Raw genomic sequence first — 144179 nt, 5'->3', positions numbered from 1 at the left:
ACCAGTGACTTGGTTGCAGGAATGGTAGGAATGTCTGCTCAGAATTCCGGGGTTCCATTGTTTTCGATGTGACAGTGCAGGAGGAATGAAAGGAAGAGGTGTGGCATTACTAGTTAGGGAAAATGTCACGGTCGTGCTCAGTTGGGACAAACTGGGGAACTCGTCTACTGAGGCGTTATGTGCAGAGCTGAGGACGAAGAAAGGTATAACAACATGGAACACAACAGCACAGGAACATACCATTCAAGAAAATGTTTCTAGCCTCTAACCGGAAGGCCAAAATAAGGGAAAACCACAATAGAATAGTGGGACCAGCTTTGCAGCCGGGTCTGGCTGTCTGCTCAGGATTTGCCTCTCCAGGCGGAGTCTAAGAAATAGGCACCCAAGTTCATTGGATCTTTCAAGGTTCTTATGAAAGTAAACTCTTCGGCTTACACATTGTAGCTCCCAAGAACGACACCACCTTCCACATTTCCAAACTCATATCTGTAACTACCAGTCCCTTACCCCACCACCATCATTCCCGCTGCCACCTATGTTTGTTGATGGGGAAACCTATCTTCGTAGTAAAAAGAATTCTGATCTCACGGAGTGTTCAGCATGTTCGTCATTTACTCGTGGACTGACTGAGATCTGTTCCCGAGTAACGCCGCTGGGTTCCTGGGAGTGTCAACCTGGATCGGGCGCTCATCACAGACAAATATCACCATCTCTCCAAGTGTCCAGTTCCGTCAGGATTCGGCCGCAAGTGATGGGGTCCCGCTACGATGCGCACCCAACCACGCCAGCCTCCGAGGTTTAAACGGTCCGATTCTCCGGAAAAGGACTAACTGTCGCGGTTCCTTTATATATTCACGCTTGTTCCACTAATTGGTGGCCATGTTCTGCAGCCAGGACTTTAATATTTAAAGAGCAGCTGAACTGAGCTTCGGTGCGCAATCGGCAGCTTAACTTTAGATTCTCGTCCAGAGCCTTGTTTAGAACCCTTTCTTCGTTTCAGTCCCACATCGTCTTTCGATTCTAGTCTCGGATATTCCAGCACTTAGGTACTAACCACCCTCGCCTTGTTCTCTTGTCATAATTCCTACTTGAAATGGACTACAGGATACTTGTCAACCTCCTCAGCTCAAAACACGAGGAAGTCTGCAGATGCTGGAAATGCAAATCAACACTCAGGAAATGTTGGAGGAACTCAGCAGGCCGGGAGGCATCAAAGGAAAAGAGTAAACAGTCGATATTTCGGGCTGAGACCCTGCTTTAGAGTGACCTACTCCACATCTGCAAACATTCAGAATGAGGCTTACACCATTCTGTTAGAACACTGAAGATGTCCTCGGCAATCCTTTCAAAACACCAGAGACTCTGTCGACGATGCCTTGCAAGCAGTGAGTGCACAGAAGCTGACTCTGCCCTCATGGAAGAAACAACATCTATTTCGCTCCCGCACCACAGAGTAAGCTGGACGAAATTCGTGCTGTTGTAAAGGGACGAAATCTGTTGAGGAAGGTCTCGGGTCGAAACATCGACTATTTATTCCCATCCATAGATGCTGCCTGACCTGCTCAGATCCTCCAGATCATTGTGTGAATTGAACCAAATCTGCAGCAGGGTCAAGCAATATTGTGATCATAATCGGCTATCTGTTCCAAAAGAAGCTCCCGAACGCAGACCTCACTGGCGTCTACGTCCATCTTTGCTGGTTTCCCGTCTGGGTACCCGTGCAACCAGATCCAAGTCTGGACTTAAAAGCCCGATTTACTGGCCCTCCAATTTGGTATCAAGTCTCGAGAGGAGGCCCTAAGTTGTTACCAACCCCGTAACTGGGTGTCTTACCAGCAAAGATAGGAGTAGCCATTGAAGTCTGGTGATACTATTTTTAACAGTATTTATTAGTAAAAATACACAAAAATAATATCAATGCAAATATACAGATAATATACGTCATCAATACTAAATCTAAAAGAGCGGGTATAATAATAATCAATAAGACATATTGAGGTCTGAGGGGTGTTCCCCAGACCCTACTTTTATCCCCACTCACGGGGTCTCAGGTGTCAATCAGGTTAGGATGATGCAAGCCTTCAACCAGACCACTCTGGTTGCCCCCTGAGGGGTTTCCATGAATAGAACAGTACTCAATACACAATTCCTTCTTCAAGAGACAATAGCGGTAATCTCTCTCTTTGTCAATAGGAAACATTCCAACCTTTGTGTATCCCTGCGTTGTCTCTCTCTCATTACTGACATGCTGTGTATCTCTCTCATCTCCTGGGTATCAGACCCGAAATAATAGCGATTCTGCGATTTTCAAAAAGGGGGGGGGGGCGGCTTTGCACCCTTCTGCCCATCAGAGTGGCTCCTCATTCGTAACAGTATTCACTCGCTATGGAATGCCAGAGAAACTTGTGTCACACAACAGTCCACAATTCAACAGCCCAGAATTCAAGACCTTCGGTAGGGAATATGAGTTCAAACTCCAGACAAACTGTCCCTGAGTTTAAAACACAAATATACAACTGCAGATGCTGTGGATCAAAGAATACGTACACAACGCTCTAGGAACTCAGCAGGTCAGGTAGCATCCGTGAGAAAATAGTAGCCAACGTTTCGGGCCGTGACCCTTCATCAGGAATGGGGTGAGGGGGGAGAGAGGTCCGAAGCCCAGTAATAGAGATAGGGGAGGGGGTATGGCCTAGAGGCGCCAGGTGGAAAACCAATCAGAGGAAAGATAAAGGGGGGAGGGGTAGGGATAAGCATCAAAGAACTGTAGAGATAAAGAAGCAGAAAAAAGAAAGGGGAGAGTGGCAGAGAGGGAACTGGGATAGGGGAAGGGGTCGGGGGAGGGAATTACCGGAAATTGGAGAATTCAATGTTCATACCACCAGGCTGGAGGCTACCCAGACGGTAGATGAGGTGTTGCTCCTCCAACCTGAGTTTGGCCTCATCATGGCATAGAGGAGGCCTGTATGGACATATCTAGATGGGAATGAGAGGCAGAGTTGAGGTGGGTGGCAACCGGGATTACCTTTCTATTGTGACGGACGGAGCGTAGATGCTCGATGAAGCGGTGTCCCAATCTGCGTCGGGTCTCGCCGATGTAGAGGAGGCCGCACCGGGAGCGCCGGATGCAATAGACGACTCCAGCAGAGTCGCAGGTGAAGTGTTGCCTCACCTGGAAGGACTGTCTGGGGCCCGGAATGGTGGTAAGGGGGGAGGTGTGGGGACAGGTGTAGCATTTGCGCTTTCAGGGAAAAGTGCCAGGTGGGAGCTTTGTGGGGAGGGACGAGTGGACCAGGTAGTCGCGGAGGGAACGATCCCTGCGAAAAGCTGAGAGGGGTAGGGACGGAAAGATGTGCTTGGTGGTGGGGTCCTGTTGAAGGTGGCGGAAGTTGCGGAGGATAATGTGTTGGATCCGGAGGCTGGTGGGGTGGTAGGTGAGGACAAGGGGAACCCTGTCCCTGTTGTGGTGACGGGAGGATGGGTTAAGGGCTGAAGTGCGGGAAGTGGAGGAGAATCGGGTGAGGGCATCTTTGATGACGCCAGAGGGTAAACCACGATCCTGAAAGAAAGAGGACATTTGAGAAGTCCTGGAACGGAAAGCCTCATCCTGGGAGCAGATGCGGCGGAGACGGAGGAACTGGGAATAGGGAATGGCATTTTTGCATTGCACAGGGTGGGAAGATGTATAGTCAAGAAGAGTCATATTTTCTCTCCCTGAGTTTCATGCCCATGCATTAGGTTTCGGAGTGAATCCTGAAGGAGCCCTCAAAGGCTCTGACAGTGACTTAGTTACTGCAAGAGTTGGAGGGTTTCGTGAATACGAAAATATTTATTCATCACCACAAACAGACATTTTCTTAGGGACTCTCTCGGGACAGTCCCCCAAAAAGAAACTTTATCAAGAGTTTAAACACTTGAGGAGAATGGCAACAGTAGGTAATTCAGCACAATTTCACAAGTTACAATGACAGACTATACTTCAATATTCTGTATTTGGCAAATAATTCCATTGAAGCACACATTTACATTGGAGATCATTTAATTGATGACAACAACACGCGCAAAACGCTGGAAGAACTCAGCAGGCCAGGCGATATGAAGGAAGACGAGTACAGTCGACGTTTCGGGCGGAGACACCTCGGCAGCACTGGAAAAAGAGAAAAGTCAGAGTAAGAAGCATTTTGTGTGTGTTGCTTATAATTCCAGCATCTACAGACCTTCTCGTTTGTTTAATTCATAAGGCACCTCGGAAGGTTCAGATACCTTTGTTGGGAGAAATAAAAACTCACAAAATTAATTCACTATATTAATCACAACCAGTCACTCCGGGAATTGAACTTGTCTGATGTAATGTGCTTATAAATTATTTAAAAACCTTTATTTTTATATCTGTTGAAATCTGTCCCTGTGGAGTCGTTAAATGGTATTAAAAACCCCAGACATGTGCTGCCTCAACATTTCATTCCGACCGATCGCCTGTAGCACAGGGGGACATATCACTGGGCAGAGACAATGTCTTCAATATTGGATAGGTACAAGAGTGTGGAGAAAATACTGTACGTGTTCATTGCCATCATTGGAGTTCCTGGTGAGTGAGCCAAACAATTCATGTTTGGTATTTCTGTTACCCGCTGTGAACCTGTTTGTGATAAATTGACGAGCATTGAAATTGATGAGCATGTCACAAATATCGGTCAGAGATATCGATCCCGTTAATTCAACGTTCTGATTTTTCATATGTAATGATAAGGGGAACAAAACCTCTGTCTCTCTTCTAACTGACGGGATTGACTCGAACGTTGTTCTACATTTAATGACACCTTGTGGAGATTTCTACCGGTGCAGTGGACAGGCAGCTCCCCGGGAAGGGGGTGGGTGGTAGAGTTTTATCGGGACCCTCTCTCGAGTTATCCCAGTGCGGTGGACAGGCAGCTCTCCGGGAAGGAGTGATGGGGAAGGTTTTAATAGGACATTGTACAGAGTTGTACCAGTGATGGGGACAGACAGCTCTGCGGGAAGATGAGCCTGGGCGGCATTTATTGGGATCTTCTCCAGAGTTGTCCCAGTGCAGGGGACAGGTAGTTCTGTATGACGGGGTGAATGGCAGGGTTTTAATGGGCCCGTGCTGGGGAGGGAGTTTCTTCAGAAAGTTAATACTGGGACAGTTTAACGACACCTTGTCTGAAGCAGTCCCAGTGCTGGGGATAGGCAGCTCTGCGGAAGGTGTGACTCTGGGTGGTTTACATTGTGAAGTTCGCTGCTTCTGAGCTATTGGCCAGAGCTACACTATAGTCCTGTAGTTCACCTCTCCCTGTAAACTCTGTCACTGTCGGATCCCACTGCCTGCTGGTTGATAATTGCGTCTGATCAACTGAACCAGAATCCACCAATCTGCAGACGCGTTGCATCGAACTGAATTGCCCGGTGGAATTATTCCATTAACGGAGCCACTCAGCCTCAGGTTACTAAGTTGTTCCTGTTTTTTCTCTGTGATCCGTCGTAAAGTGGAGAACTGCTTCGTCGTGAAAAAGGCTCTCGGCCCGAAAGGAGAGTTTGTTCAATTCCACGGATGCTGTCTGACTTGCTGAGTTCCTCCAGTATTTTGTGTGTGTTGCTCCCCTCTGTATCCCTTCTCGGCCCCATCAGATGCTGAGTTTCCGGGGGCCTGGCCAGTCACGTTTAAATCAGTGAAACCGGGCCCATCAGCGAATGGATTCGGGATCAGCACCGATTGTTGTTCAAACAGATCGTTTTTATCACCGGCGATTCCCCACACATAGTCTTATCTTCACACTTTAGAAGGCAGGTCAGAGATAGTGTGACCCGTGTCTGGTGTTAGATTAGCAGCGATTCACAGACTCTATCACACCTGATCTTCAGCTGAAACACGATCCCGTGTTCATGACCAGAGAATGTTCTCAGTAATGACCGGTGTCTGACCTCTCTCGCTCTCTCTCACTGTCTCTGCAGTGAATTTAGTGGCGATTGTGATCCTGTCCCGGGGAAAGTGCGGCCTCTCTACCTGCACCACTCTCTACCTGGTGGTCATGGCAGCGGCGGATCTACTGACTATTGTCATCGAGGTCATTTTGTATCAAATCAAACGGTATTACTTCCGGTGGAGTTTTCTGAGCATCACCCCTGTGTGCAGTGTTATCGAAGTACTGACATACACAGCCACACACTGTTCTGTCTGGTTCACCGTCACTTTCACCTTTGATCGGTTTGTCTCCATTTGCTGTCAGAAGCTGAAAACAAGATATTGCACCGGGAAAACTGCGGCTGTGGTTCTAACAACAACCGGCGTTCTGTCCTTTCTGAGAAACGTTCCCCGGTACTTCACATGGAAACCCTGGGTGATCATCGACAATGTACCGTGGTTCTGTGTGATCAAGGACAATTATTTCACTGTCCCCGGCTGGGTGGGATATGAATGGCTCGATGTAGTTTTAACTCCGTTCCTCCCTTTCGCTGGGATCCTGCTGCTCAACGTTCTGACAGTCAGGCACATTTTAGTGGCCAGTCGGATCCGTAAAGGGCTGAAGGGTCAGAGCAAGGGGGAGAACCGCAGTGACCCGGAGATGGAGAGCAGGAGGAGGTCTGTGGTTTTACTCTTCACCCTCTCGAGCAGCTTCATCCTCCTATGGATGACCCAGGTTATAAATATTATATATTATCAGCTTTCAGGGAAGGGATTTGATTTCAATGATTCTGAATGGATCTTTTACTTCGTGGGGTTTCTGCTGAGGAACTTCAGCTGCTGCACCAACACATTTATCTACGCGGTGACTCAGTCGAAATTCAGGAGGCAGCTGATCAGCGCGGTGAAATATCCGGTCAGCTCGGTGCTTCAATTCGTGAATAAAGCCGCATCCTGAGCACAAGACAGTGGCGGCCGCAGTGTCTCCTGTCCGGTCTCTAGCTCCTCAAATTTACCGCCTGATCTCCCGGTTGTTATTCACGGGCGGATTATCCCATTGACCGGCAGCTCCGGGACATCAGGATGGTGTGTGTTTGGAATGGTTAATGCACCATCCAGGAGACTCAGTAGCTTATTGGCCCTGCAAGAAATCAGTCAAAAAGGTACTCCGGAATGGCACCCACTCATTGGTCTGCTGATATGTCCATCTATTCCCATTCTGGCCCACCAATTTCACAGTCTGACGTTCCCATAAGGCAACAGAAGTCTCGTCTAATGCCGACTAACCAAATCAGTATGAATCACATCAGTCTTCGCCTTCGCATCGAATGACTGGCTAATTTGAAGATATAGGGCGGGCTTTGCAGAAACGTCGATTGTCTCTGCAATTTAAAGGCGCATTTCCACTGAACGCGACTGGAGTGTGATGCAGAGAATTGGGACTAAATCCCTCACTCCTCTTTTTTTAATGAAAGCTATATTACCCCAATAAACCATATAGGTTGTATGTAATGAAACACAATGCTGCAGTGAAGTTTGTCCATCCTGTAACTTAAGAACTTTTTAAAATTAAAGATATCACTCCCCCCAAAGATCGTAATGAAGCCTGCATTTGAGACACTTCTAACTGATATGCTTCACCCTGAAATAATGTGTGTTCAACTGTTTCATAATGACAAAACCTATTCGACCCAGAATGGTTCTTTGCAACACAACATAATGAACAATTGCGCATAGTATAGCCAATTCTGTGGCATATCGATATAATTCTTTCCCTCCTTTTTCTTACTCCTTTCTCCCATAAATTGTGCAGCACAGCCCAATCTGAAAGCATAAATCGCCCAATTTATTAATCAATACCCAAGCATCTCCAAGTTTAATATCCTTTCCGATATTATCTGAATATGACCTCCAGTAAACATCTTTCACAATCGTCACCACTTTTCTCAACTTGGCACGGCCCTTTTATGCTTAAATGATACTTAATAACTTTCCAAAACACCCCATTCCTCTCCCATATATCTCCGCACTCCTTCAATCCACAATTGTACAGCCTCTCTCCTGCTAAAGCCCTTTATAATATGAACCTTGTTAACAACCAGGTTTCCTGAATATATATAACATCGTGAAAATTTGACAAATCAGAAATTAATTTCTTAAATTCTTGATGATGAGACATTGGGCTTATCGCATCACACTTCAATATTTTAATCCCATTATATACCTTCACAAGTGGACTGGAATACAGATACCACACCTATCAGAGCTTCATTTAGGGCTTCTCGCATAACACCAGTTACACAAAGATACCTTGCTGTAACTTTCACAATAATTTAAATTTCCTCATTAGGACGAGATTTTTGAGCAGTACAATTCACCACATCCTTCATAAACATCACAAACTTCATTTTATCCTGCAGTGAAGTGTCCTTAATGAGAGGAGTATGATAAAAACAGATATCCACTGACGTCACAGTTCTCTGACTGGGAACATTCACCTTCACTCTTTGCAAGGTTGACTGACGTTCATATTAACTAATCATTGTGTGAGTTTTCATTTCACCTACAGGCACCTTAGCCAGAGACAGCAGCGGAGAGTGGAGGGTCTGAGCTACAATAGACCGGTTGGAAATCTAAGCCATGCTCAGCCCCTTCTGTTCTGCTCCAGCGCCAAGGTGGATTTCAGCGAATTACTTCTGTGGGTAGTCACTGGTCTCAGCGTCCACAAAGACAGGCGTGGTTCCCTTTCGACGCCTTGGTCAGTCGTTCCCTTTCGACGTCTTGGTCAGTCGTTCCCAGATGTTTGTGGTGGCTGAGGAGTAGTGATATTGCAAGAAACAAAAAAAAAAGAAAAAATGACTACAGCTCCCAGAAGGCACGGCCAACTGCCCTGTTGGACAGTTGCTGCCGATTGAGCGCGGGACCCGACCGAAGTTGTAGTTCAAATCAGAAGCTTCTGTTATGTTTCTGTTATGAATAATATGTGTAATTTTTATATTGTTAGGCAGGAACTAGGGAGAGTAAATTTGGAGCGGATGTTCTCGGGGAAATGCTCGGCAGAAATGTGGCAAGAAGAAGAAAAAAGCTTAGCAATGTGTCGAGAAATTTGGTCCTGTTAGAATTCTAGCAGATTACAGGGATGGCAGGAAAGAGCTGAAGAATGAAAGCGCGAGGGGTAGAAGGGGCCATGAGTAGGCATTGGGGAGCAGGGTTAAGGAAAGCTGGAAGCTGGAAGAAGGCAGCATACATGTGGTTTCGGAAGCAAAGATCAGATGAGTCTAAAGAGGAATATAGGGGAGGAAGAAAGGAACAAGAAGGGGCTGAGGAGAGCAAGAAGGGGGCACGAGAAGGACTTGGCATGTAGGGTAAAGGAAAACCCAAAGCATTCTTCAATTATTTGAAGAACAAAAGGCTGATAGGAGTGAAGATAGGACCGAGAGAGATAAATGTGCCTGGAGGCTGTGGACGTAAGCGAGGTCCTCAATGAATATTTTTCTTCGGTATTCACCAATGAGAGGGAACCTGATGTCAGTGAGGACAATATGAGTAAAGTTGATGTTCTGGAGCATGTTGATATTCAGGGAGAGGAGGTTTTGAAGTTGTTAAAATACATTAGGACGGAGAAGTCCCCGGGGCCTGACGGAACATTCCCCAGGCTGCTCCACGAGGCGAGGGAAGAGATTGCTGAGCCTCTGGCTTGGATTGTTACGTCCTGGTTGTCAACGGGAATGGTACCGGAGGATTGGAGGGAGGCGAAAGTGGTCCCGTTGTTCAACAAAGTTAGTAAGGGTAGCCGGGGTAATTATAGACCTGTGAGCCTTACGTCTGTCGTGGGGAAGGTGTTGGCAAATATTCTTTGGGAATATTCTATGGGTATGAGTCTATGGGTATTTAGAGAATCATGGTCTGATCAGGGACAGTCAGCATGGCTTTGTGAAGGGTAGATCATGTCTAACAGGACTGATAGAATTGTTTGAGGAGGTAGGCTGGCATATAGATGATGGTAGTGTAGTGGATGTGATCTACATGGATTTTAGCAAGGCATTTGACAATGTACCACACGGTAGGCTTATTCAGAATGTCGGAAGGCATGGGATCCAGGGACGATTGGCCAGGTGGATTCAGAATTGGCTTGCCTGCCGAAAGCAGAGGGTCGTGCTTGAGGAACTACATTCGGATTTGAGGGTTGTGACTAGTTGTATCCCACAAGGATCGGTTTTGGAAACTCTAGTTTTCGTGATTTTTATTGACGACCTGGATGTGGGGGTGGAACGGTGGGTGGGAAAGTTTGCTGACGACGCAAAGATTGGTAGTGTTGTGGATAGTGTTTAGGACTGTCGAAGATTGCAGAGAGACATTGATAGGATGCAGAAGTGGGCTGCAAGTGGCAGATGGAGTTTAACCCAGAGAAGTGTGAGATGGTACACTTTGGAAGGACAACCTCCAAGGCAGAGTACAAAGTAAATGGCAGGATACTTGGAAGTGTGGAGGAGCAGAGGGATTTGGGGGTACATGTCCACAGATTCTTGAAAGTTGCCTCACATGTAGATAGGGTAGTTAAGGAAGTTTATGGAGTGTTAGCTTTCAGAAGTCGAAGGATCGAGTTTGAGAGTCGCCGGGTAATAATGCAGCTCAATAACACTCTGGTTAGGCTACACTTGGAGTACTGTGCCAAGGTCTGGGCGCCTCATTATAGGAATGATGTGGTGTGACCCATTTCACTCATTGATGTATTTTGTAAATCATTTTAGATGTTTGAAAAGGGAAAAAGATAATGTGTCCTGAAACACAACAATACGTCAGTACTGCTGTCACTGTCCAGAGATCTATGGAGTGACCAGATATTTTCTTTGTGACACCAATATATCAGTGGTTGATTGTTGGTGATGAAGAAGTATCTCATCCCAACAGGAGACACAAGAAGTATCGTAGGAAAGGGAGATGAGCTCATGGCACGGACCAGCAGCATGAATCATGTTATTGTAGCCATTAGTGAGAATTGGTTGCAGGAATGTTAGGAATGGCTGCTCAAAATTCAGGGGTTCCATTATTTTAGACGTGACAGTGCAGGAGGAATGAAAGGAAGAGGTGTGGCATTACTAGTTAGGGAAAAAGTCACGGTCGTGCTCAGTTAGGACAAACTGGAGAACTCGTCTACTGAGGCGTTATGTGCAGAGCTGAGGACGAAGAAAGGTATAACAGCATGAAACACTACAGCACAGGAACATACCATTCAGCCCGCTCTGTGCCGAACAAATTAATAAAAACACCAATCCCCCCGCACGCACTCCAATCACTCTCACCCAATCCTTCACCTTCAATACATGCCCTCTGCTATTAGACATTTCAACCCTGGAATGCACTAAACAGATGCACTATCCACACATCTCATAAACTTGTAAACCTCTATCAGATCTTCCCTCAGCCTCCGGCACTCCAGAGAAAACAACACAAGTTTATCCAGCCTCTCATGAGAGCGCGTACCCCGTAAACCTGGAAGCAACCTAGTAAACCTCCAGCACCTTCTCCAAAGACTCTACATCCTTCCTGTAGTTGGCCGACCAGAATTGTATGCAATACTCTGACTGTGGAACATACTCACATGCTTGACTGTTTGCTGTAAAAAGGCTCCATACTCGTCATTCCTGCTTCTCGAAAGTCACGGATATCAAGACATGGAAAATGTTGCCGTGGAACAGGGCAACCCGTGTGCTGGCCTGGTCTGAGTACGCAGCTGGGACATCACGTAAGGACATGCGAAGCATGCTGAAACTGCACAGAAATCACGCGACCCTTTCCGTCACGCAGAATTCCCACACTGTCGATGGAAAATTCCCGGCACAGACATTTTCGAGCTGAAAAGAGAGAAATATCTTCTCACACTTGATCACTCCTGGAAAGCTGATGTGTCCGAGCTGTCCTCAGCAGTTTTCAGCAGCTGGGTGAGGGTTAGGGTTAGGGCTAGGGGTAGGGTTAGTGTTAGGGTTAGGGTTAGGGTTAGGGTTAACTGTAAACTGTATTCACTCACCATGGAGTGCCAGAGACACTTGTGTCACACAAAGGTCCACAATTCAGCAGCCCAGAATTCAAAACCTTCGGTAGGGAATATGAGTTCAAACTCCAGACAAACTGTCCCTGAGTTTCATGGCCATGCATTAGGTTTCGGAGTGAATCCTGAAGGAGACCTCAAAGGTTCTGACGGTGACTAAGTTACTGCAGACTTTGGAGGGTTTGGTGAATATGAAAGTATTTATTCATCACCACAAACAGACATTTTCCTAGGGACTCTCTCGTTAGAGTCCCCCAAACAGAAACTTTATCAAGAGTTTAAACACTTGAGAAAAATGGTAACAGTAGGTAATTCAACACAATTTCACAAGCTACAATGACAGACTATACTTCAGTATTCTTTATTTGGCAAATTATTCTATTGAAGTGCACATTTACATTGGAGAACATTTAATTGATGACAAAAACACACGCAAAACGCTGGAAGAACTCAGCAGGCCAGGCGATATGAAAGAAAACGAGTACCCTCGACGTTTCGGGCCGAGACACTTCGGCAGCACTGGAAAACGAGATAATTCAGAGTACGATGACCTGCTGAGCTCCTCCAGCATTTTTCATGTGTTGCTTATATTTCCTGCATCGACAGATCTTCCTGTTTTGTGTTTTAATTCATAAGTCTGTCGGACTGTTCAGTTACCTTTGTTGGGAGAAATAAAATCTCACAAAATTAATTCACTAAATTAATCACAATCTGTCTCCTCGGCAATTGAACTTGTCTGATGTAATGTGTTTATAAATTATTTAAAAACCTTTATTTTAAAATCTGTTGAAATCTGTCCCTGTGGAGTCGGTGAATGGTATTAAAAACCCCAGGCATGAGCTGCCTCAACATTTCATTCCGAAAGATCACCTGTAGCACAGGGGGACATATTACTGGACAGAGAAAACGTCTCCAATATTGGATAGATACAAGAGTGTGCAGAAAATATTGTACGTGTTCATTGCCGTCGTTGGAGTTCCTGATGAGTGAGCAGAGCAATTCATGTTTGCTATTTCTGTTACCCGCTGTGAACCTGTTTGTGATAATTTATCGAGCATCAAAATTGATGAGCATGGCCCAAATATCGGTCAGAGATATCGATCCCGTTAAGTAAAAAATTCAGATTTTTCATATTTAATGATAAGGGGAACAAAACCTCTGTCTCACTTCTAGCTGACAGGATTGACCCGAACGTTGTTCTGCATTTAATGACATTGTGCGGAGATTTGTACCGGTGCGGTGAACAGGCAGCTCCCCGGGAAGGGATGGGTGGTAAGGTTTTAGCGAGACCCTCTCTCGAGTTGTCCCATAGCAGTAGACAGGCAGATCCCCGGGAAGGGATGGGTGGTGGGGTTTTAGAGGGACATTCTCTCGAGTTGTCCCTGCGCAGTTGACAGGCAGCTCTCTGGGAAAGTGCTGTGGGGAAGGTGTTAATGGGACATTGTCCAGAGTTGTACTAGTGATGCGGTCAGTCAGCTCTCCGGGAAGGTGAGCCTGGGCGGGTTTTAGTGGGATCTTCTCCAGAGTTGTCCCAGTGCAGGGGACAGACAGTTCTGTGTGAAGGGGTGACTGGGAGGGTTTGAATTCGATCGTATCTAGAGTTGTTCCAGTGCTGGGGAGAGGAGGTTATTAGGAAAGGTAATACTGGGACAGTTTAACGACACCTTGTCTGAAGCAGTCCCAGTGCTGGGGATAGGCAGCTCTGCGGAAGGTGTGACTCTTCACATTGTGAAGTTCGCAGTTTCTGAGCTATTGGCCAGAGCGACACTATAGTCCTGTAGTTCACTTCTCCCTGTAAACTCTGTCACAGTCGGATCCCACTTCCTGTTGATTGATAATTGCGGCTGATCACATAAACCAGAATCCGCCAATCTGCAGACGTGTTGTATCGAACTGAATTGCGCGGTGGAATTATTCCATTAACGGAGCCACTCAGCCTCAGGTTACTAAGTTGTTCCTGTTTTTTTCTCTGTGACCCGTCGTAAATTGGGGCACTGCTTCGTCGTGAAGAAGGCTCTCGGCGAGAAAGGAGAGTTTGTTCAATTCCATGAGTGCTGTCTGACCTGCTGAGTTCCTCCGGTATTTTGTGTGTGTTGCTCTCCTCTGTATCCCTTCTCGGCCCCATCAGATGGTGAGTTTCCGGGGGCCTGGCCAGTGACGGTTAAATCAGTGAAACCGGCCCCGTCAGCGAATCGATTCAGGATCAGAACCGATCGTTGTTCAAACAGCTCGTTTTTATCACCGACGATTCCCTGCACATCTTCTTACCTCCACACTGGAGAAGGCAGGTCAGAGACAGTGTGACCTGTGTCTGGTGTTAGATTACCAGCCGTTCACAGACTCTATCACTCCTGATCATCAGCTGAAACACAATCCCATATTGATGCCCAGAGAATGTGCTCAGTAATGCCCGGTGTCTGACCTCTCCCTCTCACTCTCTCGCTCACTCTCACTGTCTCTGCAGTGAATTTAGTGGCGATAGTGCTTCTGTCCCGGGGAAAGTGCGGCCTCTCGACCTGCACCACTCGCTACCTGGTGGCCATGGCATCGGCGGATCTACGGACTATTGTCATCGAGGTCATTTTGTATCAAATCAAACGGTATTACTTCCGGTGGAGTTTCCTGAGCATCACCCCTGTGTGCAGTGTTATCGAAGTACTGACATACTCAGCCACACACTGTTCTGTCTGGTTCACCGTCACTTTCACCTTTGATCGGGTTGTCTCCATTTGCGGTTCGAAGCTGAAAACAAAATATTGCACCGAGAAAACTGCGGCTGTGGTTCTAACAGCAACCGGCGTTCTGTCCTTTCTGAGAAACGTTCCCCGGTACTTCACATGGAAACCCTGGGTGATCATCGACAATGTAACGTGGTTATGTATTATCAAGGACAATTATTTCATTGATCCAGGCTGGGTGGGATATGAATGGCTCGATGTAGTTTAAACTCCGTTCCTCCCTTTCGCTGGGATCCTGCTGCTCAACGCTCTGACAGTCAGGCACATTTTCGTGGCCAGTCGGGTCCGTAAGGGGCTGAAGGGTCAGTGCCAGGGGGAGAACCGCAGTGACCCGGAGATGGAGAGCAGGAGGAGATCTGTAGTTTTACTCTTCACTCTCTCCGGCAGTTTCATCCTCCTCTGGATGACCCACGTTGTAAATATCATATATTATTAGGTCTCAGGAAAGGGATCTGATTTCAATGATTCTGAAATGATCTTTCACTACGTGGGGTTTCTGCTGAGGAACTTCAGCTGCTGCACCAACACATTTATCTACGTGGTGACTCAGTCGAAATTCAGGGAGCAGGTGATCAGCGCGGTGAAATATCCGGTCAGCTCGGTGCTTCAATTCGAGAATAAAGCCGCAACCTGAGCACAAGACACAGGCGGCCGCAGTGTCTCCTGTCCGGTCTCCAGTTCTTCAAATTTACCGCCTGATCTCCCAGGTGTTATTTATGGGCGGATTATCCCATTGACCGGCAGCTCCGGGCCATTTTGATGTGTGTGTTTAGGAGGAATAACGCAACGTCCAGGAGATTCAGTACCTCATTGGCCCTTTCAGACATCAGTCAAAAAGGGACTCCGACTTGGCACTCACCCATTGGTCTGCTGATATGTCCATCTATTTCCATTCCGGCCCACGAATTGCACAGTCGGACGTTCCCACAAAACAGCAGGGGTCTCGTCTGATGCCGATTAACTAATCCAGTATCAATCACACCAGTCTTTGCCTTCCCATTGAATGACTGGCTAATTTGAAGAAATAGTGCGGGCTTCGGATAAACGGCGGTTGTCTCTCCAATTTAAAGGCGCATTACCACGACTAACCCGACTGGAGTGTGGTGCAGAGAATTGGGAAGAAAACCCTCACTCTTCCTTTTTTTCTAATGAAAGCTAAATTACCCCAACAAACCCTATAGATTGTACGTAATGAAATACAGTGCGTGAGTTGAAATCCATTGTTAATTTTTAACAACACTTTTAACTAAACAGTCAACCGGACCATTTCCCTCGGCTGTTCTGTGTGCAGGGACCCACAACAAGGGGACATATAAACCAGTACTTTGAATATGAAATAATGTTCGATCAGTTCCCAATAGTCAATCTGACCGACTGCTAGAATTATCTTCTTAAGACAAATCAAAACCGAAGAGGCATCGGAGCAAATTACAATTTTACATGGACAAAATTCCTCCAACTACTGTAAGCCTAAAAAGATAACGGCAAATTCTGCTGTATATACTGACAAATTGTTGGCGTGTCCTTTCTTTATCGTTACCTGTAATTCAGCCACAAAAACTACCACACCAACTTACCCACTTAAATTCTTTTTGGTTAGTCTGAATTAATGGTTGACATATCATAACTTTCCTTCATACTCTGATGAATCAACAGACTCCCAGGCGTAACAGATTCCTTGGAATTTTTTAAACTGTGTGACCGAAAATTGAATAGTCATAGGGAGAACAAGGTGGGGTTTCAGAGAATGTGACCATGGGGAACCTTACGTAATCCAACAATCACATCTTCCCAGCGTGATAAGATCCCAGCACCTAAAAGTAAAAAAAAACACTCTTCCAGTGATGTTTCCAATAGTCCTCCAAACCAACTTTAACAGTGTGATCATTTCTTTGCCACTCAGATTTACACAGCGTGTTAACATGACCTACAATCTCCATAAATGTAATTGTAGTTATCCCATTTCAACCAGTAAAGACAAAAGAAGGGGCGACATTACTGCAGCACAACACAATCTGAAAGCCTGTGGTTGCATCACACCCATATAGTTGAATATGAATCTGATCAATAAGCCACTCAACCGTAATCCAGAACAGTTCCAATTAAGCAGATGAAAATGGTCAAGAAGGATAATCATGTAGCACGCCAGAACACCCACAGATACCTGAGAATATTTAATACTTCTTTATGTTTATCAATTATTTTACAGATATGGTGCTTCCCTGTCAGTATGTTAACGATCCACTTGCCTGAAAATCTTACCACTGATATGACTTCAAGAGTTTGACCATATAATTTCAAATCCACTGCAGGTCTATTTCTACCATTTGTAAAACACATAACACGGACATCAGTCTCTGAAAGCTTAAATCCTCATCTGTTTCCCTGTGGCTCACACTTATTAATTGCTAGTTGAATCCAATATGCAGTATGATTGAAATTCCTACCTCTAATCCATGAAGCTGCACCATTTGAATATAGTGATGAACCCACCCGAGTGGCTATCTCAGAGAAAATATCATTAATCATAATATTAAAAAATAAAAGGTTACAAATGCTGCCTTAAGGTTTCTCAGTCTCGATCTCATAGAAACCCGAATGCAACTGCCCCACCCGAACCAGCACACTGTCCAAATATAAAACTCAGAAAAAATAGGCAATCTTTCCCTCAGTCTTCATTTTCATAATTTAATCAAAAGTCCATCCTTTCATAAACATCGTATGCCTTTTCAATATCAGAAAATATCGCTGTTACGTCATTATTGAATTGTACTTTCTTAATATTAACTTAAAAACATAAACTGAATCCAATCTCATATTACCATTCTGAAATCCACTTTGATAAAGCGATATATCACTTCTTTTATTCAAAATATATTTCAAACGCTCGAGTAACATATGTTCCACAAGTTTACAAAACTCAGATGTTAAAGACAAGGCCTACAACTAGACGTAACAGGCGTAGAACCTCTGGAATGCCATTTTTCATGAGTATAGAAGATAACCTCATCTATAAATGCGATTCTAAAATGTTATTATCTCAAGAGACTTGCCACTCAGTTGGCGAATTATACAGAAACATATATTATCCTTTCCTGGAGACATTTGACCTGAATTAATAACAATCAAACACAAACAGGGAAAAGCCTGCAAATGCTGGAATTCAAGTAAAATACACAAAATGGTGCAGGAACTCATCAGGTCAATTTTTATTTTACCCACAGTCCTGTTGAAGTGTCTCGGCCCAAACTTCGACTGTACTCTTTTCCAAAGTTACTCCCTGGCTTGCTGACTTCCTCCTGCATTGTCTATGTGTTGCCCGAATTAATAATATCCTTCTTAATTTTGCAGACGGAAAACTACATCAGTGATGACTTTCAATACGCCAAGCCATTCACAGAGAACCTCATCCCTACATTGTTTAACCTCTTTATCTTTATTGTACATCACTGCGAATGACCCGGCCAGTAACACAACCTTCCCTGTTTCAGTAAAAATCAGTTCTTAATGAGAGGACTGTGATAACAACAGATATCCACTCAGGTCGCAGTCCTCTGACGTGGAACATTCATCTTCACTCTTTTCAAGGTTGACTGACGTTCATATTCACTAAACATTGTGTGATGTTTCTATTCACCGAACATATATACCATATAGATGAGGGTACTGCAGTGGATGTGATCTACATGGATTTTAGTAATGCATTTGACAAGGTACCACACGGTAGGCTTATTCAGAAAGTCAGAAGACATGGGATCCAGGGAAGATTGACCAGGTGGATTCAGAATTGGCTTGCCTGCAGAAGGCAGAGGGACGTGGTGGAGTGACTACATTCGCATTGGAGGGTTGTGTCTCGTGGTGTCCCACAATGATCGGTTCTGGAACCTGTACTTATCATGATTTTTCTTCACCACCTGGATATGTGGGTAGAAGGGTTTGTTGGCAAGTTTGCAGAAGACACAAGAATTGGTAGTGTTGTGGATAGTGTTGAGGATTGTCGAAGATTGCAGAGAGACATTGATAGGATGCAGAAGTCGGCTGAAAAGTGGCCGATGTAGTTCAACCCGGAGAAGTGTGAGGTGGTGCACTTTGGAAGGACAAACTCCAAGGCAGAGTGGAAAGTAGATGGCAGGATACTTGGAAGTGTGGAGGAGCAGAGGGATCTGCGGGTACATGTCAACAGATCCCTGAAAGTCGCCTCACAGGTAGATAGTGCAGTTAAGAAAGCTTATGCAGTGTTAGCTTTCATAAGTCGAGCGATAACGTTTGAGTGTCGCGGGGTAATAATGCAGCTCTATAAAACTCTGTTTAGTCCACACTTTGAGCATTGTGTCCAGTTCAGGTCGCCTCACTATAGGAATGATGTGGAAGCATTGGAAAGGGTATAGAGGAGATTTACCAGGTTGCTGCCTGGTTTAGAGAGTATGGATTATGATCAGAGATTAAGGGAGCTAGGGCTTTACTCTTTGGAGAGAAGGAGGATGAGAGGAGACATGATAAAGGTGTACAAGATATTAAGAACAATAGACAGAGTGGACAGCCAGCACCTCTTCCCCAGGGCACCACTGCTCAATACAAGAAAACATGGCTTTAAGGTAAGGGGAGGGTAGTTCAAGGGGGATATTGGAGGAAGGTTTTTTACTTAGTGGTTGGTGCGTGGAATGCACTGCCTGAATCAGTGGTGGAGGCAGATACACTACTGAAGTTTAAGAGACTACTAGACAGGTATATGGAGGAATTTAAGGTGGAGGGTTATATCGGGGGCAGCGTTTAAGGGTCGGCACAACGTTGTGGGCCGAATGGCTTGTACTGTGCTGTATTGTCCTTTGTTCGTTGTATAAGGCATTGGAGTATTGTGTGCAGTTTTGGTCACTGAATTACAGGAAAGATATTAATAAGGTTGAAAGAGTGTAGAGAAGGTTTACAAGGATGTTGCTGGGACTTGAGAAACTGAGTTACAGAGGAAGGTTGAATAGGTTAAGACTTTATTCCCTGGAGCATAGAAGAATTAGAGTAGATTTGATAGAGGTATATAAAATTATGATGGGTATAGATAGAGTCGTATAGACAGGCTTCATGGTAAGACTCTTGGCAGTGTGGAGGATCAGAGGGATCTTGGGGTCCGAGTCCATAGGACACTCGAAGGTGCTATGCAGGTCGACTCTGTGGTTAAGAAGGTATATGGTGCACTGGTCTTCATCAATCATGGATTGAGTTTAAGAGCCAAGAGGTAATGTTGCAGCTATGTAGGACTCTGGTCAGACCCCATTAGGAGTACTGTGCTCAAGTTCTGGTCTCGTCATTATAGGGAGGATGTGGAAACCATAGAAAGGGTGCTGAGGAGAGCATGCCTTATGAGAATAGGTTGAGTGAACTCGTCCTTTTCTCCTTGAAGTGATGGAGGATGAATGGTGACTTGATAGAGGTGTACAAGATAATGAGAGGAATTGATCGTCTGGATAGTCAGAGGCTTTTCCCTAAGTCTGAAATGGCTAGCACCAGCTGGCATAGTTTTAAGGTGATTGGAAGTAGGTACAGAGGAGATGCCAGTGGTAAGCTTTTTTTTTGCGCAGAGAGTGGTGAGTTCATCGAATGGGCTGCCGGCGGCAGTGGTGAAGGAGGACACGATGGGGTCTTTTAAGAGGCTTCTGAACGGCTACATGGAGCTTAGACAATTAGAGGGCTATGGTACAGCCTAGGTAGCTCTACGTTAAGGACATGCTCGGCGCAGCGTTGTGGGCTGAAGGGGCTGTAGTGTGCTGGAGTTTTTCTATGTTTCTATATTTCTATGTGTGTGCTACTATCTCTCTGTGCTTTTCTGTGTCCATGCCTGTGTGTGTATCTGTGTTTTCTTTGTTCAAGTTTGATTTTCTTTAATATTTATTATCAACGTATGTAGTTATCACCATATATTAACTGGAGAGTCACCATTAGCAGAAAACATTAGCAGTGGTGACAATGCCAATGAAAGACGAAGGGACAGAAAACAACAGCCGTTCTGTGTCATAAACACAAAGATCCATAAACCTGACTGTCCGGGCAGGCCTATTCTCTGCTTCAGTCCGATCGAAATCAAATCCCTATAACTCGACTTCATTTTATCTCCCTTGATTCAGTCCCTTCCCAACTTCCTCAGCCATCGTCACATGCCCTGGACCTCTTCACCAACTTTGAAATCCCTGGCCCTGATCCCCTCATTTTCACCATGGATGCCCAACACCTATGCACGTCTGTTCCCCATCAAGAGGGTGTTAAAGAATTCGGCTACCGTTCAGACAACGGACCCAACTAATTCTCCTTTGTCTACACTTTCTTTGGAGCACAATAACAACAAAACCCTTTTACCCATTTAGTCCTTTACCGAATTGTTATTCTTCTGAGTTCCATAACCGCACCTGGACCGCAGTCCCCAATTCCCCTCATCCATGCATAACCAAAGCTTCTTCTCAATGCAATCAATCCCACATCCAGCACTTCCACTCGCAGCTCGGCCCACACTCCACTCACCCTACCCTCTGTGAATAGATTACACCTCAGGTTCCCCTTAAATATCTCGGCTTCAATCTGAACCTCTACTTCCACTCACCAAACCACAGTGGAAAAATAAAACCTGCCTGTATTTACCCTGTCTATTGCATTCATGATTTGGTATACGTCAATGAAATCTTCGTCATTTTCATGAACTCTAGGAAATAAATTTCTATCTATTCCCTGCAAACCATGTCCTAGAATCAGCTTTGTTTGCATGTGTAAAACAATTATAGTGCATGTATACATAATAGACTAAAAATTGTGTAAAAGCAGACACGTCTAATCAAATTTATGAATTCATTCTGAATGCGAACTGATTGAACCTCCTTAACCAACCTCCCAAGAGGGGCCTTCTCAATGCCTTTGATTAATTATCTGATGAACACATCCACTGCCTTTCTTCCATCCGATTTCCAGGTAAAATCCTCGGAAACTTCTTAAATTTAATTTGATACGATGTATGATGCGCATTGGCATGTTGACTATTGCTAATCGGTCCCTGGCTATCTCTATACTTATGTATGCTGTCCCTTAGAATACCCTCCAGTAACTTTACCAGCAGATATCGGTTCAGAGTTCCACTCTGGTCTAACAATCCTGCATTGTTAAACAGAACTGGCACGGAAACAGCAATGAAGAGTAATTCTACGACTGTCTGCCACTGTATTCCCGAGTCTCCATCCGGGGCTTGTATGGCCGACTCGTGAAAAACGAGAGGAAGCTACTGACACAATGAAGGAAGCCGTGGACCAAAAGTGGTTTCTGCGAAGGACAGTCAGAGGTGGAGGACCTTTATTACTGCAGTAAATGCCAGCGGCGTAAGTAACATATTTGCCTCAATACAGCAAACACCTCTTCAGTAATCTTCATCTGGCCCATAGTCTCACTGTGGCATTGCCTCTCTTCTACAGATTCTGCTTCATAAGTTCATAAATTCATGACCATGAGACATCGGGCTTATCACTTCAATATTTTAATCCTATTGGAAAGTGTGCCCACATCACCCTTTGATGTGGTGTGACCCATTTCACCCATTGTTATATTTTGGAAATCTTTTTAGAGGTTAGAAAAGGCAAAAAGAAAAAGTGTACGGAATCTGAAACACAACAATATGTTAACACTGCCGTCACTGCCCAGAGATCGATGGAGTGACCAGATATTTTCTTTGTGACACCAATATATCAATTGTTGATCGTTGGTAATGAAGAAGTATCTCATCCCAACAGGAGACACATGAAGTATCGTAGGAAAGGGAGATGAGCTCATGGCACGGACCAGCAGCATGAATCATGTTATTGTAGCCATTAGTGAGCCTTGGTTGCAGGAATGGTAGGAATGGCTGCTCAAAATTCCGGGTTCCATTGCTTTAGACGTGACAGTGCAGGAGGAATTAAAGGAAGAGGTGTGGCATTACTAGTTAGGGCTGAGGACGAAGAAAGGTATAACAACATGGAACACTACAGCACAGGAACATACCATCCAGCCCGCTCTGTGCCGAACAAATTAAAAAAAAACACCAATCCCCCCGCACCCTCTCCAATCCCTCGCACCCCTCCCCTCACCTTCAAAGCATGCCCTCTGCTATTAGACATTTGAACCCTGGGAAACAGAAGCGCTATCTACACCTCTCATAAACTTGTAAACCTCTATCAGATCTTCCCTCAGCCTCCGGCTCTCCAGAGAAAACAAAACAAGTTTATCTAGCCTTACGTGATAGCACGTACCCTGTAAACCAGGGAGCAACCATGTAAACCTCCATCACCGTCTCCAAGGACTCTACATCCTTCCTGTAGTTGGGCGAACAGATTTGTCTGCAATACTCTGACTGCGTAATTAACTAAATATTCATAATGTTGCAACATGACTATTTGCTTGTTGAACTCAATGCCACAATTAATAAAAACAAACATTCTGTAATGTTTGAGACAGAGGTGGCCGCATTGTCTCCCGTCCGGTCTCCATCTCCTCACATTTACCGCTCTCAGGTGTTATTCACGGGCGAATTATCCCATCGACCGGCAGCTCCGCGACATTAGGATAGTCTGTGTTTGGGAGGGATAAAGCACCGTCCAGGAGACTCAGTATCTCATTGGCCCTGCCAGACATCAGTCAAAAAGGGACTCCGGAATGGCACCCACCCATTGGTCTGCTGATATGTCCATCTATTTCCTTTCCGGCCCACCAATTTCACAGTCCGACGTTCCACAAAACAACAGTGGTCTCGTCTGATGCTGATTAACTAATCCTGTATGAATCACATCAGTCTTCGCCTTCCCACTGAATGAATGGCTAATTTGAAGAAATAGTGCGGGCTTTGGATAAATGGCGGTTGCCTCTCCAATTTAAAGGCGCATTTCCATTACTAACCCGACCGGACTGTGGTGCAGCGAATTGGGAATAAAACCCTCACTCTTTTTTTTTTCTAATGAAAGCTAAATTACCCCAACAAACCCTATAGATTGTATGTAATGAAACACAGTGCTCTGAGTTAAATTCGTCCACCCCGTAACTTAAGAACGTTTTAAAATTAAAGATACCAATCCCCCAACGATCGTAATGAAGCCTGCATTTGAGTCACATCTACCAAATATGCTTCACACTGAAATAATTTGTATTCAACTGTTTCATAATAACAAACCCTTTACGACCCAGAATATGTTTTGCAACACAACATAATGAACAATTGAGTATAGTATAACCATATACTGAGCCGTATCGATATAATTCTTTCCCTCCTTTTTCTTACTCCTTTCTCCCATAAAATTAAACTTATTAGGTATTCTCTGTCTCCCCTTGTGCTGTTATCCCGCCAGTCTTGCCAGAAGAGCCGATTTGTTAACGCTACAAACCTCTCAGCTTCTGATTGGTTAAGTGGGACGCCTTCATCCATTGTTGAATTTTAACAGCACTTTTAACTAAACAGTCAACCAGACCATTCGCCTCAGCTGTTCTGTGTGCAGGGACCCACAACAAGGGGACATAAAAACCAATACTTTGAATATGAAATAATGTTAGATCAGTTCCCAATAGTAAATATGACAGACTGCTAGAATTATCTTCTGAAGCCACATCAAAACCGAAGAGGCATCGGAGCTAATTACAATTTTACATGGACAAAATTACTCCACCCACTGTAAGCCTAAAAAGATAACAACAAATTTTGCTGAATTTACTGACAATTGGTTGGCGAGTCCTTTCTTTACCGTTACCCGTAATTCAGGCACAAAACAGTCACACCATCATTCCAACTTAAATTCTTTTTGGTTAGTCTGAATTAATAGTTGACATATCATAATAACTTTCCTTCATACTCTGATGAATCAACAGACTCACAGGCGTAACAGATTCCTTGGAATTTTATAAACTGTGTGACTGAACATTGAATAGTCATAGGGAGAACAAGGTGGGGTTTCAGAGAATGTGACCATGGGGAACCTTACGTAATCCAACAATCCCATCTTCCCAGCGTGATAAGATCCCAGCACCTAAAAGTAAAAAAAAACACTCTTCCAGTGATGTTTCCAATAGTCCTCCAAACCAACTTTAACAGAGTGATCATTTCTTTGCCACTCAGATTTACACAGCGTGTTAACATGACCTACAATCTCCATAAATGTAATTGTAGTTATCCCATTTCAACCAGTAAAGACAAAAGAAGGGGCGACATTACTGCAGCACAACACAATCTGAAAGCCTGTGGTTGCATCACACCCATATAGTTGAATATGAATCTGATCAATAAGCCACTCAACCGTAATCCAGAACAGTTCCAATTAAGCAGATGAAAATGGTCAAGAAGTATAATCATGTAGCACGCCAGAACACCCACAGATACCTGAGAATATTTAATACTCCTTTATGTTTATCAATTATTTTACAGATATGGTGCTTCCCTGTCAGTATGTTAACGATCCACTTGCCTGAAAATCTTACCACTGATATGACTTCAAGAGTTTGACCAGATAATTTCAAATCCACTGCAGGTCTATTTCTACCATTTGTAAAACACATAACACGGACATCAGTCTCTGAAAGCTTAAATCCTCATCTGTTTCCCTGTGGCTCACACTTATTAATTGCTAGTTGAATCCAATATGCAGTATGATTGAAATTCCTACCTCTAATCCATAAAGCTGCACCATTTGAATATAGTGATGAACCCACCCGAGTGGCTATCTCAGAGAAAATATCATTAATCATAATATTAAAAAATAAAAGGTTACAAATGCTGCCTTAAGGTTTCTCAGTCTCGATCTCATAGAAACCCGAATGCAACTGCCCCACCCGAACCAGCACACTGTCCAAATATAAAACTCAGAAAAAATAGGCAATCTTTCCCTCAGTCTTCATTTTCATAATTTAATCAAAAGTCCATCCTTTCATAAACATCGTATGCCTTTTCAATATCAGAAAATATCGCTGTTACGTCATTATTGAATTGTACTTTCTTAATATTAACTTATAAACATAAACTGAATCCAATCTCATATTACCATTCTGAAATCCACTTTGATAAAGCGATATATCACTTCTTTTATTCAAAATATATTTCAAACGCTCGAGTAACATATGTTCCACAAGTTTACAAAACTCAGATGTTAAAGATAAGGCCTACAACTAGACGTAACAGGCGTAGAACCTCTGGAATGCCATTTTTCATGAGTATATAAGATAACCTCATCTATAAATGCGATTCTAAAATGTTATTATCTCAAGAGACTTGCCACTCAGATGGCGAATTATACAGAAACATATATTATCCTTTCCTGGAGACATTTGATCTGAATTAATAACAATCAACCACAAACAGGGAAAAACCTGCAAATGCTGGAATTCAAGTAAAATACACAAAATGGTGCAGGAACTCATCAGGTCAATTTTTATTTTACCCACAGTCCTGTTGAAGTGTCTCGGCCCAAACTTCGACTGTACTCTTTTCCAAAGTTACTCCCTGGCTTGCTGATTTCCTCCTGCATTGTCTATGTGTTGCCCGAATTAATAATATCCTTCTTAATTTTGCAGTCGGAAAACTACATCAGTGATGACTTTCAATACGCCAAGCCATTCACAGAGAACCTCATCCCTACATTGTTTAACCTCTTTATCTTTATTGTACATCACTGCGAATGACCCGGCCAGTAACACAACCTTCCCTGTTTCAGTAAAAATCAGTTTACAATTATCAATCACAGAGGAACATTATGATCCCTACGAATCCCCCAACTTATTAATCAATCCCCAAACATCTCCAAGTTTAATATCCTTCCGATATTATCTGAATATGACCTCCAGTAAACATTTTTCACAACCTTCACCACTTTTCTCAACTTGGCACGGCCCTTTTATGCTTATCTGATACTTCATAACTTTCCAAAACACCCCTTCCTCTCCCTAAATAACTCCGCACTCCTTCAATCCACAATTGTACAGTCTTTCTCCTACTATACCCCTTTATAATGTGAATCGTGTTAACAGCCAGCTTTCCTGAATATATATAACATTGTGAAAATTTGACAAATCAGAAATTAAGTGCTTAAAGTCTTGACCGTGAGACATCGGGCTTATGGCATACCACTTCAATATTTTAATGCCATTATATACCTTCACAAGTGGACTGGAATACAGATAGCATACCCATCAGAGCTTCATTTAGGGCTTCTCACATAACACCAGTTACACAAAGATACCTTGCTGTAACTTTCACAATAATTTAAATGTCCTCATTGTGACGAGATGTCTGAGCAGTACCGTTCACCACATCCGTCATAAACATCACAAACTTCATTTTATCCTGCAGTGAAGTGTCCTTAATGAGAGGACTGTGATAACAACAGATATCCACTGACGTCGCAGTCCTCTGACGTGGAACATTCATCTTCACTCTTTTCAAGGTTGACTGACCTTCATATTCACTAAACATTGTGTGAGTTTTCAATTTACCGTACATATATACCATATACATGAGGGTACCGCAGTGGATGTGATCTACATGGATTTTAGTAATGCATTTGACAAGGTACCACACGGTAGGCTTATTCAGAAAGTCAGAAGTCATGGGATCCAGGGAAGATTGACCAGGTGGATTCAGAATTGGCTTGCCTGCAGAAGGCAGAGGGACGTGGTGGAGTGACTACATTCGGATTGGAGGTTTGTGTCTCGTGGTGTCCCACAATGATCGGTTCTGGAACCTGTACTTATCATGATTTTTCTTCACCACCTGGATATGTGGGTAGAAGGGTTTGTTGGCAAGTTTGCAGACGACACAAAAATTGGTAGTGTTGTGGATAGTGTTGAGGATTGTCGAAGATTGCAGAGAGACATTGATAGGATGCAAAAGTCGGCTGAAAAGTGGCCGATGTAGTTCAACCCGGAGAAGTGTGAGGTGGTGCACTTTGGAAGGACAAACTCCAAGGCAGAGTAGAAACTAGATGGCAGGATACTTGGAAGTGTGGATGAGCAGGGGGATCCGGGGGTACATGTCGACAGATCCCTGAAAGTCGCCTCACAGGTAGATAGTGCAGTTAAGAAAGCTTATGCAGTGTTAGCTTTCATAAGTCGAGCGATAACGTTTGAGTGTCGCGGGGTAATAATGGAGCTCTATGAAACTCTGTTTAGTCCACACTTTGAGCATTGTGTCCAGTTCAGGTCGCCTCACTATAGGAATGATGTGGAAGCATTGGAAAAGGTACAGAGGAGATTTACCAGGATGCTGCCTGGTTTAGAGAGTATGGATTATGATCAGAGATTAAGGGAGCTAGGACTTTACTCTTTGGAGAGAAGGAGGATGAGAGGAGACATGATAAAAGTGTACAAGATATTAAGAACAATAGACAGAGTGGACAGACAGCGCTTCTTCCCCAGGGCACCACTGCTCAATACAAGAAAACATGGCTTTAAGGTAAGGGGAGGGTAGTTCAAGGGGGATATCAGAGGAAGGTTTTTTACTTAGTGGTTGGTGCGTGGAATGCGCTGCCTGAATCAGTGGTGGAGGCAGATACACTACTGAAGTTTAAGAGACTACTAGACAGGTATATGGAGGAATTTAAGGTGGAGGGTTATATCGGGGGCAGCGTTTAAGGGTCGGCACAATGTTGTGGGCCGAATGGCTTGTACTGTGCTGTATTGTCCTTTGTTCGTTGTATAAGGCATTGGAGTATTGCGTGCAGTTTTGGTCACTGAATTACAGGAAAGATATTAATAAGGTTGAAAGAGTGTAGAGAAGGTTTACAAGGATGTTGCTGGGACTTGAGAAACTGAGTTACAGAGGAAGGTTGAATAGGTTAAGACTTTATTCCCTGGAGCATAGAAGAATTAGAGTAGATTTGATAGAGGTATATAAAATTATGATGAGTATAGATAGAGTGAATGTAAGCAGGCTTCATGGTAAGACTCTTGGCAGTGTGGAGGATCAGAGGGATCTTGGGGTCCGAGTCCATAGGACACTCGAAGGTGCTATGCAGGTCGACTCTGTGGTTAAGAAGGCATATGGTGCACTGGTCTTCATCAATCATGGATTGAGTTTATAAGCCAAGAGGTAATGTTGCAGCTATGTAGGACTCTGGTCAGACCCCATTAGGAGTACTCTGCTCAAGTTCTGGTCTCGTCATTATAGGGAGGATGTGGAAACCATAGAAATGGTGCTGAGGAGAGCATGCCTTATGAGAATAGGTTGAGTGAACTCGTCCTTTTCTCCTTGAAGTGATGGAGGATGAATGGTGACTTGATAGAGGTGTACAAGATAATGAGAGGAATTGATCGTCTGGATGGTCAGAGGCTTTTCCTTAGGTCTGAAATGGCTAGCACCAGATGGCCTAGTTTTAAGGTGATTGGACGTAGGTACAAAGGAGATGCCAGGGGTAAGCTTTTTTTTTTAGCAGAGAGTGGAGAGTTCATCGAATGGGCTGCCGGCGGCAGTGGTGAAGGAGGACACGATGGGGTCTTTTAAGAGGCTCCTGAACGGCTACATGGAGCTTAGACAATTAGAGGGCTATGGTACAGCCTAGGTAGCTCTACGTTAAGGACATGCTCGGCGCAGCGTTGTGGGCTGAAGGGGCTGTAGTGTGCTGGAGTTTTTCTATGTTTCTATATTTCTATGTGTGTGCTACTATCTCTCTGTGCTTTTCTGTGTCCATGCCTGTGTGTGTATCTGTGTTTTCTTTGTTCAAGTTTGATTTTCTTTAATATTTATTATCAACGTATGTAGTTATCACCATATATTAACTGGAGAGTCACCATTAGCAGAAAACATTAGCAGTGGTGACAATGCCAATGAAAGACGAAGGGACAGAAAACAACAGCCGTTCTGTGTCATAAACACAAAGATCCATAAACCCGACTGTCCGGGCAGGCCTATTCTCTGCTTCAGTCCGATCAAAATCAAATCCCTATAACTCGACTTCATTTTATCTCCCTTGATTCAGTCCCTTCCCAACTTCCTCAGCCAACTTCACATGCCCTGGACCTCTTCACCAACTTTGAAATCCCTGGCCCTGATCCCTTCATTTTCACCATGGATGCCCAACACCTATGCACGTCTGTTCCCCATCAAGAAGGTGTTAAAGAATTCGGCTACCGTTCAGACAACGGACCCAACTAATTCTCCTTTGTCTACACTTTCTTTGGAGCACAATAACAACAAAACCCTTTTACCCATTTCGTCCTTTACCGAATTGTTATTCTTCTGAGTCCCATAACCGCACCTGGACCGCAGTCCCCAATTCCCCTCATCCATGCAAAACCAAAGCTTCTTCTCAATGCAATCAATCCCACATCCAGCACTTCCACTCGCAGCTCGGCCCACACTCCACTCACCCTACCCTCTGTGAATACATTACACCTCAGGTTCCCCTTAAATATCTCTGCTTCAATCTGAACCTCTACTTCCACTCACCAAACCACAGTGGAAAAATAAAACCTGCCTGTATTTACCCTGTCTATTGCATTCATGATTTGGTATACGTCAATGAAATCTTCGTCATTTTCATGAACTCTAGGAAATAAATTTCTATCTATTCCCTGCAAACCATGTCCTAGAATCAGCTTTGTTTGCATGTGTAAAACAATTATAGTGCATGTATACTTAATAGTCTAAACATTGTGTAAAAGCAGACACGTCTAATCAAATTTATGAATTCATTCTGAATGCGAACTGATTGAACCTCCTTAACCAACCTCCCAAGCGGGGCCTTGTCAATGCCTTTGATTAATTATCTGATGAACACATCCACTGCCTTTCTTCCATCCGATTTCCAGGTAAAACCCTCGGAAACTTCTTAAATTTAATTTGATACGATGTATGATGCGCATTGGCATGTTGACTATTGCTAATCGGTCCCTGGCTATCTCTATACTTATGTATGCTGTCCCTTAGAATACCCTCCAGTAACTTTACCAGCAGATATCGGTTCAGAGTTCCACTCTGGTCTAACAATCCTGCATTGTTAAACAGAACTGGCACGGAAACAGCAATGAAGAGTAATTCTACGACTGTCTGCCACTGTATTCCCGAGTCTCCATCCGAGGCTTGTATGGCCGACTCGTGAAAAACGAGAGGAAGCTACTGACACAATGAAGGAAGCCGTGGACCAAAAGTGGTTTCTGCGAAGGACAGTCAGAGGTGGAGGACCTTTATTACTGCAGTAAATGCCAACGGCGTAAGTAACATATTTGCCTCAATACAGCAAACACCTCTTCAGTAATCTTCATCTGGCCCATAGTCTCACTGTGGCATTGCCTCTCTTCTACAGATTCTGCTTCATAAGTTCATAAAGTCATGACCATGAGACATCGGGCTTATCACTTCAATATTTTAATCCTATTGTAAAGTGTGCCCACATCACCCTTTGATGTGGTGTGACCCATTTCACCCATTGTTATATTTTGGAAATCTTTTTAGAGGTTAGAAAAGGCAAAAAGAAAAAGTGTACGGAATCTGAAACACAACAATATGTTAACACTGCCGTCACTGCCCAGAGATCGATGGAGTGACCAGATATTTTCTTTGTGACACCAATATATCAATTGTTGATCGTTGGTGATGAAGAAGTATCTCATCCCAGCAGGAGACACATGAAGTATCGTAGGAAAGGGAGATGAGCTCATGGCACGGACCAGCAGCATGAATCATGTTATGGTAGCCATTAGTGAGCCTTGGTTTCAGGAATGGTAGGAATGGCTGCTCAAAATTCCGGGTTCCATTGCTTTAGACGTGACAGTGCAGGAGGAATTAAAGGAAGAGGTGTGGCATTACTAGTTAGGGCTGAGGACGAAGAAAGGTATAACAACATGGAACACTACAGCACAGGAACATACCATTCAGCCCGCTCTGTGCCGAACAAATTAAAAAAAACACCAATCCCCCCGCACCCACTCCAATCCCTCGCACCCCTCCCCTCACCTTCAAAGCATGCCCTCTGCTATTAGACATTTGAACCCTGGGAAACAGAAGCGCTATCTACACCTCTCATAAACTTGTAAACCTCTATCAGATCTTCCCTCAGCCTCCGGCTCTCCAGAGAAAACAAAACAAGTTTATCTAGCCTTACGTGATAGCACGTACCCTGTAAACCAGGGAGCAACCGTGTAAACCTCCATCACCGTCTCCAAGGACTCTACATTCTTCCTGTAGTTGGGCGACCAGATTTGTCTGCAATACTCTGACTGCGTAATTAACTAAATATTCATAATGTTGCAACATGACTATTTGATTGTTGAACTCAATGCCACAATTAACAAAAACAAACATTCTGTAATGTTTGAGACAGAGGTGGCCGCATTGTCTCCTGTCCGGTCTCCATCTCCTCACATTTACCGCTCTCAGGTGTTATTCACTGGCGACTTATCCCATCGACCGGCAGCTCCGCGACATTAGGATAGTCTGTGTTTGGGAGGGATAAAGCACCGTCCAGGAGACTCAGTACCTCATTGGCCCTGCCAGACATCAGTCAAAAAGGGACTCCGGAATGGCACCCACCCATTGGTCTGCTGATATGTCCATCTATTTCTTTTTCCGGCCCACCGATTTCACAGTCCGACGTTCCCACAAAACAACAGTGGTCTCGGCTGATGCTGATTAACTAATCCTGTATGAATCACACCAGTCTTCGCCTTCCCACTGAATGACTGGCTAATTTGAAGAAATAGTGCGGGCTTTGGATAAACGGCGGTTGCCTCTCCAATTTAAAGGCGCATTTCCACTACTAACCCGATCGGACTGTGGTGCAGCGAATTGGGAATAAAACCCTCTCTCTTTTTTTTTCTAATGAAAGCTAAATTACCCCAACAAACCCTATAGATTGTATGTAATGAAACACAGTGCTCTGAGTTAAATTCGTCCACCCCGTAACTTAAGAACTTTTTAAAATTAAAGATACCAATCCCCCAAAGATCGTAATGAAGCCTGCATTTGAGTCACATCTACCTGATATGCTTCACCCTGAAATAATTTGTATTCAACTGTTTCATAATAACAAACCCTTTACGACCCAGAATGATGTTTTGCAACACAACATAATGAACAATTGAGTATAGTATAACCAATACTGAGCCGTATCGATATAATTCTTTCCCTCCTTTTTCTTACTCCTTTCTCCCATAAAATTAAACATATTAGGTATTCCCTGTCTCCCCTTGTGCTGTTATCCCGCCAGTCTTGCCAGAAGAACCGATTTGTTAACGCTACAAACCTCTCAGCTTCTGATTGTTTAAGTGGGGCCCCATTCATCCATTGTTGAATTTTAACAGCACTTTTAACTAAACAGTCAACCAGACCATTCCCCTCAGCTGTTCTGTGTGCAGGGCCCCACAACAAGGGGACATAAAAACCAATACTTTGAATATGAAATAATGTTAGATCAGTTCCCAATAGTAAATATGACAGACTGCTAGAATTATCTTCTGAAGCCACATCAAAACCGAAGAGGCATCGGAGCTAATTACAATTTTACATGGACAAAATTACTCCACCCACTGTAAGCCTAAAAAGATAACAACAAATTTTGCTGAATTTACTGACAATTGGTTGGCGAGTCCTTTCTTTACCGTTACCCGTAATTCAGGCACAAAACAGTCACACCATCATTCCAACTTAAATTCTTTTTGGTTAGTCTGAATTAATAGTTGACATATCATAATAACTTTCCTTCATACTCTGATGAATCAACAGACTCACAGGCGTAACAGATTCCTTGGAATTTTTTAAACTGTGTGACTGAACATTGAATAGTCATAGGGAGAACAAGGTGGGGTTTCAGAGAATGTGACCGCGGGGAACCTTACGTAATCCAACAATCCCATCTTCCCAGCGTGATAAGATCCCAGCACCTAAAAGTTAAAAAAAACACTCTTCCAGTGATGTTTCCAATAGTTCTCCAACCCAACTTTAAAAGTGTGATCATTTCTTTGCCACTCAAATTAAGCCAGCATGTTAACATGACCTACAATCTCCATAAGTGTAATTGTAGTTGTCCCATTTCAACCAGTAAAGACAAAACAATGGACGACCTTACTGCAGCACAACGTAATCTGAAAACCTGTGGTTGCATCACACCCATATCGTTGAATATGAATCTGATCAATAAGCCACTCAACCGTAATCCAGAACAGTTCCAATTAAACAGATGAAAATGGTCAAGAAGTATAATCATGTAGCACGCCAGAACACCCACAGATACCAGAGAATATTTAATACTCCTTTATATTTATCAATTATTTTACTGATATGGTGCTTCCATGTCAGCTTGTTAACGATCCACTTGCCTGAAAATCTTACCACTGATATGACTTCAAGAGTTTGACCATATAATTTCAAATCCACTGCAGGTCTATTTCTACCATTTGTAAAACACATAACATGTGCATCAGTCTCTGAAAGCCTAAATCCTCATCTGTTTCCCTGTGGCTCACACTTATTAATTGCCAGTTGAATCCAATATGCAGTATAATTGAAATTCCTACCTCTAATCTATGCTGCACCATTTGAATATAGTGATGAACGCACCCCAGTGGCTATCTCAGAGAATATATCATTAATCATAATATTAAAAAATAAAAGGTTGCAAATGCTGCCTTAAGTTTTCTCAGTCTCGATCTCATAGACACCCGAATGCAACTGGCCCACCCGTACCAGCACACTGTCCAAATATAAAACTCAGAAAAATTATGCAATCTTTCCTTCAGTCTTCATTTTCATAATTTAATCAAAAGTCCATCCTTCCATAAACATCGTATGCCTTTACAATATCAGACAATACAGCTGTTACATCATTATTGAATTGTAGTTCCTTAATATTATCTTATAAACGTAAAACTGAATCTAAAGTCATATTACCCTTCCGAAATTCACTTTGATAAAGCGATATATAACCTCTTTTATCCAAAATATACTTGAACAGCTCGAGTAGCATAAGTTCAACAGGTTTACAAAATTCAGATGTTAAAGATAAGGCCTACCACTAGGCGTAACAGGCGTAGAATTCCGAGAATGTCATTATTCATGAGTAAAGTAGATAAGCTAATCTATAAATGCGATTCTAAAATATTATTTTCTCAAGAGAATTGTCAGTCAGATGGCTAATTATACATTAACATATATTATCCCTTCCTGGAGACATTTGACCTGCATTAATAATAATCAAACACAAACAGGAAAAAACCTGCAAATGCTGGAAACTCAAGTAAAATACACAAAATGCTGAAAGAACTCATCAGGTCACTTCTTATTTTACCCACAGTGCTGCTGAAGTGTCCCGGCCCAAACCTCGACTGTTCGCTTTTCCAAAGTTACTCCCTGGCTTGCTGACTTCCTCCGGCATTTTCTGAGTGTTTCCCGAATTAATAATATCCTTCTTAATTTCACAGACAGAAAACTACATCAGTGATGACTTTCAATACGTCAAGCCATTCACAGAGAACCTCATCACTACATTGTTTAACCTCTTCATCTTTATCGTAAATCACGGCGAATGAACCAGCCAGTAACATAACCTTCCCTGTTTCAATAAAAATCAGTTTACAATTACCAATCACAGAGGAACATTATGATCCATACGAATCCTCCAATTTATTAGTCAATCCCCAAACATCTCCAAGTTTCATATCCTTTCCGATATTATCTGAATATGACCTCCAGTAAACATTTTTCACAACCTTCACAGCTTTTCTCAACTTGGAACGGCCCTTTTATGCTTAGATGATACTTCACAACTTTCCAAAACACCCCATTCCTCTCCCAAATATCTCCGCACTCCTTCAATACACAATTGTACAGCCTTTCTCCTACTATACCCCTTTATAATGTGAATCGTGTTAACAGCCAGGTTTCCTGAATATATATATAACATCGTGAAAATTTGACAAATCAGAAATTAAGTTCATAAATTCATGACCATGAGACATCGGGCTTATCACTTCAATATTTTAATCCTATTGGAAAGTGTGCCCACATCACCCTTTGATGTGGTGTGTCCCATTTCACCCATTGTTATATTTTGAAAATCTTTTTAGAGGTTAGAAAAGGCAAAAAGAAAATGTGTACGGGAATCTGAAACACAACAGTACGTACGTTCTGCTATCACTGTCCAGAGATCGATGGAGTGTCCAGATATTTTCTTTGTGACACCAATGTATCAGTTGTTGATTGTTGGTGACGAAGAAGTATCTCATCCCAACAGGAGACGCAAGAAGTATCGTAGGAAAGGGAACTGAGATCGTGGCACGGACCAGCAGCATGAATCATGTTATTATTGTAGCCATTAGTAAGAATTGGTTTCAGGAATGGTAGGAATGGCTGCTCAAAATTCCGGGGTTCCATTGTTTTAGACGTGACAGTGCAGGAGGAATGAAAGCGAGAGGTGTGGCATAACTAGTTAGGGAAAATGTCACGGTCGTGCTCAGTTGGGACAAACTGGAGAACTCGTCCACTGAGGCGTTATGTGCAGAGCTGAGGACGAAGAAAGGTATAACAACATGGAACACTACAGCACAGGAACATACCATTCAGCTCGCACTGTGCCGATCAAATTAATAAAAACACCAATCGCAACGTACCCACTCCAATCACTCCCACCCAATCCCTCACCTTCAATACATGCCCTCTGGTATTAGAATTTTCAACCCTGTGAAACAGATGCGCAATCTACACCTCTCATACGCTTGTAAACCTCTATCAGATCTTCCCTCAGCCTCCGGTATTCCAGAGAAAACAACACAAGTTTATCCAGCCTCTCGTGATAGCACGTACTCTGTAAACCAGGAAGCAACCTAGTAAACCTCCAGCACCGTCTCCAAGGACTCTACTTCCTTCCTGTAGCTGGGCGACCAGAATTGTCTGCAATACTCTGCTGTGGAATTAACTAAACATTCATCGTGTTGCAACATGACTGTTTGATTTTTGAACTCAATGCCACAATTAATGAAAACTAATATTCTGTAAACCGTGACCACATTATCGACCTGTGTGGACACTTTCAAGGAGCTATGAACTTGGATCTCAGTATTTCAATGCCAGCAGCACTATTAAGAATCTTGCCGTTAATAGTGACTCTTGACATTTACTCTACAAAGGTGCAGCACCTCACATTTATCTCGGTTAAACTCCATCTGCCATTCTCTACCCGTATCTGCAACGGATGTAAATTGTGATGGTTTTTATACTATCTAAAAATCCACCACTCTTGGTATCATCCACAAACTTACTAACCCACTCATCTGCATTTTCATCCGGATCACTTATATGCATTACTGTCAGCGGAGGTTCCAGCCCAGATTCCAGCAGAACTCCATATTAAATGTTCGGCACCGACTAGAGGGGACGATGGCTGTACTTCACCGTGACTCTAAGAATCAACGGGCTCACTTGGCAGGAGGATCCAGAATCAGATGATGTTCAACAGATGTCATCTGCTGAAAAGCCACAAGTGACAAGTTTGATAGTCTCCTGCAGCTCCAATTGAGAGTTTGTCGCATTGGGAGTTGTTACTTCACTCGCTACCTATTCTGGACACATCATGGATGCACATCTCCATGGACTTGTCACGGGTCTCTCTGTTTCCAGGGGAAGATCGTCATCATGGTAGATTGTTTCTCGAAGGCCGAAAAAATCATTTTGGACAGGCTACCATCTGCTCAGAGATGTCCAAAATTCTCCTGCACCAGCTTCAGCACCCACGGATTTCAGATGGGGTTTGTATCGGATCGCTGTCCACAACTCGCGTTACGTTTATGGAGGGTGTTCTGTCGGCTGATTGGGTCCATGGATTACACCCACAGTCCAACAGCCAGATGGAGCGGGTGACCAGAATTTGCAACGAATCCTGTTCTCAGAGAGAAAAAAGAAACATCCGAGTGGTGCGATAGTTTGATGTGGGCAGAGGCCATTCAACATGCAGCAAAATTCTGCTCAAGGGATGTTCACGTTCGAATGCCAGATCGGTTGTTCTCCGGTACTCTTCCCTGAGCAAGAGGCCGAGTCTGGGGTTACTGTAGCTGAGGATCTCGTCACGATGGGCAATATAAATGTTTCTGGCCTCCACCCGGAAGGCCGAAGTAAGGGAAAACCACAAGAGAAGACGGGGACCGGTTTTGCAGCCCGGTCTGGCTGTCTACTCAGGATTTGCCTCTCCGGGCGGAGTCTAAGAAATAGGCACCCAAGTTCATTGGATGTTTCAAGGTTCTTATGAAAGTAAACTCTTCGGCTTACACCTTGTAGCTCCCAAGAACGACATCACCTTCCACATTTCCAAACTGAGACCTGTAAATACCAGTCCCTCAGCCCCACTATCATCAGTCCCGCTGCCACCCATGTTTGTTGATGGGGAACCTATCTTCGTAGTAAAAAGAATTCTGGACTCACGAAATGTTCAGCATGTTCTTCATTTCCTCGTGGACTGACTGAGATCTGTTCCCGAGTAACGCCACTGGGTTCCTGGGAGTGTCAGCTTGGATCGGGCGCTCATCCCTGCCAAATATCACCATCTCCCCAATTGTCCAGGGCCCGCAGGAATCGGCCGCAAGGGATGGGGTCCTGCTGGGATGTGCACCCAACCACGCCAGCCTCCGAGGTTTAAACGCCCCGATTCTCCGGAAAAAACCTATCTGTCGCGGTTCCTTCAGGGATTCATGCTTGTTCCGCTTATCGGCGGCCATGTTCTGGGGCCAGGACTTTAATATTTAAAGAGCAGCTGAACTGAGCTTCGGTGCTCAATCGGCAGCTTAACTTTGGATTCTCGTCCAGTGTCTGGGTTAGAACCCTTTCTTCCTTTCAGTTCCATATTGTGCTTCCATTCTCGTCTCGGTACTCCAGCATTTGGGTGCTAACCACCCTCGCTTGGTTCTCTTGTCATAATTCCGTCTTGAAGAGGACTACAGGGTACTAGTCCACCTCTTCACTCGAAACACGAGGAAGTCTGCAGATGCCGGAAATCCAAATCAATACTCAGGAAGTGCTGGAGGAACTCAGCAGGCCGGGAGGCATCAAAGGAAGAGAGTAAACAGTCGAAATTTCGGGCTGAGACCCTGCTTTGGAGTGACCTACCCCACATCTGCAAACATTCAGAATGAGGCTTGCACCATTCTGTTAGGACACTGAAGATGTCCTCGGCAATCCTTTCAAAGCACCAGAGACTCTGTCGACGATGCCATGCAAGCAGTGAGTGCACAGAAGCTGACTCTGCCCTCATGGAAGAAACAACATCTACTTCGCTCCCGCATCACAGAGTAAACTGGGCGAAATTCGCGCTGTTGTAAAGGGACGACATCTGCTGAAGAAGGTCTCGGGTCGAAACATCGACTATTTATTCCCATCCATAGATGCTGCCTGACCTGCTCAGATCCTCCAGATCATTGTGTGAATTGAACCAAATCTGCAGCAGGGTCAAGCAATACTGTGAGCATCATTCGCCATCTGTTCCAAAAGAAGCTCCCGAACGCAGACCGCACTGGCGTCAAGAAAACATACTCACATGCTTGATTGTTTGCTGTAAAAAGACTCCATAGTCGTCTTTCCTGCTTCTCGAAAGTCACGGATATCAAGACATGGAAAATGACGCCGTAGAACAGGGCAACCCGTGTGGTGGCCTGGTCTGAGCACGCAGCTGGGAGATCACGTAAGGACATGCGAAGCATGCTGAAAATGCACAGAAATCATGCTGAACCCTTTCCGTCGCGCAGAATTCCCACACTGTCGATGGCAAATTGCCGGCACAGACATTTTCCAGCTGAAAAGTGAGAAATATCTTCTCACTCTTGATGACTCCTGGAAAGCTGATGTGTCCAAGCTGTCCTCAGCAGTTTTTCAGCAGCTGGGTGAGGGATAGGGTTAGGGTTAGGGTTAGGGTTAGGGTTAGGGTTAGGGTTAGTGTTAGGGTTAGGGTTAGGGTTAGGGTTAGGGTTAGGGTTAGGGTTAGAGTTAGGGTTAGTGTTAGTGTTAGGGTTAGGGTTAGGGTTAGGGTTAGGGTTAGGGTTAGGGTTAGTGTTAGGGTTAGGGTTAGGGTTAGGGTTAGGGTTAGGGTTAGGGTTAGGTTTAGGGTTAGTGTTAGGGTTAGTGTTAGGGTTAGGGTTAACTGTAAACTGTATTCACTCACCATGGAATGCCAGAGACACTTGTGTCACACAAAGGTCCACAATTCAGCAGCCCAGAATTCAAAACCTTCGGTAGGGAATATGAGTTCAAACTCCAGACAAACTGTCCCTGAGTTGCATGGCCATGCATTAGGTTTCGGAGTGAATCCTGAAGGAGACCTCAAAGGTCCTGACTGTGACTAAGTTGCTGCACATGTTGGAGGGTTTCGTGAATAAGAAAGTATTTATTCATCACCACAAACAGACATTTTCCTAGGGGCTCTCTCGGTAGTGTCCCCCAAACAGGAGAATGGCAACAATAGGTAATTCTACACAATTTCACAAGCTACATTGACATACTATTCTTCGATATTCTGTATTTGGCAAATTATTCTATTGAAGCACACATTTACATTGGAGATCATTTAATTGTTGACAGCAACACATGTAAAACGCTGGAAGAACTCAGCAGGCCAGACGATATGAATGAAAAGGAGAACAGTCGACGTTTCGGGCCGAGACACTTCGGCAGCACTGGAAACCGAGATAAGTCAGAGTAAGAAGGTGACCTGCTGAGCTCCTCCAGCATTTCGCACGTGTTGCTGATATTTCCAGCATCGACAGACCTTCTTGTTTTGTGTTTTAATTCATAAGGCACCTCCGCATGTTCAGATACCTTTGTTGGGAGAAATAAAAACTCACAAAATTAATTCAGTGAATTAATCACAACCTGTCACCTCGGCAATTGAACTTGTCTGATGTAATGTGTTTATAAATTATTTAAAAACCTTTATTTTTAAATCTGTTGAAATCTGTCCCTGTGGAGTTGCTAAATGGTATTTAAAATCCCAGGCATGTGATACCTCAACATCTCATTCCGAGAGGTCGCCTGTCGCACAGGAGGACATATCACTGGACAGAGAAAATGCATGCAATGTTGGATAGGTACAAGAGTGTTCAGAAAATATTGTACGTGTTCTTTGCCGTCATTGGAGTTCCTGGTGAGTGATCAAAACCATTTATGTTTGGTATTTCTGTTACCCGCTGTGAACCTGGTTGTGATAAATTGACGAGCATCCAGCTTGATGAGCGTGGCACAAATATCGGGCAGAGATATCGATCCCGTTAATTCAACATTCGGATTTTTCATATTTAATGATAAGGGGAACAAAACCTCTGTCTCTCTTCTAACTGACGGGATTGACTCGAACGTGGTTCTGCATTTAATTTCACCTTGTCTAGATTTGTCCCTGTGCTGGGGACAGGCAGCTCCCCGGGAAGCGATGGGTGGTCGGATTTTAGCTGGACCCTCTCTCGAGTTGTCCCAGTTCAGTGGACATGCAGCTCTCTGGGAAAGTGTGGTGGGGCAGGTGTTAATGGGACATTGTCCAGAGTTGTACTAGTGATGGGGACAGGCATCTCTCCAGGAAGGTGAGCCCGGGCGGGTTTTAGTGGGATCTTCTCCAGAGTTGTCCCAGTGCAGGTGACAGGCAGTTCTGTGTGAAGGGGTGACTGGGAGGGTTTGAATGGGATCGTATCTAGAGTTGTTCCAGTGCTGGGGAGGGGAGGTTATTAGGAAAGGTAATACTGGGACAGTTTAACGACACCTTGTCTGAAGCAGTCCCAGTGCTGGGGACAGGCAGCTCTGCGGAAGGTGTGACTCTGGGTGGTTTACTTTGTGAAGTTCGCTGTTTCTGAGCTATTGTCCAGAGCTCCACTATAGTCCTATACTTCACTTCTCCCTGTAAACTCTGTCACAGTCGGATCCCACTGCCTGTTGGTTGATAAGATAGATAGATAGATAGATACTTTATTCATCCCCATGGGGAAATTCAACTTTTTTTCCAATGTCCCATACACTTGTTGTAGCAAAACTAATTACATACAATACTTAACTCAGTAAAGAAAATATGATATGCATCTAAATCACCGTCTCAAAAAGCATTAATAATAGCTTTTAAAAAGTTCTTAAGTCCTGGCGGTAGAATTGTAAAGCCTAATGGCATTGGGGAGTATTGACCTCTTCATCCTGTCTGAGGAGCATTGCATCGATAGTAACCTGTCACTGAAACTGCTTCTCTGTCTCTGGATGGTGCTATGTAGAGGATGTTCAGAGTTATCCATAATTGACCGTAGCCTACTCAGCGCCCTTCGCTCAGCTACCGATGTTAAACTCTCCAGTACTTTGCCCACGACAGAGCCCGCCTTCCTTACCAGCTTATTAAGACGTGAGGCGTCCCTCTTCTTAATGTTTCCTCCCCAACACGCCACCACAAAGAAGAGGGCGCTCTCCACAACTGACCTATAGAACATCTTCAGCATCTCACTACAGACATTGAATGACGCCAACCTTCTTAGGAAGTACATTCGACTCTGTGCCTTCCTGCACAAGGCATCTGTGTTGGCAGTCCAGTCAAGCTTCTCGTCTAACTGTACTCCCAGATACTTGTAGGTCTTAACCTGCTCCACACGTTCTCCATTAATGAACACTGGCTCCATATGGGGCCTAGATCTCCTAAAGACCATCTCCTTGGTCTTGGTGATATTGAGACGCAGGTAGTTTGAGTTGCACCATATCACAAAGTCCTGTATCAGTTTCCTATACTCCTCCTCCTGTCCATTCCTGACACACCCCACTATGGCCGTGTCATCAGCGAACTTCTGCACATGGCAGGACTCTGAGTTATATTGGAAGTCTGATGTGTACAGGGTGAACAGGACCGGAGAGAGTACGGTTCCCTGCGTCTGATCACCTAAACCAGAATCCACCAATGCTCAGACGTGTTGTATCGAACTGAATTGCGCGGTGGAATTATTCCATTAACGAAGCCACTCAGCCTCAGGTTACTAAGTTGTTCCTGTTTTTTTCTCTGTGACCCGTCGTAAATTGGGGCACTGCTTCGTCGTGAAGAAGGCTCTCCGCAAGAAAGGAGAGTTTGTTCAATTCCATGGGTTCTGTCTGACCTTCTGAGTTCAGCCGGTATTTTGCGTGTGTTGCTCCCCTCTGTATCCCTTTTCGGCCCCATCAGATGCTGAGTTTCCGGGCGCCTGGCCAGTGACAGTTAAATCAATGAAACCGGCCCCGTCAGCGACTGGAAACGGGATCAGCACCGATCGTTGTTCAAACAGTTCGATTTTATCACCGACGATTCCCTGCACATCGTCTTATCTCCACACTGGAAAAGGCAGGTCAGAGACAGTGTGACCCGTGTCTGGTGTTAGATTACCAGCCGTTCACAGACTCTATGACTCCTGATCTTTAGCTGAAACACGATCCCGTGTTGATGCCCAGAGAATGTGCTCAGTAACGCCCGGTGTCTGACGTCTATCGCTCTCTCTCTCCCTGTCTCTCTGTCCCTCTGTCTCTGCAGTGAATTTAGTGGCGATTGTGATCCTGTCCCGCGGAAAGTGCGGCCTCTCTACCTGCACCACTCGATATCTGCTGGCCATGGCAGCGGCCGATCTATTGACTATTGTCATCGAGGTCATTTTGTATCAAATCAATTTGTATTACTTCCCGCTGAGTTTTCTAAGCATCACCCCTGTGTGCAGTGTTATCGAAGTACTGACATACACAGCCACACACTGTTCTGTCTGGTTCACCGTCACTTTCACCTTTGATCGGTTTGTCTCCATTTGCTGTCCGAAGCTGAAAACAAGATATTGCACCGGGAAAACTGCGGCTGTGGTTCTAACAACAACTGGCGTTCTGTCCTGCCTGAGAAACGTTCCCCGATACTTCACAATGAGACCATGGGTGATCATCGACAATGTACCGTGGTTATGTATTATCAAGGACAATTATTTCACTGTCCCCGGCTGGGTGGGATATGAATGGCTCGATGTAGTTTTAACTCCGTTCCTCCCTTTCGCTGGGATCCTGCTGCTCAACGCTCTGACAGTCAGGCACATTTTAGTGGCCAGTCGAGTCCGTAAGGGGCTGAAGGTTCATAGCAAGGGGAAGAACCGCAGTGACCCGGAGATGGAGAGCAGGAGGAGGTCTGTGGTTTTACTCTTCACCCTCTCCGGCAGCTTCATCCTCCTGTGGATGACCCAGGTTGTAAATATCATATATTATCAGGCCTCAGGTAAGGGATTTGATTTCAATGTTTCTGAAACGATCTTTCATTACGTGGGGTTTCTGCTGAGGAATTTCAGCTGCTGCACCAACACATTTATCTACGCGGTGACCCAGTCGAAATTCAGGGGGCAGGTGATCAGCGCGGTGAAATATCCGGTCACCTCGGTGCTTCAATTCGTGAATAAAGCTGCATCCTGAGCACAAGAAAGTGGCGGCCGCAGTGTCTCCTGTCCGGTCTCCAGCTCCTCAAATTTACCGCCTGAATCCCCAGGTGTTATTCACGGGCGGATTATCCCGTTGACCGGCAGCTCCGGGACATCAGGATTGTGTGTGTTTGGGAGGGATAATGCACCGTTCAGGAGACTCAGTACCTCATTGGTCCTGCCAGACATCAGTCAAAAAGGTACTCCAGAATGTCACCCACCCTTTGGTCTGCTGATATGTCCATCTGTTCCCATTCTGGCCCACCAATTTTACAGTCCCAGACGACAACAGGGGCATCGTCTGATGCCGATTAACTAATCCAGTATGAAACACAACAGTCTTCGCCTTCCCATTGAATGATTGGCTAATTTGACTAAATTGGGCGGGCTTTGGATAAACGGCTGTTGTCTCTCCAATTTAAAGGCGCATTTCCACTACTAACCCGACTGGAGTGTGGTGCAGAGAATTGGGAATAAAACCCTCACTCTTCTTTTTTTTCTAATGTAAGCTAAATTAACCCAACAATCCCTATAGATTGTACGTAATGAAGCACAATGCTGTTTCGTCCACCTCGTAACTTAAGAGCGTTTTAAAAGTAAAGATATCAACCCCCACAAAGATCGTAATGAAGCCTGCATTTGAGATACTTCTACCTGCTATGCTTCATCCTGAAATAATGTGTTCAACTGTTTCATAATGACAAAACCTATGCGACCCAGAATGATGTTTTGCAACACAGCATTATGAACAATTGAGCATAGTGTAGCCAATCCTGAGCCGTACCGATATAATTCTTTCCCTCCTTTTTCTTACTCCTTTCTCCTATAAATTTAACCATTTTATGTATTCTGTGTCTCCTCTTGTGCTGTTATCCAGCCAGTCTTGCCAGAGGAGCCGAATTCTTAACCCTACAAACCTCTCAGCTTCTGATTGGTTAAGTTAGACGTCTTCATCCATTGTTGATCTTTAACAGCACTTTAAACTAAACAGTCAACCAGACCATTCCCCTCAGCAGTTCTGTGTGCAGGGACCCACAACAAGGGGACATTAAAAACCAGTACTTTGAATATGAAATAATGTTTGATCAGTTCCCAATAGTAAATCTGACCGACTGCTAGAATGATCTTCTTAAGACACATCAAAACCGAAGAGGCATCGGAGCAAGTTACAATTTTACTTGGACAAAATTCCTCTACCCACTGTAAGCCTAAAAAGATAGAAACAGATTCTGCTGTATATACTGATAAATGGTTGGCGAGTCCTTTCTTTATCGTTACCTGTAATTCAGGCACAAAAACAGCCATACCAACTTTCCTACTTAAATTCTTTTAAGTTCTTAAAGTCTTGACGATGAAACATCGGGCTTATCGCATCCCACTTCAATATTTTGATCCCATTATATACCTTCAAAAGTGGACTGGAATACAGATACCACACCTATCAGAGCTTCATTTAGGGCTTCTCACATAACACCAGTTACACAAAGATACCTTGCTGCATCTTTCACAATAATTTAAATTTCCTCATTAGGACGAGATGTCTGAGAAGTATAATTCACCACATCCGTCATAAACATCACAAACTTCATTTTATCCTGCAGTGAAGTGTCCTTAATGAGAGGACTGTGATAACAACATATATCCACTGACGTCACAGTTCTCTGATTGGGAACATTCACCTTCACTCTTTGCAAGGTTGACTGACGTTCATATTAACTAATCATTGTGTGAGTTTTCATTTCATCTACAGGCACCTCAGTCAGTGACAGCAGCGGACAGTGGATGGTCTGAGCTACAATAGACCGGTTGGAAATCTACGCTTTGCTCAGCCCCTTCTGTTCTGCTCCATCGCCATGGCGGAGTTCAGCGAATTACTCCTGTGGGTGGTCACTGGTCTCGGCGTCCACAAGGACAGGCATGGTTCCCTTTCGACGCCTTGTTCAGTCCGTTCCCAGATGTTTGTGGTGGGTGAGGAGAAGTGATTTTGCAAGAATCAAAAAAGAAAACAAATGACTACAGCTCCCAAAAGGCGAAGCGGACTGCCCTGTTGGACAATTGCAGCCGAGTGAGCGCGTGGCCCGACCGGAGTTGTAGTTCAAATCAAAAGCTTCTGTTATGTTTCTGTTATGAATAATTTGTGTAATTTTTATACTGTTAGGTAGGAACTAGGGAGAGTAAATTTGGAGCAGATTTTCTCTGGGAAATGCTCGGCAGAAATGTGGCAAGAAGAAGAAAAAAGCTTAGCAATGTCTCGAGAAATTTGGTCCTGTTAGAATTCTAGAAAATTACAGGGATGGCAGGAAAGAGCTCAAGAATGAAATTGGGAAGGCTAGAAGGGGCCATGAGTAGGCATTGGCGAGCAGGGTTAAGGAAAGCTGCAAGCTGGAAGAAGGCAGCATACGTGAGGTTTAGGAAGCAAGGATCAGATGAGTTTTTGAGGAATATAGGGTGGCAAGAAAGGAGATAAGAAGGCGCTGAGGAGAGCAGGAAGGGGGCATGAGAAGGACCTGGCATGTAGGGTAAAGGAAAACCCCAAAGCATTCTTCAGTTATGTGAAGAACAAAAGGTTGACAGGAGTGAAGATAGGACCGATTAAAGATAAAGGTGGGAAGATGTGCCTGGAGGCTGTGGAAGTGAACGAGATCCTCAATGAATACTTCTCTTCGATATTGACCAATGAGAGGTGTTGAAGTTGTTAAAATAAATTAGGACGGATAAGTCCCAGGGGCCTGACGGAACATTCCCCAGGCTGCTCCACGAGGCGAGGGAAGAGATGGCTGAGCCTCTGGCTAGGATCCTTATGCCCTCGTTGTCCAGAGGAATGATACCGGAGGATTGTAGGGAGGCGATTGTTGTCCCCTTGTCCAAAAAATTTAGTAGGGATAGGCCGGGTAATTATAGAGCAGTGAGCCTTACGTCTGTGATGGAAAAGCTGTTGGAAAAGATTCTTAGAGATAGGTTCTATGGGCATTTAGAGAATCTTGGTCTGATCAGGGACAGTCAGCATGGCTTTGTGAAGGGCAGATCATGTCGAACAAGCCCGATAGAGTTGTTTGAAGAGGTGACCATGCATATAGATGATGGTAGTGCAGTGGATGTGATCTACATGGATTTTAGTAAGGCATTCGATAAGGTACCACACGGTAGGCTTATTCAGAAAGTCAGAAAGCATGGGATCCATGGAAGATTGGCCAGATGGATTCAGAATTGGCTTGCCTGCAGAAAGCATAGGGTCGTGGTGAACTAACTACATTCCGATTGGAGGGTGATGTCTAGTGGTGTCCCACAAGGATCGGTTCATAGTACATATAGGTCGTAGTACATATTGGTACCAAAGACCTAGGTAGGAAAAAGGAAGAGGTCCTGAAAGAAGACTACAGGGAGTTAGGAAGGAAGTTGAAAAGCAGGACCTCAAAGGTAGTAATCTCCGGATTACCGCCTCTGCCACGCTACAGTGAGGATAGGAATAGAATGAGGTGGAGGATAAATGCGTAGCTGAGGGAATGGAGCAGGCGGCAGTGATTAAGATTTCTGTATTATTGGGACCTCTTTTGGGGCGTGCGTGACATGTACAAAAAGGACGGGTTGCAATTGAATCCCGGGGGACCAATATCCTGTCGGGCAGGTTTGATAGAGTTGTTGGGATGGTTCAAACTAGTTTGGCAGGGGGGTGGGAATCAGAATGTGAGTGCAGGTATTAAGATAGAAGGACAAGGTCATGATGCTAAGAGTTCTGAGTTGATGAAGAAGGACAGGCAGGGGACAGAACATTATTGACTATTTCAATGCTAGGAGTATTATGAAAAAGGAGGATGAACTTAGAGCATGGATTAATACGTGGAATGACAATGTTGTGGCCGTTACTGAAACTTGGTTTGAGGAAGGACAGGATTGGATGATGCATGTTCCGGGGTTCAGGTGTTTTAAAAGGAATAGGATGGGAACTAGAAAAGGAGGGAAGTGTGGCATTGCTGGTCAGGGATAGTATCACAGCTATAAAAAGGGGGGACGCTGCAGAGGGAGTGTCTACGGAGTCGGTCTGGGTGGAAGTCAGAAATAGGAAGGGATCAATCACTGTCTTGGCAGTAGTCTATTGGCCCCCATTTTGCCCTCGGGACACCGAGGATCAGATAAGCAGGCAGATTTTAGAATGGTGCAGAAAATACAAGGTAATAGTTATGGGTGATTTCAACTTCCCTCATATTGACTGGCTCCTCCTGAGTGCAAGGGGGATAGATGGGGCTGAATTTGTCAGGTGCGTTCAAGAAGGATTCCTGACACAGTATGCGGACCGGCCGACGAGAGGAGAGGCTATACTGGATCTAGTTCTGAGTAATGAACCCGGTCAGGTGACAGATCTCTTGGTGGGGGAGTATTTTAGTGAGAGTGACCATAACTCCCTTAGCTTCAGTATAGCTACGGAAAGGCATGAAATCAGACGATATGGTTAAGTGTTTAACTGGGGAAGGGTAACTTTGAAGGGATGAGGCAGGAACTAGCGAGTGTAAATTGGAAACAGATGCTCAAAGAGGAAAGCACAGAAGTAATGTGGGAGAAGTTTAGGGAACACTTGTGCTGGGTTCAGGATAGGTTTGTCCCACTGAGGCAAGGAAAAATGGTAGGAAAAGGGAACCGTGGCTGATGAAAATGTGAGGCAACACGTCAAGAGGAAAAAGGAAGCAGGAAGTAGGAAGGGCTCATGAGAAATATAGGGTAGCCAGGAAGGAGCTAAACGAAGGACTTAGGAGAGCTCCAAGGGCACATGAGAAGGCCTTGAGATGCAGGATTAAGGAGAACCCCAAGGCGTTCTATGCCTATGTGAAGAATAGGAGGATGACGAGAACGAAGGTGGGACCGCTGAAGGATAAAGAGGGCAACATATGTCTGGAGGTGGATGAGGTTGGGGAGGTCATAAATGAATACTTTGCTTCAGTATTCACAAGTGAAAAGGATCTTGATCAGGATGAGGTCAACGTAGAGCGGGCCTGTGTGCTGGACAATGTGGAGATTAAGGAAGAAGAAGTGCTGGATCTTCTTAAAAACATTAAGATTAATAAATCCCCAGGACCGGATATGATACAACCCTGGTTGTTGTGGGAATTGAGAGAAGAGATCCCTCTAGCATTAGCTATTATCTTTGAGTCCTCTTTGGCTACAGGGGAAGTGCCGGAGGACTGGAGAATAGCAAATGTAGTTCCCTTGTTTTAATAAAAGGTAATAGGGAGAAACCTGGGAACTATAGACAGGTGAGTCTTACGTCGGCGGTCTGGAAACTATTGGAAAGGATTCTTAAGGATAGGATCTACGAGCATTTGGAGAAGTACAGTCTGCTCATTAATAGTCAACATGACTTTGTGAAGGGAAGATCGTGCCTCACGAGCCTGATTGAGTTTTTTGAAGAGGTAACAAAAGAAATTGATGACGGTAGGGCAGTGGATGTGGTCTACATGGACTTTAGCAAAGCATTTGACAAGGTCCCTCACGAGAGACTCATCCGGAAAGTCATGAGGCATGGGATAAGTGAAACCTTGGCTGTTTGGATAAAAAATTGGCTTAATGGAAGAAAGCAGAGGGTAATTGTGGAAGGAAAGTATTCTGCCTGGAGGTGGGTGACTAGTGGAGTGCCGCAGGGATCTGTCCTGGGACCCCTGCTATTTCTGATTTTTATAAATGTCCTGGATGTAGAGGTGGAAGGATGGATGAGTAAGTTTGCAGATGACACGAAGATTGGAGGAGTTCTGGATGGAGCTGTAGGTTGTCGAATGTTACAAGAGGATATAGACAGGCTGCACAGTTGGACAGAAAAATGACAGATGGAGTTCAATCCGGACAAGTGTGAGGTGATGCATTTTGGAAGTACAAACCAGAAGACAGAGTGCAGGATTAATGGTCAGTTACTTAAGAGTGTGAGTGAAGAAAGAGACCTTGGGGTTCAAATCCATACATTCCTCAAGGACGCTGCACAAGCTGATAGGGTAGTTAAGAAGGACTATGGGATGCTAGGCTTCATTAATAGGGGGATTGAGTGCAAGAGTAGAGAGGTCATGTTGCAACTCTACAAATCTCTGGTGTGACCGCACTTAGAGGATTGTGTTCAATTATGGTCACCTCATTATAGGAAGGATGTGGACGCTATGGACAGGGTGCAGAGGAGATTTACCAGGATGTTGCCTGGATTGGAGAACAAGTCATATGAAGCAAGGTCAGCAGAGCTGGGACTTTTCTGTTTGGAGCGTAGAAGAATGAGAGGGAACTTGATAGAGGTCTACAAGATTATGAGAGGCATAAGATAGGGTGGATAGTCAGTACCTGTTTCCCAGGGCACCAGTAGCAAATACAAGAGGGCATATGTACAAAATTAAGGGAGGGAAGTTTAGGGGAGACATCAGGAGTATGTTTTTTACACAAAGAGTTGTGAGTGCCTGGAATGTATTGCCAGAGATGGTCGTGGAGGCTAATACATTAGGGGTATTTAAGAACCTCTTGGACAGGCACATGGATGAATGAGAAATGGAGGGTTATGGGGTAGTGTGGGTTTAGTACTTTTTTTAAGGATCATATGAGTCGGCACAACATGGGAGGCTGAAGGGCCTGTACTGTGCTGAGGTGTTCTATGGTTCTATGTTTCTAAGATTGGCCAGGTGGATTCAGAATTGGCTTGCCTACATTCGGATTTGAGGGTTGTGACTGGTGGTGTCCCAGAAGGATCTGTTCTGGGACCTCTACTTTTTCTGATTTTTATTAACGACCTGGATGTGGGGGTAGAAGGGTGGGTTGGCAAGTTTGCAGGTAACACAAAGTTTGGTGGTGTTGTAGATAGTGTAGAGGATTGTCAGAGATTGCAGAGAGACATTGATAGGATGCAGCAGTGGGCTGAGAAGTGGCAGATGGAGTTCAACCCGGAAAAGTGTGAGGTGGTACACTTTGGAAGGACAAACTCCAAGGCAGAGTACAAAGTAAATAGCAGGATACTTGGTCATAGACATCCGTCATAAACATCACAAACTTCATTTCATCCTGTAGTGAAGTGTCCTTAATGAGAGGACTGTGATAACAACATATATCCACTGACGTCACAGTCCTCTGACTGGGAACATTCACCTTCACTCTTTCCAAGGTTGACTAACGTTCATATTCATTAAACATTGTGTGAGTTTTCAATTCACCGAACATATATACCATATAGATGAGGGTACTGCAGTGGATGTGATCTACATGGATTCTAGCAAGGCATTTGACAAGGTACCACACGGCAGGCTGATTCAGAAAGTCAGAAGTCATGGGATCCAGGGAAGATTGCCCAGGTGGATTCAAAATTGGCTTGCCTGCAGAAAGCAGAGCGTCGTGCTGGAGTGACTACATTCGGATTGGAGGGTTGAATCTCGTGGTGTCCCACAAGGATCGGTTCTGGAACCTGTACTTATCATGATTTTTATTCACCACCTGGATGTGTGGGTAGAAGGGTGGGTTGGCAAGTTTGCAGACGACACAAAGATTGGTAGTGTTGTGGATAGTGTTGAGGATTGCAGAGTGACATTGATAGGATGCAGAAGTGGGCTGAAGAGTGGCAGATGGAGTTTAACCCTGAGAAGTGTGACGTAGTACAGTTTGGAAGCACAAACTCCAAGGTAAAGTAAATGGCAGGATACTTGGTAGTGTGGAGGAGCAGAGCGATCTGGGGGTACATGTCCACAGATCCCTGAAAGTTTCCTCACAGTTAGATAGGGTAGTTAAGAAAGCTTATGGAGTGTTAGCTTTCATAAGTCGAGGGATAGAGTTTGAGAGTCCCGGGGTAATAATGCTGCTCTATAAAATTCTGGTTAGGCCACACTTGGAGTACTGTGTTCATTTCTGTTCGCCTCACTATAGGAATGATATGGAAACACTGGGAAGGGTACAGAGGAGATTTACCAGGATGCAGCCTGGTTTAGAGAGTATGCATTATGATCAGAGATTAAGGGAGCTGGAGCTTTACTGTCTGGAAAGAAGGTGGATGAGAGGAGACATGATAGAGGTATACAAGATATTAAGAGGCATAGATAGAGTGGACAGCTAGCGCGTCTTCCCCAGGGCACAACTACTCAATACATGGCTTTCATGTAACGGGTGGGAAGTTCAATGGGGATATTAGAGGAAGTTTTTTCACTCAGAGAGTGTTTGGTGCGTGGAATGCACTGCCTGAGTCAGTAGTGGAGGCAGATACACTAGTGAAATTTAAGAGACTACCAGACAGGTATATGGAGGAATATAAGGTGGGAGTTATAGGGGAGGCAGGTTTGAAGGGTCGGCACAACATTATGGGTCAAAGTGCCTGTACCGTGCTGTTCGATGTTCTGTATTAGAAATTATCACCCGTTTCAGGATGATAATGTCGTTCAGTCAATCGGACATCAGGCAAATGTCGTGCAAACTCAAGCATGCAATATAGTGATGATTTATCTCTGAAGTAATTGAAAATGCAGGAACGTAGACCAAATTTCAAGCGTGTGAAGGGAGTTTCTCAGGATCTTCAATGGGTGTTACCTAAGGACAGGGGCCGACCGGTGCCTTTACGTGGTAGAAAGTGTTGGTTTGCCAACTCTGCAACAAAATTCCTGATGCGTTCTCCTCGGTGAATTCAATTACTGTAATTGTCATCCTGAAAATGTTGATTTCGTACTGGTCAGATAAATTTCCTAAACATTAGTTGTAGTAAATATCATCAGCTACAGCCAGCATTGAATTACTAACGGCTCAGTGAAACGTGGACCTACCACCTTCAGGAAAACATATACATTTGCTTCATTTTACCCCCTTAAAAACCTCCTGTCGTTTATAGAGAGCCATTGTGCTCTGCCAAGGATCAGATTTGATGCATATAGTGCACGTTGTTCATGCTGTGAAATATACTAATTATCAACATTTCTCAAATTATCAGCTCAAGTTTCGTGCCAAAATAAGACCCTACCAGACCCTTCATTTTAAAATATTATAAACCGTAACTTACTTGCACCTCTGGTGGCAGGCTTGTCGTCATCTACCCAGAGGCCGTCCACTTTGAGTCCCTTCCTATCACACAGCTATTACCGGTGGCTCTAAGTAACTGCTTGCTCCAAGAGCGGCAACCCTTGGTGCAGCGCTTCGTCATACGGGCTAAACCAATTAGGATAGCCGGTAAGCTTGAACCCAGGTGAGATACGAATTTGCTTACCCTCGCATGTAAAGCCACTTACTGGACTCGGCGGATGAGATTACCAACAGGATCAAACACCCAAGAAGCCGTTGCAGCAATGCTTCATGGAGAGCGAAGGGCAAACAAGACACAGAAGGCGTCACGGTCATCGATTGCAGCCGGGGAAGTCTCCCATCTTGACATTCATTCCTGCTATTGGACCAAGACTTTTGAGGCCGAAAGAGTGGAACTGCCCCAGTGTCACCGCTTTTTCCCTGTGTAATTCTTCTTTAAAATGTTACGTCATCGATGGAAGCGACGGGCAATTAACAAAGATAAACAATAATTAAAAAGGAGTTAGAAATAAAGCAACAAACCAAATCAGCTCGGGGCATAACATATTGATATTCTTCCAGGATTTTACCTTGCACGATTTTCACAATCATTTCAAGTCCACATCTGTTTTCTGGTTATGGTTCTCCATATTCCATAGAAATCGTCAGCGTGGCTGTTTCAAAGAAATAATTTTTCAGTTTATCGCCAATGGGCGTACATACATTGATAGGTGCATGAATAGATAGATAGATAGAGAAGGATTACAGTTACGAGACAGATAGTTTGATTCTCTTTCTGGGCTGTGAGGGGACACTGGTGTTATTACCCTCCTTCCAAAGGATCCATTACCGCAATGAACAGAACGGTCACAGATCTACAAGTACATCACTGTCCAGAGCATTTTCTGACATGTCACGACCACATGGGTAATGTTACTGCTTGTCCGAATAGCTCAGCACTGCAATGTTATTATCACACCTCATTCAGTCCCACCATCTCTCACACAGAGAATATCACTGCTTATTCAGAACCATCGCCACGTATACTGATAATTTCCTTGCTTGCAGTCTCATGATGGACACAGCGAAAAAAAAAAAAGATGACCATAAGGCCATGTAATCATAAAATCATTGCTCCTCAGCAGAATCAGACTGTTAGTGATGATGCCCGGTCATCACCAACCACGCTGCTGGATACCTGAACATATTGCTTAAGTCTTTATTTGTCAAACCCACGTCCTTGTAAAAAATAAAATGTTGATAACTCTGAAAATTGCAAACTGGAGAATCAATACCTCAAAAGTGTAAACAATAATGGCATTGAGAGTACCCTGCACAGCAGGAGATTGCTATGTTACAGGGATAGAACTTGTATGCATCTTATCTTTATGCACTTGCCTTTACCAGTTGCACAGTTCAGAGGAGAGGGATGTTCTGTCGATGTTCCAATCAGTTCCGAGCAGTAGTGGAACATGAAGATATTGAACCTCGGCTTTCGATATTATTTTCGTTCTGATATCAGGAGTGACCTGGTGGTTAAGGAGAGGTATTCGCTCATATTTTTTTTCATCATGGCATTGGGTCGTGTTTATATTTCCAGGCAGAGGCGCATTTTTATATTCGAATGTCTAAATGAAATCTGGTGTTATTTACCTGCAAATCATAACACACCCTTTTATTTAGTCAGTCTGCATGAAAAGAAGTCCAGACTTGTTCAATGGGTTCGCGGATAAAGACCCTTGATGCCGAAAATGGGTACAGCTTGTTTTCCACAGATTCAGGAAACCACTGGGAAACATACGAATGGCAAACCATCATTAGTAACAGCTTTACACAGGCGAGATGTTTTTCTCTGATATCTCATACCAGGAATAAATTAGTAAATATAATTGTTAAAATACCCTATATAAATGTATACACTGAAAAAGACAGGTATAATTAACCTTTGAAAAAAATGTGCTAAATGCTTCGAATAAATGTGCATGTTGTTGTTTCAACCAGGGTGGAGAACAATAAGAAGGAATACTTGAACGTCAGAATAATTAGTGTCAAAATGAGATTTAGAAAATATCAGAATCTACAACGTTCCCGAAGGAGTGGAGGGCTCGTCTATGACGGAGATTGTCGGAAAGTTACTGCAGAACGCGTTGGATCTTCCCTCGGCTATGAAGCTGGTAATCGAGAGGACGCATCGCGCGTTATTCCCGAAACCTACCCAGGATAGAAAGCCACGCTCCATAATAATTAAATTCTATCGGTAAGGCACCAAGGCGGAGATTCTACGAAGGGCCTCGGGTAAGAACAGAGTGTTTTTCGATGATAAATTAATATATTTCGACCAAGATTACCCCCACCCGCCCCGCGGTCCTCCAGAAACGCAAAGAATACTTTGAAGTAAAGCGAGTACTAAATCGAAATAAGATTAGATTTCAAACTCCGTACCCTGCTAAACTTCGAGTGTTTTATGACAACGGGACGCGGTTGTACCAGACAGTGGAAGAGGCGACTACAGATATGAATGCCAGATGGTTGCCCGTCAGCATGAACAAAACGAGGGGAGGCCTGGCTGAGGAATTATCCCGCTTCGCTTGGGAAATAGTGCGAGAATCGAGATGGCAGGAGACGGGAGGAGGCCAAGAGAAATATATCAGGAAGAGCCCAGGAGTTTCCCAAAGACAGTCCTAACCCCCTTCAGAAGAGCAATAAGGTTTGGCTATCTTTAAAAATGTTGAGAAGCTAAACAAAAGCAAAAGTACATGGTGATATACCTATCTCGAGAAACACTTATTATAATGTAGATGTTTTTTATTACTTAGTTGTTATTCTTTATTCGCTCACTTACTCTTCTTTCCCCACCAAAATGAGAATATATGTGTGCATACATGTGTATGTATGTAATGTGTATGTGGAGATATATGTGTGTGTGTGTGTGTGTGTGTGTGTGTGTGTGTGTGTGTGTGTGTGTGTGTGTGTGTCTATAGATGTATATATATATATATATATATGTGTGTGTGTGTGTATATATGTATGTGTGTGTGTGTATATATGTATGTGTGTGTGTACATATATATTTGTGTGTTTGTATATATATGTATGCATGTGTATATAGTAGGAGTGCACAGGGAAATCTTTTCTGTGTAATGGATTTGTTTACTGACTTTTATGAATACCGCAATGGGGGCCCTCAACTCACAGGTAGGAGAGGTTATCCCCCACAGCTAGACATTTCTTCTAGCTCAACACAAGGTCATCTACTGGAGACCGCAGCTTTGGAATCACATGTTCGTTGCCATTTTTGTTATTATTTCCGTTTCTTGGTTCTTATTTGTTCAGGAAGTAGATCTATTAAGTTTTATTCTAATTTCAATGATGCATTGACAGATAAATACAGATGGCTAAGGACAAGGTAAAATTCATTTCTTTTAATGTCAATGGGCTATTAAATCCAATTAAACGTAAGAGCATTTTATCCAAAATGAAAAAAAGAACAAGCCCATGTAGTTTATTAACAAAAAAATAATTTAAGTGATAATGAGCATAAAAAAACCAAAGAGAATGGGCTTCACGAATGTGTTTTTCTCCTCATATAAATCAGGACATAGGAGAGGAGTTGATATTCTGATCTCAAGTAAGCTAAATTTTGAAAAAGTATTCGAAATGGGAGATAAAAAGGGCAGATATATTCTGGTAAGGGGGAATATAGACTGCAATTCAGTTATTCTATTGAATATATACGCACCCCCGGGAAGTGATAGTGGCTTCTTTCAGAAAATTACTGATATTATGGTAACGGAAACAGAAGGTTTCCTGATATGTGGGGAGACTTAAATTTACAATTACAACCAAACTTAGACTCTTCCAATAGAAAAACCTACGAAACAAAATCTTTACACAAGAAAGTTAATACACTTTTTGAGGATGTTGGTTTAATTGCTATATGGAGGGACCTTTTCCCGAACAGAAAGGATTACAGTCATTATTCTGTTCCCCATCTGTATATACAAGAATAGACTATTTCATAATATTTGGAAAAGAGAAAGACAAAATAAACATCTGGGGAATTGGGACAATAGATGTAAGTGACCATGCACCCATATATTTATCTGTTGATATTGAGCTACAACCAAAGAATACTATTTGGAAACTAAATTCAAGTCTACTCAATGATCCGTACTTTAAGGAACAAATTGAAAAAGAAATTGGTTTCTGCTTAGAATTTAATGATAATGGAGTGGTTGCACCTCCCATATTATGCAATACTCTGAAGGCGGTCTTAAAAGGGAAAATTATAGCGATATCTTCGTATAATAAAAAAATAAGGAATAACTCATTAGAGGAATTACAAAATAGGCTGAAGGAACTAGAGAAAAAACAGAAATTGAATTTGGCACAGGAGACATTAAGGGAAATTAAAAGAATTAGGAATGAAATAATTTGTCAACGCAAGAACTCAGGAAAAACTAATGCTTCTGAAACAGAGACATTATGAAAGTGAATCGAAATCTATGAAAATACTGGCGTGGAAACTGAAAAAAAATAGCAGAAACTACAATTCATAGAATTAGGGACCCAAGAACGAAAATGATAAAAAAATAAGCTAAGTGAAATTCAAGAAGCTTTTGAAGTGTTTTATATAACTCTATATTCCAAAGTTCCACGGAGAAGCATAACCTAAACTGACACCTTCTTGAATTCTCTAGTGTTACCCACTTTAAGCGAAGAACAAAATAGAACTAGATAGATAGATAGATAGATAGATAGATAGATAGATAGATAGATACTTTATTCATCCCCATGGGGAAATTCAACTTTTTTTCCAATGTCCCATACACTTGATGTAGCAAAACTAATTACATACAATACTTAACTCAGTAAAAAAAACTATGACGGCTGACCTAACTGAAGCTGAATTGAAAGCTGCAATTAGTAGGCTTAAATTAAGCAGGTCACCAGGATCAGATGGCTATACGGCAGAGCGGTACAAATAATTTAAAGATGGGTTAATTCCTGTTTTACTCCCCACACTGAACTGGGCTCTAAATAAGGCACAAATGCCACCCAGTTGGAAGGAAGCGATAATCTCAGCTCTACCGAAAGAATGCAAGGATGAAATGGATTGCGTGTCATGGTCAAACGATTAGAGGAGTTTCTACCCATACTGATACGTAATGATCAGACAGGTTTTATACGACAACGCCAGACACAAAACAATATACGAAGGACACTTCACATTATGGATCATAGACAAAAAAATAAAATCGAAGCAATAGTGATAAGCGTGGACGCTGAAAAAGCATTTGATTCGGTTAATTGGAATTTTCTTTACAGAGTTTTACATAGATTTGGTTTCCAAGTCAAAATTATTATAACTATAAGACACTATATGACAATCCTACTGCTAGGATTAAAATCAATGTATATTTATCAAAAAGTCTTACACTGGAAAGAGGCACGAGACAGGGTTGTGCATGGTCACACTACTCTGCGTTATATCTGGAACCATTAGCTCAAAACATCAGACAAAATGAAAATATCGGGGAATTACTATTAAAGGGACAGAGCGTAAATTGGCTTGTTATGCGGATGACATCTTGATTTATCTACGGCAACAGTATACTCTTTGCCTAAATTGATGCAATCCTTTGAACAATATGGTCAATTATCAGGGTACAAGATCAACATAGATAAAACCCAATTGCTTCCATATTACTATAGCCCACCAAGAAAAATTGAAAGTCGATACCCCTGGGCATGGCACACATTATACCAAAAGACTTGGCAAGATTGTCAGAATGTAATTAACAGACTTTATATGAAAAAATTAAGGAAGATGTGGCAAGTTGGAACCTGATTCCTTTTCTCAGTCTCAGTTCAAGGATTGAGTCTATTAAAATGAATATACTGCCCAGAGTGTTATATCTCTTTCAGGCCCTACCAATAGAGATTAATCAAAATCAATTCAATACATGGAACAAGAAGCTATCAAGGTATATTTAGCAGGGTAAAAGGCCTAGAGTTCGTCTCCAAACTTAGCAATTAGCAAAGGAAAAGGGGGGATGGGGCTTGCCTTCTCTTAGAGATTATTATTTTGCGGCACTGTTGAGAGCTGTGATATGTTGGTGCAACCCAACATATGACGCTCAATGGAAAAACATTGAGGAGCGGGTACTTCCCATCCCCATACAAGCAATTTTGAATAATAACAACCTGCAAAAGGTACATAAATACTATTGATAAACCATGGGTGAAATTGACTCTTAAAATATGGAAAGCTTTTATAAAAGAATATAATCTAGATGGAGATATTGCAATTCTCAAAAGGTGTGTATATGACTCGGATTTTACACCAATTAAATTGGATGCTAGATTTAAGGACTTGACCGCTAAAGGAATAACAGTTCTTTGCAACATAATGAAAGAAGGAACACTGTTCAGTTTTGAAATGCTTAAAGAGAAACACATTCGAAAAACAAGATTTTTATCAGTATTTACAGATGCGACAATATTTTAATAAAACGCTTAAAAATGTAACCAAGGCAAATACATGCTTGATAATACTCTTTAGAAAAGCGTATAATTCAGATAATGATAATAGAATCATTTCAAGCATGTATAAGGGGTTGTCAAATCTTAAAACACATTCGACTTCATACATTAAAACAAAAGGAAGAAGGAAGGAGGGATAATTATATCTGAGGAAGAATGGACAACAATATGTAGATATCAATGGAAGTGTACCAGTTTACAGAAATGGAGGGAGTTTGGATGGAAAAACTTGATAAGATATTTTATTACACCCTCTCAGAAATCCCATTATGATAGTAACCTCCCTGTTTGCTGGAGAAATTGTGGAAATCAAAATGCAAATCATTATCATATTTTTAGAAACTGCCCTGTTATCAAAAACTATTGGCGGGGGATACACAATGCCCTACAGGACATCTTTAAATGTAAAATACCCTTAGAGAGTAAGACCATATATTTTGAATATATACCTCAATAATGGTTGAAAAGGCATAAATATTTAATGACTTTACTGTTGGTGTCTGGTAAAAAGACTCTTACTAGGAAATGGTTATCACAGGAGAGCCCTACTTTAAATACATGGATGGAAATTACAATGGACATTTACAAAATGGAGAAGATAACGGCATCTCTTAATCTTAAGCTGGAACAATTTTATTCGTACTGGGAAAAAATGGTTTAACTACATAATGCCTTATAGGCCTGATTTTATTCTCACAAATCAATGAATCTGCTGTAAAAAAAAGATCTCTGCCTACTTGTACATAGTTCTTTCCTCTTGCTTGTTTTTTTCTTTCCACTCTTTTCTATAAGTGCATACCTCAGATAAACACTTTGTAGAGATTTATGATATATATGTACAATGTCTGAAATACATCTTATGGAAATGTTTGTTTGATGATGAACTTCAATAAAAAATAGTTACAAAAAGAACTGAGATTTGGTTAACTAGTTATAGTTTGGCACTTGGAGAATGAGTTAAAACGCTCAATTATATATTTGTGTGCAATTAAAAAGAGACAGCTTTTCAAATGCTTTTGAAATAATTTAAACAATAGAACTAGAAGGAGACAAAGCATTACAAGGATCACAATAAAGAGGTCTCTGCGGACGGGCGGTAATGTGAATTACAACCGTATGTATATACAGAAACTCTGTCAGGTGATAGGTAAAACCAGGAGGAGGAGTTATCCTTCTTGTCGAACTCTCCGTCAATACGCAGCTTCCGGCCGCGACTTTTCATTTTGTAAAACTAACCGGAATTCGCTGCATTTGCACTGAAGTCCTATTACATTTATTTCTGTAATCTTCCGTTCAAGTTTGAAGCAGGACTCACTACGGATCAGTGGAAACAGTGCAGGAGGTTCTAAAACATGTGCCACTTGTATTCAGTGGCAAGAGGTAATAGTCCCGATTTTGGAATTAAGAAGTATTTACACTGTAACACTTATTGTGCAACGGTGTGCAGAGCGTTTTACTGTAGAACTCAACAGTACTGCGTTTACTCGTCATGAAAAATAAACTGAATATATTTTAATATATCCTGTATCCTACTAAACAGACATTTAACAGATTGAAACACATTTTCTGAAAATATTGTGAATTATGTTTCTGCACTGTTGTTACCACATGGCTGTGTAGAAAGGCAAGAGAAGCTAATTGTGCATCACCGATGTGATCAACAGTAGTCGAGATGAGACTGAGTTAACATGGTGACCGGATTTCGAAAGATTTTGAAATAATAAGTGAATAAGGGTTTAGCACTTGCACTAATTCTTGACTCACGATATACCGATATATTGAAATAATGGAAAACTCCGGCTTTTTATATGTATGTGAAGAGCAAGAGGATGAGCGGTTTGAGAAAAGGACCAATCAGTTGTGACAGTGCAAACGTGTGCACGTAGTAGAAGGAGGCAGCAGAGGTATGATGAATAATTTCCTTCAGTATTCACCAAGGTAAAAGAACCTTGGCAATTGTGGGTCTGACTTACAGCGGACTGAAACGCTTGAACCTATAAATAATAGGAAAGACGATCTGCTGGATCTTTTGAAAACCATTAAGTTCGATAAGTAGCTGGGACCGGATGAGATATACCCCGGGCTACTGCGGGAAGCGAGGATGGGGATGCTGAGTCTCTGGTGATAACAGTTACATGATCATGAGGGATGGGAGAAGTACTGGATGATTGGAGGCTTGCCAAAGTTGTTTCCCTGTTCAAAAAAAAAAAGGAATAGAGATAACTCACGAAATTATAGACCAGTGAGTCTTACTTCAGTGGTGGATAAGTTGTTGGAGGAGATCCCGAGAGGCAGCAGTTATGAGCATTTCGAGACATAATCTGATTAGGGATCTGCTATATGGAATAGTTAAGGGCCAGTCATGCCTTAAGAATCAGATTGAGTTATGTGAGGATGTAACAAAACACATTGATGAAGGTCGGGCAGTGGTGTAGAGCATATGGATTTTAGCAAGGCATCGTCTGAATCTGTGAACTATTGCACTCTTCATTTATGTTTGGCCACTGTCTCCCGATTAGTTGAAACAGCTGTGGCTGTTAACGGAGTTGCTTTATTCAGCTGTCGATAGTCTATTGTGAACCTCCAAATATCTGGTTTCCTCTCTGGCCATTGTAGTGAGCTGCTGGCCTCAGTGCCCCTTGTTGTACCAAACTCTGTATTACCTTACCTACAACATCCTCTGCTTTATTGGGAATCCAGTATTCCTTCTGTAGTATGGGGTTTGGACGTTGTGTGCATACGCTACCAGCCTCTTTCCGCTATCATGCTTGTGCCTTGCAAATGTTCCTGAGTTCTGTACTACAATCTGCAACACATTCTGATCATTTCTCATCTCCTCGTCTTTTATCCACATTTCAGCCATTGTGAATTTTCTATCTCGATATTCTCCGGCTGGGATCTGCACGTGGTGTATGTTATTCATGCCTTGTGGCATCTACCAAATCCTACAATTAACTGGGTCAACGCAAAGTCCCGCTTTATCCATACAATCATTCCCCCCCTGTACGTTCCATCTACCTGGGAAATTCCAACAACAGTACTGAATATTTTATTGCTATGAGTCCTATTCTATCTTCCAATGGTAAACTCACATAACTCACATGGCCCACTAGTTAATGTCTTGTGAATCCACGTCGGAAAATTTTACTTTGTATCTCCCAATTTGCGTTATTTACATTAGTGGTTTTGACGGTGCTTCCGGATCCTCCAGTGTCAATAAAAAGGCAACAGGGCGGCGTTTAACGCCATCACTCACTTGACGTGTTCGGTTTCATCCTACCTCGTGTCACACACCCGTGTTGGTGAGGCCTGACACCGTCATTGGACTCAGGGTACATTGCCCTGGATGGTGGTGTGTCCACCATGATATTTTGTGGTCTCGGTCTTTGTGGCCCCACCAAGACCAAACCGCATTGGCTCTGCTCTTTCTCGTCTCAGATTTTGACATTCTCACTTAATGTGCACCTCCTGACTACAGTTATAGCATTTAATTACTTGACCGTCAGATCTTCCTGTTCCTGGCCCTTTTCCATTTGCTCTCCCCTTCCATGCCCCGTGATAGTGTCAGGTATGCCCTTGGAGTGGGTCCCCTACCCTAATTTCTCCAGGAGGCCTGACATTCAATAGGCATCACCTTCCCATTACAGAGTTTTGTTGCTCTTTGTATCTCCTTTTCCCACGCTCCACTCATTTTCCTCAGTACCCATGCCTCAGTATGTCTGGGTTCAGAATGATCAAATATTTTCAGTGCCATTTGAGATTCATCGGTACAGTGAAACTCCCGTGTCCTCAACCATCGATTTGAGGCCTCTGTTCCGAAATTGTTCCGTTCTAATACTGTGTCATGCACCCCTTGGAACACAGTCCGTAAACGGGATGTGAATGCAGTGGCATGTTCACCTCTCCTCTGGTAATATTTGGCTAGCGCGTCTTCCCGGTCCCCTCTGTTAACATCCATTACAGTTATTGTTCTTCACTTATTCCCTACCATATCGTTGTATGCCTGGCAAATCTGAGTGTATATTCTTGGTGTAAACACATAATAATCGGTTTCCTTTCCTCAGAGTCACGTCGGTCTTGTACTACTCTCTGATGACTAGTTGGTTGGAAAAGATACCGAGGATCGTCTCCCAGCACACGTGTCCCGATATACGTACCAATTTCTCTAAGCTGCTGTACCCCGAACACTGTGGTGTATGTTTTGTTCTGATTTGATTTGCTCCCCTGCTGCCCCTCAAAGATAGAAACTAGGGGTGCCAATCGTCGAGACGGCAGCACTGGCTCCGTCTGCAGGAATTCCTCGGGAAGTGTTGCTTCGTAGCTAATGAAGTCGTTTCTAATATCTTCATCTGCTAAATCATACCGATCAATATATCTATATTTGCCTTCCACCGCTTTCCTGTTTTTCAGATCCAAAAGTTCACATTACTCCTCTCTCCGCCTCAAGTTGGTGCTGCGGCTTTTGAATCTGCTTTAAACTGTTTGAATGATCGCCTGTGTTGCTCTTTCTTCCCTGTGCTGATTCCGAATCCCATTCAGAGCCGTCCTTAAATCTCGGCCAGTTTCCTTAATCCTTTCAATTCATCGTTCACTAGATTAGCTGCTTCCTCTAGCTTAGATATTTCTTTAGGTAATCTCGCACACTGCATCTGAAACGGGTTCATATGCATCAAGATCACACCTCTCTAATGTTGTAACCCTTTCTCAAAAACAAGTTTTCTACCCCCTTTGGAAGCATTTTGTGTTCTTATTCTAAGTTATCGTGCTCGGCCTTTGTTTTATGTTGATATTCTAGGATTTCCTGCTGCAACCTACGTCGCTTGGCTTCTACTTTCTACTCGCGATGTAGTAAATCGCTGGGTATCCCATATTCCGTCAGAAGCAGCGGTCAGTTGCACGGAACATCCCCTCTGCTCCTATGCACTGGTGGCAGGTTTCACAGAATTTATATTTAATTCAGATTAATTCCTCTGAGGCAATCAGTGTGGTTATCACATCGTCGCATTACGAACAATCAGCTACAGAAACACTGACATTAAAGTGTTTTTTCTCACTCTGTCACCATGTCATAAAGTCGTATCCCCAGGGGATGTTACAAATTATTAACTTTTAAACAAAATGTGAACGTTTCCAACTTAATTTCCAAGTCGCCTGGCTTCCGCTACTGAAATGGGACACTTTCTGATCAGTGTTGTATAAACAATCGTCCTGAACAATCAACATGCACAATCAACTTCAATTAGATTTATTTTGTCACATGCGGCGGAGCTCATTCGCTTCTGACATTGAGACCAGGACATCAGCTCAGCGGGTGAAATGGAGCGCACTTTACTGAAGGGGAAGATAGGAACATTTTTCTTCTTTCCCTCGTTCTCGTCTTTTCGAGTTATTTGGATGATGAAAGTCACAGTAACAGCCGATGACATGTTTCACAATAAAACACGCTGGACACATGTTCCTCTCAGCATATAAAATAGACCGAGAGTAATGTCCCAGGTACATTTCAGAAGAAAAAGTTGCGCCCCCACACGACATTAGCTGCGGCTTGTGGACAGATTGATGAACGCTCTTGTCTAGATTAGTGGAGAGTGGATTCTTTGTCTGTGACAAGTCTACTGCAGAGATTAGTGTTCGGCCCGTTGTTATTTATCATTGATGTTAATGAATTAGATGTCGATGTAGAAAACTGAATCAGAAGAATTGCGGACGATTCCTAAGTTGGAGGCCGTTGTTCCCACTAGGAACTCTATCCAAGCTAGTAGCTTGATGTTGACCAGCTGGGAAACGGGTTGAAAAATGTCAGATGGCATTTAATACGGACGAGTGTGAGCTGGTCTTTGTTGTGAGGATGGCTATACAGGTTAAGAGGCACATATTGAATAGGTGGACTCTAGGGTGCAGTACGGATTTAAAACGAAACCTAGAAATGCAGATGGATAATTCCAGGAAAGCGGCGTAACGGGCAGATCGGCTCATATCGAGCTCTTATCGCAGTGGTCTTCGCAAGCAGTTCATGGAGTACAGGGGTTGGGACGTTATATTGAAGCTGTACAACACGTTGGTGAGTCTGTAGATGGACTATCGCGGTCGCTCCGGCCACTCGCCTACATTTTGAAATCTCAATAAGCTTCAAAGTGTGCAGCGATAATTTGAAGGGAAGAGTTCGGGAACAGAGGTAAGAGTTAGAGATACAGGTTTATTCGGTCTGGAAATTATTTCCATGAGAGCAGGAAAATGAATGGAGATCTTACAGGAGTAGAGACAATTGTGAGAGTAACAGACAGGGTGAATGCCGGAGATTTTCCCCATCCTCTGAATTAATCTACAACTGGCGCAGCAGCCACTCAGTTCATTTGAATGACCGAAGTCACAGTAATAGCTGATGACCTGTATCAGTGGCGCAACAGACACACAGTTCCGCCGTTGAACGCTAACACAGAGAATATGGAACAGTACCCTATACTACAGGCTTTTAGACCCACAAAACTCTGCTGCACTCGCGATCTTCTCCAAAATCAACACGACAATTCTCTCTATATAATCTTCTGTTTCCCTTCCATTCATGCGCCTATTTAAGAGTCTCTGAAGTGTATCAGACTCGAACAGTACTCCCGGCAGCGCGTTCACACACAGAGCATTCTCCTGCCTTCTCGCCGTAAACCTTCATATCCCGACTTATCAAGAGCCAACCAAGTTCCGCTTTAAACACCATCGCGAATACCTTGTCCTCCGCTGCCGTCTGTGGGAATGATTGCCATAGATTCACCACTGTCTGGCTAAACCAGCTCCTCCTCATCTCCGTTCTAAGTGGACGGCGCTATATTGATATTCTCTTATGATGAGGAGACCAGATCTGAACGCGATACTGCAAGTGTGGTCCAAACAGAATTTATAAAACTCATCATTAAGTCTCGACTGTTGAACTCAGTCACCAGAATAACAACGGACAACACATCACTCGTCTTCTGAACAACACTGTCAACGTGCGTGGTATCTCTGAATTATGCTCGTGCTCACCAAGATGGCATGTTCATCCTCACAGCTAAGAATCCTGCCAGGAACCCCACAGTCTTCCTTCAATGTCGATCACAACAGGGTGTCACCTCACGCTTTTCTGGAGGGAACTTCCACTTCCACTTCTCAGCTCAGTTCCACTTGTTATTAATGTCCCGTTTTAAACTAAACCAACCATGTACGCTTACCAAACACGGCCAACCTTACCGTCACCTATAAACGTACAAATCAAATCTTGTACTTTCTCATACATCGTTTATTAAAAAGAAACCTGAAAGAGCGGAGTACCCAGACCATATCCCCGCGCAACATCATGCAAACTATTCTCAATCTGTTACCACTCTCTTCCCCCGTAGACAAACGCAGCCAAGTATAACGGAATCCCATGCGTACTGACAGACTGCATGAAATTACAACGGGCAAACGGAGAAATATCCATTACTGCAATGAACAGAACCGTCTCTACCTGGCACAACACTGACCACTCTGGTAGTATCAGTGCTTACTCTGACCTGCCACCGTCCACATAGATAAGTTTACTGATTGTGCAGTTCATTCAATACTGCATTGCTGCAAACACAGCTCCTTCGGTCCCACGATTGAACACACAAAGAGAATATCACTGCCTATTCAGAACCATCTCTCGGTATACTGCTAATATTATTGTCTGTCCAGCCTCACGAAGGACACCGCGAAACAAAGATATGACCATAGAACAATAAAAAACGTAATAATATCCCGCTTCATAAAATACTTCTCAGCACAATCATACTGTTAGTGATAACGCCCAGTAGTCACTGACCGCACTGTCACTGAATATCAGAAGAAATTGGTCAAGTATTTATTTGGCAATGCCCGCTCCCTTGCAACAAATAAGAATACTGCAAAATCAATACCTCAAATGTGCAATCATTAATTATATTTATAGCATCCTGCACAGCGGGGGTTGGCTGAAGTGTCGGGGACAGAATTCCCGTGCAGCCTCTCGTTATGTACTTGAACTTTCCGGCTGTACAGTTCAGAGGAGAGAGATGTGCGGCCGATCAGCGTGCGGCCACTGATCAAAATAACAGTGGAACATAGATGTATTAAACCTCAGCATTTGGTCTTACTTTCGTACTGATATCAGTGGTGACCCGGCGGTTAAGGAGAAATATTCACTCCGTTATTTTCATCACCACATCGGACGCATAATTAGGTATCGAGGCAGCTGCACATTTTAATTTGCGTGTATCTAAATTAAATTCGGTGCAAATTTATTTGCAAGTCCTGTTACAGTATTTTATTTAGCCAGTCCGCGTGGAAGTAAATCTGGACATTGTTCAGTGGGTTCGCAGGTAAAGAATCTCAATTCCGAAAATAGGTGCAGCTTGTGATCAGTAGGTTCAGATAAAGGAAACCACCAGGAAACATAAGAATGCCGAGCCTTAAACATTTACACCTTTACACAACCGTTATGATATTTTATGATGCCTCACAGCAGGGTTTAAAATGGTAAACATATTTGTTCAAATACGCTGTGTACACGTAAACATATATTTAACATAATTAACTATTGAAGAAAACTGTGCTGAATGTTGCGAATAAATGTGCGTGTTTATTTTTTTCTTGTTTCAATCAAGCTGTGTAATAACACCACGGGAGAATTATTGCACATCACTAATCAGATTAACTACTGTCAAAATGAGATACAGTTAACCCGTTATAGCACTTGCAGGATTGCGGAATACTTCAGTTATATATTTGTGTGCAATAAAAAAAGACAGCTTATTTTTCCAAAAAGATTTTGAAATAATTTGTAAATATTACTAGAAATAGATACATTTTTGCAAGGAACAGAATAAAGAGGTCTTTGCGGATGGGCAGTCATGTGAAAAACAGCCGGATGAATGTGCACACATATCCACAAAGCGCACTCACGGATATCTGTCTGAATTACTGGGGAGCCAATACCTGGATTTGGATTGGACGATAGCAGTTATGAAGCAGACACATTGAATGTAATACTGAAACGTCAGAACGGTTACAGGCCTGGTTTATAGCTCATAGAGGCCCATCCGTTCAATAAGCAGAATGATCCGCGCTTTACAAACATGTCACTGACCACGCTGATGTTATCACGGCATCTCTTGAACCATCACTGAGCTGAAATGATAATATCCCTTTTGGCCAAGCTGATGGCATCATTACTAGTCCTACTGTCTGTCGTTAACCCTACTGATAATGTCGTTGCTTCTGCAGCCTCAGATGATCAAAGTGATGATGTCACAGCGTACCCTGGTCATCCACTGACAGTATTTCTCAGACAGTCTCTCCTCTCTCTGTACAATATTCAGCTGGAGATTTATCCAAGTCCTTGTGTGATTCTTTCAGTCAACTGATAGACAAAGGTTGATCAAAGGGACCAACTAAGTGCAGGCCTATATTCTGTACATGACTCTTTTAGTTGTTATCGACGTGGACAGAATTGACATTACTGCCCTAGACGATAGAGCAAATGAACCAGATAGAGAATTAGTCGAGATGCTACTATCATGCAGCCGCAGCGCTATCTTAAATGCAGGATCACCTCATATCCCATGTATTGGCTTTGACCTTAAATGTGAAACTGATGTGTCGTGATCCTAATGTCAGCAGAATACAATTTGTCAGAATGTGTCTGGTCTCGTGTCTATGGATATAAGTCATTATATTGCAGATTGGAATTGGTATTAAGTGAGTACCAATGGATATAACGTTTCATGAAAGATCGGACCAAAGAGCGAAGTGATTAAACAACGCAATAAATGTAATAAAAGATAGTGAATCTGTTATATTTATTGCCACAGGCGGCAGCTGAGGACAAGTTATTCAACATAGTATTTAAAGCGAAACTTGATCGGCTCTTGATTAGTCGGGACATCAAAGGTAACGGGGAGAAAGCAGCAGAATGCTGTTGGGGGGAACTCGCAGCCCGGCAAGCTGTTAAAGTCTGATACATTAGTGACATTTTAGCGACACTGATAGAGGCTCATTAATGAAATCAAAGGAAAGTTGGGTTGATCTTGGAATAGATTAAAGTTCCGCAGAGTTTTGTGGCCTGGTACTGTTCCAAAGTTTGTGTGTTAGAGTTGAATGGCGGAACTGAGTGGCTGTTGCGCCAGTATCACGCCAGCATATTCCACGGGTTCTCCGACGCCCTCGGCATAATTATCAATAAGCGGTTAATTGCCTCTGTCTCCAGACTTAAAATGTTCTTTTTCATTGATCCGCTCATATCAATACTGATAACGCTAAGGAAGTGAAAACAGACAGACTGTTGAATTTGGCATGACATATTTGCCAAGATACAACACAGAGAAAATGGCTGACGGAGATGTTTCAGGCAAATGAAGAGGTATTTAGACATGTATATCTATCTATCTATCTATCTATCTATCTATCTATCTATCTATCTATCTATCTATCTATCTATCTATCTATCTATCTATCTATCTATCTATCTATCTATCTATCTATCTATCTATCTATCTATCTATTTATCTATCTATCTATATCTCTGTCTATCTATCTGTCAAATGCATCTATCTGTATGTCGGTAACTGAAAACTGAAAACCTCTTTCTTTGAAACAGTCGTGGTGATAATTTCTTTGAAATGTCTGCTGAATCGTAACCAGTAAACAAACGTATATTTGCAATGATTGTAAAAATGGTGTACTGTAAAATACCCGAAGAATATCAATGTTAGCTCAGTGTTATGTCCGTCCTGGCATGTTTGTTATTTTATTTTTAATTACTGACCTCACTGCTTACCTGCAGATTCACAGCTGCTGCTGATATTTATTAATACATTGTTCAGCGATTACCTTTCAGCATCAGGTCGTCCATTGTCAGATTATTTGTACTTCCCATTGTGTCGCTATGAGTTAGAAACACTTTGTTAAAAATCGGAGGTTTTCTAATCAATATATGAATCTATATTGCGTGAGGACGCCGAGACGTACTGTCTTTTTACTCAGTTCTCTGGGTACTGTAACGCGTTGATGAACGATAAAACTACGGCGGGACTGGAACCGACCTATCTTCTTATCTTTGGAAAACGGGGAAAGTCCTGAGCGAGGACAGACTGCACTTAATTGGTGCACTCGTCGAAACAACTGAGCAATAAAAAAAAATCAATGATAGAATAAAACCAAAAGCTGAAATTTTGTATTCAGAACAGTCCTGGAAAGTATCACAGAAGCATTTGTGACGGGTTCAAGGCGGTTGTTCCAGGATGCAGCGGAGAGCAAGAAAGGGAATGCATGCACGTATCATCTCGCTCCATTCTCATACCACCGCCACCAACGGCTACAAATACAGCGTAGGAGACATTTCCCCTGCAGTAAATCCCTGGCTATCATAGATTCCCTGCGAAATTGCCATTCATTTTCAATGTCTTCCAACAGGCGTTGTGCTCTGTGATTGATTTGACGGGTTTCTATACACAGAGGCAAAAGCAGCGGCCTCAATTAGTGTGACCGCATCCTTTGGCGCATCAGTTAAAATGCACTGAAGAACACGTGAGAAAAATATTATTATTATTATTATTATTATTATTATTATTATTATTATTATTATTATTATTATTATTATTATGACTCATTGCATCAATTAGCAACGGATTTTGTCACTTAAAATATTACAAACTTTGTTCTTTTATTATAGATTATAACATTTTAAATGAAGGAGATTTTATTTTGGCACGAAAATTCAGCTGTTTATTTTAAAAATCTAATAATTAGTAATTTTTATAACATGAACAATTAGCTTCATGTTAGTTCTTACAGAAATTTCGCCAACTCTCAATGTTCTTTGATAAAGAAAGGGTGTTTATTTGCCAGGTACAGTGATTTATATCTGTTCCTGGAGCTGGAAACCCACGTTTCCCTGAGCCATTAGTAATTTACTGCACGTTGTAGTTGATGATATTTAGCATGAAAATGTTAACGATATTTGTTGGACCAGTAGGGGATCATCACTTCACGTCGACAATGACAGTAATTGTATTTAACGCAGACACACCAGCTGAAATTTTTGGAGATTTGGGTGAACAATACTTTCTCGCAGATAAATTTACCGTCCGGACCGAATCCCACGGAATCCCATTGAAGGACCGGCCATTCCGTATTCTCATTTACCTCGGATAGTAATCACCACTACTTTGCAGGTTCCAGTGTTTAGGATGTCACCCCAAAATTTGCCTGACCTTGGCTTTTCTGAACGACATTAGCACTCACAACTCGTTGAGAATGTATTGATATCCATGTTTCATCTTTTAGAGAATTTGCCCACCCCACCCCCAACCCCGCTTCAGAACTGGGAATAGGTCTTTCATATCGCTACCTACCACACCACGAGCATCTCGTCCTTCGTAACTCCCTCAATCTCCAACAGGATCTTACGACGGTTTGCATGCCTTATCCCACCTCCACCGCCTTCTCCGCTATCTGCGGGTATCGCTTTATACATCTATCCCTTGCCCAGCATCCCTTCCTACTGATCTCCATCCTGGCACTTTTCCCCGCAATCATTGCAAGTGCCACACCAGCATCTACATCTCCTCCCTCACCAGCCACCATTCACGGAAGTCTGTCCTTCCACATCACACACTTAGATCGGGTTCTGCCTGTATGGCGGTCCCCACATTAGTGAGACCCAATGTAGATGAGGTGCGGCAGTGTGGAACCCCATCGTCTCAGTCACCCTCTACAATCCACGGCCTTTGCATTAGCGAATGTACTTATAAACAACTCTCAGTATTCCTATCCAAATGTATATTTGGCCGGTCTATAAGCATGGAATCCAGTGATTCCCAGGGTGGTTGATATATTGAATTTCAGACTGGCTTGCAACAGGGGGCATAGATTCACGCTGGAGACTTGCTCTGTGACTCGCCTCTTAAAATATCCTACTATCTGTCCACACAGGGAACATAACAAGAATAATGATGGAATATGCCCATTGAACGGGGGAATAGGTCTTTAGCAAGTCGCAGGATTATTGATACCACCCAGAAAAGGAAGTCCACTTTACCATATTTCGTTCGCCACTGTGTACCGGGTACAGTGATGGTCGAAACAGCATCTCCAGCGACTGGAGCAATGACCACAGTTGCAGGGAAACCTCGCCACCTCAGAGTTCCCGTGCGAGTCACACACATGCTTTGCCAGAAGTACATCTCTGTACGTCACTGTTCTTCGGTCTTCTTCTTTCCATCCGCTACTGGGAAAAGCTGCTTTCGTGCAGAAGTTTTTCCGTTCCCTCAGAGGAGCAACTGGAGACAGATAATACACGATGCCTTGGTAACAACGCTCATCGTTACGAGTTCCTCAATAGGCACAGGGCGATGTACTGCAAGAGCATTAGGAAGTGCGGTTGAAATGTGAATTCGAACACATCTACAGTTCTGCACATACTTAGATTGGTGACGAAGTGGTAAATCAGAAAACACTGAATGAAGAAATGGGACAGAGATAGTCATGTAGTCAAAGATTACTACTACAGAGTTGTAGGCTTTTCCGCCCAGCTGGATCATCCTTTCGCCTCGTCCCTTTTATCTGCACCCTCGGCCCGTCTCTCATGCACTTAACTAGCCGTCCTTGCCTGAAATGATACAATGGAATCCGCATCTGGCAGATCCTTCCACAATCCTCGACCATCTTAGCGAGTCAGCTTTAGTACACCCCCCTCTTCCATATTTCAAATTTCACCACACACCTATGAAGTAGTTTTAGATTCACTCAGAGGATCGGAAAAATCTGCGAGCAGTCACCCTGTCCGTAACTCGCACAAATGTGTATACTTCTGTAAGACCACCATTCATTTTCTTGTCGTCAAGGGAATAAATTCCAATTCAACAGTTCTGTCTAACTCTTGTCCTCAGTTCCTCAATTTTTGCTTTCAGATTGTCGATGCGCATTTTGAAGCTTATTAACATTGTAAGACGGTAGGTAGGAGGCCGGAGCAGCCCACGATATCCTACCAACGTGTTGTACAGCTTCCCAACGTCCCAACTCCTGTTCTCAGTGAACTGATTGTGAAGGTCAATGTGATTAGAGCTCAGTACGAGCCGATCTGCCAGTGACGCTGCATTCCTGGAATTATCGATTTGTATTTCCAGGTCTCCTTCTGCACATTAAATTCCACCAATTCAATGTGCTTCTTAACCTGTTGTATCTAATCTCACAATGCAGACGAACTCATACTTGTCTGTATTAAATTCCTTCTGCCATTTTTCAAACCATTTCCCAGCCAGTCAACATCAAGCTAAAAGCTTGGATAAATCTCGTGGTTAGAACAACGCCCCTAACCTTGGATTCGTCCGCAATTCTTCTGATTCAGTTTTCTACATCGACATCTAAGTCATAAAACATAAATGATAAATAACAACGGGCCGAACACCAATCCCTGCAGTAGACTTGTAACAGTCAAAATAATCGACCATCCACTCTCCGCGAATCCAGACAAGATCGTTTATCAATCCGTCCACAAGCCGCAGCTAATGTCGATGGGCGCGAAACATTTTCTTATGAAATGTACCTGGGACATTACTCTCCGTCTCTTTTATATGATGAGAGGAACATGTGTCCGGCGTGTTTTATTGTGAAACATGTCATCGGCTGTTACTCTGACTTTCATCATCCAAATAACTGGAAAGGACGAGAACGAGCGAAAGAAAAAAAAAAGTTCCTATATTCCCCTGCAGTAAAGTGCGCTCCATTTCACCTGCTGAGCGAATATCCCACTCTCAATGTCAGAAGCGAATGAGCTCCGCCGATGTGACAAAATCAAGCTGCTTGAAGTTGATTGTGCATGTTGATTGCTCAGGACGATTGTCGATGCTAGAAAGAACACCGATCGGAAAATGACCTATTTCAGCAGCTGACGTCAGATGTTATTAAGTCAGATGAAATTAAGTTGGAAACGTTCATATTTTGTATAAAAGTTAATAACTTGTAACATCCTCTGGGGATACGACTTTATGGCATGGTGACAGAGTGAGAAAAAACACTTTAATGGTCAGTGTTTGTGCAGCTGGTTGTTCGTAATGCGACAATGTGATAACTCCATTAATTGCCTCAGTGGAATTACTCTGAATTAAATATAAATTCTGTGAAACCTGCCACCAGTTCATATGAGCCTTAGGAAAGTTCCGTGCAACTGATCGCTGCTTCAGGCGGAATATGGGATACCCAGCGATTTACTACATCGCAGGCATTTTCTATCCTGCAATTGTAGCGATTGGTGTCCCTGGTAAGATACTGGAGCTGGTCAGTATATGTATCGTGCCGTCCTCTTAATTTCGTTCCTCAACACTGCTCGGAATTTTACTTGGCACAAATTCTACGCTCGTCTGAAATGTGTTTACAGAGTGGAATATTCAAGCATCTGTTCGTTTTTTATTCAGTTTCCATATTTTTTCGATGTGATTTTTTTATTTTCGTTTGTCAGTCGCGTTGGTGCCGATGTTGCAATACTTTGCTTGACCTCACTCGGATTTCTGAAGAGACAATGGTTGTTTTTCCAGATCGGCAGCTTTTTCAAATGACTGGCCAATCGAATATCAGCACGCATGTCTGTTCTTTCGTAAATCACTAAATTATAACTTATGCTTTGAACCTCATTAATTTCACTACTAATAATCCTTTCTGCTGTGTTACCTCTAATATTGGAAATGGCGTTGCCCATGGTGATGTTTACTGGAGCGCTCATGGATTGGTGAGTCATGGAAATAAGATGCCTTGCTCTAAACTGTCGGGAAGTCGCCAGTCCATTATAGCCCTCCAGCCGGCGCGTAGCGATGGAGCGGACAATCACTGCATTTCTGCTTTTCACTTCTCAATAAAATACCATACATAGCGTTGAATGAATGGGTTAAAATTCTGATAGTTGCAACTAACGATAATCTGTTTTTATTTCAAATTTCGTCTAGTTAATTTAACGGCGATAGTGATCCTATCTCGGGGAAAATGCGGACTCTCCAAATGCATCACCCGTTACCTGGTTGGAATGGCAACAGCGGATCTGATGGTGGTTATCGTTTTCGTTTTAGTGGAACAGACCAACAATATCCACATTTATTCCAGATCCCTGCTCATCACTCCTGTATGCGCCCTAACAGTTGTATTTAGGGTTGTAACGATGGACTGTTCTGTTTGGTTTACGGTTAGTTTTACCTTCGATCGTTTCATCGCAATATGTTGTCGAAAGCTCGGGCAACGATACTGCACTGAGAGAACAGCAACGGTGATTATGGTTACGGTGGTTATAGTGAGCTGCGGGAGAAGTGTCCCGTTTTACTTTGCCGTTGATCCTTACGTCATTATTGACAACATGCCGTGGCGTTGCACCGTCACTCATGAATACGCTACTTTACCCGTGTGGAGAGGATACGAACTGTTGGACAGTATTGTAACACCGTTGCTGCCAATCGGCTTAATACTAATGTTCAATGGGTTAACAGTAAGACATATCATTGCGGCAAATAGAGTCCGCAGAGCGCTTCGAAACTGCAGCGATAATCAGAAGGATACTGAGGTTGAAAACCGTAGAAAATCGATGATTTTGTTGTTTGCAATTTCAGCTAATTTCATATTATTTTGGATTCCCTATGTAGTTCATTCTCTGAAATGGCAAACGGAAAATTTCTTCTATCTGGACAGATATTTGAGTACCCCGGTATATATACTACAGCAATCTGGGTTCATGTTGCAAATTCTCAGTACGTGCACCAATACTTGTATCTATACACTGACACAGAGGAAATTCAGAAAAGAGTTGAAGAATGGACTGAAGTATGTATTTACTTTAAACGGCCATCTATGCCGATAATGCACAGATCCAATTGCAATTCAGCGTAGTTTTCAAATAAAACAGTTTTAAAAATGAGTAGTTTGGTAAATATGCATTAATTCAAACAATCATGTGCCGTGACATCCTTCAATCGCAGAATGCACGGAGGATTGCTCACTTCATCGAGTTCAGGGAAGAAACTAGGCAAATGGTCAATGAACTGGTGCATTCGAAACATTGTTTGAACAAATTCCAAACTATAGCAGAGATTTCACAACCACCAGGGACGGAATGACTTCTGGACTTTTCGGGGTTCAGATGTTTCAGAATGGACAGAGTCGGTTGAAGTAGTGTAAAGGGAGCGCCTTTGAATAGCAGGGAGATGACGGTGGTATCACAGCTGCAGAAAGGGAGGACACTGTGGTGGGATTGCACGTTAATGGACTGTGAGTAGAATTCAGAAGTAGAAAGGGAACAAACACTCGTTTGAGAGTATTCTGTACAGATCTCCCATCACCAAAACGAAAACAGCAGACAGAGACAGTGACAAGACAGTGACAGGTCGGGAGATAGATTCTGGTCAGGTGCCACATTAACTGCGTTGTTGTCACATGCAACATAAACTTCCCTAGTAGTCATTGGCACTTCTTCAGATAAAACGTTTAGATATTACAGAATATCTCAGTTGTGTCCAAGAAGGAATCTTGGCACAATAAACGGACAGGTGCATTAGCGTAGAGTGCATACTGGATCTAGTACTAGAAATTGAAACTGATCACGTGACAGAACTCTCCGCGAGTCATCATTGCAGAACGATAGAGCACAACACCCCGATATATACTTTAACCTGACACTGGGATAGCAGCAGACAGTATGGAACGTATTTAATTGGGGGAGTGCGAATTATGCTGCTACTCGGCAGGAACTTGTGAAGGTAAATGGGGAAATGATGTACTCATGGAAATGCGCATCAGAAACGGGGAAATGGTGCAGGGAGCACTTGCATGGGGTTCAGTTTAGACTTGTCTCGTTGAGACGCCGAACGGATGGAAGCCTAAAGTAACTATGGTTGAGAAGCGATATGTAAAACCTCGTCAAGGGGAAGAAGGAAACATACTAAAGGATCAGGAAGGAAGCACTGGGCAGGGCTATGGACAGTCACAATGTAGTCAGGAAGGAGTCATTAGAGTTAGACTGGAAGGCCTTGGAGAGTCTCATTAAGTACGTGAAGAACAGGGGTTGACGAGAGAGAGGGTGGGGCAGATGAACGATAAAAGAGGGAGCATGTGGCTGGAGTGCAAGGAGGCAGTGAGGGTCCTTAGTGATGCTTTGCATCCGTATTCACCAGTGGTGAGCGCGACCTCCATGTAAGTGGAAATATCGTAAAAAGAGAAATGTGATGGCACATGCCGTCGCTAAGAAGGAAGTTGCTCTGAAAACTTTGAAAACATTAAAATATATAATAACCCGGTACCAGAAGGGATAGACTACAGGTAATTAGGGAAATCAAGCAAAGGTACTGATGCGCTTTTGTACATGGTATTTGCCTTTCCGATAAACACAGGATTACTATGTGAAAATTGGAGGAGGGCAAACGTTTTTTTTCTCCTTTTTGTCGAGGAAAATAATAACGTTAACGAATAATCTCTTCCAGGCGATTATTGGCATCGCGTTTAAATGGCGTTTCGATCACAAACTTTGTCATCAGCATCAGGGATGATGCCTGGACATGTCTAGCCTGAACTGCATTCATACCACCCTGTCAACGTCCCTCATGATTGGTCAGTTTTCATCCAATTAGGTATTCGCTGTCCCAACTTGTTTACAATATAATTCCAGTTCTTACATCCTTTGGTGCTTCCCAAATGAATCAGCCTCCCAATATGCCAATTTCGAATTCCCAATTCAAGTACACACGAATTTGTCTTAACATCAATTTACCTTTGAACAGTGGGTCCATCGTGCCAGGAATAGATACACTCATATGTCGATCCCTTTAACCTAGCGACTCATTAATTACAGGAAAGTGAATTTTTCTGAGTAATTGCATGTTTGTTTGTTTTTTGACCCAGTATGTTAATTCACCAACAAGAGGGGAGGCCCGTCCTGATTTGATGTTCTCTTTGATATTATGTTTGATAATCTACTTCTTCACACAGAGAGTGGTGAATCTGTGGAATTCTCTGCCACAGGAAACAGTTGAGGCCGGTTCATTGGCTATATTTAAGAAGAAGTTCGATATGGCTCTTGTGGCTAAAGGGATCGGGGGTATGGAGAGAAGGCAGGTACGGGGTTCTGAGTTGGATGATCAGCCATGATCATACTGAATGGCGGTGCAGGCCCGAAGGGCCGAAGGGCCTACTCCTGCACCTATTTTCTATGTTTCTAACGAATTTCTATGTTTCTAAATTTCAAATAGAATTTGAGTAAGGGAGTTGTTGAGACTTTAGGAACAAGTGATCATAACATGGTTAGTCACAAAGATTTAGTTCGGTAGTGTATATCAGTAAATGCCAAAACAATTAAATTGAATTTCAGGGAAAGGCAAATTTTGTGCAGATGCGGTGAAAGCTTTAGAAAGTAAACTGGAAGGAACTGCTTGATGTTGAGTCAGCTGAGGGACAATTTGGTCTCTGTCAAGAGGTACTGCAGACAGTGCCAGAAACGTTCATACTCAAGGTCGGGATAAATAATAAAAGCAATAGATCGTACTTCAAATTTCAAACTCAAATTTATTATCAGAGTACATACATGACCCACATACAACTCTTCTTTTTCTGCGGGCATACTTAGCAAGTGTACAGAAGAGCACATGGATGAATAGAGATGTGTGTGTATATAAGCTCAATTACAACTATATAAGGAATACTGAAAAATTAGTAATGACGTTAACTGTAGTGCATATGAAAATATGAAAGTTACAGTCAACAGGGAAATTCCGATTGCCAAAAAGGCAGATTGAGCAGGATATTGCCGATATTGCTAAGATTGACCCCAAGAGAATGTTTTCAATAACTTAATATTAAAGGAAAAGTCATGTGGGATCTTAACGTGCATTAGGAATAATAGTGATATATTAACTTATGCCGAGAATGACAAAGCGGATACTGTTAACTCACATTTTGCAGAAGTATTCACCTGCGACGATGTTAGCAATATGCCAACAGGTGGAAATTGCATTGTTTAATATGAATTAGAAGTATTAGGAAGCGAGGTCCTGCTTCAGCAGAAAACGTGAAAAGATAATATATCTCAAGGACGACGTGTATATCCAAGGGTACTGAAGCAGTTCTGTAATTATATATACAAAACCAAGATATGTATTTTTCAAAAGTGATGGACAACTGGGGTAATAATACGGACTGGAAAGAGGCTAAAGTTGTCCCTGTATATTGGAAAGTTGTCCGTACTGACCCTGGCAACGTTAAACCAGGAAGCTTAACGTGTCTCGTAGGTAAGAGAATGGAAACAATAAAAAAGAATGAGATGCGAAAACAGCTTATAAAAACAAGCACGTTCGCAGAAAGTCAGAATTGGTTCAGAAAGCGGAAATCATATCTTACCAATATGCTGAAGTTCTATGAACAGGAAAATATTTTTACAACATTAGAGCGGTTGATATCATCGAGTTAGCTTTTTAGTTGAGTATAAATATCAAATTACAGGAGGTAGGGAATCGGAGTAAACCGTGCGAATGGCTAGAAAATTGGCTCAAAAGCATAAAACAATGAGTTACGGTGAGAGGATCATTTTCACACCAGGAGATGTTAAAAGTGGGGTTCTGCGGGGATCGGTTTCGGGACGACTGCTGTTTCTAATTTACATTAATTCCAATATAACTCGGAGTCCTGCCATGTGCAGAAGTTCGCTGATGACACGGCCATAGTGGGGTATGTCAGGAATGGACAGGAGGAGGAGTATAGGAAACTGATACAGGACTTTGTGATATGGTGCAACTCAAACTACCTGCGTCTCAATATCACCAAGACCAAGGAGATGGTGGTGGACTTTAGGAGATCTAGGCCTCATATGGAGCCAGTGATCATTAATGGAGAATGTGTGGAGCAGGTTAAGACCTACAAGTATCTGGGAGTACAGTTAGACGAGAAGCTAGACTGGACTGCCAACACAGATGCCTTGTGCAGGAAGGCACAGAGTCGACTGTACTTCCTAAGAAGGTTGGCGTCATTCAATGTCGGTAGTGAGATGTTGAACATGTTCTATAGGTCAGTTGTGGAGAGCGCCCTCTTCTTTGTGGTGGCGTGTTGGGGAGGAAGCATTAAGAAGAGGGACGCCTCACGTCTTAATAAGCTGGTAAGGAAGGCGGGCTCTGTCGTGGGCAAAGTACTCGAGAGTTTAACATCGGTAGCTGAGCGAAGGGCGCTGAGTAGGCTACGGTCAATTATGGATAACTCTGAACATCCTCTACATAGCACCATCCAGAGACAGAGAAGCAGTTTCAGCGACAGGTTACTATCGATGCAATGCTCCTCAGACAGGATGAAGAGGTCAATACTCCCCAATGCCATTAGGCTATACAACTCTACCGCCAGGACTTAAGAACTTTTTAAAAGCTATTATTAATGCTTTTTGAGATAGTGATTTAGATGCATATCATATTTTTTACTGAGTTAAGTATTGTATGTAATTAGTTTTGCTACAACAAGTGTATGGGACATTGGAAAAAAAAGTTGAATTTCCCCATGAGGATGAATAAAGTATCTATCTATCTATCTAATTATTTGGACAGGCAAATAAACTAGCAACGTCTGTCGATGACGCAGAATTAAGAGTACTGGCTGATAACAGTCAGGCAACTGAATCAATACAGCCAAATCCAAACAAAATCCTGACGTGGGCAGATAAATGTCAGAATTCTTAATGTAAGTAAATGGGAAGTATTGCATTTAGGGAGTAGAAATATTAAATATAAATATACAATAGGGCGTCTTGAATTATAGAGTGCATAGTATGAGAAGTATTTGGGAGCTGTAGTAGACAGTTCACTATCAACATCTAGACAATGCAGAAACAAATAGGAAAGCAAATAGTATGCACTCAGTTTAGCTCAAGTCTAGAGACGTTTACTATGAGGTACATAATGCGTTTGTGAGGCCGCACCTTGAGTACTGTATACAATCGTGATCTCCAACTTGTGTAAGGGATGACAAAGCACTGGGGACAGCTCAGAGGAGGCCGACTCGAACCATTCCATGTCTGTAGGGTTGAGCCTAAAGAAAGATTGAAATAATTAAATCCTTGAGCCTTGATAGATGAAGAATGAAAGGAGACATGATAGAGGTAATCAAAATCATCAAGGGCACAAGTTATGCGGATGCCAGCTGCTACTTTAAAGTTAATCCATCATCAAGGACACCGGGTCACAGGTAGAGCGAGTTCGCACAAACATTAGGAAACACTTCAAATAAATGGGGTGAATTATTCTCCTCAGCGAAATATGAGGAAATACGCAAATTCTATTTGCAAGTAGATGGGAAAGATTCGTTTGGGCAAAGAGATTCAAATAGAGTTTGGCCATTTTACCTGCCATATGTTTAGTAATAAGATGACAGCAAAAGGGAAGATGGAGAACGGGGAAAAGGGAAAAGAGATGGGAAATGCAAGTCAGGGCTGTTATATAAAATCAAAACCATTTGGAATTCCGGAAATATTGAGAGATCAGCAGAGACAAAACAGTTTATTGCGCTCATTCCTTAAGAGTGTGGAATCCTGCTGCTAGAAAACACAAAGTAATACTGCATCAGCGATTTGACTCCCGATTTCCACTTGTTTCTGTTGTTTAATCCCCATCCAAAGGATGACCACTCTGACAATGTGAGGGAGAGAGTGCCAAAGAGCGACCAGACTAATAGTGGAACAGGGATTCATTAAGCATCAGCTTTTGTTATTATTATGGAAATGACGTTATAGATGACCAGCCGATTGCGGAGAAAATATCTCACTGTATTTTTGCTTTTGATCATCACCATTGGCCATGGCTTCCCTTCGACGGTTCTAGGGAAAACTAAAGTTTTCTTACATATTTTCTGTAGGACGACACACGTGTTTAACATACTGAACACGTTGTGATCAATGTTACGAATTCAAGTGCCTACTTTTATTTATTCTTTTCCGAACAAGCTGAAAACAACCACAAGAAAAAGTGATATTTGGAACCGCACATGAGACTGCTTACTGTCGAGAAGATATATAGTTAACCCGTTTCGTTTCGCAATTTGCAGGGGGCCAGAACAAACCTTGTTATCGGTTTGAAAAAAAAAACCCGATAAAAATATGATTCCCGAAATTTTTCGAATGAGTCGTTTCCAAAATACAAACGTTCACAGTTAAGTTCATTATCAGAGTGTCAATAGTTTGTCATTTACTACCTTGAGTGCCACTTTCTTACTATCAAGAAAAACAGTGGAAAATACATTTTAAAAAATTACCCAATAAACAAAGTACACTGCCGATTTGCAATTGAAACATAATTATGCCAGTAAAAAATAACACTGAGAACATGAGCTGTAAAATGCTCGTCACAATTTGTAATTTCCAAGAAAGCGAATAAAAGAATAATTGTCGAAAAAGAAGGATGTGAACCAGGGCCTGCTGGATCAGCTCAACTCTCCAAACGGAAGACTGACCCTCATCTGTGCGACGTCCTCGAGCGCTACGACCGCGATTGAGAAAGATAAAAGACAGCAAGGAATACAATGCTGGAGACCAGGAGACTTCACAGATGATTCATATCAATAAATAGATTGCAGATATTCACTTGTTTCCGCATCCCCATCCTCACCGCACTCTGAACACTGACACATGGTTCTGCCGGGATTAAATGTGACACTGACGAATAGAATTCCATCTCCCGCCTGCGTGGTGCAGACAATCACTGTGCGGTGCTTTCAGAAAATCCTGGCTGTTTGTCCAGCTATGTCCAGCTATATTCCCCCCTCACACCTCAAACTCTTCTGCAATCTATCTCCTTCTGTGCAGGTGGTATGAAGGCTGCCTTCATACCACCTTTCCCTCAGACTCTTCTCTCTCTCTCTCTCTGCCTCTCTCTCTCTCTCTCTCTCTCTCTCTCTCTCTCTCTCTCTCTCTCTCTCTCTCTCACTTCCTCTCTCTCTCTCTCTCTCTTGTTCTATCCCCCGCCTCCACTCACGAAGTCCCATCTTCGTCTATCTATATCTCCCACAGAATCTCCCTTGTACAGTGTTATGCGCCCCATTTATCGCAATAACATCTGGTTTAAAGCTTCGAAGATTTATTGCAGCGTATTCCTAAGGAGTTGTGCACTGGCATGCAACATACTTCTGTGTAAAATGTAAACCCTGTTAAGAGAACAGCTTTATATGTGATGATAGTTACCATTACATCACATTTGCGGTTGGGTGTCATCTGTTCCAAGAAATAGCATCCAGGTTTAATGTTGAACAATAGAGCGCCTGAGTGAATGCGAGAGTTCATGAAAACATTGGCACTATTTTTTTTTGTATTGTCGGCAAAAAGGGGAATATGTAGGCAATCTCTAGCTTTCCGTAGAACCGTCGAAGTGCAGAGTTGGTCAAAAGAGATGTTTAAAAAAAATACAGTGAGATATTTTCCCGCAATCGGCTGGTCATTCGTAACGTCATTACCATAATAATAAAATATGATGCTTAATGACTCTCTGTTCCACTATTAATCTGGTCACACATTGGCCCTATCTCCGTTCCACAATTAGTCTGGTCACTCATTGGCCCTCTCTTATTTCCACTAATATTCTTATCACTCTTCGGACTTCTCTCAGTTCCACTGGCCCGAAACGTCGACAGTGTTTCTCCTTATAGATGCTGCCTGGCCTGCTGTGTTCCAGCAGCATTTTGTGTGTGTTGCTTGGTCTATCTTTAGCCGCCTCTTAGTTCCACTATTAGAAGCTCACTCGTTGGCCGTTTCTCCGTTCCATTATTAGTCTGACAATTCTTTGACCTTCTCTCCGTTCTCCTATTAGTCTCGTCAGCCTTTGCCTCTCTCTCCGTTCTATGATTAGTCGTCACTCTTTGTCCCTCTCTCCGTTCCATTATATTCTGGTCACTCATTGACCCACTTTCCACTCAACTATTCGGCTGATCACTCTTTGCACCTCTCTCTTTTAATCTCCAGAAGACAGCATACTAACACTACCAGAATAGTACGGTAGTTCCCAGCAATTGAGAAATGAGCGTGCCTGGCTCTGGTCTTACCTCAGGGTTTACCAGACGAGCTTAGGTAAAACAAACATTATTAGTGAGATTATTGTGACGTTAGATATGTCCGGCAGAAAGTTTGCAAGCATAACATTGTAACTATCCATTCGAAGAAATTTCTCTGCAATACGTGGTTAGAAAGCTTTAAGATTTAGACGATTTATCAATGTGATAAAGGGAGCTCATGTCAGAGAGAGAGAGAAAGAGAGAGAGAGAGAGAGAGAGAGGAGGGACGAGGAGGAGAGAGAGAGAGAGGAGAGGGAGAGAGAGAGGAGAGAGGAGAGAGAGAGAGAGAGAGAGAGGGAGAGAGAGAGAGAGAGAGAGGGGAGAGAGAGAGAGAGAGAGGAGAGAGGGGGAGAGGGAGAGAGAGAGAGAGAGAGAGAGAGAGAGAGAGAGAGAAGAGAGAGAGAGAGAGAGAGAGAGAGAGAGAGAGAGAGAGAGAGAGAGAGGGAGAGGAGAGAGAGAGGGAGAGAGAGAGGAGAGAGAGAGAGAGAGAGAGAGAGAGAGAGAGAGGAGAGAGAGAGAGAGAGAGAGAGAAGAGAGAGAGAGAGAGAGAGAGAGAGAAGGAATAGAGACGGGTGTGAACAGTCAGGGAACACATGATTTTCTGAAATATAAAATAATGGTGTGCACCGCGCAGGTGGAAGATGTAGTGCTATTACTCAATCTTACATTTATTCTCGCTTGAACCATGCAGACAGATGTGGACTGCACAACAGAAACAAGTCAAAGTTGGGAGTCAAGGCGATCATGCAGTATTTCTTTGTGTTTTCTGGCAGAGAGAGGCTCCATATTTTGAGCAACGTGCTAAAACTGTTTTGTCGCTGCGAATGTGCCCGCCATTCCAAGTGGTTCTGGTTTTCTACAACAGCCCTGTCTTACATTTCACACCTTGTGCGTCCTCTGTCATCCTTTCTCCATCTTCCCTGTTGCTATCACCGCAAACACCGAACGGACGGCTTAAAAATATGTCCAAACTTTAATAGAAATCCTTTTGTTCGTACGACCACATTCCTATCCACTCTGCAAGAAGAATTCGCGTATATCTCATCTTTTCGCGGACGAGAACCATTCTCCATATTTTGTTTGTACAGAACTTACGTGAAATACTTCCTGATGTTTATCTGAACTCTCCCTTTTACCAGGTCTCCACCTATGACCCGGTGTCTTTGTTGCTGGAATAACTTTGAAGTAGCAGCTGGCTTCGTTACTTATACCCTTAATGATTTTGAAGACCTCTATCATGTATCCTTTAATTGTATATAACTACCTCGGCTTAAAACATGTAGTTCTTTCAATGGCTTTTCTTTGTTCTCACTTGACAGACATGGAACAATTCTGTCTCCCTTCTCTTAACTGTCTCCTGTGCATTCAAATCCCTCACGTAATGTGGAGATCAAGATTATAAACAGTCCTCGCGGTGTGTCCTTACACGCGCATTATACAGCCCAGGGAAACGTCTCTGAACACGAACTCCACTGAACGCGTTGTACAGGCCAACATTCTACTTGCCTTCTTAATCGCTTCTGTGCATTGTCGAGGATGTTGGTAGTGATGAGTCTAACACGACTCCCAATCCTTCTCATACTATTAACTCTATAACTCAAGACTCGCCATTGTATATTTATGTCCAATGTTTCTACTTCCTAAATGTAATACTTTATATTTACTTACGTTAAATGTTCTGATGTTTATCTGCTCAAATCTGGATTTTGTTTTGTATTGATTCTACTGCCTGTATGTTCACCGTAATTCTGTGTCATCGGCAAACGCTACTAGTTTATTTATCATGTGCTTAAGCAAAATATTAACCTTAAGTAAGAACAGCAGGCATCCCAAAACCGATCCTGCGGATCTCTCAAGTGTGAAAATGATCCTCTCACCATGACTCGTTCTTTTCTGCTTTTGAGCCAATTCTCCACCCATTCGCATCCCTTTATCTGATTCCTTACCTCCCGTAATTTGCTGACTAACATAATCTGAAAGTCTAGTAAAAGATATCAACCGCTGTAGTGTTTTCATAAATTATATTTATCAAGAACTTCAGCATATTAATAAAATCTGATTCCCGCTTTTCTGAGCCAATGCTGACTTTCTGCGAATACGCTGGATCTTATCAGCTGCCTCTGTTTCTCACTCTTATTTTACAGGGACAACTTTAGCCAATTTCCGCTCCGTAAGGATTCCCCAGTCGTCAGACGCTTCTGGAAAATACATATTTGGCGTCTGTATATAAGATCACAGGCCTCTACAGGGGCCCTTGGACATCTGTTGTCTGGCTCTGGAGATTTATCAACTTTTAGCTTTTTCAAATGACGATGACCTCACTTGCTATTGTCTATAAGTCACTTAAAAATCCTTTTCTTCTCTACACCTGTTGGCATATCGCTGGTATCTTCACAGGTGAGTGTTTCAGCAATCTATGTGTTAACAGTATCTGCTCTGTCTTTCTCAGCATAATTTACATCTTGCTGTCATTCTTAATACACTTAGGCTCTTCCACGACATTTCCTTTACTACTAAATTATTGATACAATGTCTTTGGGTGTAACTTCGGGGAATATACTTCTCAACCTGCCTATTGGCAATAACGAATTTCCGTTTTCACTCTAGCTCTCATTTTTCCATATGCCCTACGGTTAGCATCACTAATATATGTTTCTGTATTCCTTATATAGAAATCTTTTCTTCAATATATTTTGTATATCTTTATGCATCCATGTCGTCTTCTATAGATTTGCTATGCATAGCCACAGGAAAAGAATCTCAGGGTTGTGTGTGGTGTCATATGTGTACTCTGACTATGCATTTTACTTTCAACTTTGAACATTGATCTAGAGTTTTTTATTGCTTGTCCCGACCTTGGGTGTGGACCTTTCCTGCATTGCGGGTATTACTTCTTTATGTCGGCCCCATTGCTGCCAAACTGGCTCAATGTCAACCAGTTCCTTCCAGTTCACCTTTTAAAGTGTTAGCCGCATCTTCGCAAACTTTACCTTCCCCGAAATTAAATTTACTTGTTTTGGCTTTTACTGATATACTCTCACAAAAAAAAAACTTCGAGTCTAACAATCTTAAGATCACTTATTTCTAAACGCACAACAACCTACATACACAAAATTCTACCCTGATTGTTACAGAATATCCAATCTAGACAGGATTCTCCTCTTGCTGCTGCATTAACCTACTGGGTAAAAAAAAAACCAAAAACAACAATTTAACGTTTCAATGAATTAACCTTTCCCGCAATCCATTAATCAGCGGGTTCTCCCAATCAGTATTTCTGAAATTAATGTTACCCATAAGTGCAACACACCCTCACAACTTGCAATTTTAAATATTCTGATGGAGAAATACGTAACGGGGTATTGTCATTGTATAGACGACGCTGGTCATGGAGGCATGAATGAAAATACATAAATTAAAAATAAAGACTCTGATAAAGATCTGGATGATTACCCAGAGGAAGATGCAACGTATGGTAGTCAGAGCAGAAGGATGTTTAATTGAGGATAGAGGAGAATGTCGGCAGCAAGCTAAAGTACAGCAGGAATGATCAGAAGAAGCAATTGTGCTTTGCATGAGGTTGTGTCCGGCTTGAAGAGAAAATATTCACCTTAGGTTTCTCGCCTAATAATTTACAAGGAGAGTGGGTACACAAAATGAGCAATTGAGACTTAATAAAAAGTTATAGCGTGTGCATAATAAAGTGCAAGTGTGCGATTATAAGGGAGGTAACGCACTAAAGAAATATACCTTCACTCCATCAGTAAGGCGATAAAGGCTATAGTTCCGGACTGGATTTTGTTGGGGCAATGTTCCCAGTACTGTATCCGAACGTTTTAATTCAGCGGTGGTAATGGGGATCATTAAGTCTGATACGATGCAACAAAACGTTCATTTATTCTGAATCCTATCCTTGGTCAGACATTGAAGGTGAGAGAACGTGGACGCCGCCGGAGATTTGATGACGCGTGACATCATTTTAAATAGGTGAAATATTTACGTGTGTACGACACATAACTTGCAGCGTCCATTTGCTTTAGACTCGAAAATATTTCTTAATGGAATGCTCTGCCTCAGAAGGCAGTGGAGGCCAATTTTCTGGATGCTTTGAAAAAAGAGTTAGATAGAGCTCTTAAAGATAGCGGAGCCAAGGGATATGGGGAGAAGGCAGGAACGGGGTACTGATTGTGGATGATCAGCCATGATCACATTGAATGGCGGTGCTGGCTCGAAGAGGAGAATGGCCTACTCCTGCACCTATTGTCTATTGTCTATTAAATGTTGTATGATACTAATTGTAGATTATTTGCGAATTGTTCAACACATAAATTATGCCACGTTCTGCTATAGTTTACAGTGTGAATGCATTGAGAACGTAAAATTCTGCACAAGGACTAGAGATTTGTCAGTTCACTTGAAATATAAAGAGAGGGAATTCTTGCGTGAATGAATGGAAGACAGTCGTGTGTTTGTGAGGTTTGTACTGACAGAATGTTTCAATTAATCCTCTGTTTCACAACACAGCATAACTATCTGAAAATGTCTGCTTCGTTGAGTGAAATATATTTCCAGGAACAGATGTGAATTTCAGAGGGAGGGTTTCTTTCCGAAACTGTTAGTGTATCTCGGCCACTGCCACCCTCATCTACGTTCCCTGTGCTCTTTAGAGTATTTGATAAGGAATTTCACCCAGGCAATTAACTTTTTATTCTCCATACGCCAGTTACCTGCAACGATTTTGAAGATAGAAAACTGCAAGGTTGTATTTTTGTTTTGCTTTACCTGCGTATTTAGACTGTATTCCTTTACCTGTCTGCATTTGCATTGATTTCAGAGGGAGACGTGGATTCCACATCGGGCAGGTGGAATCATGGTTAAAGGGATCAAAATATGAGTGTATCTATTTCGGGTACGACATGCCCACTGTCCAAATGTAAGTTAGCATGAGGACACATTCATGTATACCTGAAATTGGAATTTGAAATTCGCATTTGGAGATTGGTTGATTTACGAAGCACCAACAGATGCTGCTGAAGACTTTGAAATGTTGACTGTGAGGGTCCATTGATATCATTGTTAATCAGGCCTGTAAAATGCAAACGGGAGGTCAGATTATATAGTGTGCAGTTCCTTTCTGAAATTGAGCATTTTGCATACATCTTCAGCAGTAACTCAATAAAATATCCTAATGTTGCAGGATGGTCAAATTACAATCCGTCTTTCAGGACATTGTAATAGCGGAGTGGGGAGAGAGTTGTAAAGTGTATTAAAGTGTATATCATCCTTGCAGAACATCACTGGCCATTGTCTTGCAGGCAGAATTCCCTCCTTCCGTTATCTAATTTGTCCTCTATTAATAAGCCAAGTCTGAGTGTACGCAAACAGGTTTCACTCGATCCAGTGCCGTCTCCCTTTCTCAATGTGTCTACCACGCATAACCCGTTCAAACACCTTACATAATTAATGCACCCCGCATCGACTGCTCTGTCTTTATCTGTATATTTTTTCACTTTTTCAAGAAATTCAACCAGACTGATAAGGGACGACATACTCCCATAAAACCATGCTGACTGTTCCCATCCAGAATTATTTTCTACAGCTATTCCTAAATTCCCTCTCTACGAATCCTCTCCAATAGATTGCCCACTACTGACGGAAGAATCACTGGCCTATAATTCTCAGGACCATCCCTATTGCATTTCCTGAACAAAAAAATAACATTTGCCATCCTCCAATTCCCTGGTACTACTGTTGTGGCCAATGAAGACGCAAATATTATTTCCAAAAGCGCAGTGATATCTTCGCCCGTTTTCTCGTTTTCTCTAATTTCCCTGGGTCTTTTCCTTCTATCTTTGGTGAATGGTTAATTTTAATGTTTTACAAGATCCTAAACGCATAATTCTTAACGTGGGCATGTCCCAGTATATCCGCCATTTTACGTTGGATCCACATTCATCAAGGTCGCTCTCAGTGGCGAATATCGAAGCAAAGTATCATTAAAGAGATTCAGTGACTCCCTTCAAACCACCAACATGCTTTCTCCTTCATCTCTGATATGCCCCACCCTATTTTCCGTCACCTTTCTGTTGTTCATGTACCTGAATTCGACTCTCCAAGGCATTCTCTAGTCCTTTTCTAATTCTTCTAATTTCAGTTAATTTCCTTCCTGGCTACCTTGCGACTTTCCATAGCCCTGTATGAACTTTTCTGCCTGGATCTTAAGTTTATTTTTTCTTCTTCCTGACGAGGTTTTCCATATCTCTTGTCAAACAGGACCTTCGGTTCCTCGCCTCAGCCGGACAAGGCTATACTGAACCCCAGTCAACTGTTCCACTAACGGTCATTTGTTGCGCATTTCAAGGAGCACACCATTACTCAAATTCGGCTCCAAGTGCCTACAGGTTACTATCGATGCAATGCTCCTCAGACAGGATGAAGAGGTCAATACTCCCCAATGCCATTAGGCTTTACAATTCAACCGCCAGGACTTAAGAACTTTTTAAAAGCTATTATTAATGCTTTTTGAGATAGCGATTTAGATGCATATCATATTTTTTACTGAGTTAAGTATTGTATGTAATTAGTTTTGCTACAACAAGTGTATGGGACATTGGAAAAAAGTTGAATTTCCTCATGGGGATGAATAAAGTATCTATCTATCTATCTATCTGTCTATCTAATCGCACCAATAAAATGCATCCCATACTGTCAGCTCCTATCACAGTGCAAGGTTATAGTAAATGACGAAGACATTTTCTGGTACTGGATCCTGAATGGACTGCTCTCCAGTCCGCCTACTCGGTTATTAGAAAATTCTATCATAACCTTTTAACCTGAGGAAGTGCCAATGAATATTAGGGAAGGTTACGTTACCTGTGACAGCAACCGTGTTAATATGGCACATGTCCAAAATCTATCTCCCCATCAGGTCCTTGCTGTCTCTACTCTTGTTTTTGTTTTGGAAATAGAGTGCGGGGTGTGTGGCCTCTACAGGATACTCCAAAATGGTGCTTGCTCCCTTTCTGATTCTGCGTTCTAATCACAGTCTATCAATAGACAACCTCTCCAATGTTCCTTCTCTTTCTGCAGCAGTGTTACTATCATACTCTCCGTCTGTTTCATTGGCACTCATTTTTCTCTTTTTTACCCGACACTGTCAATCTTGAAGCATCTGAACCCGGGTACGTCCAGAAGCCGTTCCTGTCTTGTGATTGTCAAGTCTCTGCGATAGGTTGGAGTAATTCAACCAATGTAACAATCACGACAGCCCATTTAACGTTTGCCCAGTTTCCAACTTTAACTGTATGACGTATACAACATTTCGTGATTTTGCCATTTCAGTATCACCAGACAAATGATTGTTTGAATTCATGACCTACTCATTTTTAAAACTGTTTTATTAGAAAACTCCTCTGAATTGCAATTGGACGTGGACGTTATCTGCACAGATGGTCATTTAACGTAAACACATACCTCAGTCCATTCTTCAGCTCTTTTCTGAATTTCCTCTGTGTCAGTGTATAGATACAAGTATTGGTGCACATACTCAGAATTTGCAACATGTACCCAACTTGCTGTAGTATATATACCGGGGAACTAAAATATCTGTCCTCATAAAAATAGTTTTCATTTTGCCATTTCAGGGAATGACCTAAATAGGGTATCCAAAATAAAATGAAATTAGCTGATATAGCAAACAATAGAATCATCGATTTTCTGCGGCTTTCTATCTCGGTATCTTGCTGATTTTCACTGCAATTCCGAAGTCCTCTGCGGACTCTATTGGCCGCAATAATATGTCTTACTGTTAACCCGTTGAATACAAGAATTAAGCCAATTGGTAGCAACGGTGTTAAAATGCTGTCCAGCATTTCGTATCCTCTCCACACGGGGGAAGTAATGTATTCTTGCGTAAGGGCGCAACGCCACGGGATGTTGTCAATAATGACGTAAGGTTCAACAGCAAAGTAAAACGGGGCACATCTCCCGCAGCTCGCTATAACCACGGTCACCATTACCACCCTTGCTATTCTCTCGGTGCAGTATCGTTCCCGCAGCTTTCGACAACATATTGCAATGAAACGATCGAAGGTAAAACTGACCGTAAACCAAACAGAACAGTCCCTCGTTACAACCCTAAATACAATTGTCAGAGCGCACACAGGAGTGATGAGCAGGGATCTGGAATACATGTAGATTTTGTTGGTCTGATCCACTAAACCGAAAACTATTACCACCATCAGATCCGCTGTTGCCATTCCAACCAGGTAACGGGTGATGCATTTGGAGAGTCCGCACTTTTCCCGAGATAGGATCACAATCGCCGTTAAATTAACTACAAGAAATGTGCAGGAACAAAAAAAAAATCAACACAGAATTATCGGTAGTTGCAATTGTCTGAATGCCCACCATTCTTCCAATGCTATGCGGGGTATAGTTTTTTTTTGAAGGGTAAACTCAGAAATCTAGTGTTTGCCGGTGCACTCCGGCTGGAGGACAATAACGGACTGGATTGGCAGTGGCTTGGCGACCTTCTGACAGATTAGAGCGAGGCATCTGATTTTCGCGATGCACGTACCGCCGAACGGTTAATCGCTCAATAAACAACATTTCAATTATAAGAGGTGAAACAGCTGAAGGGCTTCTTTGTAGTGAAATTAATGAGGTTCAAAGCGTGAGTTATAATTTAGTGATTATGGAGGAACTAACCTGCGTGTCGATATTCGACTGGACGGTCATTTGAAAAAGCTGCCGATCTAGAAAAGCGACTACTGTGGTTTCAGAGAGCCGAGCAAGATCAGACTATGAAACTATGGCAATATCGGCAACAACGTACTTCACAAAAGAGAACAAAAACAATCATCATATCGGAAAGATATGGAAACTGAAACTGAATGTAGCATTTGTGCTGAGTAAAAGTCCGAACAGTGCAGCGGGACAAAAGCAAGGCGACAGCACCATACGTACAGTTACCAGCTCCAGTACCTTACCAGGGATACCAATCGCTACAATTGCAGGATAGAAAATGGCCGCGATGTAGTAAATCGCTGCATATCCCATAATCCTTCAGAAGCAGCGTTCAGTTGTACCGAAAGTTCCAACTACTCATACGGACCAGTGGTTGGATTTACAGATTTATATGCTATTCAGAGTAACTCCCCTGAGGCAATTAGTGTGGTTATCACATCAGTCACATAAAGGGCAATCTGCGACACAAACACTGAAAGTAAAGTGTTTTTCTCACTCTGTCACCGTGCCATAAATTCGTTTCCATCAGGGATCTTACAGGTTATTACCTTCACAACAAAGCATAATATGAACGTTACTAATATAATTTCTATTGCTTCACGGCTTCAGTTGCTGAAGTGGGACACCGTCTGTTCTGTATGAAGCACAGAATATCTAGCCGTGAATGACTTGATCACTTTACTCTATAACCATCACTTGCGGTGCAGTCTATTTAACTTTTAAGACATTAGCCAGAGTTGCCACAGTTCCACCGCCATTTCCCCAACCATATTCAGTTTGAACAAAAGTAGAAACGAAAATATGTGATCTATCATCAAGTTCCCTGGCATGTCTATAATTTGCCACGAAAACGGAATTGAACGCCAGAGAATACAATACGTACATTATACTCGTACTGAAATTGTGTGCCGAAAATCAAAATGACGATCATGTCCCCATGAAGCACAGCTGAGTCACCACATTTCTTTTTGTTTCTTCAGGTGAAAATCACATGTTGTCTTCCAGTTTTCATTCAGACACATCAAACTAAAACAACGTGGATCCAACACTCTTTTAGCGTAGGAGGCCAGAGAGTGGATGGTTGATTCTTTGACTGTGACGAGTCTGCTCCAGGGATTGGTGTCAAGTCATCATCCACGTGCTAGGATGTAGCCCAAACACCAAGATTGGATACAGAATTGCTTTGTGTACATGTATGTACAGTCACATACACTGTACAGTCAGATATACGATCAGATCAATGTGTATTGATAAATCTGACGGCCTGGTGAAAGGACTCTCCTGGAGCCTGTTGATCCAGGTCTTCATGCTGCGGTATAGCTTACCAGACGGAAGCACCCGAAATAGTCGATGGGTGGCGTGGCTGGAGGCCCTGTGGATCTTCTGGGCTCTTTTAACGCATCTGCTGCTGTACATATCCTGCGGAGAGGAAGGTTCATATTCTCAGATGCGCTGGGTTGTCGGCTCCACTCTCTGCGATTGAGGGTAGAAACATAGAAACATAGAAAACCTCTAGTGCAATATAGGCCCTTTGGCCCACAAATCTGTTCCGAACATGTCCCTACCTTAGAACTACTTAGGCTTTACCCATAGCACTCTATTTTACTAAGCTCCATGTACCAATCTAGGAGTTTCTTAAAAGACCCTATCGTTTCCACCTCCACCACTGCCTCCGGCTTCACAATGCACGCACTCACCACTTTCTGAGTAAAAAAAAACTTACACCTGGCATCTCCTCTGTACTTACTTCCAAGGATTTTAGAACTATGTCCGCACGTGCTACACATTTCAGCCCTGGGGAAAAAAGGCTCTGACTATCCACACGATCAATGCCTCTCGTTATCTTGTACACTTGTATCAGGTCATGTCTCATCCTCCGTCGGTCTAAGGAGAAAAGGCTGAGTTAACTCATACTATTCTCATAAGGCAAGCTCCCCAATCCAGGCAACATACTTGTAAATCTCCTCTGCACCCTTTCTGCGGTTTCCACGTCGTTCCTGCAGTGCGGCGATCAGAAATGAGCGCGGTTCTCCAGGTGGGGTGTAACCAGGGTCCGGTATAGCTGCAACATGACCTCTCGGCTCTTAACTCCAGTCCCAGGACTGATGAAGGCCAATGTACCGTTTGCCTTCTTAACACTATGGAGTCGGACCCTGAGATCTCCCAGTCCTCCACACTGCCAAGTGTCTTACCATTAATGCTATATTCTGCCATCATATCTGACTTACCAAAATGAACCACCTTACACTTATCTGGGTTGTACTCCATCCGCCACTTCTCAGCCCAGTTTTGCATCCTATCGATGGCCCACTGTAACCTCTGACAGCCCTCCACACCATCCACAACACCCCCAAACTTTGTGTCATCAGCACATTTACTAACACATCCCTCCACTTCCTCCTCCAGGTCATTGAGAAATAAATCTCGAAGAGAAAGGTTCCCGGAACAGGACCGAAAGGCACACCACTGTTCACCGAGCTTCATGCAGAATATGACCCATCTACAAACACTCTTTGCATTCAGTGTGCAAGCCATTTCTGAATCCAGTAAGTAATATCCTCTTGGATCCCATGCCTCCGTACATTGCTGAAATCCATATACTCTATATCTACAGATCCAGCTTCAACATTGTGTTCGGTCACTTCCTCAAAAAATTCAGTCAGACTCCTAAGGCACGACCTGCCTTCGACAAAGCTATACCGACTATTCATAATCATATTATTCCACCCCAAATGTTCATAAATTATGCCTCTCAGGATCTTCTTCAATAAGTTACCAACCACTGAATTAAGACTGACTGGTCTATAATTTCCGGAGCTATCCCTACTCTCTTTCTTGAATAAGGGAATGACATCAGCAACCTTCAGATCCTCTCGGTCCTCTCCCGTCCTCTTTGATGATGCAAAGAATATCCCCAGAAGCTCAGCAATCTCATCTTTCGCTTCCCATAGCAACCTGAGATACATCCCTTTCGTTCCCGGTGACTTATCCAATTTGATGCCTTCCAAAAGCTCCAGCACATCTTTTCCTTAATATCTATATGCTGAAGCTTTTCAGTCCGCTGCAATTCAACACCACTATCACCAAGATGCTTTCCCATAGTGAATACTGAAGCAAAGTATTCATTAAGTATCTCTGCTGTCTCCTCCGGTTCCATACACACTTTTCCACTGTCACACTTGATTGGTCCTAATCTCTGACGACTTGCTCTTCACATTCTTGTAGAATGCCTTGAGGTTTTCCTTAATTCTGTCCGCGTAGGGCTTTTCATGGCCCCTTCCTGCTCTCCTAATTTCAGTCTTAATCTCCTTCCTGCTAACCTTATAATTTTCTAGATTGGTATCTAGGCGTTTGAACCTTTTGTAAGCTCTTCTTCTTGACTATATTTACAACAGCTTTTGTACACTACAGTTTCTGAACCCTTCGATACTTTCCATGTCTCATTGGAACGTACCTACTCCAAACCCCACACAAATATCAACAGAGCATTTGCCACTTTTTCTTCTGAACATTTCCGAGAACATCTGCTTACAATTTATGCTTCCAAATTCCTGCCTGACAGCCCCATATCGCTCCTTACTCCAATTAAACTTTTCCCTGACTTGTCTGTTGCTCTCCAATCCCTCTCCAATGCTATCATAAAGGAGATAGCATTGTGATCACTATCTCCAAAATGCTCTCCTACTGAGAGACCTGAGAGATCTTCCTATTGTGTCAGGAAGCCTTCCTGAACGCACCTAACTAGCTGTGCGCCATTTAAACGCTTCAATCTGGGGAGATACCAAACAATATTTTGGGAAATTAAAATCTCCCACCTCATCAACAGTTATTATTACACCTTTCCAGAATTGGTCTCCCTATCTGCTTCTCGATGATGCTGTTGCTGTTGCTGTCGCGTAGTCTATAAAAAACACCCAATAGATTTATTGACGCCTTGCTATCTAACTTCCACCCACAGATTCTCTATCGAGAAATGAAATTGGTGATACAGTGTAATTAACAAAGCGTAAAGGACAACTATAAAGATTAATGAATGAGAAATGTCCAGAGAGAAGTGAGTCAACACGGACAAACGGAACATTCTCAGATGGCCATGTCGGTCAGCATGGATATATTGGGCCGAAGGACATCCTCTGTGTTCGATAATTCCTGAACTCAATTCTACATAGCTGCTGCATTCCGTGAACGTGAAAAGATAATGTCATCATGCGACGAAAAAGCGTTTTAGAATGCGGTCAGGTGTTTAAAATAAACCACATAAAAACAGGTATTTTCCCTCTCTCAGTAATAAAGTCCATTATTGATGAACTATGTATTTATTTCAAGCAGACAAAATATGTTTTGCATTTTTTCGTTAAACGCGATTTGATTTTTTAACTGCTTGCTTTTGTTTTTTTTTTGTTTGTTTCACTGCAGTTAACCTTTTGGCAATTATCATTCTGTGCCGAGGAAACTGTGGCCTCTACAAATGTGTAACGCGCCACCTGGTGGCGATGGCTGTGGCGGATCTGATGGTAGTGATTATCGACGTCCTGTTATACCAGATGGGTGAAGCATTCGGACTTTGTCAGTGTCGTGGGAAACGCTCAGTTCCACCTTGTCACGTGGTCGTTGATTGCTCCGTGTGGTTTACTGTCATTTGTACTTTCGATCACTTTGTGGCCATTTGCTCGAGGAAATTTAAAACAAAATACCGCATCCCCAAATTTGTTGATTTGGTGATTGGCGTAGTATCCATCGGGTTCTGTTTTTTTTTTTAAAAAAAAGTCCCTTTTTATTTTCTGTACATGGAAACAGCAACGTTTTCGTGAGGGGTAACTGGGTTTGTTTCGTTAGGCCCACATTTCCTTTTTCGGAATCGTTTGAGGGGTTTTATTGGGCCGGTGGACTGTCTGTTGAATCGGTTACTTCCTTTCTTCCTCATTCTGACCCACCTCTTAAAGTCAGATAAATTGTGGAGGCGAGCAGAGTCCGCAGGGAGCTGAACGAATGGCGAAATTCCGGGACACAGCGAGATCCGAAGATGGAGAGCCGGAGACAATCCATCATCCTGCTTTTCCCCCTGTCGGCGAGGTTATTCTCTGTTGGGCGGCAACCACTCTGGTCTTGATTCTCATGCGATGCCTCTACACAGACTTGGAAATGCCTATTCAGCCTTTTCAAGCACATTTTTGGGGTACTGTGATTCAGAATTTCAGCAGCTTGTTCTTCAGCAAGTTGTTCTCTGCCCCACGAATTTGGTTTCCAAAATATTTCAACGTCTGTTCCGCTCAGATGAAATAGTAAAGTAATTTTTAATTTCAAAAAATAATGTCACACTTGCTCTTCAAGCATATTAACAATAGACAATAGACAATAAGTGCAGAAGTTGACCATTCGGCCCTTCGAGCCTGCACCGCCATTTTGAGATCATGGCTGATCATCTACTATCAATACCCGGTTCCTGCTTTGTCCCCATGTTCCTTGATTCCTCTATCCATAAGATACCTATCTAGCTCCTTCTTGAAAGCTTCCAGAGAATTGGCATCCACTGCCTTCCGAGGCAGTGCATGCCCCACAACTCTCTGGGAGAAGAAGTTTTTCCTTAACTCTGTCCTAACTGACCTACCCCTTATTCTCAAACCATGCCCTCTGGTACTGGACTCTTCCAGCATCTGGAACATATTTCCTGCCTCTATCTTGTCCAATCCCTTAAGAATCTTATATGTTGCAATCAGATCCCCTCTCAATCTCCTTAATTCCAGCGTGTACAAGCCCAGTCTCTCTAACCTCTCTACGTAAGACAGTCCAGACATACCAGGAATTAACCTCGTGAATCTACGCTGCACTTCCTCTACAGCCAGGATATCCTTCCTTAACCCTGGATACCAAAACTGGACACAATTCTCCGGGTGTGGTCTCACCAGGGCCCTGTACAAATGCAAGAGGATTTCCTTGCTCTTGTACTCAATTCCCTTTGTAATAAAGGCCAACATTCCATTAGCCTTCTTCACTGCCTGCTGCACTTGCGCATTCACCTTCAGTGACTGATGAACAAGGACTCCTTGAACAAATTCAACTCCAAGAAAACTTTGCTGTTTTCAACGAATACAACATTTGTACCCAGCGGGTCTGCAATGGCGTTCTGTCTTTGAAAGAATCTACCTGCATAGGTTAGATTGCTTGGCTGCTTCCTTTTTGTGATGTGTTATGTACCTTGCACATTCTATCACCCTAAATTCCGATATTCAAACGAAGTACTGCAGACCCATTTTTGAAGTGTAAAGTTTTCCATTGCTACAGCTACTTTACAGCATTGCCCCTTTACCGTAATATTGTCGGACATTGAAACTGTGGACACAATTATTGTCTTTACGTTTCGATTTACATTCCACTAGCTTAAAAAACTATATCCTCCTAGTTTTACATTGTGGACGAGCCATTGTTATGACGCTCCCACAAGTTGTCTTCTTGTTCTACTACATTTCAAGATTTGTGATTCTGTTTGCAAGGATGGTGCACTGTAGAAGTTTCCAGCTCTGTCTTCGCTCGCTGTGCCGTGTGTCCCGAGGAGCTGCAATGTGAAAAATTCAGGCGAATTCACGGTTTTTGTCCTGTACTCGTTAAATTTAGAATAATGAGAAGAGATCGCTTTGTTATCCATCGATCATTGAATGATCTGGACAAAGAGGATATGCAGAGTGGGGTGAGTCTACCACCAGAGGGCGCAGCCTCTGAGTTGAAGGACGTCCATTGAGAACACGGGTGGGGAAAAATTCTTCAGCCAGGAGGGCGGTAAGTCTGTGAATTCGTTGCCGCAGACGGTTGTGCGGGTCATGTCATTAGGTACATTTCGGGCGGTCGTTGATAGTTTCTAAAATAATCAGGGTTTAAAAGGTTACGGGGTGAACTCAGGAGAATGTGGATGAGAGGGACTCCTTTCTTCCTCATTTTGACCCTCAATGTTCTGATCGTCAGAGAGATTTGTCCGGCGAGCGGGGTCCGCAGGGACGGGAAAATTTCCAGAAAACAGCGAGATCCGGAGATAGAAATCCTGAGATAGCTCACCATTCTGTTTTTCACCGTGTCGACAGGTTTCCTTCTCTGTTGGGCGACAAACACACTGGACTCCATTCTCAGGCTATGCCTCTATACAGACCTGAATATGTCTATTCAGCTTTTTCAGGGACGGCTTGGGGTTCTGTAATTCAGAATTTCAGTAGCTGCACAAATAGAACCATAGAACACTACGGCCCAGTACAGGCCCTTCAGCCCTCCATGTTGTGCAGACCCATATAATCCTTTAAAAAATTACTAAACCCACACTAACCCATAACCCTCCAATTTTCATCCATGTGCCTGTCCAAGAGGCTCTTAAGTACCCCTAATGTTTCAGCCTCCACCACCACCCCTGGCAAGTCATTCCAGGCACTCACAGCCCTCTGTGTAAAAAACTTACCCCTGATGTCTCCCCTAAACTTCCCTCCCTTAATTTTGTACACATGCCCTCTGGTGTTTGCTTTTGGTGCCCTGGGAAACAGGTACTGACTATCCACCCTATTTATGCCTCTCATAATCTTGTAGACCTCTGTCAAGTCCCCTCTCATTCTTCTACGCTCCAAAGAGAAAAGTCCCAGCTCTGCTAAATGGAGTTATTTACGGTGTGACCCAGATCAGGTTGAGAGAGCAGCTGATAGTTGACAGCTGAAAGAGGCACCATACAAAGGTTTGGGTACCCCAAGAGATTTGAGCTCTCAGAAAACTTTCATCAAGGTCTCAGACCTTAATTAGCTTGTTAGGGCTATGGCTTGTTCACAGTCATCATTAGGAAAGGCCAGGTGATGCAAATTTCAAAGCTTTGTAAATACCCTGACTCCTCAAACATTGCCCAAAAATCCGCAGCCATGGGCTCCTCTAAGCAGCTGCCTAGCACTCTGAAAATTAAAATAAAAGATGCCCGCAAAGCAGAAGAAGGCTATAAGAAGATAAGAAAGTGTTTTCAAGTAGCTGTTTCTTCAGTTCGTAATGTAATTAAGAAATGGCAGTTAACGGGAACAGTGAAGGTCAAGTTGAGGTCTGGAAGAGCAAGAAACTTTTCCGAGAGAACTGCTCGTAGGATTGCTAGAAAGGCAAATCAAATCTGCCGTTAAACTGCAAAAGATCTTCAGGAAGATTTAGCAGACTCTGGATTGATGCTGCACTGTTCTACTGTGCAGAGACACCTGCACAAATATGACCATCTTGGAAATGTCAGCAGAAGAAAGCATTCCTGTGTCCGCACCACAAAATTCAGCGTTAGAAGTTTGCAAAAGAACATCTAAGCAAGCCTGATGCAGTTTGGCAACAAGGTCTGTGGACTGATGAATTTAAAATAGAACTTTTGGCCACAATGAGCAAAGGTATGTTTGAAGAAAATAGGGTGCAAAAGTTCATGAAAAGAACCCCTCTCCAATTGTTAAGCACGGGGGTGGATCGATCATGCTTCGGACTTGTGTTGAAGCCAGTGGCACGGGGAACATTTCACTGGTGGAGGGAAGAATGAATTCAATGAAATACCGGCAAATTCTAGAAGCCAACATCACACCGTCTGTAAAAAAGCTGAAGATGAAAAGAAGGGGCCTTCTACAACATTATAATATTCCTAAACACATCTCAAAATTCACAATGGACTACCTCAAGAGGCGCAGGCTGAAGGTTTTGCCATGGCCCTCACAGTTCCCCCACCTAAACGCAATCGGAATTCTGTGACCAGACCTCAAAAGAGCAGTGCATGCAAGACGGCCCAAGAATCTCACAGAACTAGAAGACTTTTGCAAATAATATCCCCCAAACAAGAATTGAAAGACTCTTAGCTTGGCTACAGAAAACGTTTACAATCTTTGATACTTGCCAAATGGAGTGTTACTAAGTATTGAAGCACCATGTAGGGTGCTCAAACCTTTGTTTCGGACCTTTTCATTTATTGGTATTTTGAAACTGTAAAAGGTGGAAATAAAAAAAGTAATCTTGCATAAGGTATTGAAGAAATGTATACACACACACACACACACACACACACACACACACACACACACACACACACACACACACACACACACACACACACATATACATTTCTTTAATACTTTATATATATATCGGAAGGCTGAGGAGAATAAGTTGTTCCTGAATTGCCAAGCGTGTACCTTCTGACTGTTCCACCTCTTCCCTGATGGTAACAATGACCATGGGCGACTTTCCTGAGGCACTGCTCTACGGACACTAGTACCCAAGTTGGCGCTGACTAAGGTTATACCATTCTGTAGCTTCTTTCGATTATGAGCAAAACTATACCGCCCCTCCCCCCTCCACAGCAGACAGTGATGCAGCTTGTCCTAACGCTCTCCATGGTATATCTATAAAGTTTTTCGCGTACTTTAGTTGACAAACTAAATCTCTTTAAGCTCCTAATTAAATACTGTATAGTCTCCTCTTTGCCTTCTTCTTAGCTGCATCGATCCATTGGGACCAGATTAGATCCTCAGAGATGTTGATTCCCAGGGACACCAAATTGCTCGATCTCTCACTCCTGTTCCTTCCATGAGGATTTGTTCGGTTTCCTTCGACTTACAATTCCTGAAGTCTACAGTTAGCTATTTCAACATGCGGACATTGAGTGCAATGTTGTTGCTGCTATATCACTCATGGTATTTACAGATGGCACTTGAGCAAGAACTATACTCATAGCTCTGTGAAGAGACAGAGCATAGCAGTGCGCAAGTGGTGATTGTCAGCCAGGAGGAGCTATTATCATAAATCCAGGTAATTTGTGGTCCTCCGTTTAGGAAGGAGGATCCAATTGGTGACGGAGATACAGACGCCCGGTTCTGTAATTTATCAGTCAGGATTTTGGGAATGATGGTGTTAAGTTCTGAGATGTAGTCAAACAACAGCATCTTGGCAGAGGGGCTTGATTTGTCCAGGTGAAGAGCCCTCCAGATCGCGTGTGCCGTTGACCTATTGTGTCGATAGGCAACGTACAGTGGTTCCAGGTCCTTGCTGAACAGTCCAGGCATTTCATCACTGTAGATGTCAGTGCTACCGAGCGATAATAATTAAAGCAGCTCACATTATTCTTCTTAGGCACTGCTATCATATAATTTATGCTTTTTTGAAGCAGGAGGGAACTTCTTACCGTAGCAGTGTGAGTTTCAAAATGTCCCGGAATACACCCGCCTGTTGGTTGGCACAAGTTTTCAGAGTCTTACCAGGGCCTGCCAGGGTTCAGCCTTCTTAAAGACACCCCAAAATTGCCTCCAAGACAGAGATCACAGCGTCACCAGTGCAGCAGTGATATTCACAGCTTTAGTTACATTCTGCCTTTCAAGGGGGGCATAGAAGGCTTCGAGGTAATCGCTGTCATACATATTATTGTCTTTCGCGTTGTAGGATGTTGTGCATTGCAAACCCTGCCAGAGTTGCCGTCCATCCCATGTGGCCTCCAACCTCGCTCGGAGTTGGCTCTTCGCCCTTCAAATAGCTTCCGGAAGTCTTACCTGGTGTTCTTGTTTCGACCTGCGTCACGAGACATAAATGCCAAAGATGTAGCCCTCAACAGACGAACCTCCTGGTTCATCCACGGCTTTTGATCTGAGAACGTACAACGTTTTCGTAGGCACACATACATTGAGATGAAACCGAAATCAACTGCAGCATACTCATCCAGTTTCAAATAGGAATCGACGAATACAGTCCAGTCCACTAGCTGAAAACAGTCCTACAAGCGCTCCTCTGTCTGTACACTCTAGACCTTCTCTACTGGTGCCGCAGTCTTTAGTCTCTGCCTATACTCATTGAACGAATGGAACACTCCAACTGCTCCGGACGGCGACAGCTTGCGCCATTCTTTGCTGGGAAGATGTCTGTTTTTTTCGCATTTTGTCAATATTATTACTAGCCTGCCAATTTGGCTTTGGAAAGGTGAATCATAGCATTCAGTTTTCAAATTGGTGTATTTATTATCAGATAAAGTATACAGAAACAACCTTAAACTCTTATTCCTTTCAGAGAAGGACGAAAACCGGAAGAACTCCAGAATAAAACGGACAGAAACAAGTTGACCATGAAATCCCACTGTTCTTCCCCCACACCCACCCAAGCACCATATACCCCCATCTTCCCCCACCCATTTCAGCAAAAGCGTCGGCGCCCACCACACAAGAACCCAAATCTTCAACAAGTGTCACTGACCGCTACCTACGTTCCAGTTAACATCACATCCACCACACCTGATCCCAGTGACCTACCCAATTCTACGTCTCCAATAGCTCTAAACATCTTTACTAGTTTCTGTTAACATCACATTGGCCCAAATCGTTAATGTCCTGACACCACTGCTAGTTCCAATGCCGCCATTCTTCCTCCAGGTTACAAATGACACAACAGCACTTCCGCAGGACCACAATGGCCTCATGTATTTCCACATCCGGAATGAATCGCATAATTGCTCGGCAGTTCACACTGGCCATAGCCTCCACACCGACCTAATCGCCACTGCCCTCCGCCACAATTATTGCCACTGACCCCGTACTCCCCACCTCTCCAACGACAACACACAGCTCATATTCCCGCTCTCCACGTCTCCCCACCAACTCGCACAGCGCGGAAAACTCCTCAGAAGACTCCAAACTCTCGTGTGTGTGACATTGCCCACGCAACCACTCTGGAACACCCACTCACCCTAGAATTCACCCACCAGATCCCGAAGCAGAACTAAAACCTCCTCCACCACCCCCTCCCCAACATCACACCTGCATCTCCGCTCCCGGACTGTGGTCTATAAATCGATGTCAACTGTTTCCACAGCCCTCCTCAGACCCCGCCCGCTCAGTGGACGCTCATCGCTCAACAAGCATGTCCCTCCTCCACCAAGATCAAGCATATATCTTGAGAATCCCCCACACTCACTGATTGCACGCTGTTCCCGCCTGGTAAAATATCCGTCTCCGTTTGCCTAGATGTCCTGTTGTATTCTGACCTGGTGCTGTCTCGAGCGACATTCTGCGTACTTCCCGATGACAACACGACGACATTGATTCGATGAGCATCACGCAGGGGTTCCATACATATCAATAGAAGGGATATTCATCTGATTTAGAATGAGGATCAATGTGAGAAGAGAGAAGGTCACAACAAGTTATTCTTTTGCAAAACATATCCTTCCGTTCCAGTCGCCATCAGTCCACCTCTCCCACCACGATTCCTCCACCGGAATGTCGTCTCATTTACACCCTTTCAAATGATTCAGATTATTGTTTGCATAATAATTCCGAAACGATCTCGGCCCTTGTCAAGTTCCCACGTAAGTTACTGTCCGGTACCTTCCTTATATTTGCTAAATTACAATGCAAGCTACCAGACGCAATGCCTGTGCCAGCGTAAGGATTTCCAGACTAACACACAATCTCATGGAGAACCTTGTACCAGGACGGATATTCAATCGCTTTTTCTGTGTTCCTAATGTATTGACATCTTTCCCTTTGATGACTTATCGAAATCCTTTGCATTCCGGGAATATTTCTGTATTCGTCAACCTATACAATTTTGTCCCAATGACACAATTCAGCTCATTCGCACGAACGGAAATTATGCCCTTTCATCTGCCTGTGCTATCTCACTGCTTACCACGCCGACATCGAGTTGTATGGCAAATGCCCAAACCTCAGCTGTATTGCCCCGTTTCCCATTCTCCTTCGAAATTCGTTTAAAGCCTCCCCAACAGCTCTACCTAACCTGCCGGCAAGCGTGGTGGTCCCATTCCAATTCGTGTGTTAGCGTATTTTAGTTCAGCTCATTCCTTAACCAAAAGCGATCCCAATGAAACTAAAATCTGAATCTATGCCCCCCCTCCCCCAACCGCACCACTTTCAGAGCCACTCATTCTTCAGCACTAAACCCCTATTTCAGCCCTGACCAGCACGCGTTTACTCGGATAAATCCGGAGATTACTACCTTGGAAGTACCTACTCCTCTCTGCCTCCTAATTGCTCTTCAACATCTTCCCTAACGCCCTATACTGGATACGCATAGATTTTCTCCCGTGGACAAGTTGTTGTGAATGAGGTAACAGTAACAATTTTTGAGCCCTTTAGTCGTCCATCGTGAGCAACAGGCTGAGAGTCAAAGCTCGAGCTTCGGACCCTGACTTAGATTTTACCGTGATTCCACCTGCAGTTCAACATCCGGCAATAAATCCCAGAGGCAGAGAGGGAGAAATGTCAATGTGCGCTCATTAGGTTCAAAGACGGAAGCTGCGGCCGTTTATCACTGGAGCAGATATATCATCCAGTAAAGTGACTGCATTCAGCTGGGTGAGAGGGGACTATCTTCCAGATTATGTGCTGAGAGTGACTGGATTAGATCGAATGGATACGACCTATGCAAATAGTGTAATATAATCAAGAAGAAACACTTGAGAAGTAAAATACTTCGAGAGTAACGAGAGAATGGGAGTCGTGACAGTATTTCCGTGGCACATGTCGAGTGTGAATAGGGTTTACAACTCAATAACAATGAGGTGGCTCCCAGCAACAGAGACACCCAACGCTGAACCAGATCCCTCTGTCACCCGAGAGTACACTGATGGTCGAAACAGCGTTCACACAAAGCCACCTTCCCAGCACCCAACCCCCTATTGTACCTCAACAGGATGCTTCGGTGGTTTACCGGCAAGCTGTGATCGGTTGGGTTGCGGGTGAAACTAGAGCAGCGGCACGGTAACAAACCGCAGACACCCTTTGGCAGTCGGTGAGGGTCGAACGGGGTTAGCTGCAGGTATGACGTGAAACTCCTATTAGCAGACTATGGGGCTTCTGCGCTTTCAGGCTGGCGGACTTCCACATTCACTTTCTTGTTTACACAGATGACGCGTAGAAACAACAGTCTGGCAACACTGTCATTTAAGGTATCCTGAGTAAGCCACAAATAATATTCGGTTCCGCCGTTGCTCAATTACCACCAATAAGAGTGACTTAGAAAACGTTATTGTACAAAAATGTCGAATTTTTATTTCCTATTCATCCAGATTTATCCTAAGCCAATTTGAAGTCTACGGAAATACTGCTACAGATCTTGGTCAGCGAAACACCATCATATTCCTCAACACGCTCCCCACACTGACCGAGCAGTGGGGCTCCAAAGTGGAATCCAGAATGATTGAATACATCAGCATTAGTAGGCAATGACTGATTTCCTGCTTCATCAGTAGGAACAACTGATCACGTTTCTCCAGTGTTTGGCTTTTACCTTTCCCAATCATTCGTTCTGTAGAAACTTCTCCACAAAGTAACTAAATCTGATGGTAATCGTTCAATTTCTCCCAAACTTTCTAAGTACATTTCTGACAAATCTTAAAATAAATTCTCACCAATGGCGTTTCCTGTGCTCGTTCGATTTTACTGTTGATCATACAAACAGTATCCGTTATCACGAGACTTTGAAACTCACAGATAGAGTTGATTGTTTGTCCATTGAGCTGAAACACCAGAATGAAGGCGCAGTAAATTATCAGAGCTGAAACGGGAAGTTTGAAGCAATTGACCCTCTGGAACGTGGGTTGGGGCTCTCGACAGAGCACATTTGGATTGTTGTATTATTCGCAGCATCAGGTCTTATGTTAAACCACCAACGCCATTGTTTATTGAGGTCTTGATTTGATTAAGAATATTCTAATTGAGGTAGTCCCATTAATAAGATTGATTTAGTGAAAGTAATGACGACGGTGTTGTACAGTTTTATTTTATTCTTCCTGTTTATCGTTCGTTGGCTGGAAATAAATGTCAGCAGGAAACAGATGAGCCAGATGTAATGGTTCTACAGCCGATCGCAACATCGTTGAGCTAAGTTGGCCTACATATTAGGTGAAATCTTCCCCGCGGTGCAGAGTTTGATCCATCTACTGAGCATATCGAGAACTTAAATTATTAAGCAGAGGCAGGAAGTTGTTACAGATGACATTGAATGGTACAACGGACAAGCGTGTCTGCACAGTTTCGCCTGCCATCATTATGCGAAAACGTTAAAGAACTATTACATGCGCGTTGAAGTATTAGTTAGAACATAGCAATAAATTCTGCACTAAAAGAGTATTTTGCATTTTGAGAAAAGTTTCCACTTAGGCATTTCACAGCGATGTTCCTCGTAACAGGATGATTGCTGTCCAAAACAACGGAACAATGATTTAACTGAACTCGTAAGCACGGGACAGTCCTATTCGATATTTGGTTCTATTTAACCAACATCAAAATGTGTGTCCAGGGGCATTTCAGAACGATTTTCAGCTCCTCTCTGAATTTAGACTTGGTAATTGCTTTAACATGAGTGTTTCTACAAGAATTCAAGTACATAAACATTTGTCTGGTGACAGTGGCTATGTAGCCTGGAGAGTAGCAAATTGGTCAGTAATAAGCAATCAGACAGTTGGAATGTAACTCGCTGCTGATATCATCCAGATCATTAAGGAACTCGCAGATACAGAGAAAAGCGCTCTATCGATTTCTTCTGTTCCTCATCAATTGATCACTCTGATGCTCCGAGCTCCTGCCCCGCAACCAAACCCTGGTTTAACCGGACACTATGAGACTCTGGCTGTCTGGTAGTTCAAAGCGAATTCTAACAAAGAAGTAATCACATATTTACATTCATACAATTTCTCTAACGTACGCTTTACCTTCATGTGAAATTAAAGCGGACACCCAAATGAACACTCTTGATTATATCGGTTGGTTCATAGGGAAAGATATAGAGCACAGAGCAGAGAAAATCCAGGATGGAAACAATTGTTATGACGATGGTTGCAATGATCTCTCTACAACAGATGGCTACAAATAGATCAAACGTGAAGCAGACAGTATAAAACAACACAGTTCCAGACAGACCGTCTTCAGGTTAATTATCACCGTATGCGTGCGAGGTTCAGGTCAGAAGAGCTTTCATGAAGATTGTATTAAATAATATGTTGAAGACCATGAAAGTAGGTCTGCTGCGACTGTCAGAGACACACCTTGACAAGGCGCAGATTCCCCGGGTGAGAACAGCCATGCTGAGGAGCCTTGCTGTAAGGAACAGCGAACAGCATCAGATCAATGACCCCCGGATGTATTTCACAACATATCGAGGTGATGTTCAAATATACACTCATTGTCTTCAGTACCTATTACAGAGACACGGAACAAGTGAATACACCACACTCGATCAGGGGAAAGCTCTTCAGCGTTCTTCATGCACTCTTCAACAGGCCACGAGTAAAATTTGTATTTAATCGAAGCAAGTTATCAACACGTGATAGAGAGCTTAAGAGAAAAATCATTTTGGAATTGGAAAAGATTGCTTGTTGTGTTAGACCGGAGCAGGCTGCTCTTTAAGGTGAACAGGAGGCAGTGAAATAGCGGTGTAGTCTGTATTTCATCAGGTTAAGAACTCAGTGAGCGCTATTTCCATATTCACGCGTTTTGGAGCCTTATGTTGCTGAAGGAGCGGTGATAATTAAAAAGGGAACATAGACGTTTGGCGTACCGCAACTCTTCAGCCTGGACCTGCACAATGAGATGCAGCCTTCTCGGTCTACAGTCTGAAAACTGCCTTGAATTATAGGTGGGATCTGTGCAGTGCGCTCATGTGCTTACAGTCACACTGGTGGGGGCGGGGGGGAGGGCTCTACAATCTGGAGTTGCGAAGTGAGTGGTCGTCAGAAAGCCCAGCAGCCTGGACATGCGCAATGATGTACGGTTGTAAAGGCCGCCCTCCACCGAGCATGTCGACTACGTTAAAGTTCACATGAATCGGCTGGCCGAAGACGAGCCCTTCGTTACAGGCCACTCGGCTCTGCAGCCTCGCCACTGTGAGGCAGAAAGTGAAATTATATTTAAATATTTACAACTGAGATGATTCAGAAAACAGACCTCCGTTAAAGTCTGCACTATTCTTATCAGTAGTTGAACTGAATTCAGCTAACTGCCCTAACCGGAAAGAGAGAGTGTATCAAGGTTTTGGGTCAAAGGCTACACATCCTTCAACACAATAAACAGCAGAATGATCCTTAGGGTTGCTAGGAAGACCAAAACCGAAAGTAAATTCCACTTATTAGGCAAATTACCAGCTTTCAAATTTCTCGCATTTAACATTCCCGAGAACGATAAATCAGAACAATAAAACGATATGTCACATCAGTACCGAATCCTGTCAGAAGAAAACAATGAGAAGAAGATACAGTAACGACTCTGTTACAGAGTCATTCCGACTTTCCAGTTCCGGGTATAATGCCTCCCTCTATAAAAGTTACGTGTTAAACGTGGCATTAAATGCAATTTGAAATCATTTGTGTCAGCTGCAGTCTCTCAATAACCAGATTAAATGCATTTCTGCTTCAACAATCTGAAGCGATCAACAGTTCATTGCAGGCACAAACCTCCCCGCAATTAGAATTATACAGATGCCGTCCTGACTCAACAAATCTCAGTAAATACAAGAACATGATCTCCGGAACCTCCACATTCAACGACGTCAGCTTCCGTTCAACCACTCAGATTTGGAACCAATCATCCTGATTACTGCAGCTCAGCAACATTATAATCACTGTGGCGAGTTTTCACAATCATAGACATTTTTCACACAAAAGAAAATCTGCAGATGCTGGAAATCCAAACAAATCAAATCCAAAGCACACAAAACGCTGCAGGCCAAGCAACATCTATGGAAAGTCGAAGTTTGGGTCAGGACCTTTCATCAGGACAGACTCGGCAAGAAGCGTTGACTGTTCTCTTTTCCATAGATTCTGCCTGGTCTGCTGAGCTCCGCCAGAATTTTGTGCGTGTTGCATGGACTTGGTTGTTTTTTCTTCTAATCGCGTTCGTTCTTGTATAATTGTGTATAGTTTATGTTTAAATGTTTGGTTTTACTTGAGAATGCAATTTATCTAATGTTATGTAGTTGGTCACGTGACAATAAAATCATTTTTGACTTCCATTTGGAGTTTTATGATGGGAATGGCTTTGGTCCAACATATATTCTTTAAATCAACAAACCCGACTGATGGTGGGTCTGTTCATAAAGAACGCGATCTGCTCCTACTTTCAGATTGTGCTGACCTGCTTCAGATGTCACTGTGGCTGCAGGTGTGGGAAGTTCGCTTCACCTTTGCTCATAACGATTTTGTTTCTGATGTTGTTCCTGTTACATTCCTGTTGCTGCCACGAATCTGCCATGTCTGATGCAGGCATGGATACACCGCACCGTCAGACATGACGAGACTATCGCCGAATCTGCCATGTCTGATGCAGGCATGGATACACCGCACCGTCAGGCATGACGAGACTATCGCCGAATCTGCCATGTCTGATGCAGGCTTGGATACACCGCACCACCAGACATGACAAAACTATCGCCGAATCAACCATGTCTGATGCAGGCTTGGATACACCGCACCACCAGACATGACAAAACTATCGCCGAATCTGCCATGTCTGATGCAGGCTTGGATGCACTGCACCACCAGGCATGATGAGACTGTCGCACTATCTGCCATGTCTGATACAGGCATGGATACACGACATCACCAGGCATGACGAGACTGCCGAACAATCTGCCATGTCTGATGCAGGCATGGATACACGACACCGTCGGGCATGATGAGACTGCCTCCTATAACATCCTAACGGCTACCACAGTGGAAATATGCGAATTCCAGGATTATAACGGACAATGCCGACTGCTGAACACTGGCATTCAGAAAGTATTTTTGACCTGCATGATGGCGAATCTAGCGCAAACCTACAACTAACCACGGCATCGCGTTTCCGCGCCGTTCACGATTGTTTAATCCAAAAGTCTTAATGCAGCTTCCTGTACCTAAGCGCAGAGGAGAACGGAATAATTGTTACTACGAATCCGATGCAACGCAACAAACACAAAATAACACCATAATAATAAAAACGCTATAAATATAAGAACATTAAATAGCTTATTGGCATTGATTGATTGTAGATCCAAAAATTACGCTCGGCTCGACTTGTTACTGACAGGAAATAATGACGTAATTTTGGAGGTTTTTTTTTGGTGCAGTGTTGTTTAGATTTATTCCATCTGTTTTTGTGCCTTGTGGCCGTGCAGCAGTTGTTACGTTGTCTGCTTGTTGAAAGGGGCAAAAGACCAAGCAGGGTGAGCAAGATGCTGCCTGATTTTAATGATCTTTTTCCGGCACCTTTCGGTATATGTCCTTGATGGCGGGTAGGATAGTGCCAGTGATGCCTTGGGCTGTTCTGGCCACCCATACTGAACGCATTCCTACCAGCCACGGTGCAGTTTGTTAGGATGGTCTCTACTGAACGTACAGTGCAAAGTCTTGTTGTGTTCAGCCTTCTCAGAAAGTAGAAGCGATGCTGAGAGTTCTGACAGGATCTGCTAGGGGACTATTATAATTTGTGTGTGATATGCACTCCCAGATGTTTGAAACTTCTGCAGTTTCTTCTGCTGTGCAGCGATGTAAAGGGACCACTGAATGGTGCGAGTTCTCCCGAAGTCGATAATTAACTCCCATATCATGTTGCGATTAAAGAATAAGTTATTTGCGTTGGAACAGGCCTCGTGCTCTTCCACCTTCTCTGGGTAGATCGTACCATCATCGTTGCTGCTGATGATCCCCACCACTTCCGTGTCATCAGCGAATGTAACGATGTGGTGGCTCGAGTATTCAGCCGTGTAGTCAGATGTGACCAGAGTGTACAGCATTGGCCTCTGCCCACAAACCTGAGAGGATGGTTGATTCCGCTTTGCGGATGGTGTGGAGGCAGGTGCGGTTGTGTACCCTAGCTATCTGAGGTCATTCCGTTAAGAAATCCGACACCCAGATGTACACAGGCAGCTTAGACCGAGGGGTATGAGTGTCTTCAAGAAGGTTTGTGGGACGATAATGTTGAATGTCAAACTGAAATTCAGAATAAACCTTCCGACATAGGTTTCCTTGTTATCTAGGTGTGCCAGGGTTGGGTCGATCACAGACACTGTGATATTTGTCGTACAGAGATTCTGTCGTTAACGTGCTTTTTTAAAAATCAATATCCTGTCATAATTGTTTCACACCATCACTCTACGTATCGCAGCCTAACATCATTACTTGTGGAGAGATTATGTTGATAACGGTTTTTATTTGTTACTCAATATCATGCCATAGTTGTTTCACACTATCACTCTACATATCTCTGCCTCACGTTATTGTTGGTGAACATAAACCTACATTATTGGAAGTCAACAGATCTATACCTGGTACAGTGCAGTAGCATCACTGATTGGATACTTTGTCATTGTTATTGGCTTTCACCTGTACATAAACACAATTGCTGGAGGCAGGAATTCAACACTGCAGATTGAGACATTTTCTTTTGTACTGGCATAGGTTTGCTACCGCGACCGCACTGTTTATGACGCTACTCCATATTGCAGAGATAAGTCCAAACTTGGAGCATTGGTCGCTTCTGCCAAATCGCATAAGCTGAATGTGATGTTGCGAATCTTCTCTCAGGTATAACAGCACTGTTTTCTTTGACCACTTCTACACTGACGGATCTGAACTGACATGGGCATTGCTGGTGTTGTCGGGGAGCACTTACCTTCGGTTAAAATGATCCAGCACGTTTATCAGAACAATAATCTGTGTTGGTTATTGATTATGTTGTTTTGTCGATTAAAAGCTCGAGGCTAGTTTTTAGGAACATCACGGAGCACCATAAACACCAGAGATATGCAAGTGATTCAGGTGTGAGTGGGAGATGGTGATCAGAGTGCTAAATTTCAACAAAGCCTTACCTCTGTCTCCGGAGAGTTGACAACGGATTCACGTCCCACGGTGGTAATTCTCCTATGACCCCCTTCATATGGGGAAAAGATATATAAAATTGAGAACACATGACAGCAGGCACAACGGGAGCAACAATCCCCTCATGATAAGTTGCTGGTGAGGACATCTTGTAAAATAAAGATGAACTAATGATCTCTGAATTTACTTTGTCGTTGTCCTTGCGCTGTATTACTCCAGACAATTGCACAATCTTTTTCCGTGTAACATGATAGAATGCATTCAGTTTCGTTTCGTACCACCTTGCAGTGCCTGGCAAGCTCAGTATTAGCATGTGCAGAAAAACCTTTTGACTGCATTTTTGCACATAAGTTACTTCAGTCATAGAACAGGTAGAATCAATTATTTCGGCCCATCCATTCTGTTCTTAAGCAGTAATCTGCGTAGTTCTATCGATATGTATCCCCTGCATATCCCCCATGCTCCTCCCATCCATGTAGCTACCCATCCTTCTCATATACTTTGAAATCCAATTGTATCTACCACATGATCTGGCAGCTTCTTCCACATTCTCACCACCCATTGAATGAATTAGATATTCTCATGTTTCCCTTAACAGATAAACCCCAATTGTACTCTCACGCAAGCTCCGTGGGAACAAAAACCTGCCTGTGTTTACCCTATATATAATCTTATAATTTGGCAAACCACAATCAAATTTCCTATAGTCTTCTACGTTTGAGACAATAAAGTTCTATCCTATTCAACCCTCTTATGGCCCGACGAGATCCTTGTAAATCATATCTGCACTATTTTAATCTTATTTATATCTTACCTGTATGTAGGGGATCAAAATTGGATACAATGTTCTAATTTAGGATTAATCAGCGTCCGATTCAATTTTAACATATCGTTCGAAGTACTGCACTCAATGCATTGATTAATGAAGTCCAAAATGTCAAAAAAAATTCTCTTTACGATCCTATCTTCCTGTGACGCCACATTCAATTACTTTTGGCCCTAATCCCTTTGTTCCAGCCAACTCCTCCGTGCCCTAGCATCGAATGTGTAAGACCTATTCTTAGTGGTACGAACGAAGGGCAACACATCGCACTTGTCTACATTAAATTCCATTCAGCCCATTTTTCTAGCTGGTCCCGCTGCAAGCCCTGGTAGTCTATCCTGCTGTTCACTAAATCAGTAATCTTGGTGTCATCCACAAATTTGCTGAGGTACTTAGCCATATTATTAATCAGATCGTTGCTATAGTTGACAAAGAAGGAAACCAGCCCAACACAAGCAAATGACTAGCAATGTGTTACAGATGCTGAATGGTTCGAGGAAAGAATAGTGAGTATAGTTACAATAACCATCCATAAGTCTGAGAAGGAAAGGATTTGGGAGACCTTGAGCAGAACACCCGAAGCGTTAACGCAGGTAGAATCGGTGGGTGCCGAGGAAGTCAAATGCAATGTTAGTATGGAGGGAACTTAGAGATAGATCGCAGGATGATTCAGGGATTGATAGATTTGTCATAGCAGGAACGTGTGATGGCTCTGGGTATGTACTCGGTGGAATTTAGAAGGATAATGGGGGATCTCATTGAAACCTTCCGAATATTGAAAGGCCTAGACAGAGTAGATGTGGAAAGGATGATTCCCATGGTGCAGAGTCTGGGACAAGAGGGTACAGCCTCAGAACATAAGGACGTCGATTTAAAGCAGAGATACGGATTTTTACCGTATATGGTATTTTTACCTCAGGCAGTTGTGGAGTCTAGGTCGTTACGTATATTTAAAGGAAAGCTTGATTGTTTCTTGATTGAACACGGCATCAAAAGTTACGGAGTGAAGGCGGGGGACAGGAAAAAACGGTCAGACACGATTGAATGTCGAAGCAGAGTCGATCAATTCTGATCCTCAGACGATGACCTTATGGTCTAAAATAGTGGAGAAACTCAGCAGGTCAGTCAGCTTTTATGGAAAATAATAGATATTGGGCGTTTCGATTCGATCACTTCCTTCAGATTTCAAGTGAATGGTCCTGATGATGGTTCTCGGCCCGAAACGTCATCAGTTTTCTCTGACCCATCGATGCTGTCTGATCTGCTCAGTTCCTCCGACATGTTGTGTGTGTTGCCTTGGAGTTCCAGCATCTGCAAATTTGTTCGTGTTTCTGAACTGCGAACCCAACACCGATTCCCACGGCAGTCCACCTCGCACAGGCGTCCAGGTATGATGCTATCCTCCACTAGCACTCTCTGGCTTCTCCCATTTTGCTACCTCTTTAATCCATTTTACTACCTCAGCAATGCCGAGTAGCTGAAACTTCTTTACCAAGTTCATAAGCGGGACCTTGCCAAATGCCTGGCGAAAGCCCAAGTAAACAATATCTACTACCTTGCCTTCATCACCATTCCTGTAACTTCCTCGAAAAATGCTATAAATCAATTAGATACGACCTACAACGTACGGACCAGTACTAATTGTTCATAGCGATGTAGATACTCATAAATCAGGCCCCATTCAATAACTCCCAATAACTTTCCCACCATTGATTTCAGGCACACCAGCATACAACTCCCTGGCTTTATTTAGAGACTTTCTAGAGTCCAAAGTTCCCTAAACCCGTTATCTTTCATTCTGAAAGCTACATGCAAGCATTCTGCTCGCCAAATTTCTTTTTTCAAGGCCATTCACTTACTAAGAATATCTTTGCCGGAAAATAGACTGCTCCAACACACATTGCCGGGTCATTTCTGACAAAATCAAATGTAGTATTTCTCCAATTTAGAAACTCAACCCATCGGACCAGGCCCAGCTTGTACTTTGAAACAAGTGCCATCATGAGCACTAGATGAAATGTGTTCACCTACACAATCCTCTGTCCCCTGCCCAGTTCTTATTCCCTTATAGCAGCCCAAGTGCCGCACATTAATTCGTCGTGACTTTTACGTACTGATTAAGACAACCTCCCAAGTACATATGGCAGACGCATCCAACGCAACAGGCAAAAATGCTGGAGGAAGTCAGCAGGCGAATCAGGTTCCATTGAAATTAGTAAACAGTCAATGCATCGGACCGCGACCCTTCATCAAATCTAAAAGAAAGAGCAGACGTCAGAGAAATAAGGTGGTGCAGTGAGGAAGAATCACAAGGTGGCATCTTATAAATGAAACCCGGAAATGGGGGGGGGGGTGAAGTAAATAGTTGGGAAGTTGCTTGATAAAGGAGTTAAAGGTATGGAGAAGAGGGAATCTAATAGAAGAGGACAGAATGGAAGAAAGTGAAGACAGAGGAGGAAATGAGAAAGGTGGGCAGATAACGAGTACATCTGTGGATGGAGACATAGAGATGCAATTGAGTTTCAGCCAGGAATGAAATTGAGCATGAATTAAATTTCAGATTCAAAACAGGAACCGGACTGGCCAAACTAATTGCGTTCCCGTTATAGCAGGAGCCCACTCTTAGCAAATGCTAAAGTTGCAGAAAATATAATGAAGTAGGACACATACAAGGAGTATGTCGGGAAGAGAAAAAAATAGATTGACAGAACAGAGAAGAGAAGAAGAGGAAAAATCATTTACAATTTCAAGAAAGTGGTATTAATCTGCACGCTGTTGATGAATAATCTTAAAGTTCTGAGAATGACACAGAACTGTGCAGGCAATAGATTTACAACATGAAAGGTGATAATAGATCAGCAGAACTGAACGGCAGCCTAATTCAAAATAAATTGGATGGACGCTGACGAAGGGTCTCGGCCCGAAACGTCGACAGTGCTTCTCCTTATAGATGCTGCCTGGCCTGCTGTGTTCCACCAGCATTTTGTGTGTGTTGCTTAACAAATGAGATACCGTTTTGCCGCTTTGGTTTTGAACGTCCTCAGCTTTATCATCATCGAAAGGTCATATTTGTGCAGGTGTCGCTACACGGTAGAACAGTGCACCACCACCCAAAGTCTGCTAAATCTTCCTGAAGGTCTTTTGCAGTCAAACGGGGATTTTGATTTGTCTTTCTAGCAATCCTACGAGCAGTTCTCTCGGAAAGTTTTCTTGGTCTTCCAGACATCAACTTTTCCTGTTAACTGCCATTTCTTAATTACATTACGAACTGATGAAACAGCTACCTGAAAACGCTTTTCTGTCATCTTATAGCCTTCTTATGCTTTGTGGGCATCATTTATTTTCATTTCCAGAGTGCTAGGCAGCTGCTCAGACGACCCCATGGCTGTCGATTATTGGGACAAGATTTGAGGAGCCAGGCTATTTATAAAGCTTTAGATTTTGCATCAGCCGGCCTTTCCTAACAATGATTGTGAACAAGCCATAACCCTAGCAAGCTAATTAAGGTCTGAAACCTTAAATGTCTTTACAAAATGAGGGATCATCGACATTTGGTCCATTAATATTAACCAAAACCATTTTCTTATTACAAATTATTCCTTTAACAATTAAAAATCTACCATGAATATCGGCTATAATATCTTCCTGATTGAAAGAAATATAAGAATCGATAAAAATAAATACACCTCTGGTTTTGCTCTGGTAATTTGCATGAATAGAGGACCCAAAATTTAAAAAGTCGAATTTTATCACATAACCTGATATGCGTCTCTTGAACAAAAATTATATCAGGCTGGAATCGATTTATAACTTTAAATGTTTTCTTACGCTTAATAGGGTGATTCCAAGTTAAAAGCGAACATTCCAAGTTAAAACATTTAACTGTTTAGATGTCGTCATGAAATTTGTATCTAAAAATGTAGTTAGACGCATGTCAGGATAAAGTGATCGAAAATGGCGGAGATGAAGATTAATAAAAATAATTAGCGTATGCTCCGGGATTCCATAATGGGGATAAAAAAGAGAAAAAAAACACCCAAACTACAAAGCCCAGAAACAAGTCCCAAGAAAAACATAGACGCGAATACAGCTCCACCTAGCTGAATAATAAAAAATAATATTAAAAATGTAATCTCTATCTCCCTCTACCGAGTACAAATTTCATTACAGTCAGCATATATCTCAGTATAATTAACTTGGAAGGATAGTGTTTTTCTTGTAAAACCAAACGACCCTTAGTTTGAAAGTAACCTTCATAATATTAGATAATGGAAGAAAATCACATCCAAAACAACTTTTGAATTTTTTTTTGCACAAAAAAACCAATCGTCATTTTTAAATTGTCCAATCTGTCTTTAAAACACAGGGAAATCCAAATAATTACTTTAAAAAACTTCAATAAAGCATAAAGAATAAAAAAAGACAATTAATTCATTTAAATGCTGCAAAAAAAAGTTCCAGATGGTTCGAACTTAACTGCAGCCTATCAACAGTTCTCGCACTATACCTTCTAAGGTTAAAACCCTCCAAACCAGTCTTTTTCAGAAATAGAAATACATTTAAAAATAAAGACATCCTGTGACCATCAAATCTTCCCATTTTATCAATCTTTACACCGCGAGACACTCAAGCCTTATAAGTCATTCAACTTCAGGCTTCAGATTCGTCGTCATTGAAATATTTGCACAGAAGGAAAAACAATCGCCATCTTTAAATTGTCCAGTCTTTCTTTAAAACGTAAGAAAATCCAGATAATGACAGAAAAGAAACTTTACAAAAGCATACAGAAGAAAACAAACAGTTGGTACATTTAGAGGCTACAGAAAAAAAGTCTAAATGATTCAGAATTATCTACAGTCTTTCAACAGTTCTCCCGGTATATCTTCGGAGGTTAAAACCGCCCAACCAGACTTTTTCGGAGATAAAAATATATTTTAAGCTCAAACTTTTATAACCATCAGATCTTCCAATTTCTTCACTTTACACCACGAAACAATCAAACTATTATAAATCATCGATCTTCAAACTTCAGATTCACCACCGGAATCGTCAGACAAAGAGTTAATAAAACGCAATGCTTCAGCTGGATCATGGAAAATACGAATTCCAGAATTTTTAATAATGATCCTTAATTCTGCTGGGCACTGCAATATTGGAAAAAGTTTCTTTTCATAAGCTAGTTTCATAGAAGGACCAAAGGCAGCGCGTTGTTTTACAATTTTGCGTGGAAATTTTTTTTAAAAAATACGGATTTCTGAGCTTTGAAATGAAAATATTCTTTTTTTTCTTGCAAGCTTAATAATGCAATCTTTGTCTCTAAAATGGAGAAAACGCACAACAATATGCCTATTTTTACCTTCATTCAAAGATTTTAAAGCACCGGTTCTGTGAGCCGATTCAATCTCCGGGAGTTGCGGTCAAACCTCCGGAAATAAAGACTGAAACATTTTAGCAAAATAGTCCAGTGATTCGGCAGATTCTGATTTCTCTTTTAATCTTTTTTTCTTTAAATTTCCCATTTAGTTGAGTTATTTCAGTGCCGGTACTGCTGATTCGAGGGTCTAATCTCTGAACCCAAGGGGGTTCTTCTGCGTACTCTTCGGTCTTCTTAGATCTCCCATTAGACGGGTCCGGATTTTGTCTGGTGGTCCTCGAAGTAGCCATAACTATTGCTGTACAAATTCGACTGAATAAAGCTGAAATTTGAAAGTTTAAATCGGAAAAGTGAGAGATTAAAGGCGGTTATAGGTAACTGAGTCTTACATGTCTGAAGGTGGGAAGCAGAGACTAATGATTTCAAATACTATGGCCTGAGTAACAAGTCACCTTTATCTTTCACATCACAAATATGCCACACTCTAATGAGAATGACTGCCCTCCCCATCATATTCATTGGCATTTTCAAGTCACCAGGATTTACCATGCACTGTCACAGTAGTGCTGTAGGACATGACCAGAACTTGAAATAATACCGGCAACAGAGACAAACTGCTGGTGGAACGCAGCAGGCCAAGCAGCACCTATAGGAAGAAGCACAGTCGACGTTTCGGGCCGAGAGTCCTGATACAGAGTCTCGGCCCAAAACGTCAGCTGTGCTTCTTCCTGTAGACGCTGCCTGGCCTGATGCGTTCGGCCATGTTGCTTGAATGTCCAGCATCGGTAGATTTCCTCATGTTTGCGCCTTGAAATAATGCCAATGTTTTCTTTATTTTCCTAAATCTTTATGGACCAACCATTTATCTGAGGAGGAAATGTTTACACAGCCTGAACAGTACGGCACGAATAAAATACCACATGTGCAGCAACAAAGGGCCTCTGTGTGGAGCATTTTAGTTACTGTGCAGCTCAGAATAATATGAAACAGAGAATTATACTTATGCAAACTGTCCCAAGTCACAGATGATTGTCCTATTCTTACACTGTCAGAGAATTAGACCGTAAGATACAGGAGCAGAAGCAGGCCCATCGATTCTGCTCCAGCATTCAATCATGGTCTGATCCAATTCTTCCAGCCATCCCCATCTCCCTGATTTCTTCCCATACCCTTTGATGCCCTGGCTAATCAAGAAACTTTCTATCTCTGCCTTAAATACACCCAATGACCTGGCTTCCGCAGCTACCCGTGGCAACAAATTCCACAGATTTACCACCGCCTGAAGAAACCAATTTCTCCGCATCTTTGTTCTAAATGGACGTCCTTCAATTCTGAAATTGAGATCTCTTGTCCTTGACTGGAATAACTTTGCCAAATCTAATCTGTTCAGGCATTTTAACACTCGGAATGTTCCTATGAGATCCCCCCTCATTCTCCTGAACTCCAGGGAATACAGCCCGAGAGTGCCAGACATTCCTCGTACGGTAAAACTTTGATTCCTGGAATCATTCTCGTGAATCTTCTCTGAACCCTATGCGATGTGAGTATATCCTTTCTAAAATGAGGAGCCCAGTACTGCCCACAATACTCCAAGTGTGGTCTCACGAGTGTCTTATAGAGAGTCAACATCACAGTCCTGATCTTATATTCTAAACCTCCAGAAATGAGTGACAACATGCATTCGCCTTCTGCACCACCGGCTCAACCTGGGAGTTAACCTTTCGAGTATCCTGCACATGGACTCCCAAGTCAATCTGCATCTCTGCATTTTGAATTCACTCCCCATCTAAATAATAGTCTTCTCGTTTATTTTTTCCACCCAAGTGCATGGTCATACATTTTCAAACATTGTATTTCATTTGCCACTTCTTTGCCCATTACCCTGAACCACCTAAATGTCTCTGCAGGTTCTCTGTTTCCTCAACACTACACGTCAGGCTAACAGGTCTATAGTTTCATTTGTGCTGCCTCCCACCCTTCTTAAATAGAAAGTCTACAGACCACAAAGCTGTGCCGAACATGTCCTTACCTTAGAAATTACCTAGGATTACCCATAGCCCTCTATTTTTCTAAGCTCCAAATAGCAGAGTAACATTTGCGGTTTTCCAGTCATCCGGTACAATGTGATAATCTATCGATTCTTGAAAGATCATTGTTAATGCCTCCACAAACTCTCCAGTTATTTACTTCAGAACCATAGAGTGCATTCCATCAGATCCAGGAGACTTATCCACCCTCAGACCATTAAGCATCCTGAGCACCTTCTCAGTCGTAATTTTCACTGCATATACTTCACTTCCCTGACACTCTTGAATGTGCGGTATACTACACAGATCTTCCAATGTGAAGCCTGATGCAAAATACGCATTTAGTTCCTCTGTCAACTCTGCTTCTCTCATCGCAATATCTCCTGCGTCATTTTCTATTGGTCCTATATCTACCATCAACTCTCTTTTACCCTTTATATTTAAAAAAAATCTTTTAGCATCTTCTTTGATATTGGTCGCCAGCTTCCTTTCATAGTTCACCTTTTTCCTTCCTTATAATCTAATTTCTTTCTAAAAGTTTTCAATATCTCCCCAGTCCTGTATCTCCCCACCAGCTCTGGATTCCTTTGTATGCCCTCTCTTTTGTTTCTAGATTGGCTCTGACTTCACTTGTCAGCCACGACAGTGTCCTTCCATTCGGAAATTTCTTACTATTCGGCATAAATCTGTCTTGCACAGAATTAAATAGACAGTCCAGTTGCCGGCACCGTGAATAGTTAGACGGTGAGTTCTTCCCCAAACTGTGTTGAACCTCGCTGTGCAGTGTGATGTCAGAGCTCAGAAAGGAGAATAAAATTATCTCATAATATACCGGCTGTGAAAATTAATCAGATACAGGAGCAGAATGAGGTCGTTTGGCCCATCGAGTCCGCTCCACCATTTCAACACAGCTGATCCATTTTCCCTCTGAGCCCCACTCTCCTGTCTTCTCCCCATATCCCTTCATGCCCTGACTAATCAAGAATCCATCACCCTCTTCCCTAAAATATACCCAATTACCTGGCCTCCAGAGCAACTTACAGCAACAAACTCCCCAGATTCACCATGATCCAGTTAAAAAAATTCCTCCTCATCTCCATTCTAAAATTCTCGATTTTGAGGCTGTGTCCTCTGGTCTTAGACTCCTCCTCTCTAGTAAAGGTACGCCCCCCATCCACTCTATCGAGACCTTTCAAGGTTCTATAGATTTCAATGAGGCCCATTCAGTCTTCTGAATTCCAGTGAGTAGAGGCCCCGAGTCATCAAATGCTCTTCATCTGACAAACCTAAGAATTCCAGAAATATTTATGTAAACTTCCTTTAAACCCTCTTCAATGTAAGCACATCTGTTCTAGATAAGGGGCCTGAATCTGCTTTCAACACTCCAAGTGAGGCCATACCTGTGCTTCATAAATACTCAACGACATATCCTTGCTTTCATATTCTCGTAGTCTTCAACTTCATCTCCTCTCCATTGAGAAAACAGACTGCATGCTCTTTGTTTCTAACGAAGTGGATGACCATACATTCCTCTTATTACTGTATTTCACCCATTGATGTATTTTGTAAATCTTTTTACTGGTTAGAAAATGCAAAACTATGTGTACGGGAATCTGAAAGACAACAATACGTCAGTACTGCTGTCACTCTCCAGAGATCGATGGAGGGACCAGATATTTTCTTTGTGACACGACTATATCAGTTGTTGATTGTTGGTGATGAAGAAGTATCTCATCCCAGCAGGAGACACAAGAAGTATCGTAGGAAAGGGAGATGAACTCATGGCACGGACCAGCAGCATGAATCGTGTTATTGTAGCCATTAGTGAGACTTGGTTTCAGGAATGGTAGGAATGGCTGCTCAAAATTCCGGGGTTCCATTGTTTTAGATGTGACAGTGCAGGAGGAATGAAAGGAAGGGCTGTGGCATTACTAGTTAGGGAAAATGTCACGGTCGTGCTCAGTTGGGACAAACTGGAGAACTCGTCTACTGAGGCGTTATGTGCAGAGCTGAGGACGAAGAAAGGTATAACAACATGGAACACTACAGCACAGGAACATACCATTCAGCCCGCACTGTGCCGAACAAATTAAAGGAACACAAATCCTTCTACCTATACAGGTTCCATATTCCCCAATCTTCCTTATATCGAAATGCCTATTCAAACATCTCTTAACAGCCTCTAATGGTGGTACTCTATCACCATACCATGCAGCACACTCTAGGAATCAACGACTCTGAGTACAAAACAGACCCTCACATCCCCCTTTGAACCTACCACCCCCTCACCTTCAATACATGCCCTCTGGTATTAGACATTTCAACCCTGGGAAACAGATGCACTATCCACACCTCTCATAAACTTGTAAACCTCTATCAGATCTTCCCTCAGCCTCCGGCACTCCAGAGAAAACAAAACAAGTTCATCCAGCCTCTCGTGAGAGCACGTACCCTGTAAACCAGGAAGCAACCTAGTAAACCTCCAGCACCGTCTCCAAAGACTCTACATCCTTCCTGTAGTTGGGCGACCAGAATTGTCTGCAATACTCTGACTGTGGAATTAGCTAAATATTCATGATGTTGCAACATGACTGTTTGATTCTTGAACTCAATGCCACAATTAATAAAAACAAACATTCTGTAAGCCGTGACCTCATAATCGACTTGTGCGGACACTTACAAGGCGTTATGAACTTGGATCTCAAGATTTCAATGTCAGCAACACTGTTAAGGATTTTGCCCTTAATAGTGTTCTGTCTCTTGCCTTTTGCTCTACAAAGGTGCAACACCTCACATTTATCTCGGTTAAACTCCATCTGCCATTCTCTTCCCGTATCTGCAACGGATCTATATTAGACCATAAGACCATAAGACAAAGGAGCAGAAGTCGGCCATTCGGTCCATCGTGTCTGCTCCGCCATTTTATCATGAGCTGATCCACTCTCCCCTTTTGTCCTATTCCCCCACCTTCTCACCATAACCTTTGATTTCCTGACAGATACCTATCAATCTTTGCCTTAAATACACCCAATGACCCGGCCTCCTCTGCTGCCCGTGGCAACAAATTCCACAGATTCACCACCCTCTGGCTAAAAAGAAAATAAAAATCGCAACTCCGCTCTGAATGGGCGTCCTGCAATCCTCAAGTCATGTCCTCTCGTACTAGACTCCCCCACCGTGGGAAACGACTTTGCCACATCCACTCTGTCCATGCCTTTCAACATTCGAAATGTTTCTAAGAGGTCTCACCTCTCATTCTTCTAAACTCCAAGGAGTACAGTACAATAACGGACAAACTTTCGTAATATGTTAACCGTCTCATTCCCGGAATAATTCTCGCGAATCTTCTCTGAACCCTCTCCAACGTCAGCACATCCTTTCTTAAATAAGGAGCCCAAAACTGCACACAGTACTCCAAGTGAGGTCTTACCAGTGCCTTATAGAGCCTCAACATCACATCCCTGCTCCTATACTCTATTCCTCTAGAAATGAATGCCAGCATTGCATTCGCCTTTTTCATCACCGACTCAACCTGGACGTTAACCTTAAGGGTATCCGGCACAAGAACTCCCTAGTCCTGTTGCATCTCAGAACTTTGAATTCTCTCCCCAATTAAATAATAGTCTGCCCGTTCATTTCTTCTACCAAAGCGCATGACCGTACACTTTCCAACACTGTAGTTCATTTGCCACTTCTTTGCCCATTCCCTCAATGTATCCAAGTCTCAGTTCAGAGTGAATCCTGAAGGAGCCCTCAAAGGTACTGACTGTGACTAAGCTACTACATATGTTGGAGTGTTTCGTGAATAAGAAAGTATTTATTCATCACCACAAACAGACATTTTCTTAGGGACTCTCTCGGGACAGTCCCCCAAACAGAAACTTTATCAAGAGTTTAAACACTTGACGAAAATGGTAACAGTAGGTAATTCAGCACAATTTCACAAGCTACAATGACAGACTATACTTCAATATTCTGTATTTGGCAAATGATTCAATTGAAGCACGCATTTACATTGGAGAACATTTAATTGATGACAGCAACACGCGCAAAACGCTGGAAGAACTCAGCAGGCCAGGCGATATGAAGGAAGACGAGTACAGTCGACGTTTCGGGCCGAGACACCTCGGCAGCACTGGAAAAAGAGGTAAGTCAGAGTAAGAAGCATTTTGCGTGTGTTGCTTATATTTCCAGCATCTACAGACCTTCTCGTTTGTTTAATTCATAACGCACCTCAGAAGGTTCAGATACCTTTGTTGGGAGAAATAAAAACTCACAAAATTAATTCACCAAATAAATCACAACCTGTCACCCCAGGAATTGAACTTGTCTGATGTAATGTGTTTATAAATTATTTAAAGGCCTTTATTTTTAAATCTGTTGAAATCTGTCCCTGTGGAGTCGCTAAATGGTATTAAAAACCCCAGGCATGAGCTGCCTCAACATCTCATTCCGAGAGATCGCCTCAGGGGGACAGGGGGACAGGGGGACAGATAACTGGGCAGAGAAAATGTCTCCAATATTGGATAGATACAAGAGTGTGCAGAAAATACTGTACGTGTTCATTGCCGTCATTGGGGTTCCTGGTGAGTGAGCAAAACAATTCATGTTTGGTATTTCTGTTACCCGCTGTGAACCTGTTTGTGACAATTTGACGAGCATCCAGCTTGATGAGCATGGCACACATATCGGTCAGAGATATCGATCCCGTTAATTCAACATTCTTATTTTTCATATTTAATGATAAGGGGAACAATACCTATGTCTCTCTTGTAACTGACGGGACTGACTCGAACTTTGCTCTGCATATAATGACACCTTGTCCAGATTTGTCCCAGTGCTGCGGACAGGCAGCTCCCCGGGAAGGGATGGGTGGTCGGGTTTTCGCGGTACCCTCTCTCGAGTTGTCCCAGTGCAGTGAGCAGGCAGCTCTCCGGGAAGGTGTGTTGGGGAAGGTTTTAATGGGACATTGTCCAGAGTTGTACTAACGATGGGGACAGGCAGCTCTCCGGGAAGATGAGCCTGGGCGGATTTTATTGGGATCTTCTCCAGAGTTGTCCCTGTGCAGGGGACAGGCAGTTCTGTGTGACGGAGTGAATGGGAGGGTTTTAATGGGCCTACATCTGGAGTTCTGCCAGTGCTGGGGAGGGGAGGTTATTCGGAAAGGTAATACTGGGACTCTCAAATTTCTAAGCCCTTAAATTACAGCAGTGAACTTGACAAGGTTGCGCTCTTAGTCCTTTACTGTTTGCTTTAGCTATAGAACCCTGAGCAATAGCATTTCGAGAATCTAAGGGCATTTCTGGTATACTAAGGCAAGGTATGTCTCATAAAATTTCGTTATACGCTGATGATATTTTACTTTTTATCTCTAACACTGAAACTTCTTTACCTTCGGTTCTTTTTTTAATTTCCCAGTTTAGTTCTTTTTCAGGATATAAGCTGAACCTACATAAAAGAGAGCTATTTTCTTTAAATGACCTAATGTCATCAAATGCTGAATTTCCGTTCCAAGTTGTTACAAGTCAATTTACATATCTAGGTGTAACAATTACTAAAAACTGCAAGAATTTATTTAAAGAAAACTTAAGCCCCTTATTGAATTATGTGAAAAAGATGCGTTCTATATGGTGTCTTCTTTCTTTATCCCTAATTGGCCGAACTAATTCGATTAAAATGACGAATCTTCCTACATTTGTATATCTTTTTCAGGCTTTACCTATTTTTATTCCTAAGACCTACTTTGATTCTTTAGATTCAATTTTAACATCTTATATTTGTAATAAGAAGCAAGCTCGTTTAAATAAAGTTTACTTACGAAGAAATAAAGAGATGGGTGGATTAGCCTTACCAAATTTTAGGTTTTACTACTGGGCTGCCAATATAAGGAATATTACTTTATGGTCCTGTTAAATTTATCGTAAAGATTGCCCATCATGGGTCTCCTTAGAAGTTAATTCTGTAAAAAATTCCTCTATTGTCTCTCTTCTTGGATCATATTCTTCTTTTTCAGCAAATAAAACAACGGATAACATAATTGTTAAGCAAAGTTTAAGGATCTTGTCTCAATTTAGAAAATTTTTTGGTTTAGCGGATTTTTCATTATCATCTCCCATTCTCCTTGATTATTTTTTTTTATCCCTTCCATGACTGACTAAGTCTTTAAGGATTGGGATGAACTAGGTATTAAGTGTTTTTGGGACCTGTTTATCTCAGGATCTCTTGCTTCATTTGACTAAATTGTCAACTAACTTTGCAAAAAAAAAACTGCCAAAAACACGTTTTTACACATACCTTCAAATTAGAGATTTCTTACGTTCCCAATTAACTACTTTTCCAATAGGTCCTGATAAAAATTTACTGGATGATCTTTTAAATTTAAAACCTTTTGTTAATGGTTCTATTACCGGTATCTATAACTTCTTGATTGATTCTAGACAAGACTTTCTTGATAAAATAAAAAAAGCTTGGGAGGATGACCTAAATTTGCAGATTTCTGATGAAAGATGGAATAAAATTCCTAAACGGGTTAATAAATCATCTTTCTATGCCCGTCATTTTCATCCATAATTTAAAGTGGTTCATAGAGCTAACATTTCTAAACAGAAGCTGTCTAGTTTTTATCCAAACGTTTCTGCACTTTGTAATAAATGCAACTCTGCTGATGCCTCTTTAATTCATATGTTTTGGTTTTGCCCTAAAATTGAAAAGTTTTGGCGGGAGGTATTCCATACCTTCTCACAACTTTTCAGGGTCCAATTTGACCCAAATCCCCTTACTGCCTTGTTTGGTATCATTGTAAATGAAGATATAACTTTAAATACTCCTAACCTGCAGGTTTTGGTTTTTACCTCTCTTTTCGCAAAGAGAGCAATCTTTCTTAAATGGAAGGAGTCTACCCCTCCTACACATCTTCAATGGCTACGTGATATTATGTCTTATTTAAATTTAGAGAAAATCCGCTGCTCAGTCTTAAATTCGAAACAATCTTTTTATGATATCTGGGGACCTTTCCAAAATTACTTTTTATGTATATTTCTATCTTCCCTTCTTAAGCGAATATGTGTTTTTTCCTAAATATCCACTAACATCCATCAACTTTTTTTTTTGGTAGTTGGTAGGGGGTTGACTTTTTTATATATAAAAAATTCTTTTGTGATGTAAGACCTATCTTTAAATTTTTGATCACAGTGTCGCACACCTTTATGCGATATGCTGAAACATTTGATCAGTTTTATTACAATATATCAATGTACACACTTTATGTTGAGATGCATCTATGTGTTGCATTCTGTAAATCTTGTTTTTTCTTCTGAATAAAAAATATTGTAAAAAGGGCAGTTCTGTGTGACGGGGTGAATGAGAGGGTTTTAATGGGACCGTACCTAGAGTTGTTCCAGTGCTGGGGAGGGGAGGTTATTAGGAAAGGTAAAACTGGGACAGTTTCACGACACCTTGTCTGAAGTAGTCCCAGTGCTGGGGACAGGCAGCTCTGCGGAAGGTGTGACTCTGGGTGGTTTCCAGTGTGATGTTCGCTGCTTTTGAGCTATTGGCCAGAGCTACACTGTAGTCTTATAGGTCACGTCTCCCTGTAAAGTCTGCCACAGTCGGATCCCACTGACTGTTGGTTGATAATTGCGTCTGATCACCTGAACCAGAATCCACCAACCTGCAGACGTGTTGTATGGAACTGAATTGCGCGGTGGAATTATTCCGTTAACAGAGCCACTCAGCCTCAGGTTACTAAGTTGTTCCTGTTTTTTCTCTGTGACGCGTCGTAAATTGGGGCACTGCTTCGTCATGAAGAAAGCTTTCGGCCCGAAAGGAGAGTTTGTTCAATTCCATGGGTTCTGTCTGACCTGCTGAGTTCCTCCAGTATTTTGTGTGTGTTGCTCCCCTCTGTATCCCTTCTCGGACCCATCAGATGCTGAGTTTCCGGGGGCCTGGCCAGTGACGGTTAAATCAGTGAAACCGGCCCCATCAGCGAATATATTCGGGATCAGCACCGATCGTTGTTCAAACAGCTCGTTTTTATCACGGACGAATCCACACACATCGTTCTTATCTCCACACTGGAGAAGGCAGGTCAGAGACAGTGTGACCCCTGTCTGGTGTGAGATTACCAGCCGTTCACAGACTCTATCACTCCTGATCTTTAGCTGAATCACGATCCCGTGTTGATGTCCAGAGAATGTGCTCAGTAACGCCCGGTGTCTGACCTCTCTCTCTCTCGCACACTCTGTGTATTTTTTTTTTTTTTTGCAGTGAATTTAGTGGCGATTGTGATCCTGTCCCGGGGAAGGTGCGGCCTCTCTACCTGCACCACTCGCTACCTGCTGGCCATGGCAGCGGCGGATCTATTGACTATTGTCATCGAGGTCATTTTGTTGCAAATCAATTTGTATTACTTCCCGAGGAGTTTTCTGAGCATCACCCCTGTGTGCAGTGTTATCGAAGTACTGACATACACAGCCACACACTGTTCTGTCTGGTTCACCGTCACTTTCACCTTTGATCGGTTTGTCTCCATTTGCTGTCCGAAGCTGAAAACAAGATATTGCACCGGGAAAACTGCGGCTGTGGTTCTAACAACAACCGGCGTTCTGTCCTTTCTGAGAAACGTTCCCCGATACTTCACAATGAGACCCTGGGTGATCATCGACAATGTACCGTGGTACTGTGTGATCAAGGACAATTATTTAATTGAACCCGGCTGGGTGGGATATGAATGGCTCGATGTAGTTTTAACTCCGTTCCTCCCTTTCGCTGGGATCCTGCTGCTCAACGCTCTGACGGTCAGGCACATTTTAGTGGCCGTTCGGGTCCGTAAGGGGCTGAAGGGTCAGAGCAAGGGGAAGAACCGCAGTGACCCGGAGATGGAGAGCAGGAGGAGATCTGTGGTTTTACTCTTCACCCTCTCGAGCAGCTTCATCCTCCTGTGGATGACCCAGGTTGTAAATGTCATATATTATCAGGTCTCAGGGAAGGGATTTCATTTCAATGATTCTGAAATGATCTTTTACTACGTGGGATTTCTGCTGAGGAACTTCAGCTGCTGCACCAACACATTTATCTACGTGGTGACTCAGTCGAAATTCAGGAGGCAGGTGATCAGCGCGGTGAAATATCCGGTCACCTCGGTGCTTCAGTTCGTGAATAAAGCCACATCCTGAGCACAAGACACAGGCGGCCGCAGTGTCTCCTATCCGGTCTCCAGCTCCTCAAATTTACCGCCTGATCTCACAGTTGTTATTCACGGGCGGATTATCCCATTGACCGGCAGCTCCGGGACATCAGGATAGTGTGTGTTTGGGAGGGTTAATGCACCATCCAGGAGACTCAGTACCTCATTGGCCCTGCCAGAAATCAGTCAAAAAGGTACTCCGGAATGGCACCCACCCATTGGTCTGCTGATATGACAATCTATTCCCATTCAGGTCCACGAATTTCACAGTCCGACGTTCCCACAAGGCAACAGAGGTCTCGTCAGATGCCGATTAACCAAATCAGTATGAATCACATCAGCCTTCGCCTTCGCATCGAATGACTGGCTAATTTCAAGATATAGGGCGGGGTTTGCAGAAACGGCGATAGTCTCTGCAATTTAAAGGCGCATTTCCACTGAACGCGACTGGAGTGTGGGGCAGCGAATTGGGAATAAATCCCTCACTCTTCTTTATTTTAATGAAAGCTATATTACCCCAATAAACCCTATAGGTTGTATGTAATGAAACACAAGGCTGCAGTTAAGTTTGTCCATCCCGTAACTTAAGAACGTTTTAATATAAAGATATCAACCCCCCCAAAGATCGTAATGAAGCCTGCATTTGAGATACTTCTACCTGATATGCTTCACCCTGAAATAATGTGTTCAACTGTTTCTTAATGACAAAACCTATACGACCCAGAATGATGCTTTGCAACACAACATAATGAACAATTGCGCGTAGTATAGCCAATTCTGTGGCATATCGATATAATTCTTTCCCTCCTTTTTCTTACTCCTTTCTCCCATAAAATTAACCGCTTTATGTGTTCTGTGTCTCCTCTTGTGCTGTTATTGCGCCAGTCTTGCCAGAAGAGCCGAATTGTTGACCCTACATACCTCTCAGATTCTGATTGGTTAAGTGGGACGCCTTCATCCATTGTTGATTTTTAACAGCACTTTTAACTAAACAGTCAACAAGACCATTCCCGCCAGCAGTTCTGTGTGCAGGGACCCACAAGAAGGGGACATATAAACCAGTACTTTGAACATGAAATAATGTCCGATGAGTTCCTAATAGTCAATCTGACCGATTGCGAGAATGATCTTCTTAAGACGCATCAAAGCCGAAAAGGGATCGGAGCAAATTACAATTTTACATGGACAAAATTCCTCCACCCACTGTAAGCCTAAAAAGATAACAACAGGTTCTGCTGTATATACTGACAAATGGCTGGCGAGTCCTTTCTTAATCGTTACCTGTAATTTAGGCACAAAAACAGCCACACCAACATTCCCACTTAAGTTCTTTTTGGTTAGTCTGAATTAATGGTTGTCATATCATAATAAATTTCCTTCATACTCTGATGAATCAACAGACTCCCGGGCGTAACAGACTCCTTGGAATTTTTTAAGCTGTGTGACCGAACATTGAATAGTCATAGGGAGAACAAGGTGGGGTTTCAGAGAATGTGACCGTGGGGAACCATACGTAATCCAACAATCCCGTCTTCCCAGCGTGATAAGATCCCAGCACCTAAAAGTAAAAAAAAAATAGACTCTTCCAGTGATGTTTCCAATAGTCCTCCAACCCAACTTTAACAGTGTGATCATTTCTTTGCCACTCAAATTAACCCAGCGTGTTAACATGAGCAACATTCTCCTGAAATGTAATTGCAGTTGTTCGATTTCAACCAGTAAAGACAAAAAAAGGGACGACCTTACTGCAGCACAGCACAATCTGAAAGCATAAACCCCCAATTTACTAATCAATACCCAAGCATCTCCAAGTTTAATATCCTTTCCGATATTATCTGAATATGACCTCCAGTAAACATCTTTCACAACTGTCACCACTTTTCTCAACTTGGCACGGCCATTTTATGCTTAACTGATACTTCATAACTTTCCAAAACACCCCATTCCTCTCCCTAAATATCCCCGCACTCCTTCAATCCACAATTGTACAGCCTCTCTCCTGCTAAAGCCCTTTATTATATGAATCTTGTTAATAACCAGGTTTCCTGATTATATATAACATTGTGAAAATTTGACAAATCAGAAATTAAGTTCTTAAATTCTTGACGATGAGACATTGGGCTTATCGCATCCCGCTTCAATATTTTAATCCCATTATATACCTTCACAACTGGACTGGAATACAGATACCACACCTAGCAGAGCTTCATTTAGGGCTTCTCACATAACACCAGTTACACAAAGATACCTTGCTGCAACTTTCACAATAATTTAAATTTCCTCATTCGGACGAGATGTCTGAGAAGTACAATTCACCACATCCGTCATAAACATCACAAACTTCATTTTATCCTGCCGTGAAGTGTCCTTAATGAGAGGACTGTGGTAACAACATATATCCACTGACGTCACAGTTCTCTGACTGGGAACATTCACCTTCACTCTTTGCAAGGTTGACTGACGTTCATATTAGCTAATCATTGTGTGAGTTTTCGTTTCACCGACATGCACCTCGGCCAGTGACAGCAGTGATAGATAGATAGATAGATAGATAGATAGATAGATAGATAGATAGATAGATAGATAGATAGATAGATAGATAGATACTTTATTCATCCCCATGGGGAAATTCAACTTTTTTCCAATGTCCCATGCACTTGTTGTAGCAAAACTAATTACATACAATACTTAACTCAGTAAAAAATATGATATGCATCTAAATCACTATCTCAAGAAGCATTAATAATAGCTTTTAAAAAGTTCTTAAGTCCTGGCGGTAGAATTGTAAAGCCTAATGGCATTGGGGAGTATTGACCTCTTCATCCTGTCTGAGGAGCATTGCATCGATAGTAACCTGTCGCTGAAACTGCTTCTCTGTCTCTGGATGGTACTATGTAGAGGATGTTCAGAGTTATCCATAATTGACCGTAGCCTACTCAGCGCCCTTCGCTCAGCTACCGATGTTAAACTCTCCAGTACTTTGCCCACGACAGAGCCCGCCTTCCTTACCAGCTTATTAAGACGTGAGGCGTCCCTCTTCTTAATGCTTCCTCCGCAACACGCCACCACAAAGAAGAGGGCGCTCTCCACAACTGACCTATAGAACATCTTCAGCATCTCACTACAGACATTGAATGACGCCAACCTTCTAAGGAAGTACAGTCGACTCTGTGCCTTCCTGCACAAGGGATCTGTGTTGGCAGTCCAGTCTAGCTTCTCGTCTAACTGTACTCCCAGATACTTGTAGGTCTTAACCTGCTCCACACATTCTCCATTAATAATCACTGGCTCCATATGAGGCCTAGATCTCCTAAAGTCCACCACCATCTCCTTGGTCTTGGTGATATTGAGACGCAGGTAGTTTGAGTTGCACCATATCACAAAGTCCTGTATCAGTTTCCTATACTCCTCCTCCTGTCCATTCCTGACACACCCCACTATGGCCGTGTCATCAGCGAACTTCTGCACATGGCAGGACTCCGAGTTATATTGGAAGTCTGATGTGTACAGGGTGAACAGGACCGGAGAGAGTACGGTTCCCTGCGGCGCTCCTGTGCTGCTGACCACCGTGTCAGACCTACAGACTCCCAACCGCACATACTGAGGTCTATCTGTCAAGTAGTCCACTATCCAATCCACCATGTGAGAGTCTACTCCCATCTCCGTCAGTGGACAGTGGAGGGTCTGAGCTACAATAGACCGGTTGGAAATCTACGCCATGCTCAGCCCCTTCTGTTCCGCTCCATCGCCATGGCGGAGTTCAGGGAATTACTTCCGTGGGTGGTCACTGGTCTCGGCGTCCACAAGGAAAGGTGTCGATCCCTTTCGACGCCTTGGTCAGTCCGTTCCCAAATATTTATGGTGGCTGAGGAGAAGTGATTTTGCAAGAAACAAAAAAAAGAAAAAAACGACTGCATCTCCCAGAAGGCACCGCGGACTGCGCAGCTGGTCAATTGCAGCCGACTGAGCGCGGACACGACCGGAGTTGTAGTTCACATCAAAAGCTTCTGTTATGTTTCCGTTATGAAAAATTTATCTAATTTGCATACTGTCAGGCAGGAACTAGGGAGGGTATATTTGGAGCAGATGTTCTCGGGGAAATGCTCGGCAGAAATGAGGCAAGAAGAAGAAAAAAGCTTAGCAATCTTTCGAGAAATTTGTCCTGTTAGAATTCTTGAAAATTACAGGGATGGCAGGAAGGAGCTGAAGAATGAAATTGGGAAGGCTAGAAGGGGCCATGAGTAGGCAGTGGCGAGCAGGGTTAAGGAAAGCTGCAAGCTGGAAGAATGCAGCATACGTGAGGTTTAGGAAGCAAGCATCAGATGAGTTTATTGAGGAATATAGAGGAGGAAGAAAGGAGCTTATGAAGGAGCTGAGGGGGGGTTCTGGTGACGTCATCGTCGAGAATGGCAGCTTATCACTAGCTCCTCCGGAAAAACGCGTATTAAGCCCCATTAACCCATCAAATATAATATTTTTCGAATAATATTTCAACTGAAAAGAGGGGCAAGAATGGGGAAAAAGAATGGAAATAAAAAAAGCGACACTGCGGAGCCTGCGGCCGAGAGGAGTGCAGCGAGCGGATCTCCGACCCAACCGCGTGCTAGCGAGGCGGACGCTGGGCCTCGTTCAAGCGAAGCGGCGAATATCTTCGAAATCCTGAAAGAAAGAATGGAGGTCCAGAAAGATGTAAAGCAGCAGTTCTGTGATATTGTCAGAGCTCGCCTGCGTCAATGAAAAAATAGCCATGGCAGAGACTCGAATTGAGAAGGCCGAATATCGCGTTCAAAACGTGGAATGGATACTGAGTAAGACAACAAAAATATTAAATCACCAAGAAGATAAACTGTTTGACCTGGTGGGAAGATCACAGCGGAAAAATATCAGAATCTACAACGTTCCGAAGGAGCGGAGGGCTCGGCTCTGACGGAGTTTGTCGGAAAGTTAATGCAGTACGCGTTGGATCTTCCCCCGGCTATGGAGCTGGAAGTCGAAAGAGCCCACCGCGAGTTAGTCCCGAAACCTGCCCAGGATAGAAAGCCACGCTCAATATTAATTAAATTCCTTCGGTACAGCACCAAGGCGGAGATTCTACGAAGGGCCTGGGGTAAGAAATGATTGTTTTTCGACGATAAATTAATATATTTCGACCAAGATTACCCCACCCGCTCCGCGGTCCTGCAGAAACGCAAAGAATACTCGGAAGTAAAGCAGGTACTAAAGGAAAATAAGATTAGATTTCAAGCTCCATACCCTGCTGAACTTCGAGTGTTTTATGACTACGGACACGGTTTTTCCAGACAGTGGAAAAGGCGACTACAGACAAGAAGGCCAGATGGTTGCCCGTCAGCGTGACGAAAACGAAGGAAAGCCTGGCTGAGGAATTATCCTGCTGCACTTAGGAAATAGTGGGAGAAATGAGAAGGCAGGAGACGGGAGGAGGCCGAGAGAAATATATCAGGAAGGGACCGAGAGCTTCCCAAAGAAAGTCCTCACCCCTTTCAGAAGAGCCATAAGGTTTGACTAACTTTAAAAATGTTGAGAAGCCAAACGGAAGAAAAAGTACACGGTGATATAACTATCTCGAGAAATACTTATTATAATGTGGATTTTATATTACTTAGTTGTTTTCTTTATTCGCACACTTACTCCTTTCTCCCCACAAAAATGAGAATATATTTATGTGTGCATATACTTGTATATGTGTATGTGTGTGTATATATATATATATATATATATATATATATATATATATGTATGCATGTGTGTATGTATATATAGATATATATTTTTTTGTGTGTGAATATATATATATGAAGAGTACACAGGGAAATCTTTTCTATGTAATGGATTTTTTCACTGACTTTTATGATTACTGCAATGGGGGCCCTCAACTCACAAGTAAGAGGGGTTATCCCCCACAGCTAGGCATTTTCTCTAGCTCAACGCAGGGTCACCTACTAGAGACCTCAGCCTTGGTATCACACGTTCGTTGCATTTTTGTTATTATTTCCGTTTCTTGGTTCTTATTTGTCCAGGGAGTAGATCGATTAAGTTTTATTCTAATTTCAATGATACATTGACAGATAAATACAGATGGCTAAGGACAAGGTAAAATTCATTTCTTTTAATGTCAATCGGCTATTAAATCCAATCAAACGTAAAAGAATTTTATCCAAAATAAAAAAAAGAACAAGCCGATGTAGTATATTTGCAGGAAACTCATTTAAGTGATAATGAGCAGAAAAAAAATAAAAAGAATGGGCTTGACTGATCTATTTTTCTCCTCATATAAATCAGGACATAGGAGTGGAGTTGATATTCTTATCTCAAGTAAGCTAAATTTTGAAAAAAGTATTCGAAATGGGAGATAAAGAGGACAGATATATTCTGGTAAGGGGGAATATAGACGGCAATTCAGTTACTCTATTGAATATATACGCACCCCTGGGAAGTGATATTGGTTTCTTTCAGAAAATTGCTGATATTATAGTAACGGAAACAGAAGGTCTCCTGATATGTGGGGGAGACTTAAATTTGCAATTACAACTAAATTTAGACCCTTCCAATAGAAAAACCTATGAAACAAAATCTTTACATAAGAAAGATAATACACTTTTTGAGGATGTTGGTTTAATTGATATATGGAGGGACCTTTTCCCTGACAGAAGGGATTACACTCATTATTCTGTTCCCCATTCCGTATATACAAGAAGAGACTATTTCATAACATTTGGAAGAGACAAAGACAAAATAAACACCTGTGGAATTGGGACGATAGATGTATGTGACCATGCACCAACATATTTATCTGTTGATTTTGACCTACAACAAAAGAATACTATTTGGAAACTGAATTCATGTCGACTCAATGATTCGTACTTTAACGAACAAATTAAAAAAGAAATTGGTCTCTACATAGAATTTAATGAAAATTGAGAGGTTTCACCTTCCATTTTATGGGATACTCTGAAGGCTGTCTTAAGAGGGAAAATTATAGGGATATCTTCATATAAGAAAAAAATAAGGAATAAAACATTAGAGGAATTACACAATAGGCTGAAGGAACTAGAGAAAAAACACAAATTGAATTAAGCTAAGTGAAATTCAAGAATCTTTTGAAGTGGTTTACAAAACTCTATATTCCAATGTTCCAGGGGGAAGCAGAACGCAAACTGACACCTTCTTGAATTCTCTGGAGTTACACACTTTAAGCGAAGAACAAAATAGAACGATGACTGCCGACATAACTGAAGTTGATTTAAAAGCTGCAATTCGTAGGCTTACATTAAGCAAGTCACCAGGATCAGATGGGTGTGCAGCAGAGTGGTACTAAAAATTTAAAAAATGAGTTAATTCCTGTTTTACTCCGCACACTGAACTGGGCTCTAAAAAAGAGACAAATGCCACCCAGTTGGAAGGAAGCGATAATCTCAGCTATACCGAAAGAAGGCAAGGATAAAATGGAATGCGGGTCATTTCGATCAATATCCGTTCTTAATGTAGATTATAGATTATTTACCTTCATCATGGCCAATCAATTAGAAGAGTTTCTACCCATACAGATACATAACGATCAGACAGGTTTTATACGATAACGCCAGACACAAGACAAAATACGAAGGACACTTCATATTATGGATCACATACAATAAAATAATATCGAATCAATAGTGATAAGCGTGGACGCTGAAAAAGCATTTGATTCGGTTAATTGGAATCTTCTTTACAAAGTTTTACATAGCTTTAGTTTCCAAGAAACAGTTATTCAAACTATACAGGCACTATATGACAATCCTACTGCTAGGATTAAAATCAATGGATATTTATCAGCTAGTCTTACCCTAGAAAGGGGCACGAGACAGGGCTGTGCATAGTCACCACTACTCTCCGCGTTATATCTGGAACCATTAGCTCAATACATCAGACAGAATGACGATATCGTGGGAATTGCTGTTAAAGGGACAGAGCATAAATTGGCTTGTTATGCGGATGACATTTTGATCTATCTAGGGCAACCAACATACTCTTTACCTAAATTGATGCAATCCTTTGAAAAATATGGTCAATTATCAGGATACAACATCAACATAGATTAAAACCAATTACGTTCATATTACTATAGTCCACCAAGCGAAATTGAATGTCGATACCCCTGGGCATGGCACACAGAGTCTTTCAAATATTTGGGCATCATTATGCCAACAGATTTGGCAGAATTATCAGAAAGTGATTATCAGCCTTTATACAAAAAAAATCAAGGAAGATGTGACAAGATGGAACCTGATTCCCTTTTTCAGTCTCAGTTCAAGGATTGAGTCTATTAAAATGAATTTACTGCCCAGACTGTTATATCTCTTACAGACCCTTCCAATAGAGATTCATCAAAATGAATTCATTGCATGGAACAAGATGCTATCAAGGTATGTTTGGCAGTGTGAAAGGACTAGAGTCCGTCTCCAAACTTTGCAATTAGCAAAGGAAAAGGGGGATGGAGCTTATCTTCTCTTACAGATTATTATTTTGCAGCACAGCTGAGAGCTGTAACATATTGGTGCAACCCATCATATGACGCTTAGTGGAAACACATTGAGGAGCGGGTACTTCCCATCCCTATACAAGCAATTTTGGCTGATAACAACCTGAAAAGGTACATAAATACTATTGATAACCAATGGGTAAAATTGACTTTTAAAATATGGAAAACTACTATAAAATAATATAATCTAGAGGGAAATATGGCAATTCTTAAATGCTGTGCATATGACTCGGATTTTACACCAAATAAACTGGATGCTAGATTCAATGATCGGACAGCTAAAGGAATCACAGCACTTTGCAACACAATGAAAGAAGGAACACTGTTCAGTTTTGAAATGCTTAAAGAGCAACACTTATTAGAAAAACAAGATTTTTATCGGTATTTACAGATGCGAGAATCTGTTAATAAGACGCTTAAATCTGTAACCAAGGCAATTACATGCTTGATAGAGCTCTTTCGAAAACAATATAATTCGGATAATGATAGTAGAATCATTTCCACAAGTATACGGGGTTGTCAAATCTTAAAACACATTCGACTTGATACATTAAAACAAAATGGGAGAAGGAAGGAGGGATAATTATATCTGAGGAAGAATGGACAACAAAATGGAGATATCAATGGAAGTGTACCAGTTCAAAGAAATGGAAGGAGTTTGGAAGTAAAAACTTGATAAGATATTTTATTACACCCTCTCAGAAATCCCATTATGAAATCAACCTCCCTATTTGCTGGAGAAATTGTGGAAATCAAAATGCAAATCATTATCATTGTTTTTGGGACTGCCCTGTTATCAAAGACTATTGGAGGGGGATACACAATGCCCTACAAGACATCTTTAAATGTGAAATACCCTTGGAGAGTAAGACCATATATTTCGGATATATACCTCAAGAAAGTTTGAAAAGAGATTAATATTTAATGAATATACTGTTGGTGGCTGGAAAAAAAGATTCTTACAAGGAAATGGTTATCACAGGAGAGCCCAACTTTCAATACATGGATGGAAATTACAATGGACATTTACAAAATGGAGAAGATAACAACATCTGTTAATCATAAACTGCAACAATTTGATTCCTACTGGGACATAATGCCTCATAGGCCTGATTTTATTCTCACAAATCAATGAATCTGTTGTACAAAAAAAAAAGATCACTCCCGATTGGTACATAGTTCCTTACGTTTGCTTGTTTTTTTCCTTTCCACTCTTTTCTATAAATGTATACCCCAGATAAATACTTTGTGGAGATTTGTGATATATATGATTATATGATATATATGTACAATTTCTGAAATACATCTTATGAAAATATTTGTTCTGATGAACTTCAATAAAAAAAATAAATTACAAAAAAAGGGGCTGAGGAGAGCAAGAAGGGGGCACGAGAAGAACTTAGCATGCAGGGTAAAGGAAAACCCACAAAGCATTCTTCAATTATGTGAAGAACAAATGGTTGACACGATTGAAGATAGGACCGATCAGAGATAAAGGTGGGAAGATGTGCCTGGAGGCTGTGGAAGTAAGCAAGGTCCTCAATGAATACTTCTCTTAGGTATTCACCAGTGAGAAGGAACTTGATGACAGTGAGGACAATATGAGTGAGGTTGATGTTCTGGAGCATGTTGATATTAAGGGAGAGGAGGTGTTGAAGTTGTTAAAATACATTAGGACGGATAAGTCCCAGGGGCTGGACGGAACCTTCCCCAGGTTGCTCCTCGAGGCCAGGGAAGAGATTGCTGAGCATCTGGCTAGGATCTTTATGTCCTGGTTGCCTACGGGAATGGTACCGGAGAATTGGAGGGAGGCTAATGTTGTTCCGTTGTTGAAAAAAGTTAGTAGGGATAGTCCGGGTAATTCTAGACCAGTGACTTGGTTGCAGGAATGGTAGGAATGTCTGCTCAGAATTCCGGGGTACCATTGTTTTCGATGTGACAGTGCAGGAGGAATGAAAGGAAGAGGTGTGGCATAACTAGTTAGGGAAAATGTCACGGTCGTGCTCAGTTGGGACAAACTGGGGAACTCGTCTACTGAGGCGTTATGTGCAGAGCTGAGGACGAAGAAAGGTATAACAACATGGAACACAACAGCACAGGAACATACCATTCAAGAAAAAGTTTCTAGCCTCTACCCGGAAGGCCAGAATAAGGGAAAAACACAATGGAATAGTGTGACCAGCTTTGCAGCCGGGTCTGGCTGTCTGCTCAGGATTTGCCTCTCCAGGCGGAGTCTAAGAAATAGGCACCCAAGTTCATTGGATGTTTCAAGGTTCTTATGAAAGTAAACTCTTCGGCTTACACATTGTAGCTCCCAAGAACGACACCACCTTTCACATTTCCAAACTTATATCTGTAACTACCAGTCCCTTACCCCACCACCATCATTCCCGCTGCCACCTATGTTTGTTGATGGGGAAACCTATCTTCGTAGTAAAAAGAATTCTGATCTCACGGAGTGTTCAGCATGTTCGTCATTTACTCGTGGACTGACTGAGATCTGTTCCCGAGTAACGCCGCTGGGTTCCTGGGAGTGTCAACCTGGATCGGGCGCTCATCACTGACAAATATCACCATCTCTCCAAGTGTCCAGTGCCGTCAGGATTCGGCCGCAAGTCATGGGGTCCCGCTACGATGCACACCTAACCACGCCAGCCTCCGAGGTTTAAACGCTCCGATTCTCCGGAAAAGGACTAACTGTCGCGGTTCCTTTATATATTCATGCTTGTTCTGCTAATTGGTGGCCATGTTCTGCAGCCAGGACTTTAATATTGAAAGAGCAGCTGAACTGAGCTTCGGTGCTCAATCGGCAGCTTAACTTTGCTTTCGGGCTGAGATCCTGCTTTAGAGTGACCTACTCCACATCTGCAAACATTCAGAATGAGGCTTACACCATTCTGTTAGGACACTGAAGATGTCCTCGGCAATCCTTTCAAAACACCAGATACTCTGTCGACGATGCCTTGCAAGCAGTGAGTGCACAGAAGCTGACTCTGCCCTCATGGAAGAAACAACATCTACTTCGCTCCCGCATCACAGAGTAAGCTGGACGAAATTCGTGCTGTTGTAAAGGGACGAAATCTGCTGAAGAAGGTCTCGGGTCGAAACATCGACTATTTATTCCCATCCATGGATGCTGCCTGACCTGCTCAGATCCTCCAGATCATTGTGTGAACTGCACCAAATCTGCAGCAGGGTCAAGCAATATTGTGATCATCATCGGCTATCTGTTCCAAAAGAAGCTCCCGAACGCAGACCTTACTGGCGTCTACGTCCATCTTTGCTGGTTTCCCGTCTGGGTACCCGCGCAACCAGATCCAAGTCTGGACTTAAAAGCCCGATTTACTGGCCCTCCAATTTGGTATCAAGTCTCGAGACGAGGCCCCAAGTTGTTACGAACCCCGTAACTGGGTGTCTTACCAGCAAAGATAGGAGTAGCCATTGAAGTCTGGTGATACTATTTTTAACAGTATTTATTAGTAAAAATACACAAAAATAATATCAATGCAAATATACAGATAATATACGTCATCAATACTAAATCTAAAAGAGCGGGTATAATAATAATCAATAAGACATATTGAGGTCTGAGGGGTGTTCCCCAGACCCTACTTTTATCCCCACTCACGGGGTCTCAGGTGTCAATCAGGTTGGGATGATGCAAGCCTTCAACCAGACCACTCTGGTTGCCCCCTGAGGGGTTTCCATGAATAGAACAGTACTCAATACACAATTCCTTCTTCAAGAGACAATAGCGGCAATCTCTCTCTTTGTCAATAGGAAACATTCCAACCTTTGTGTATCCCTGCGTTGTCTCTCTCTCATTACTGGCATGCTGTGTATCTCTCTCATCTCCTGGCTATCAGACCCGAAATAATAGCGATTCTGCGATTTTCAAAAAGGGGGGGGGGCGACTTTGCAACCTTCTGCCCATCAGAGTGGCTCCTCATTTCGTAACAGTATTCACTCGCTATGGAATGCCAGAGA

Source organism: Hemitrygon akajei, chromosome 9 (genome assembly GCF_048418815.1).
Source record: "Hemitrygon akajei chromosome 9, sHemAka1.3, whole genome shotgun sequence".
Lineage (NCBI taxonomy): Eukaryota > Metazoa > Chordata > Chondrichthyes > Myliobatiformes > Dasyatidae > Hemitrygon > Hemitrygon akajei.
This window is presented reverse-complemented; position numbering follows the sequence as displayed.